The sequence below is a fragment of the Martes martes genome, assembly GCF_963455335.1.
Source record: "Martes martes genome assembly, chromosome: 1".
NCBI lineage: Eukaryota > Metazoa > Chordata > Mammalia > Carnivora > Mustelidae > Martes > Martes martes.
Genome location: NC_137888.1, coordinates 214,239,266 through 214,355,464, shown reverse-complemented (window position 1 = coordinate 214,355,464; position 116,199 = coordinate 214,239,266). Strand labels below are relative to the sequence as shown.

Below are 116,199 nucleotides of genomic sequence, written 5' to 3'. Positions count from 1 at the left end.
TGGTTTACAAGTCTCAAGATACCTGATTGTTAATCTCAGCTAACCCAATTCTCTGGGCGTTTAGTCCCTCCCGCACACACTGCCTTCAACCCTGCCACGTGCTCATCCATACAGCTGCCCAACTCAGGCATCAGGGTGTCACTTCTACTTCCTTTCCATCCCCTTATCCTCACTGCCCTATCTAGACCATCCCATTGGCCTCCTCTCTGCATGCCTATTCGGAGGTTCCCCCTCCAATTTCCCCTAAAAATAGTCAGAAAGATGCTCTATAACACAATTCGTATCACGTTATTCTACTGTCCTCAGAATACACTCATAGGGGGGCGCCTGGATGGCTCAGTCGTTAAGCGTCTGCCCTCAGCTCAGGTCAAGATCCCAGGGTCCTGGGATCCAGCCCGGCATCGGGCTCCCTGCTCCACGGAAGCCAGCTTCTCCCTCTCCCACTCCCCCTGCTTCTGTTCCCTTTCTCACTGTCTCTCTCTGTCAAATAAATAAATAAAATCTTAAAAGAAAAAAAAAAAGAATACACTCACAATTTCCTAGCATGGTCTGCCTACAAAGCTTGTGCATTTTGGCTCCATCTTGCACAGAACGACTCCTCTGACTTCAGCCCTCTTCCTCTTCTATAATCCATCATCCCTGTTTCCTATGGGCCTTTGCTAATGTTGTTCCTTTCTTGCACATTCTCCCCCAATCTTCCCCGCATCCTTTGTACATAAAAGAGAAATCTGTTTGGAATGTCACCCTCTTCAGGAAGTCCTCCTGGGTTGATACATGTTAGTTGATTTGAGTTTTTTTTTTTTTAAATCAACTGTTATTGAATTGAATTGATTGGAAGTAATAATGAATTGAAACAGATAAATTAATCCAAAAGAGGAACAAGAAAGTGGCTAGAGCTAAGGTGTTTGCAACTTCAATGCTGAAATCTCTCATGGATTTGGGTGATTTTCTGAAGCAGAAGATTGTTGGAAGTTTCCAAATGCCTCAACAGAAGGTACTGGACCTAGATGGAGGATTGTTTCAGAATATGTACGCCACAAACCTCCTTCCCAAAGATCCTGATGGGGCTGTTATGAATAGTTTTTTAAAATTCCCCATTTGATTCTGGAAGGCACTCAACTGTGACCCGCTGGTTTAAATCATTGCAAAATGCTAGAATGTCATGATTCATACGGGGGAATCTCATGCCTTGAGTAAAATATGACCTACCCAAAGTGATACACCTAATAATTCAGCTTTAATTATCCAATCTATAGAATCGATAGAATTCTGAACTTGAGCTAAATGTCAGTCTTCTTTCCTAACTTCTCCGCTTGAGAGATTAAATTGATGCTAAAGAAAACTAATTCTGGGGGAACCTGGATGGCTCAGTTGTTAAGTGTCTGCCTTTGGGTCAGGTCATGATCTCAGAGTCCTGGGGGGGTGGGGGGTGGGGGGGTTGGGGGGTGGTCCCTGCTCAGCAGGAAGCCTGCTTTTCTCTCTCCCACTCCCCTTGCTTGTGTTCCCTCTCTTGCTGGGTCTCTGCCAAATAAATTTTTTTAAAAACTAAAAAAAAAAAAATGATTCTAAGCCTTGCTGGTTGACCCGGAAGGTCTCTGTTCTATGTGAGGTTTTTAATCTACATGATCACACAGCCCAATCAAATGAAGCTTATGCATTCACTCAACTATTTATTGAGCTTGCTAATGTATCAGTCGCTGAGAGGTACTGGGGATACAGTATTAAATTATTCCTTCCCTTATGGAGCTAGTGACAAATACAGATACTAAATCAAATAACAAGTTAATAAAAAAAATAAGCTGTAATTGCTTCAAGAAAAAGAGAGGTGCCTGGGTGGCTCAGTCGTTAAGCGTCTGCCTTTGGCTCAGGTCATGATCCCAGGATCCTGGGATGAGCCTCGCATAGGGCTCCTTGCTCAGCAGGAAGCCTGCTTCGCCCTCTCCCACTTCCCCTGCTTGTGTTCCCTCTCTCTCTGTGTCTCTCTCTGTCAAATAAATAAATAAAATCTTTAAAAAAAAAAAACTGTAAGGAAAAAGGGGCGGGGGAGGAGGAAAAAAAAAGGGGAAAGAACCCAGCTGTAGGAATTTCACCTTGTTGGGGATAGAGAGGGAAAGGCTCCTCTGAGCTGCAGATCTAAGATCTGAAAGTTAGATAGAAACTAGCCAGGAAGAATGCTGCGGAGAGTTTTCTAGGCGAGGAGACAGTGTGTGCAAAAATCTTGAGGATTACACCAGAAAGATCCATTTCATTCATTCCCTCTGAATATATTTGGTGCACAGTAAATGCTTCTAAAGCGCTACACAGAATTTACTTTCTTCCTGTTGTTCACCTAAAAAGACATTTATAGTTTTAATACTTATAATATTCAGCTGATGCCCAATTAGCATAAACTAAAACCTTTTCTTCCTCTAAACCGCAATTTCAGGTTGTCACCCATCAGCCTACGTAAAACGTTTCGTCATGACGTAGGAGCCTGGCCCTCCCTCCTCCTGCCGACCTATCCCACGCGCCTAGCCAATCACAGTGTTGAACTCTCAGCTTGACATCTTCTGCCTCCAATCGCAGGGCACCTCCTCCCCGCCAATGACCGGCGGCCGAGAGGAAGCCCCGGTCCTCCGCGGGAATTATCAATAGGGGAGCCATGGGAGGAATGGAAGCCTCGGCTCTCGCGAGGATGCTCCCGGCGCTCCCTTCTTCCCGAGGCGGGTTGTCACGTGATGCCGTCTCGCCCAATCACCGCGCGGGCTGCGGGGGTCGCCGCGGTTCCCGCCAAATACGAGCTCGGCGGCCGCGGCAGCAGCGGCGCGGGCGGGAGGGCGAGCGGCAGTGGCCGCCTGAACAGAGCCCGCGCCTCTGCCGCCTGAGGGGAGCTCGAGCCGCTGCCGGGGCGATGCTGGAGGAGTTGGAGTGCGGGGCGCCCGGCGCCAGGGGAGCGGCCGCAGGTCAGTTCGGTCCCGCGCCGAGGTGAAGGGGGGGCGCGGCGCGCGGCCTGCGCAGGCCGAGGCGGCAGTTGGGGGCGGACGGGCCTCCCGGCCCCGGGCCCGCTCCTCTTCGGCGGGTGTTCGGTCGGGGCGGCTGTTACGGCCGTAGCCAGAGCCCTGCGACCCGAAGGGCGCCCTCCTTGACGTTATTGTTGCGGCCGCGACCATTTTCCCCGGCGCTTTTGCGTCAGTTCGTCCTTGCAGGGCTCTCTGCGGTGACGGGTCGGTGTGGCCCGGAGGGAAGACCGAGGCCCAGGGAGGCGGAGGGGCTGGCTTTGCAGGTTGCTGAGTGCGTTTGTGTCCCCTGAGCAAGCTGGACCGTGCGGCGGCCCTCTGGCCGGGTGGGGAAACTGAGGCCCGGGGGCCCACGGGCTCGGGGACCAGAACAGCTGCGTCTGCGGGTCGGGGCAAGCCCAGGTAAGAGGCCCGGATGGTGGGCTCGTCCGGGAGCTGGGGCTCCCGGGTTCTTGATCCTGCCCTCTATGCAAGGTGAAGACCTGTCTTCCCCTCCCCCACCCCACCTTGGGAGGGGGCTTTCCTGCACCTGGCGGGGCCTGGGAAACGTGGGATGGTGAGCCGAGGAGGACTAGACTGCCTGTCTACTTTGCTTGACTCCCATTTTGTGCCTAGCGCTGGCGCAACGCTTGGCGCGTAGTAAGTGCCTGATAAACAACCTGTCCCTTGAGTTGAGGGCTGACAGGGAGATGCACTAGTCTGCTCCAGGGTTTCCCAGCCTGGGCACTGTTGACATTGGGGCTGTCCCTTGCATTGTGGGGTTGAGCATCGTCCCTGGCCTCCACCCGGTAGATCCTAGTAGCATCCCCTTTTTCCTACTTGTGACGACCAAAAAAGGTATCCGAGCACTGCCAAGAGGCCGCAGGATGATGGGGGGGGGGGACAGAGAATCGCCCCCTAGTTGAGAAGCACTGCTCCTTGGAAATTTCACGGAGACATAAAGTTCATATCAATAAAGTTGGGACCGATTGTCTTGAGCGGTCATTTGATGCGGTAAGAATGTTTAATTTAAGAATTTAAAAAACACCACCTTGCTGTGACCCTCCTACCATAAGAGGAAGCGGTGTTTTAAGGCTAAGTAAAATAGGAGCCATGTGATCTCAGAAGAAAGAGCCTTGGTGACTTTAGACACGAGTGTGTGTGAATTGTACGTGTGCCTTTGAATGGTTCACATCCCTGGGTGGGCTACTCTTTCATGCTTCTGGGCCTAGGTCACTCTTGTTCCCCTCACACATCAGTAAATCCTTGTGGTTGTCCTAAAAATAAATTTACGTGGGTAAAGATTATGTATACTTCAGATAAGGGGGGGAAATCTTGTCTTTGGTAAACAAGGACCTGGGAATGATACCGTCTTGAAAGGGGTAGAAAGAGGCGAGAACAGTTTCATCTCTGACAGCTGAGTTTTTCAGAAACCTTGATCTGTGTTTTGAAAATACTCACTTGTGTGTATCTTTTCCAAAACATATGTAGATTGCCCCAAATAACTAACCTAGATTTTTTCAAGCCAGATCTCCTAGCAGGTGTCCGCTTCTAAACTTACTCTAACCAATTTAAGGATATTTTCCCAAAGACTTAGCTCTATTTACAGTCATTTTTGTCTCCGCTTTGATATTATTAGATGCTTTTATGACATTTTTTTCGTGCAGGAAAATATTCTCCCTTATTTCTTGACAGCACGTCAGGTCCACCCCGGCAAGCTCAACATGCTTTAAATTGTTTTACCTGTATGGACTCTATTTAAGAAGAAAATTAGTCCTATTCTGATTTTGCAGATTTGGTGGTGGGGATGCTTTGACTGGAGAAGGACATTTTGGGGTCATTAATGGTGAAATTTGTAATGCAGTGTTTTCTGTCATCTCTGCTTGCACTTGTTTCCCTTTTTCTTCTCTCTCTCTCTGAGATTTTATTTTTTAAGTAATCTCTACACTCAGTGTGGGCTTGAACTCACAGCCCTGAGATCAAGAGCCGCGTGTTCCTCCAACCGAGCCAGCCGCTTGCCCCATCTTTCCCCTTTTCCCTGTCCCTGTTACCGTGCTCATTGGTGTCCCACTATGTGCCAGTTCTGAGCTAGGTGCACAGGGTACAGTGTGGAACAAGTCTCCATGTTGTCACAGAGCTGCCATTGTGTGGGGGAGGGGGAGAAGACCTAATAATGCAAGTTTCAGAGTGATGGTTACCACACAGAATGAGAAGGTGTGACAGTGTTGAGAGCAGAATTTCTCAACCTGTTAACATTTTGGGCAGATAATTCTGCCTGGGGTACCATCCTGTGTATTTTAGGATATTTAGCAGTATCTCTGTCCTCTATCCACTAGACGCCCCCCCTCACAGCGACCAAAAATGTCCCTAAACATTGCCAAAAGCCCCGTGGTGGGGGTGGCAAAATCGCTCCCACCGGACAACCACTTTGGACATGTTAGGTGGCTCCACGTGAATTACTTCCAACTTTTAATAACTTATCCTTTGACACTTCATTCACAGCCATGGATTGCAAAGACAGACCAGCTTTTCCAGTCAAGAAGTTAATACAAGGTAAGTGGGAAGGGGTTAAACAGTGTTCTAACTTGTACCCTTCAATTGTCTCCTTAGTTGTATTTTTAGTTTTCTTTGAGCAGGGGCCTTCCACTGGCGTCCTCAGGGCTCAAGGGCTAGAGGCGAGATAACATTTGCACCTTCCAATCAGTCTGGGGAGCCGCTGTGATTATGTTGCTGTTTTCTTAGGTTCCCGGGAGCAAATCCAGTGGCCACTGCCCTGACTTGGGTTTCTCTATGTCAGCACTGTTGACGTTCTGTAATTTTTTGTCACAGTGTAGGGCTGTCCTCTATATTGTACGGTTTAGCAGCGTCCCTGGTCGCTCACCCAAGTCATGACAACCAGTGATATCTCCAGACTCCGCCAGAAATCCCTGGCAAGCACAGCTGCCCCTGGTCGAACCACAGTTGTACAGGACGATAAATGTGTCCAAATCCTTTGGTGTAAAAAGAGTGTTTATTTGCCCTTAGGCCAGATTAGCTAAGTAACTGTATAAAAAACTATGGTTTCGGGTGTTTAAAACTTGGTATCTGGTTCCGCTGGAGCAGTTTTCCTCTGCCCGTGATGACTGATAGCAAGTTTGGTGTTGAGGGGAGTCACGGTAAGGGCAGCAGTCTCCGAGGTGAAAGGGGCAGGGGCAGGGGCAAACCATGGAGCCTGAGGGCATCCACGTTTTCTAGAGAAGTCCCGACCCCCGGACCCCCGGACTCCCCTCCAGCCCAGCAAGGTCGTTGCTTGTTGAGCCTACGGAATATCAAATTATCGATGGGTTGTCGCCCTTCACACTCCCGTAAAGACGGCCTTCTCTCTCTGTTTCAGCTCGTCTGCCCTTCAAGCGCCTGAATCTTGTCCCAAAGGAGAAGAGCGAGGACGGGTTGGATGACACCAGGAGCTCTGAGGGTGCTCCTGCCCAAAGTCAAGTCCCTGATCTGGAGACCTCTTTGGACACCTTGGAGAACAACTGTCATATGGGCTCAGACCTAGACTGTAGTCCCAAACTTGTCAACGGAAAGGGTCCCTTAGATAACTTTTTAAGAAACAGAGTCAAAACCAATATTGACCAGACCGCGGTCATCATTGATTTGACGGAGGACTCGAGTGACCAACTAGATGGCCTTGTGGCCCACAGTAAACTAGATGCTGCAGCCTCTCCCTCTGAGGAGGCTGTAAGTGGGGTCGGAGAAGAAGCTGGAGGTGACAGGGGGCCGCCGGAGGCCAGTCTGGAGGATGAGCTGGCATGTCCTGAGGAGACCCTTTCTGACATTCCGTGCAAAACCGAGGAGGAGGGTGCCGGCTCCGGGGGCCCAGAGAGGAGTGGAGATGGGCAGAAAGGCTCACCCCCAAGCTGCCCTGTGCCAACTGGTGACCCAAGAACGTGCCCGGAGAAGGACCAGGATGGTTGGAGTGAAGCCAGGGGCCTCCTGTTCAAAGGGAAGGTGCCCGTGGTGGTCTTGCAGGATATTCTGGCTGGGAAACCTCCTCGAGCCAAGTCTCCGCCCGTGACACCCGCAGACCAGGGCGTGCCCTCCGAGAGCGAGACGCTGGAGTCCGGCCCTGAGGAAGACTCTGTTCTTAGCCACTCGTCCCAGGGTTCTTCCTCTCCCGGCAGCTCACCTGAGGGGCAGTCTCTTTTCAAAAAGCAGCACGGCAGTCCCAGGCCCTCCCCAACCTGCACACCTATCCGCAGAGTAAGTATCTCTGCCGAATGCCGGTGTGGCAGTGGCGACGGGATTCAGCCTCTTGCTCTCCTCCTGGGGACACTGCGTGGCCCAGGTGGTTAGTGGCCAAGCAGGTGGGGCCACACACTGATTGGGAATTTTTTTTTTTTTTTTAAGATTTTCATTTATTTATTTATTTATTTATTTACAGAGAGAGGAATCAGAAGTAGGCAGAGAGGCAGGCAGAGAGAGGAAGGGAAGCAGGCTCCCTGCCGAGCGGAGAGCCCAATGTGGGGCTCGATCCCAGGACCCTGGGATCATGACCTGAGCCGAAGGCAGAGGCTTTAACCCACTGAGCCACCCAGGCGCCCCACGATTGGGAATTATTTGGCTATCAAAATCGTGAGCGGTGTTTGGTTACATGTGCCCCGCGATGTGCTGGTGGCTCTGTTAGTCACCAGCGTGTCAGGTGTCTTCTGTGAACTGCCATCTTGGTAGCCGTGGTTGTTCACACCTGGGGAGTGGTGCCAGTCAACTTGGCCATATTAGTGAGGAGTGCTCGGAAGCAGGCAGCTGCGACCCCTCGTGTCAACTGTTAGCTCTTTCTCCTTGCTGTTCTAACGCGGGCTCGTAAGGGGGTTGATGGGAGGTAGTCTTGGTGAAGAGATCCCAAGACAGCAGGAAGACTAAAATGGGGATTCTGCAGGGTCAGCTCTCGTCAGCCTGGACACCCAGACTTAGACACTGAAAACCTGCCCCCAGAGCGACAAGAACCAAAGGAAAACATGGCCCCATTTTTAAGGACCCCCAGAAAGACGACTCTCGAAGTGCCTGTTCCTTTTGCTGGTTTGTGATCAGCACGGTGGCAGCTGTCTCCGCTCTCATGCCCCCGTAGGGTCTTCTGGGTAAAACTGATAAAATGAGTCAAGAATCCAGAAGTGTGTTTAATGGCGTCCTTTGGTTTGGGTTTTTTTGGTTTTTGTTTTTCGGTGTTTTGGTTTTGTAGAATTTTTGTTTACATTACGTTTTTGTTTGTTTTAACTAGGCTCGGTGCTCAGCATGGGGCTCAAACGCATGACTTTTTAGATCAAGAGTCGCAGGCTCTGGGGCGCCTGGGTGGCTCAGTGGGTTAGAGCCTCTGCCTTCGGCTCGGGTCGTGATCCCAGGGTCCTGGGGTCGAGCCCCGCATCGGGCTCTCTGCTCGGCGGGGAGCCTGCTTCCTCCTCTCTCTCTGCCTGCCTCTCTGCCAACTTGTGATCTCTGTCTGCCAAATAAATAAAATCTTAAAAAAAAAAAAAAGAGTCGCAGGCTCCACGCACAGAACCAGCCAGGTGCCCTTAGGTTGTTTTGTGGTGTTGGTTGCTTTTTAATGTAAGATCAGATCCCGGGTTGGATCATTCAGTCTCCACTGAACCTGCTTGATTTGACCTTGATCCCTTTGTGAGATTTGATCTCTAGGGGACTAATTATTTTTCTAGGTGACTGCATGGCTTTTATCTCCTGAGGAGTTTAGAAGGAAACAGTGACTTTCTCTTTAGGTTTTCAAAATGTCAAGAGTGGAGCAATCTTTTTTTCTTGCAGGCAGAGATACATTTTTAAAATTCCGTGTGAGCCGTTACTCAGACGCTCAGAATCAGAGTTGACGTCCCCTTGCGCTGTCAGCCATCTTGTTCGGTCCGGCCAACTGCCTGAAATCCTTCCAGCCTGCCGCTGCTACTTGGCCTAGATCTTCTGTCATGTGACGTGTTACAGCCAGTTAGCCTAGAAAACAGGACATGCACATGTGTTTCCGTTCTTCTCAAGCACTTTATTTTTTAAGTTTGTTTTTATACCCGTAGCCAAGCCCGAGAATTGGGAAATGACATAGTTGGGCCTTGTCATGAAACGATTTTATTTCTGTCTGCTGGGGCCCTCGGCGAGCCGAGCATGTGAACCAAATGTGGCTGGTTAGGAGATCCTGCGCCTCAGGGGTTGGCTCCTCACTCTCAACACAGGCCTGGAGGTCTGAAACACTCGAGAAGACAGTGTAATCGCGGCTTTGCAAATAATTTGCACTGTGAGTGGCGAAGGTTCATACGGCCCCAGAGCCTGCGGCAGAAAATCGCCCCGCCACCCCTGGTGAGCTGGTCGGTCACAGGAGTGGAAGTGGAGCCTCCTGGTGGTGGTTGGCACCAGACGGAAGTGATTATCAGGTGCCCCTGGTGCTGTGAGAGCCAGACTCCCCGGGGGAGGGGCCCAAGACGGACTACTTGCACCGAACCCGCACCCGCAACCTCGTGCTTTATCTCACACCACTCCCCCTCCCCCAGGAGCAGGAGTTTCCGATTCGCTGGTTAGTTTTGTGTTTGGTGCTCAACCAGTACCTTCGCTGGGGGGCTCCTGGGTTTCCTGACCCATATTAGCTTGGGGAATACTTGTGTTTTTCCACTTTCCCTCTCTACCTGGTCCTTTCCTGATTGTAGGTGGAAACTCAGTGGAAGCTTACATATCGTTTCATGTCACTAGGTAACGTGTTTGGTTTTATTTGGCTTCCACGGCCCTGGGGTTGGTACCATAATCTGCATTTGGATGCCCTAGGCATGCTCCTGCAGTGCGTGCACGCGTGCGTGTGTGCGTGTTTCCCTTCCAGGGAACTTAAGATGCAGCTCCTGCTGTCTCTTCCCAGGGAGGCTGAGGTAGTCCGCTCGAAGAGCTTCGTTCTGTTGTTTCTTGAGTCGTTTGTTGTGTTCGTTAAGGCACCAGGGTTCCGGAGACTCTCGCTTTGAGAACAGGTCTGGAGGAACAGTTTGGGCTCATTCAGGCTCTTTTGGCGAAACAGTCGCTCCGTAGCATTGGAGCATTTTACCATCTGGAATAGAAGTTTGCTTGCATTTTAGCCGTGAATTCCGCCTGCTTTCATGGTGATAAGAGGTTTATTTTTTTCATAAACGAAGATGTGGATACAGCTGTGTTCCTGGAATCTGGGCATCTCTACAAAGGAGCCCAGATCGCTGGAACTTTTCCGGGTATAACTTAAATTACACAAGTGCTAAATTCTTCGTGTTCAAAAAACATCACTGAAGCATGGCAGTCCCTCCAGCCCGGCTCTCCCAGGAGTTTGTCCCGGTTTACGCTTCCTTGTGTGGCGTATATGAGAGATCCTTGGGAATACACGGTATCGTTTTGTGTCCTTATAGGAGCCATGTGCTGTAAATATGTTTCTTTTTCATTCTGGGGTGTCTTCCATATGTTTGATATTTTCTCTACAGGCCTGGGAAGGTCTCTGGTTGGCTGCTATGTCTTACACCTGTGGTCTGGACACACTGCGGTTCACGGAGTCAGTCTTGTTGGTAGATGTTTCCATTGTCTCTAATTCTCAGCCTTGACAAAGCAACTGTAATGCACTTCCTTCTGCATGTTTCCTTGGGCTACTGTTAAGTGGCACTTGGAGCTCCCAGAGGCCCAGGTGAATGTCGCCGGCTCGCTCGCCCTCCGCTGCGGCTGGAGCGGTTTGCAAAGGGTGCACATCTCCCCCACTGCTGTCTCTCCCCTGTGGGGAGATTTTTAGCTGCTCCTGGTGCATCACTGCCTCTCCTCACCTCATTCACTGCTGCTTTGGAGCGAAGAAATTGACCTCCCTGTATACATAAATTCAGAGCAAGTGGCTCTGAGTGGGTCCTGCCACGTGAGGTTCATGCCTGTGGTTCGGACTGTCTTGATGACCGGGGTGTCAATGTGTGTGCGTCAGCTTCCTGCTGGGGTCTTGAGTCTTGTTTTTGGCAGCCGAGTTCCAGACAGGTGATGCGTGTGGTCTCCACTTGGGGAGAGTTTCATAAACACTGGGGCCGAACGTCGAGAAGATAATCTGTCAGACCAGGGAGGCCCATCTGGGTGCCTAGCGACGCAGTACGTCCTGGTTCCGCGTGAAATGATCACAGCCCTGGTTGTTGATCAGTAGCCGGCTCCTGGGAGTCCGTCACCTGCCCGGACTCGCCGCGGAGGGAAGGCTCTGTCAAAGGCACTGACTGGGTTTTCCTCTCAAGTGTGCTCCTGGCGTGGCAATCCGGCCACCATGTTGGGTACTATCAATTCACAGAGGACAACAACAAATGCAGCAACTTGCAGATGCTGCTGTTAAATCCTTTCTGGTGGGGGTGATGTCCGGGGACTTGGCAGGCAGAGCGGACTCTGGAGAGGCGGGTGGTGTTTCTCGAGCCCTTGGTAAAACCGCTTCCGAAGCTGGCATTTGCGCTGCTGCGGGCTCAGTAAAGACAGGCTCGAGCATCCTGGCCCAATGCTGGAGGCATTTGAGGGCCTGCCGGCGCATGGCTTTCATGTGACTGCTGCCATTTCCTAAGGGAAGGCTTAATCCAAAAAACTCGGTGTGTCCCAAGTAAGAAGGATGTCGTCTTGATTTATTCATCTGTAAGTTGTATTCCACATGAGGTCTTTCCCCGAGGAATCATCGCTACCTAGTCTTGTCAGTGTTGTCAGAGCATCTCGAGGAAAATGGGCCTTTGGTTTTTCAAGTCTCCAGTCTCACGTTCTGGTTGCCTCTCTGTCTCCATGGAGCCTGGGTAGTTGATGCTTTTCCAGTCTGTACGCGCTCTCCACACCGCTCCTCCGTCTCACGGTTTGGTTTTCAGGCTTCCCTGCTCTGGAGGTAGCTTAGTCCGGTAGTCTGAGTTGTTCACACACAAACCTGAGGCCGTGAAGCCAGTGGTGCGTCTTGGTGAGTCCTTCCGGCCGTGCTCACCCTGCAGCCGGGCGGTACAGGCTGTTGTGCTCTAGGATGTGGGGGTCCTAGACCAGATTGCTACCTCCGGCAAGCTGACTTTTTCCCCTGAATGTTCGCTCCACATCTCGGAAGGCAGAGTACACATTGGTGGCTCATGGGAAGCTAGGCCATAGACCCGTGTTATTTGATTCACAATGTTAACTTTTAGACATTACATATAAAATGTAAACAAAATTGCCAGTATTGGCCCCTCTTGGAAAAATCAGAAGGGGCTGCTGTGCCGGGTTACGGGCTCTGTCCCTTTCGCATAGGGCGTGTCCCATGTCCTCTGTTACAAAGCCTTCTACTCATGTCACCTGCCGGACGCCAAGGCTGGCTGTCCACTGCCGTTTGTTGCTGAGCCTGCCGTGTTTCTCTTGTGCTTGACCCCCTTTGTTTTTGTTATCTGTCTCCCCAGTCGCCTGTTTCATCCCCAGAGACGTGCATGTGAATGTTCTTTGGAGTTCATGACCTCACCATGACATTTTGGGTTTTTGGTTCTGTTTCGTGGAAACTAGTCACTGGGAAGGTTTTCACTGTGCTCTTTTTGTAAAGAAGTTCTCAACAGTGTGAGCCCCTTATTCCCCCTTCCCCTTCTTTCCCAGAGAAGCGTGTGATATGTTACATGTACTGTAGTGATTGAAACAAGCCGTGTTTAAAGAGAAATATCTTTCATTTCAGATAACTAAGAAACTGGTCAAAGCTTCTGCAGAGAAGGACAAGCTCAAACTGCAAAGAGTAAGACATTGCCCCGAAACAGAAAGTTAACCTGCTGTGCTTTTTGTATTGAATAGTAAGCAAGGCCCCCGCGCCCCTCCTTTGCCTGTTGTCACCTTTCCCCCGCTTGTCCTGACCATGAGTTTGAATCTTGCTTCATTTCACACAACTGTGCCCCGGGGACTTGTGGGTTGCATCATTTTAGCTTTGCTAAATCATCTGAAGGTTTTGCACGCAGCCTTTCTATGCTTCTGTTAGGATCATTGTTACTCCTACTGTCTTGATAGCTGGGCGTTGTAGCTGACACTTGCCAGGCCCTTCCCATGTGCTGTGCTGGTCTGGTGGCCACGATGCTAGATGGGTGATTACTGTCTAGTGTTGCTTCTGAGTCTTCGTTTCTGTCGCCTGGGGGTCACTACCTGTCTCACGCTGCAAAGCAGAGGACTTTTTCCTCATTGCTATAAGGAGCAGAGAAGGCCAGTGGGCTTCCCTAGCCCAGCCAGCCTGTGGAAGGGGTGATGAGGACAGTGGGTCTGGGCTCACCCCGTGCCTCCCATGCCATCCGCCTTATGGCGGCATTCAGTTTTTGTGGGTCAGCTTTTGGAGGTGGTTTTATAGTTTCTCTCATTCTTGGAGAATTTCAGAGGTTGACACACGTGGGGTGGGGGAGGGACATGGGGCTCAAGTATGGCCGGTTTCCAGAAGCCTTCTGCCTTCTTACTGAGCAGTGGGCCCACACGATTCCTCACCACCTTGCACGCGTTCCCCAGTCCAGGCACCTTCTTCAAGTATCCGACCCGCCCGCGGAAGGTGCAGAGGGCGGGCGCTCTGTGAGAACGGAACGCTTCTGCCATCACTAGCGGAGAGCCTCTGTGGCTTTCCTTAAAGCAACGAGAGGTTTCTTAGGGCAGAAGGTGGGACATTCCCTAGAGACGAGGGCAGAGTCCTATGCCCAGACCGAAACCAGAGTTGCCAGGCTCCTGATGTTGGGAAACCCATTTCCGACACAAATAGTCCTCGAACTTTCCCTGGCGCTGTGGCAGAAGGTGAGCCCCTGTGTCTGGCAGGTGTCTTGCCTGCTGAGTAGGAGCTCGGGCTTAGATACTGACGCAGTGCCGCAGGTCGTGTGCTGGTTGTTTGGAATGAGGAACTGATGTAAAGATAAAAGCAAATTCATTTTTTGCTTTTATTGTTTATTTTCATTTTTCCCCCTGACTTAGCAGATTCCCAGTCCCTGCCTCATCCTGATCTTCCATTTCAGAGGAAAAAAAATAAGCCCTATAACCTGATCTGGGGTTTGGGGAGGGTGGGAAGAAAAATGCTTTTGTTTTAAAGGTAGGGAAGCAAAACCTACAGGTATTTTTGTGTCTTTATTTTATCATCGTTTTCTGATTAGGTAGCCGGGAGGTTCTTATGTCGTTGTTTTTAATTAAGTAAAAAGATAAATTCCGTCCCATGTTTAAAGGTGATATTTTGAGTGAATCTTACTTCAGATTGTGCAGAAGGTCCTGTGAGCATGGGCGGGTGGCCGTCACTCATCTGCCAGTGGCCGGTGTGGGAGGGCACCTGCCGGCAGGGTCCCTCCCGGGCGGGCCACCTCTCCGCGTCCTCCACGGCCTGCGGGCGCGGCGCGGAGGCACAGCCATGGGACCCTCTCTTGGTGCAGGACAGGGAGCGGTTGGGCAAGCGGCTCAAGTTACGGGCGGAGAAGGAGGAAAAGGAGAAGCTGAAGGAGGAGGCCAAGCGGGCCAAGGAAGAGGCCAGGAAGAAGAAGGAGGAGGAGAGGGAGCTGAAGGAGAAGGAGCGGCGCGAGAAGAGGGAGAAGGACGAAAAAGAGAAGGCGGAGAAGCAGCGGCTCAAGGAGGAGCGGCGCAAGGAGCGGCAGGAGGCGCTCGAGTGCGCGTGCCCGTGGGGGGCGGGAGCGCGCACCCTCCCCGACGCCCCCGCGCTCGCGCACACACCCCTGCGCACGCGGGCCTGACCGGGACCCGGCCGCACCTTCCCGGGGCGGGCGGGGTCAGTGCGCACCGGGCTGCAGGGCTGAGGCTTAATTTCCCGTCTCCAGGGCGAAGCTGGAGGAGAAGAGGAAAAAGGAAGAGGAAAAACGGTTGCGGGAAGAGGAGAAGGTCGGTTCCGTCCCGTCCCGGGACTGCGGGCGGCCCCTCTGCCCCGGGGGGTTCGGCTGCAGCTCGGGGGCGTGCGAGCGTCGGACGCCCCCTGGGCCTTCGCGGGTTTGGGGAGTGGCCGCAGAGGAGTGCGCTCAGCTTCAGAGGGCCGGGCTCGCGTTCTCGGGCGCGTCTCTTCATTCCTTCGTTCATCTTCTCTTCCGCTGCAGCGCATTAAAGCGGAGAAGGCCGAAATCACGAGGTTTTTTCAGAAGCCAAAGACCCCGCAGGCCCCCAAGGTGAGCGCCCGGCTTCCTCCGGCTCGACTTTCTCGGTCACGGCCGTCCTTCTGAAAAGTACAAGGGTATCTTCTGACCAGGGAGCTTCCCTTCCATCAAGAGGGGGTCTCTGCTGACAGAGGGAGGTTTTATTTCTGACGGAGGCTGGAGACATCATATTTTGTCATTCGCTCTGTCCTTGAAAAGGCGAAAAGTGGCACATTTGGTAAAACCACGGCCAAGTGTTCGGAGGTTGCTTCCTGAACAGTTTTGCGTGAGGAGCTGTGTGGGAAGGTGTCGGAGAAGACCTAGTGCTTACGTTCAGGGAGCTGAGGCTTGGGGTGGGAGGCGAGAGCAAGCGTACAACAACAGTTTAGAATTCAGCACAGAATTCTTCTTCTCCAAGCTGGCATCTGTCGCCTTCTAGCAGCATCTGCTTCCGGAGACCCCAGACTTCCCTCCCCCTCCCTCTGCGCTCCGGAGGTAACCCAACTCCTCTGATGCAAGGGTGTCCGTCTGGAGCTTTCTGCGCATTTACACGTCTTCATATGTTTGTGTGTTTACATACATGTCATGAGTGTGCTCCGTCCCTGCTTTGTTTACATCACTGAATCCTGGATTCTTGCCATGCTGGCCCGTTTGGGTCGGCTTTGTTCTTTCTGTTGCCACTTAACTTTTCATAGTGTGGATGGTGTCACAGCCTATGGCCATTGCCCCATTGATGCCCCATCAGTGGCACGGTGACTGTCACTGACAGTCCTCTCTGCACATATGCCTTTTTTTTTTTTTTTAAAGATTTTATTTATTTGACAGAGAGAGACCATCGAGAGAGGGAACAAAGCACGGGGAGTGGGAGAGGGAGAAGCAGGCTCCCCGCTGAGCAGGGAGCCCGATGTAGGGCTCGATCTTGGCACCCTGGGATCGTGACCTGAGCCAAAGGCAGAGGCTTAAAGACTGAGCCCCCCAGGTGCCCCACGTGTGCCTTTCTTTAGGACGGCTGCCTGGAAGCAGATTGATGCTTGGTCCAGGGATACACACTCGGGCAGAATGACTGATTATATTAGTCCTGCCCAGGTGCCCTCCCAGTGGGAACGTCTGTGCTGGGCCTCGTGGGGAAATGAGCTCTTCCCCACCTGCACTGGCACGGAATGGGGCATGTTTTACCTTCACTAATCCAATGGGCAAAAAAATTGACGTTCTTCTTTCACTTTACAGTTTTCCTGGATTCTGGCTGGACGTCTTTTTGTCTTTTGTTTGCCATTTGATTTCTTCTGTGACTTGCCAATTCCTATTTCTTACCTATTTTTCTACAGGATTGGCTCTTGCTCTGACCTCTAGAAGTTATTTCTGCAGCCAGGATTTTCTTTTTAAAGATTTATTTACTTATTTATTTATTTATTTGAGATGGGGAGAGAGAGTGTGCATGCACAAGCAGAAGGAGGGGAGAGGGAGAAGCACACTCCCCACTGGGCAGGGAGCCTGATGTAGGGCCCAATCCCAGGACCCTGGGATCATGACTGAGCCAAAGGCAGACGCTTAAATGGCTGAGCCACCCACAGCCAGGATTTTTGTTCTTGGTGACACATGCTACAAATACTCCCTTTCAGTCTGATATTTGCCCTCTAACCTGTTTTTGTTTTTGTTTTTAAGGTTTTTTAAAATTTATTTAACAGCACAAGTAGGCAGAGCAGCAGGCAGAGGGAGCGGGAGAAGTAGGCTCCCCGCTGAGCAGAGAGCTCAACATGGGACTCAATCCCAGGACTCCGGGATCATGACTGGAGCTGAAGACAGATGCTTAACTGACTGAGCCACCCAGGCGGCCCATAAATTTCATGTTTTAATGTCAACATTTAAAAATTTTTTTTAAAGATTTTATTTATTCATTAGAGAGAGCGAGCGCCCAAGGAGGCAGAATAGTAGACAGAGGGAGAGGGAGAAGCAGGCTCTCCACTGAGCAGGGAGCCCCATGCGGGGCTCGATCCAGGATCATGACCTGAGCCGAAGATAGACACTTAACCGACGGAGCCACCCAGGTATCCCTTAAATTTTTTTTATAACATTTGGCTTATGGTTACAAAGCCTTGTATACCCTCTGGCCATAGACAGATATCATCTCTTTCCTAGCTTTTTGGTCTAGTTTTCACTGTTTGTTTTTTGTTTGTTTTTAAAGTCTTTTTTTAGGGGCACCTGGGTGGCTCAGTGGGTTAAGCCTCTGCCTTCGGCTCAGGTCATGTTCTCAGGGTCCTGGGATCGAGCCCCGCATTGGGCTCTCTGCTCAGCGGGGAGCCTGCTTCCCCCCTCTCTCTGCCTACCTCTGCCTGCTTGCGATCTCTCTCTCTCAAATAAAAAAAAAAAAATCTTTAAAGATTTTTTTTTTAAATAATCTCTACACCCAATGTGAGGTTCAGACTCCCAGCCCCAAGATCAGGAGGCGCCTGCTGCACCAGCTGAGCCAGCCAGGCCACTATTTGTTTGTTTTTTATGTGTAGCTCCTTAGCTTGGCCGGAGTCTTTGGTCCTATGGGCTCGGCCCTAACTCTGTCCTATCTGGGTTTCTGATAGCCCAGCGCCTGTTCATTAGTGAGGCGGGCTGTCGGCTGGTTCTTGGCTTTGACTGCAAGTTGGGAATCACCAGGGAGGTGTGCAAAAACTTGGAGCCTGGATCCCATTCTGGAGCATCCCCCAGACGGCCCTCTGTGCGGCCATGGGGAAGGCTATTGCCATAGTGTTCTCTCCTCAGTGAGGTCGGAGGCTGGCTTGCTTATACCGAGCTTCACAGACGGGGACTCTCCTCCTGACCCCGCACGTCCTCGTGTGCCAGCTTTGGGATCCGCTGACAGACATGGCCGATGCTGCAGGAACTCAGAGGGGAGATTAAATCCACCAGAACTTGTAATGAATGATTTTTAGGGAACAGACATCAATGTGTCAGGTTCATGTCCGCCTTCAGTGTTGAGATGGGCTCTGACTCGTGAGTCATCTTGACCCAGTGCAGCTCTGGGGAAGCGGTGGTCACTCCCTGGGGGTTCACTTCCCTCTCCTGGGACCGCGGGTCCTCTTGCGCCCTGCCCCCTTCTTTTTTAAGAGCCGTGTTTAGTGGGTATAATGCAGAGTAAAATTCACTCACTTGGTGAGGTCTGACAACGTGTAGGGCTCCGCAGCACCCCCATACTCAAGAGCTGAAGTGTTGCTGTCGCCCCAGTTGGCTCCCTATCATCGGCGCCCTTCTCCCCGCTTGACCCCAGCCCCCAGCAACTGTTGATGTGACTTCTGGCCCTCTAGTTTTGCCTTTTCCAGAAACTTGTGTAAATGACATCACACAGCGTGTAGCCTTTTGTGTGTCTCCTGGGACTTACCGACCTGGATGAATGTGAAAAGGAGCATCCCTGTGCGGTGTGCCTGGCGGCGCCCTCCCCGGCATGCATCACGTCGTCTTCTCCCTTTCAGACCCTGGCTGGCTCCTGCGGGAAGTTCGCCCCTTTTGAAATTAAAGAGCACATGGTTCTCGCCCCTCGGTTTCGGACTGCCTTCGACCAAGACCTCTGCGATCAGTTGGACCAGCTCCTCCAGCAACAGAACGGCGAGTTCTCCTTCCTGAAAGATCTGAAAGGCCGGCAGCCCCTCAGGTCCGGACCCACCATGGTTTCAAACCGAAACACGAATATTCATAACAGGTTTGTGGCCGGGGAGACCGTCTTTTGCCTGTTGGTGACGTCAGAGCGCAGTTGGAAAGGGCCAGGGGGCCCGGGGCAGAGCCCCGCCTTCTGGTCTGCTGCGGGCTCGTCGTGGCCGGTTGTCTCCCCCCCCGGGGCCTAAAGCCGAAACCTCAGTGCTGAGCGTTGGGGGCGCTGGCTTTGCCGAGAGCCGCCACTGCGGAGGGCAGACTGGCCGGCCTGGCTCCCCGGGAGCAGTGGCCCTGTTCTTGTCGACCGCCTGGCTCTCTGGGAGCCCGTTTCTGTACCTCCTGCGCGCCAGCCGCTCGGCGATCTTGTCTCCCCCTTCTCCTTGCTGTGTCCCTGGAATGAATGTCCCTTAGCTTTCTTGGGAGCAGGAGGTTTCCCATCTCTGGAAAACGTTGACGGCCTGCTTCCCTGAGAAGGCGGGGTGGCGAGCGGCGCGGGGTGGCAAGTGGCGCGGAGCGGGGAGGCGCATTGCTGGGTCTCCTCCTCAGCGACGTGGTGATCGTGGAGAGCGGCAAGGCGGACGGCGTTCCCGACAGGAGGAAGTTCGGCAGGATGAAGCTCCTACAGTTTTCCGAGAATCACCGGCCGGCGTACTGGGGGACGTGGAATAAGAAGACGACTGTCATCCATCCAAGGGACCCCTGGGCCCAAGACAGGGTGAGCACGTGGCAGCGGTGCTGCTGGTCCCGGCGCGTCTGTCTTTCTGCATCTCTACCATTCCAGTGTTTTCTGCTTTGCCGGCCCCGAAAGAGCCGTGACGCGCTGCGTCTTTGTTTCCTCAGAAGCTCCTGGACTATGAGGTGGACAGTGACGAGGAGTGGGAAGAGGAGGAGCCGGGAGAGTCCCTCTCCCACAGCGAGGGGGTGAGCACGCACCTGCACGGCTTTCGGCTCCCGCCCAGAAGGCTGCGCTCGTTCACGGCCAGCCTGTGTCTGACCGGCGGTGGGGACGCCCAACTGGCCTCGTCGGCTGAGCTTCCAGCTCTTGGTTTCGACTTGGGTAGTGATCTCAGGCGTGTGGGGTGGAGCCCGTGTCAGGCTCTGCGCTGGGCAGGGAGTCTGCTCGAGGTCCTCTCTCTGTCCCCTTCCCTCTTCCTCTGCTGCCCCCCAACCCCCACCCCATGCTCACTCACTCCCTCAACTAAAGAAATATATCTTTATGTTAAAAATAGTTAAAAACAACCAGATTTCCAGCATCTACTGGAAAATCTTATCTAGTGACGCTAGCCCACCTGGCAGTGGGACTGAGCAGTGTCCGGCCCGTGAGATGGCACACGCTGACCGCTGGTCGGCCTGGTCCCCACCCACCCCTCCTGTCTTACATCTGGGCGGCTTCACTTGCTTGTGTTCTGCCTGACACACACCCCCGCCGCCCCCCTCAAATAATGGGATACAGGGGCGCCTGGGTGGCTCCGTGGGTTAAAGCCTCTGCCTTCAGCTCGGGTCATGATCTCAGGGTTCTGGGATCGAGCCCCGCATCGGGCTGTCTGCTTAGCAGGGAGCCTGCTTCCTCCTCTCTCTCTCTGCCTGCCTCTCTGCCTACTCGTGATCTCTGTCTGTCAAATAAATAAAATCTTTAAAAATAAATAAATAAATAATGGGATCCGTTCACGGGGTTTCACCCCACGCCCATAAGCATGACGCTCAGGGCAGTAGATGCCTTTTCCTTCCTCAGATGTTCACAGGTTAACATTTTAAATGAGGTATATATTCTGTTGCCACATATTATGAACCGTTTTTCTTTTTTGAGGATGATGATGACGAAGTAGGAGACGACGAAGATGAAGATGATGGTTTTTTTGTGCCCCACGGGTACCTGTCTGAGGACGAGGGCGTCACTGAGGTGAGGGGGAGAGCGGGGAGGTGACTGTCCCGGAGAGAGCTCGCTGGGCTGAGCTGGGCTGCTAGTGTGGGGGCTGTGACGGCGGCGCGACGTCCCAGCTCACCCACCCTCATCCCACGTGCGCTTTGCGACCCCAGCACTTAGTCATTTGTGGGGTCTCAGGGGCCTGAGCTTGAGTTTTGCCTGGGGAGGGTAGTGGGGGTCTACGGAGGTAGGAGAGAATCCCAGATGGGGCAGCGGCGTGAGGAGAAACCCGAGTCAGAGGCCGGGAAATTTATGCTAAAGCACTTTGGTTCTGTTTACGTTTTTCTAGCTGAGGTATAACGAACTCAGAAGAAAACATGCAGATCTTAATTATTGAGCACAGTGAGCTTTAATGATTGACATTTGTAAATCCATCACCTGAAGTAAAATCTAGAACTTTCTGTGTCTCCAGACGGTTCCCCCGTGCCCCTTGGAGTTAACCCCCAACCTCTGCCACCAACTTGCTAGACTCTGGCAGGTGGCTGCTTTTAGGGCTCCGACAGCCGGTCAGGTTGTCGTGTTGGGACAGTGGACAATGGAGAAGTACGCCGTTCCCTGGTTTTGTCTCTCCCAAGTCAGGCTGGAGGGGCAGGTGTTCCTCGTACATTTCCAAGCAGCGAGGCAGGCTGTGGAGCCCATGGGCCTCCCCATCTCTGAGAGCGGTGTTGGGCCTGGCCTGGAGGGTGAACTGGGCGCGGGGTTTGGGGTTGGTGATTAGACGGCCCTGCCATCACACCGTCCCCAGAAAATCTAGAGTGGCCTCGAGCGGCTTACTGGTGAGGCTAGAATACTTCAGCCTCTGCTGGTCATGGCCAGAGGATGGGCGCGTCCCAAAGAGCAAAGGGCACGAGTGCCGGTCGCTGTTGCGGCTAGGAAGGCACTCCGCTGTTTCCCGGCAGGGATGTCAGGAAGAGGGGTGCGGGACACAGTGGGGGCCGGGACATGTGGATGGCTGTGCCCGGCCCCAGTGTGCTCGTCCCTCTCCCTGGCCCGGGCGTGGGACGAGAGGGCACAGGGACCTGGGAACCCTGAGAGAGCATTGCTGTCTGCCCCGCAAGGAGTGTGCTGACCCAGAGAACCACAAGGTTCGCCAGAAACTGAAGGCCAAAGAGTGGGACGAGTTTTTGGCGAAGGGGAAGAGGTTCCGCGTGCTCCAGCCCGTGAAGATCGGCTGCGTCTGGGCGGCTGATAAGGACGGGGGCGCCGACCGCAAGGTGCTGCAGCAGTTTACGGCGTGCCTGCTGGAGACGGTCCCCTCCGAGGAGGAGCAGACGCCCAAGGCCTCCAGACGGGAGAAGAGAGACCAGCAGAGTGAGTGCCGGCGCCTGCCAGGAACGGGAGGGGATCGGCTCCCAGCGCCCCGGGCCCAGGGAGACTGCTGGGTGGCTGGACTACGATGCAGGAGGCCTGTCGGCCAATCACGGAAGCAGCGCTGGCTGAGCGCATCTCTTGCTTTCTTGATGCGACGGCAGGACCGGGCCCTCTAATTAGCACACTCCCCAGAGGGCCGGGCTCGAGGTCACACATGCCTGAGGACGCTGCCTCCTCACTCTTCGGAGCCCCGTGACTGAGGACAGGGGGGCACACGGAGGGAGGCATGCTCGCTTATCCAGAGAAATCCCCCCTCGGGAGACCTGGGCTTCCCAGCCTCCCGCAGCTCACCTCGAAAGGCCAGCCCGCAGCTCACCGCGTCTCTGACCTCGGTGAGCGCCCGGGAGCCTCGTGTGACGTGTGTCCTCTCTCCCCGTGTCTCCCCCTCCCCCACCCCCACCAGTCTTGGCGCAGTTGCTCCCGCTGCTGCACGGGAATGTGAACGGAAGCAAAGTGATCATCCGGGAGTTCCAGGAGTGCTGCCGCCGGGGGCTGCTCAGCAGGGACGCGGGCAGTCCCGACAGCAGCTCTGCCAGCCCACCCAGCCCCGGCTCCTCCCGCCCGCAGACCCCCACCACCAGCGAGGACGCCGCCGTCCCCTCCAAGGCCAGGCTCAAGCGGATCATTTCCGAGAACTCGGTGTACGAGAAGAGGCCTGACTTCAGGATGTGCTGGTACGTCCACCCGCAGGTGCTGAAGACCTTCGACCAGGAGCACCTGCCCGTGCCGTGCCAGTGGAGTTACATCACCATGGTGCCCTCGGCCACCAGGGAGGACAGTGGCAGCGTCCCCGCCACGGGGCCCAGCCAGGGGACGCCCGTCTCGCTGAAGCGGAAGTCTGCCGGCAGCATGTGCATCACCCAGTTCATGAAGAAGCGCAGGCACGACGGGCAGGTGAGGGGCGGGGTGGGCAGGTGAGGGGCGGGATGGGCCGGCGGAGACGCCCCCATGGGGGCTTTTCAATCTCTGTGAACTGTCTTTGTTAGAGCAGTTTTCGAGTCGCAGCAAAAGTGAGCAGAAAGTGTAGCGATTTCGCGTGTTTGCCCGGTCCCCAGCCACCCAGGCGCCCCCATGGCTCATTTCTTTTTAGCCCCCAACAGTGTTCTCTGTGGAGACTTTTCAGTTTTTTTATCTGTTTTTGCTTTTACCTTCACTTCCTGTAGTTGGAAGCACTGACCGATCTGGTCCACACAGTGGCGAGCAGAATCGTGACTGGGAGCACAGGCAGCAGTTTGTCGCCCGAACAGCTGCCTGATCCCAGACGGGCCGCGCCGGGAGGAGCAAGTGCGAGGAGCCGAGTGTGGGGACCTGGGGGCGCGGGGCGGGGACCCGGCCACAGCCTTCACTGCTGTTGGATGTGTGTTTTCTCCCCCTGCTGGAATAGGAATGTGATGAGTTTCTTTCCTTTCATGCGTCTACTCTTACCGGAAACCCGTCTTGCGGCGTGAGCACCGGGTGCTTGTCTTAGGCAGGCGTCTCACGGGGTCACAGACTTTACGAGGAGGGTGCGCGGAAGGTGTCTTTGGAGCCGCGTCTCCGGCTTGTGTCCGGCGCCCTCCGCGGGGGTCGTGTGGCTTGAGGAGCTGCATGCCGCGGGCTGGGTGGTGATGCCCGCACGCCCTCAGCTCCTGCCCCCGGCTTCTCTGACAGGAAGCACCGTTCAGCTTAGAAAATCCGTGGCCGTCAGAGCAGGAAGGCGGAAGGACTTGCTCCTGGAATGACGCCTGGGCTTCTCCCTGCTGCTGCAGGCAGATGAGGCCTTTGAGACGTTGTAAACCTTCCTCTTAAACTGGAACTGTTTGTGTCCTCAGTGCGGGGCTGTGTGCAGCGTTCCACCCCGCCTGCAGACACGTTTCGCCCCTCGCACCGTGGGGAGCCTCCGGGGTGAGGAGGCAGGGCTTGGGACACGCAAATACTTCCCTGGGCCTCAGCCCCGGTGATGGGCTCCGGTAGATCTGTCAGGTGTTCAGGCTGTGTGTGAGCGGCAGAACCTTCCCACAGTCTGCACCGTTGTTCCCCAAGCAGTCCTAGACGGAGCCCGAGTATGGCCGGCTCTGCTTGAAACCAGCAGTGGGAACCCCAGCTTGAAAATGGCAGGGCTGGAAAACAGCCTTGTTCGTCTGTTTGTGTGGGTGGCCCTCCCTCAGGGCCCCCCCGTGTCCTTGTCCGTTTTGTGGGCGTGGATGTGGAGTCTCACCCGAGCTCGAGGGATGGCCCCGGCTACATCCTGAGCTCCATGGTGCCCTCTCCCCCATGGTGGTCCTTGCTTTCAGGGCAAACAGTGGTTTTGTTTTTGTTTTTTTAAAGATTTTATTTATTTGACAGATCACAAGTGGGCAGAGAGGCAGGCAGAGAGTGAGGGGGAAGCAGGCTCCTCGCTGAGCAGAGAGCCCGATGCAGGGCTCGATCTTAGGACCCTGAGATCATGACCTGAGCCGAAGGCAGAGGCTTAACCCACTGAGCCACCCAGGTCCCCCGAAAACAATAGTTTTAGCCACTACTACATGCTCCCTCAAATGCCAGGTCCTAGGCTAGGCGCTTTATGGGAATCCCTGCGTTTCGTCTGTAAGATGCTTTGTTATCGTGCTGAGCCGCCAGGAAAGGAAAACCCCCGGTTGTGTGTCCGGGAATCCGAGCAATGGGGAGTCTCACCTGATGGTCTGCGCGTGAGCAGCCACCTGTGCTTCCGTTCCCTGTTCACGGGTGGGGCCCTCCAGAGGCTCAGCAGTGCTGGGGACTCAACCGAAGGCTACAAAGCAAGTGAACCCCCCTCCAGCCCCACGCAGGGCTCACCTGCTGCCCCTGGGATTCTAAAACCACTCCCGGCACAAGTACTACCCAGAGAGTGGGCCGAAGCTTCAGAGTTCTGGGCGTCCTGGGCCTAGTGATGCTGACTCAGCACATCAGAGCGAGGAACTTGGGGTCTCCGTGTGATCTTATTTAATTTTTAGAGAGTGAGCGAGTGAGCGTCCTTAAGCAGATTCCCCGCTGAGCGCGGAGCCAGACAGCGGGGCTCAATCTCAGGACCCTGAGGGCATGACCTGAGCCAGACCCGCCGCTGACCCAGCCGCCCCGAGGTCTGCCTTGTAAAAGCTCCTCGGAGCGCGGCTGGGTGGCTTGGTCAGTGATACGTCTGACTCGTGATTCCTGCTCCGGTGGGGACCTCCGTCGGGGTCCCCTGCTGGCCTGCGGGGGCCACTCCCGGCGGGGAGCCTCCCTCTCCCTCTGGCCCTCCGCACGCCTGCTTCTGCGCGTGCGCACTCGCTTGCTCTCAAATAAATCTTCAAAGCTAAATAAATACCAGAAGCCCCTTAGGAAATGCCGTGTGCTGGGCCCAGGATCTCAGCGTGGGCCTCGTGGGGAGGGAAGCTCTGAGCGCCTGGCTTCTGGGGGTGTTCTGGGAGCCGTGCCCGGGGCAGTTAGCCTCACCCCTGCTCCGCAGAGGGGGACACAGTGCTCGGTGGTCCTAGTGTCAGGCCGCTGCTCACAGGGCCCCAGCGTCAGCTTCAATGCGGGGGGGGGGGGGTTGTCCTGAGCTCCGGTAATAACAGGGCCCTCCCCCACCACCATGTCCCACTCCCTCCTTCCTTAGCGTGTGGCCTTTGTCTTCGTGGTCACACATGGCTGTCGCACCTCCCGCCAGCAGACCAAGGCAGCAGAGACTTTCCGCTTAGCTGGGTTCACAGGACTGGCCAGGCGACCTCACTCGCCTTCCATGGTGCAAGGGCAGGGTGGGGGGATGGCTTTGGGACAGCCTTAGCCGGGGTGCCCCCTGCTGACAGCACCCACATAAACGCGCCCGACGCAGGTAAACTTCTAGAAGGTAAGACTGGAGGCCTGGAGCCTGTGGAGCGTTTGGGCTTGGGTTTCGGTAAAGCTGCTGCTACTTCCCTACCCTCGCTGATAGCTGCTGTCAAACCGTGAACGTCCGCACAGATTCTAGATGGGGTTGAGCTTTCCTAACTTGTGGGAATTTAATTTTCTTTTTTTTTTTTCAAATTTTTGCTTCAGTTTTTTTTTATTTTTCAGTTCTGTGGGAATTTAAAGATCCTTTTGAGTTGACAGCCGGCCTGCTATACCGCGTGTTCACAAGGCGTTACGATCAGTCAGGTGAACAGGGCCGAGCGAGGCACCAGGACTGCGGTCTTATGTGGCCCCCGGGGGGACTCGAGCTTTGGGCTTTGATTTTATTCTGAAATGGGGAGAGGCCCTGTTTTTCCTTTCCAGTCTGAAATCGCCTGTGATCAAAATGACCCTGAACAGGTGTTCCACAGAGTTCATTCCTGGTCGTAGCTAAAGGCCTTTCCAAGCCCAGAGCATGTGGCGGGCCCTGGGCCCCCACGGGCGGTAGCGACAGCCTGAGCGTCTGTTCTGTGCGTGGGGGGCTGCGGCTGGGAGCCCCCTGCAGAGTGGCAGCGCATGGGGGCCTCGTTCATTTGCGCTTGTGTGTCCGCTGTGCAGGGCCGTGCCTGGGGCGGACTGTACAACCTCCTTGTTCCCGATGCTCCACGGACCCTCCAAGTGCCTCCCGATCAGCGTGGGGAGAGCCCGGCTCTGCTCTTCTCAGCCGGTGAATTCTCTGGAAACGGGTGGCTGGAGGCAGTGGTGCTGTGTGCTCTGGTGGCCGCTGGCGTGTCCGTGGGGCTGCCCACCCAGGCCAGCAGGCTGCACCCCGCATGGTCCTGCGCTGTCGCCCCTTCTCCAGGCAAATAAATGCCCATTTATGTAGCAGAGGAATTCCGGGAGAGTTTTGAGAAAGAGCCCCCCTTTTGAAATAAGCCCATCTCTGCCTCTGCTGGTTCTTTGTTCACCTACATAAGGTGAACTTGTATGGATGGTTGGTGTTTAAAATTGGCCCCTTTCCACTCGGTCCTTCTGTCCCCTCTGGTAAAAGCCGATGAACACAGGTCTGGAAAGTCAGCGGAGACTCTGCCCACAGCGGCTCGGATGGTGTCGTCACTGGCAACAGTGGTCTGAACACGAGTGATGGACGAGAGCGCGTTGTCGGGGGCCGGGCAGAGGGGCTGAGCCCTGGGCAGAGGAGGCGACGCTGGCTGGCGGAGTTCTCCACTGTTTATTTCAAGAGAAAGTGAAAGTGGGCGTTCTATCACTGTGTCTTCAGATCAAACCAGAAAGCCAGATGGCTGATTCAGAATCGGCCAATTATTTTTGTAAATAATGCTGGTGGTCGTTTTGGGAGATCTGAATGAGGTCGTTGGCGAGAACCTTCTCCCGCCGCCCCGCAAGGCTCCTTTGCGCGTAGGTTCTGAAGCACACCCCGCAGCTTGTTGCCGGTTCAGGTGGGGGGCGCACACCGGCCCGTCTGCTGCTGCTGCTGCTGATGGCCCGTGCCCCCTTGTCTGTCCAGGCCGGGGCCGGGGACCTCGATGGCTTCCAGGCAGACACGGAGGAGGAGGAAGAGGAGGACGGCGACTGTGGGATCCTGGACATCTCGGATGTCGGGGGTGAGAATCTGGCAGGAAAAGAAGAACGCACGCCCTGTCGCTCCCACACTCCTCCTGTCTGTAAATAAGGGGGCTGAGCTAAGAGACCCCAAGAGGCGCTGAGTGGGCTGGATGGGTGGGGGCAGTGCGTTCTGGTCCAGGGTCTGCAGGATCTGGCTTATCCGAAAGCTGCGACGTGCACAGCGGGCCTGGACTTCAGTAGCCATGGCAGAAATGGGTACAGTAACGGGCCAGCAGTTGGACGCTGACCACGTTGTGGTGCTGTTCCAGAAGCTTCCCAGAGAATCAGTGGTGCTGCACCTGAAGCGCCAGCCCCTGGGCTGGGTTGCAGGAGGGGAGCCGTGGAGTCTTGGGGTGGTCTTGGGTGTAGAAGGGGCTGAGTCGGGGACACCTGGAGGGGGCGGTGAGGGAGGCCAATGTTTGACTCTTGCCAAGTGAGCCCAGGAGGGGACAGGCTCTGAGGGCCGTGAGTGAGTGTAGCTGTCTGAAGGGGGGCGTGGGGGCAGTGATTTGGGCCCCTACCCGGTCGGGGGTGCAGCCAGCTAAAGGCCCCTCCTTCTCTTGCCTTGCAGAGGCTCCGGCCCCGTGTGGAACCACTTCTGGAGCTGGGGGGTCCGTGGGAATGGACCCCAGCGAGAGCCCCGTGCCCACCAGCTCGCTCAGCCCCTGCTGAGTGCCCTGCTGGCCCAGCGTGTGTAGGTAGAATGGTTAGGGCATTCACAAACGCCTCTTGGATACTTGAAAGTCCTACGAGTCCTGTGTAAAGAGCACTTTGTCCTGCTTCGCAGGCCTCCCCGGAGGTCTGGAAAGTTTTATAGAGGATGCTTGATTTGTTCCTTTTGGTATTTGTAAAAATCCCCCCAAAAAAGCTGCATATTAATCTGCCCTCGAATAAAGCATTATTGCGATGTGAGGATCTGTACAGGGACAGCCTGGTCGCGCCTGTGGGCCCCCAAGCAGGCGCTGTGATGAAATGCTTGTAAATGAGTTGGAGCCCGCGGCGGCTCCTCAACCTGATGTGGGTGTGTATAAACTTATTGTCCAGCCCTGACCTGGTGCATCTGTTGTCTTTTCAAGCATCGTTCCTCGTGCGTGGGTGCGTTCCATCCCCTGGGGCTGGCCCCCCGCTCTGGGCTGGCCGGTGTGCTCTCCCCTACCCGGTATGTGGCTCAGTCGTTTGTATAAAGGGTCACACCTTGCAGAAGCACTGTCCCCACTCTTGGCCGTAAAATCCTTGGCCTCTATGCTGACCTGGTTCAAGGTGGCAGCTTCCGGAAAGTGCTTTTGTCGGCCTATCCCTGCTGCCCGTCTGTTAGGCCACTGGGACTAGAACTGTAGCTTCCAGATCAACTTCAGGGTCGGGTCACTCTTGGGGAAGAATGCATGGACAGCTGTGGGCCCCTGTGCTCTGGAGCGGCCCTGTGTTGGGGCTGTAAGCGACCCCAGCGAGACATCAGAGGCCGGGGGTGTGGGGATTTTGGCAGAACTCCCGGACCCCATTTAACCTGGACCGGCCCGTCGAGTTCTTTCCTGCTGCGCCCGCGGGAGAGGCGGCAGCCCCCGACTCAGCCAGGACCCCTCGCTGGGGGCAGGTGTGTGTGCCACCTCTGTGGACGGGACTGCCCCAGCCAGTCAAGTCTCCTGGGACCTGTGTTAGGTGGCCACCCGACAACTTGGAGTTAATGTCAAGTCACAGTTGGGCGGGGAGGGGACCGAGATGGGGCAGCAGAGGACAGGCCCCCATCTTGCCCTGTGTGGGAACAGCCAGGTGGGAAGCAAAGGCATAAGGGGGCTTCTTGCCGGCTGGGGGGGCTACAAGGTGTTTTTGATGGTAAAATCACGTTTGGGCCTCAAACTTCCAAGTCTGTCTGTCACTGGACTGGCAGCCAGGGGACCGGCCACCACAGGCCTCTCTCTCTGCAGAGGAGAGGGTCTGGGAGGGGCCAGCTGGGGAGATGGGAGGGGACAGCCCAGGTGAAGTCAAGGGCATCTCCCCAGGGGACACGTGACCAGGGCCAGTGCCTCCTGGGCTCCACGCTCAGCTTCCGCTCAGCTTCCGTTACTCACTTCCTGCGGCTGCTGGAACACATGGCTGCCAACTTGGATTAAAACCACACTTGTCCCTATGGTTCTGGGAGTCAGAAGTCTGCCATGGGCCTCACAGGTCGGAAACCAGTGTGGGCAGTGCCAGCTCCTCCTGGAAGCCCAGGAGGGGGGACCCGCCTGCCTTTTGCAGCTTCCAGAAGTGCCCATGTGGACTCGGGGGCCCCCCCACTGCAGCCTCCTACCCCTTCCAGGGGTGAGGACCCCTGTGGTGACGCTGGGCCCACCTGCCTACCCAGGACACTCTCTGTCTGCGCATCCCCAACCACAGGCACAGCCACTTTAATCCTATAAAGTAACCACCACAGGGACTGGGGCTGAGGACGGGCCTCCCCCCCGAATAAGACGAGAGCTCCCTGGGAGGTCTGCCCTCAGCAGGTGCCCACCCCGCCCCACCTCCCCCGGGGTCCACTCGGGGGGCCTCCTGTGCCGGCAGCCCTGCAGCCACTGCTTCAATTCAGCACCAGGAGATGAGTCTGATGTCATTTATTCGGGTTTGTAATTCGGTAACCACAGAACCGTGTCCTGACAGGCCCTGCATCTCCCTCTGCTGCTGTCCCCAGCAACCCCGTGGCTCAGCATCAGGGCCAGCCACGGCCACCTGGGCCACAGCACATGGGGACTGGGCCCGTGCCGCAGGCCTCCTCTCCCGCCCAGGGGCTCTGTGAACAGGTGCGGCGGCCGCCTCCCGGAAGCCCTCTTGAGGTGGCCGTCCCAGGCGTGCGTCAGCACACCAGCGCTCCTCCCGGTGCCTGCAGTGCTCTCTGGGCCAGGGCAGGCACTCCCGGGGGAGTGGGGGACCCTGGGAGGAAGGAGACTGGGTGGGGGGCTAGTGGTGGAGGAAGCAGGAGAGCATGAGACAACCCACGCAGGCTGAAGCTAACCCTGCTTTTATTTCACGAGAGCTTCTCGATGGCCGCCAGGAGCTCAGGTTTCAGAATAGATGAGTCCGGATCGGCCCCCGCGGCCTTGATGTCCTCGAGCACAGCTGCGTCCCACGAGAAAGTCAGGAGGGCCGAGGGCACCTGCGGTGGGTTGAAAAGCCTCAGCCGCACTCTGGCGTCTCTGTGCTGGAGTCTCTGCGCTCATCTCCTTGTGCTGGGGCCAGGGCCACGCTCAACCGGGGCGGCTCTGCGCCGGGGACCACAGCCACCACAACCAGCCCGTTCCCGTGGGCTCGCCAACCTCAGGAACTCAGGAAGTCCCTCCAGTCTTCCCACGGGAGGGTCTGACAGCCGCGCCCCCCCCCCCCCCCCCCCCCGTCCTCCCCAGCAAGGCCCTCAGCTGGGATCCACCTGCCTTGGCTCACTTCCTCAGAGCACTCTAACACGCCTGCCATGTTCCCACGCTCTCGGTGGGAAACGGGCAGAGACACATCACTTGGGGGCACGCCACACGTCCACGGGAAGGTGGGACTTGGACCCAGGGGCCCACACCACCCACTGCCGAAAGTGCCCCCCACCCCCCCCACGCAGGGAGCCCGTCACCCACCAGCCCGCACTCATTGAAGGCCAGGCTCTCGTCCTCCGACAGCCTCTGCCCGCCCGAGGCCAGCAGGTCGAAAGGCAGCCAGTCGTTCTGCAAGGCCTCCCGCACGAACGCGTACAGCGCGGCCACTCGCTCCCGGGCGTAGAAGGTCCCTGCGTGGGCGGGACAGTCCCCGTGGGGCCCGCGGTCCGCAGGAGCGCCGCCGGGGAGCACCCCCCGGGCCCGCCCCGCCCCTCCCCTCCCCTCCCGCCGCCGCGCGGCCCCCGGGCACGCACCCTGCAGCAGGCAGCCGTCGGGGAGGCGCACGCGCAGCAGCGTGTAGGTGTACTTGCGCAGCTCGCGCTGCTCCTCCCGCTCCCGCATGGCCTTGGTCCGCAGCACACTCAGCCGCTCCACCGCCTCGGACCGCAGCCTCTGCTCCCGCTTGATCTCCTCCGCCGTGAGGTTGAAGAAGTCCCCGGGCAGCTCGAACTGGGAGGCCATGGGCGAGGGCCTGAAGAGGCGGCGCTGGCGGGCCAGGGTGGCCCGCACGGGCTCAGCGACCAGAAGCTGCTCCTTGTGCCTCTGCAGGCTCTGGGGCTGGGCCAGCACGCCCTCAGTCAGCACGTAGAACTCCTCGGGGCCCTCTGGGGCGCACACAGAGGTCACTCTGCTGCCGCGGGGAGAGCCCCCCCCTTCTCCCCGCACGGCCAAGACCCCGCTCCACCTCCCTTACCCTGATCAGGAACTGGAAGCAGTGCCTTCTGGAAACCGATGGCCTCAAAAAACTCATGGGTCCCTTCCAGGCAGTTAATGCGCTCCTGAGCGAGTGCAGCCAGAGGTCACACGAGGCCCCGGGGTGTCCGGGAGGCCACCAGCCTCACTGACCACCCTGCCCAGCTCCCAGGTCCCTGGTCTTGGAGCGACGGCCAACCGGGCGAACCGGGCGAACCCGCCGACGCCGTCCCCAGAGGGGGGCACGAGCACACTCGCCGCAACACCGGCCGCAGGGCTGCCACCAGCAGCTCACGGGGGATGCTGAAGGGCCAAGGGACAAGCAAGAGGACCCCGGAGGTGGGGGGAGACCAGCTGCGTGCGATGTGGGGGCAGGAAGGGGGTAGGGGGCGGCCACGGCCACCGGAAGTCAGCAGCAGGCACCCTGCCAGCGGCACAGCTAACGTGGGCCACGGCGGCGGGACCCCAAGATTTCTCCACAGAAACCCCAAGTCTGCGCTTATAGGAGAAATCTCACCAGTGCCCACGGCATCCCAACGCATTCAAATTACAGTCGAAACCCGCTGGGGTGGTGGGGCGAGCAGACAACACAGACGCGTGATGCACGACCCAGGTCCCTGTCTGCCCCCTGCTGCCCGCCCTGCCCCGCCACCCCTGCCCCAGCCCTCCAGCCCCTGGTTCCGGCAGCCTCCCCTACTCCCCCCACGGGGCGCCGTGCACGTGCGCGTGTGTGTGCACATGTGTGTGTGTGTGTGTGTGGTGTGCGCGTGCATGCAGGTGGCCCGGCCACGCCCCGCCGCGCGCAGCCTCACCTGGAACACTCGGTTCTGCAGCTTGATCTTCCTGTACTTCTCCTCCTCGGGGTGCAGGCAGATGTTGTCCAGGTACCTGCGGGCGAACGGGGGGCAGGAGCTGACAGTCCTACCTGGCCTCGTGCTAAGATGCACCCCGGAGGGCCGCCCGTGAAGCCCACCCCCTGGGGCTGACAGCCCCCACTGCTGCCCCCCACACAGCCCACCCGGGACCGTTCCCGGGCCTCCCCCTTGGTCCTGCTTCCCCCGAGGACACCAACACACACGGCAGTGGGGTGCGGCAGACAGAGCCAGAATAAGGGACCCTGGAAGCCCCCGGGGCCCCAGGGGCTCACGAGCTACAGGGACTTCCTGGCATCCTTCCTCCCCCAGGCCTGTTCGAACAGATGAGGGGAGTGGGGGGGACCATTCACTCCTCGATAATGCCGAAGGAAAGCCAGGGTTGGGACCCCCTCCCTTGGTAAACCCCTCTGTTGTACAGACAGGTAAAATGAGGCCCTGAGAGGCCAAGCCCCTTTCCAGAGGGCTTGGGGCAGGGAGTGCAGGGTGGGGCCTGGCTGCACTCCCGTGCTCCTTCCAGGCTCCCCCAGGAGGCTGTGGTCCGGAGTGGGGGCGACACCCTGATGGGAGGGCAGCTGCCCGCTCACTTGGCGATGGTGTCCACACCCAGCTTCACCCGGTCCCGGTCTTTGTTGAACGTGTGGATCTTCATGATGGAGGCAGCCACAGGGTCCGTGGAGAAGTGCTGGGGAGGAGGAAGGGAAGTGCATCAGGCACCCTTCCCTCCCCCCAGCAGCCCGGTCTCACTACTCAGGTGACATCGGGTGACAAAAGTCCCCTGGAAGGCCAGGAGCGTTTCACTGAAACAAACTCAACTGTGCGTTTTCAGCAAAGGAAGAGAAGAAGAGAGCCCCCCTGTACCCCAGCCTGGACCTCGTCCTACCCTGACCTCCAGGGAAGAGGGTGCATCAAAGGCCAGATGATGCCACCTCCGGGGATCCATCGGACAGACCTCTGCTACCCGGTTTCCCAGTTTAGTTGTCGGGGTGGGACAGAGGGGACAGACACGTCGACTGGCAGAAAAAGCCGTCTCCAGATAAGAGGGGGCATGCTCTCAGGACGAGGCCAGGCCAGGCCTGCGTGACCTCCCAGACACCCCCCGGGGACGAGCTACTGCTCCAAATGCTGCTCTCTGGGGTTTCCAGGTACAGGGCCCGAGGGTACACAAGGGACAGAGGAGCAGAATGTCCAGAAAGGAGCCAAACCCGTACAGGAATCTGCTTTGTGATCGAGGCAGATTTCACAGCATGACCAAAGAGCAGGTGTGTTCAGTCACAGGGGGTTGGGGGGGTCAGGAGAAGCTGGTAGCTATCCGGGAAAAAAGAGCACTGGCTTCACGCCTCATGCTGGACAGGGTGAGAGCTTCTAATCAGATTCAAGTGGTTTTTATGGATCAAAATTTTAAACATTAAGTAACAAAAAGCAAAACAGAAGAACACTAAAAAAACCATGCAAGAATCATTTTAATTCCCAAGCAGGGAAGGCCTAAGTGTGCCACAAAACCGAGAAGCCATAGGACCAACACATTTAATTACACAAATCAAAAACCTCCACATGGCAAAGCTACCACAAGCACAATCTAAAAGTAAAAAACTAGGGGAAAACGTGCACAATTCACGTTACAGGCAAAACGCCAATTTCCCTAATATGTAAAAAGTGCCCACAAATCAACTTCAGAAAAAGCCCAGGGGTACCCAGGGGCTCAGGCGGTCAACCATCCAATTCTTCTTGGTCTCAGCTCAGGTCTTGATCTCCGAGTTGTGGGGTCACCCGCACTGGGCTCTGCGCTGGGCACGGAGCCCACTTTTTTTTTTTTTTTTTTTTAAGATTTATCTCTTTGGGGGGCGCCTGGGTGGCTCAGGGGGTTGGGGCCTCTGCTTTCAGCTCAGGTCATGATCTCAGAGTCCTGGGATCGAGCCCCACATCGGGCTCTCTGCTCGGCAGGGAGCCTGCTTCCTCCCTTCTCTCTCTGCCTACTTGCGATCTCTGTCTGTCAAATAAATAAATAAAATCTTTAAAAAAAAAAAAAAAGATTTATCTCTTTGACAGAGAGCAAAAACGAGAGAGAGCGCGTGCACAGGAAGGAGGAGCTGCAGACTCTCCACTGAGTGGGGAGCCCGATGCGGGGCTCGATCCCACAACCCTGGGATCACGACCTGAGCCGAAGGCAGACGCTTCACCCGCTGAGCCCCCCAGGCCCTCTAGGCACAGGGCCTACCAAATAAATAAATAAATACATAAATAATCCAACCACCCAACAGAAAGACGAGAAAGAGACACATTCTCTTATGAAAACCCGGCCAACCTGAACCAAAGTGAAGGAAACGCACGTTAAAACTATCCCGAGATATTTTCACCCGTCCATGTGGGGGAAGACAGACGGAGCGTCTGCAACCCCCACAGGGACGGTGTGGTCACCACGATCTGGGGGAGCCGCTGGCGGAGCATGAGTGGGGACAGCCCCGTGGAGGTTCAGCAGCGGCCGCTGGCCGCAGCCCACGCACGCGTCCACACAGCGCTCCCTCCCGCCCCAGGACTGACCGCGGCTCTGCGTCGCGTCACTGTTCCCGCTAGGACAGGACACACCGGCCATACAGTCCTCAGCGAGGACCTTTCTAAACAGCTACGGAACTTATGTCAAGTCGTTAACAGTGCAGAACCGTCTCTCAGAGGGTTCAGAACAAACTAGAAAGGGGTGACAGGACAAATGGAGAAAAACATCAATGCCCGTGAACTCGGGGTAAGGCGCAGCAGATGCCCCTGCCCTCACCCCTCTGTCTTGTGGGCATGTTTGGTGACACGGGCTGGGAGCAGCAAGGAGGCAGATAATGAAGGCTGCCCATCAGCGGGCCTTAAAACAGGGGGATTAGCCTGGATTATCCGGTGGGTGCAGCTAATGTCGAGGTCCCTTCAAGGGGAAGAGAGGAGGGAGGCGGCCCGAGAACGACCCGGGCCGGGCACGCTGGCTGTGAGGATGGGGGGAGCCGCCACGCACAGCCTGGAGGCTGGACAGGGCCGGGCCGCGCGCCCCCCTGTTGCGTCCAGAAGGAACTCGGGGCCGCTGCCACCTTGACTCGAGCGCAGTGGGACCCGTGCCACGCTCCTAGCTCCCAGAACCGGGAGAGAACGCGGGCCGTCTGAAGCCACCGGCTTCGTCAGAGTTTGTCACGGCAGGGACAGCACACCCGGACCTGGGGAGAGCGCGTGCGGGGTTTGACAGCTGTGCCTACCTGGGACCTCTCTCTGGAAAGGGCCCGAAACCACTTAGAGCGGTCGCCTCCAGGAAGGGAGGGCGAGAGGTGGCTTCTCTTCACCCGCCCTGGGGCACTGGACGTCTCGTGCCCCACGCACACGTGGCCTCTCGGGACGACGCACGCACCATCCACGCGGACCCGAGCCACCCACCTCCCCGGGGCGGGCGCCGGCGCTGCCACTCACCGAGAGAATGGCCTCTTTGATGTGGGCATCCCGCTGGTCCTTCCTGAGCGTGGCCCCGGTGAGCGGGCACGTGAAGCACACGCCGGGCACCGCCAGATGGGCTGAGCCCTCCTCTTTGGCCTCGGGCACCTGGGTGGGGGGTGCAGGCGGCTGAGCCCAGAGCCACCACGCCGCCCCTTCTGCGGGTGGGCGCTGGGACAGTCCGGCCCTGCACCGCAGCCCTGCAGAGCCCACCTTCAGCTCTATAAAATGGCTTAGTGGGGCCAGCACACAACTGAAGGACGAGGGGTAGAAAGTGGGGGGGGGGGCAGAAAGTGGGGGGCGGCTCTGGATGCGGGGCCAATGCTCTGCAGTGGCCCTGATCATGGCTCCCCCATCTTGTGGGGAGGCGGCCAGCGGGAGAGTCAGGAGTCATCGCACCCTAGAGAAGTCCCAAGTGCTCTCTGGACCTCCGTCCCTAGGCACTGTCTAGGGCCTCTTCCATTCTAAAACTCAGTGAGAGCCCCAGGGTCAGGCTGCTCAGAACACCCTTTCGGCCAAGCTCCCCTTTAAAGCCCACCTCCCCCAGGAAGGCATCCCTGATGCCTCTAGTCTCTGAACAGCCCTCCCAACTCCCCGGGAAACAGCTGAGGGCAGGAGTTGAGTGTGACAAGGTCCCAGTCAACCCCACCTTCAACCACAACCTGCCTCCACCATTCCAGGCGGGGCTCCCCACACTGCCTTTGTGCACAAGGCCAGAGGTGACCTCCGGCCACCCTGACTTCTCCTGTGTCCCCCACCCTAGCACTGCATGCTTACAGCCCCAGGGCTGGGCCCCCGGCTCGTAATGAGGAAAAGGCCAATTAGACCGACACAGGCAAGAACCAGCTCCCCGCTCCAGAAGGCCCCGCGGGCGTCTGGCCGCCGTGCAGACGTCTTTACCGTCTTTACCGTGTTGCTCCCTGGGGCCTCTGTGCTCCCGCTGACGGTCGCTTCAGCTCGAAGTTCCTTTCTCACTGGAGACGGGACAGAGACGGGCGGGTTGTAGGCCCTGGTGTGTCCCCAGGCCCACATCCCCAAGACCCAAGACCGGAGAGGGTCAAGATCCAGCCCTTCCTCTCCTCGGGGCCCCCCTGCCTGAGCCACTTCCCCCCGCCCCTGGGCCTCCCCTGATCGCCTGATGACAACCCTGCCTCGGCTCCCTTCTCCCCTCCTCAGCCTTCCAGACCCCAGCACCCTTGTGCCTTTCTGCCCTGTACCCCCTCCAACGACTTGAGACTTCAGAGCCCCCAAAGCTGCTGGTCCCGTAACGATTTCCAACCCGGGCCAAGCACAGGCCTCGCTCACCCTGGTTGCGGATGGACTCCTGCGACGTGGGGCCCCGGGCCCTGGGCTGCTTCTGTTCAAGCCGGGCCAGGGCCGCCGCGGCCGCCATCTGGGCCTCATCCGTGGGTCCCTGGCGGGCTCGCCGCAGTGCTGGCTGGGTGGGTTTTTCTTTGGGGGCCCTCTCCCTGGGGACAGGCAGAAGAAAGGTGAGGTGACGTGGGGTCAGACAGAAGAGCCTCTGCCCCTCTCCCGCTTCTGTGCAGCGGACAGACTCCTCCCTCTTTCCCCAGGAGTCACCCGCAGCCACTAGATGGTTCTACCACAGAAGAGCCCCAGGGGGCAGGCGGCAGGTCTGCTCCCAGCTCTGCCCCTGAGGGCAAGTCCTGCACCAGCCCGGGCCTCAGGGTCCTGGCCGCTAAACAGGGGGACCGCCAGCCCGCCCACACGGGCCACCACTACGCAACCGTGAGAAGGCGCCCCATTGCCCTGAGGAACCGAGGAGACTCAAAGCTGTCACTCCTCTCCTCCGTCCCTCCCGAGCAAGACCAACCCGGCCAGTCTGTGGAAGCCAAGCGCTGCTGCTTCATTAGTAGGCACCTACTGTCTGCCTGGCAGTATGCCAGAAACGATCAGGCCTTCCCCTGCAGAGAAGCCCGTCCTCACACCCTACGCTAATTCACCTGCCTCGCCTCCTTCCCTCAAGACCCTCTCCAGGTGCCAGGGCTTGGAATTATCTGTATTACATCCCCAGAACTTTCTAAGCAGCCAAGGCTCTGGGTTCCTGGCCTCACTCCCCCTGCCCTGCTCAGAGCCACGGATGGCCTGATTTTTGTGTCCCAACATCTCTGGGACCTGCTTCCTGCCCATCCCTGCCCCTCTGCCCACAGCTGACAACCTTGTGTTGAAGAAAAGATGAATCACACACCCCACCCTTGCCCCATGTGACATTTAGTTCTATCAAAACACCATTTTCAAAACACCTTACTCGCTCTCTTGAAGGCTCCATGGGGCAGCCACAGGTATCCTTTTAAATCTAAGCCAGAGCTTGTCACTCCTGCACCAAGCCTGTCCACCACCTGCACAGCACGGTCCTAAAGCCTCCCCGACCTGCAGGCCCTTCACACCTCCCAATTTACTCTGCTTTCCTGCTGTTGCTCCCAGAGGCCCAACTGGCTCCTACCACAGGGCCTTTGCACTTTCTGCCCGGAATATTCTGTCTGCATGTGGGACGAGGAAAGAAGGTCTGGGAGCAGCCAGGGCTGCTTCCAGGGTGTGTGTGTGTGTGTGTGTGTGTGTGTGTGAAGACTGATTTTCACATGGATGCTGAACTTCTCCTCCAGCTCTCGGCTTAGATGTCTTCTTCCCAGAGAGGGCTTCCAGGACGCCCTAACAGTCCCCCAAATCACTTGCCATCTCCTGACCCAGCTTATTTTCCCTTACAGCTCTGAGTACCACCGGATCTCTCACCCCACGTGTGCTGGTTTATCTGTTCATACCTCCCCCCTGGAAGCTGAGCCCTGAGACGGCAAAGACCTTCTCTTACCCATGAAACCCATGACAGCCCTTGTCACACACCCTGAGCCCCCAGTCTTGCCCAAGGGTGTCACAGAAGCCCGGATCTCCAAGCTACTTCCCTCTTCTGTCCTCCCAGGCCTCTTGTCTGATACGGTCATCACCCACACCGCCCCCGCCTCCTCCCCGTCACACTCAGTCCCTGCTGCACCAGCCCCACCTCTGCCCAGTACTTGCGGAACAAATGAACGGACCCTCTCGTCTGGTCTACCCCCTCTCCCTGGCCCTCTCTTAAGCTGCCCTCCTCTCTCAGGCTCCCAGGACCTGATTCAGTCTACTGGGCTTCCCTCCCTGACTCAGGAACTTGGCCCTAGTGGGCCTCCTTCGTCCCACTCTCAGGAACCCCCAGTCCCCACGACAGATGCCTTGAGGTCATGTACCCACTCTCCCTCACCCACCCCCACTGCCTCCTGATTCCCCTCCTGCAGCCTCCCTGCCTCTCCACCTACCCCTCACTGCCGCCCTCTCCACAATCCCTTCCATTCCCCACAGACCCCACCCAGGGCTGACATCTTCAGCCACTCCCTTCCTAGATCCCACTCAGTCCCCAAAGCCCCCGCCCCCTCTTACACTTCCTTTGGTCTTCCCAGCCCACCAGAGCCCTCCATCTTCTGTCCTCTCCTGAGTCTCCAGACTCGCCCCTGGCCCTTCTCTTCCCTGAGTCTCCCCAGACGTCCACAGTGGCCTGGATGAGCACTCCACCGGCCTTCCCTCTTCTCCCCTCTCCTCCCAGGTCCCCCTCAGGACCTCCCGTCTGACTCACCCTTCGCTCACAAGGTCCCCATCCCTTCCCCAGATGCCTCCAGCTCTCCACCTCCACCATCACCCGCCTCCATGTCCCTCCCAGACCTCCCTAAGCCTCTCCGACCCCCGCGCCCCCGGTCCGCCGAGACCTCTTCCAACACTGCCTCAGGCTCCCTGGCCTTAATCACACTTACCGGATCCTCCCTCACGCTCCAGAACCAGGGCCCAGACCCCTACCGCCATGAATGCTACGCCTCCCCACTCTCTACGACCCCAGCTGTACTCGCTTCTTCAGGCTCTGTGTGCAATCTCCGAACACCTAGATTCCCTAGGTGATGCCCCTCTGGGGTCCCTGTACAGCCCACATACTCCCCTACGGTTTCTCCAGTGACCCCCAACTCTGCACCCCGCCCCCTAGCCCCCGCCTCCAGCCCCGCCCCCGAAGCCTCGACCCCCCCCCGCCCCGCCCCCGGAGGCTACCCCTCCCCTTGCTCCCACCGTCGCCCCCCCGTGCCCCGCCCCCAGAGAGCTCTCCCCACCCCCAGATGCTAGGACTCCCCTCCCCGCCCCTAGCCCTCTCTGGGCTCCCCCTCCCGTGCTCGCTCTCGGATCTCAAGAATCAGCGCCGGTCACGCACCCCACGGACTCCGTGAGCTTCTGACCAGGTCCCGCGCTCTTGAACTTGATGTCAGCTTTGATCTCCTGGAAGAATTTCTTCATGGTGGCGGCGGGCCCGGCGGCAGGGGGCCGCGGGGGGCGGGGGGGGGGGGCGCAGGGCCCAGTCGGGGTGGGGCCGGCAAGAGCCAACAACCGGAAAGAAAATACCTTGATGCCGGAAGTCCCGCCTTCAAGAGGCCGCCCACGTGACAATCGGCCGTGGGTGCCTCTCTAGCTCTCCGCGCCTCGCTGGCCCGCGGCGGCCGCTCTGCACCCCCGGGCGGCGTCTCGGCGCTTTTTCCGGACTCCGTTGCCAGGGGCGACGAGCGCGCTTCCGGCTGGAGGCTACGCCGCGCGCCCTGCACGGCTTTCCCCAAAGCGGTGATCGGCGAGGGCGGGGCCGGTCCGCGGAACTCGGTCCTGACCTTTCCCTGCGCGAGGGCCTTCCCTGGCTACCCCACGCAGTTCAATGTGGGGGCGTTCAGGGCCGCGGTGACCGTCCCCGTGCCCGGCGCTGTGGTTCTCTCGGGCACACGTGCTGGGGGCGCGGGAGAGGGCGCACGAGCGAGGGCCTGGGGACCCACTGGGGCGCATCGCCACGGGGTCTGGGCCAAGGCGCCCTAAAATCCTCTGCACAGGATTTAGGAAAGAATCCGGTGCGGCCCAGACAAAGCTTGCGGAGCTTTGGTTTCCTGTGAAGTGGGCACAGGACGGGCAGCCCCCTCGTCGGACCCCATTGTCAGGGTCACGATGCCGTCAGAAAGCTTTCAAGAAATGTCAGACGTTGCAAGGACTTGGTCTCTGCGCACTGAGAGTCGGCCCTGTACCAGCGGGGAAGCACACACGAATGCCCCGACCTCGCAGCCCTCGTGGAGTTTCCGATCGGGCTGGGCGGACGGTCGAGGCGAGAGTCGGGTCTGGGGCCGAGTGGGTGGTGGTAAGCGCTAGAGAGAGAAGGTGGACGCTGGGAGCAAGGGAGGGCGGCCGGGGACGGTTGGCGACCTCACCTAAGAGGGGGGCCGGCGCAGGAACGGGGGGCATTTTTGAGACCACGGGGGGAAATGCGGATGTGTCTGGGCGCCAGATGATATAAAGTAGCTGCAGTTGCTTTTTTAGGAGTGAGAGGGGCACTGGCGGTAGCTTTGGTTCATCTGGGTTTTGTTTTGTTTTCTCTTTTGACCCCTTTCCTCCGTTTCTACCAGCCCCGCCTCAGGGAACCCACCCATGGGCTCTCCTTATCTATAAGCTTCCTGGGGTTCTTTGTGTTTCTTCTTACTTTTTTTTTTTTTAATTTTAAAAAATATTTTATTTATTTATTTGACAGAGAGAGAGATCACAAGTAGGCAGAGAGGCAGGCAGGAAGCAGGCTTCCTGCTGAGCAGAGGGCTCAGATCCCAAGACCCTGAGACCATGACCCCAGCCGAAGGGACAGGCTTTAACCCACTGAGCCACCCAGGCGCCCCTACTTTTTTTTTTTTTTTAAGATTTTATTTATTTATTTTGACAGAGAACACAAGTAGGCAGAGAGGCAGGCAGAGAGAGAGCAGGGGAAGCAGGCTCCCTGCTGAATCCCAGGACCCTGGGATCATGACCTGAGCCAAAGGCAGAGGCTTTACCCCACTGAGCCACCCAGGCGCCCCCCTCTTCTTACTTTGTTTAGATTCCACGTATAAGAGACATCTTATGGTGTTTGGTTTTCTCTGCCTGACTTGCCTCACTTAATGCCCTTGAGGTCCATCCATTGTTGTCACAAATGGCAAGTTTTTTGGGGGGGGGCTGAATAATATTTCATCATATATCCATACCACCTCCTCTCTATCCATCCATCCTTCCATGCACACTTGGCTTGTTTCCATAATTGGCCATCGTGAGTCGTGCTGCAAGGAACATGGGGGTTGCACACTTCTTTTCGAATTAGTGTTTTTGTTTTCTTCAGATACAAGTGTAATTGTTGGGTTATGATACTTTTTTTTTATTTTTAAGAGATTGTATTTATTTATTTGACAGCAAGAGAGGTACAAGCAGACTCTGGGCTCAACCGACTCAGCTACACATGTGCCCCTGGTACTTCCATTTTTAATATTTTGAGGGACCTTTATACTGTTTTTCCACAGTGGCTCTACCAACTTACATTCCCACAAGCAATGCATGAGCGTTCCTGTCTCTCCACATCTTTACTAACACTTGTTTCTTGTCTTAATAATAGCCGTCTTAACAGGTATCAGGTGATAGTGTGTGGTTTCAGTGTGCATTCGCCTAATGATTAGTTGATTACCTTTTCATGTACCTGTTGGCCATCTATATGTTTTCTTTAGGAAAATGTCTTCAGATGGAGGAAGGAGCCCTGAGCTGAGGAAAGCAGGCAGCTTCTAGGAGCTGCGAAAGGCAAGGAAACAGATTCTCCCCTAGAGCCTCCAGAAGGAGCGTAATTTCACAAACATGGATTTTAGCTCATTGAGACTCACTTTGGATTTCTGACCTCCAAAATGGTAAAAAAATCAATTTAGTTTGTGGTCATTTGTTCCCTAAACGACAGGTAAGGGCGCCTGGGTGGCTCGATCAGTCAAGCGTCTGCCTTCAGCTCAGGTCATGATCTCGGAGTCCTGGGAATGAGCCCCACATTGGGCTCCCTGCTCAGTGGGGAGTCAGCTTCTCCCTCTCCCTCTGCTGCTCCCCTGCTAGTGCTCTCTCTCTTACTCACTCTCTCTCTCTCTCAAACAAATAAAATCTTAAAAAGGTTATAAAAATAATAATAATGTGGGGGCGCCTGGGTGGCTCAGTGGGTTAAAGCCTCTGCTTTCGGCTCAGGTCATGATCCCAGGGTCCTGGGATCGAGCCCCGCATCGGGCTCTCTGCTCCTCAGGGAGCCTGCTTCCTCCTCTCTCTGCCTGCCTCTCTGCCTACTTGTGATCTTTGTCTGTCAAATAAATAAATAAAATCTTTAAAAAATAATAATAATAATGTGGCCTGGAACGTATTGGCTGCTCAATAAATGTTACTGATTTTTTTGAAGACTTATTTTTATTTTATTAAAGATTTTATTTTTAAGTGATCTCTACACCCAAGGTGGGGCTTAGACTCATGACCCTGAGATCAAGAGTCACATGGTCTATGGACTGAGTCAGGCTGGCCCCTGTAAATGTTACTTTTTGTACTTGGCTAAATGGGTGGTAAATATTTCCTCATGATAGTCCCCGAGCAAACCAAGCCTGCAGCACACAGTAGGGGCTCAGGCGGCCTGCTGTTTGGAGGGGGCTGTTTCTTGCCGTTCTGGGGGTCAGGGGTAGCTCCCTCTCTAACTTGCCTGTTCTGGCCCGCTGCCAGGCCCCGTTTCTTAGGGAACAGGAAGTAACCTCTCCTCCCCAGGTGATGACTAAGGGCTCAACCATTGTCTTCACGGGCCTCTGATCTGGCAGGAAGACATGGATCCTCTCCTGCCTCAGCCTGCCCCTTTGGGGGGGTCCTCCCCCCCTTCTGGGAGCAAGCTGGCCCCAGCTTTCACCAAAGCTTCACCATTTCCCAGCTGCTCAGTGTGGCTCAGTGAGGTCCGGGGAAGGGACCTCTACACCCAATTCAGGCTCCTCCATACCATCTTCTTCATTCCTTTTTCAACTTCCACACTTGGCCCCTGTGTGATTTAGCATATGTAAGATACAGGACACCCCGTGAGATCTGATTTTTTTTTTAAGATTTTATTTATTTATTTGAGAGAGAGAGAGAGAGAGAGAGAGAGAGAGCACGAGAGGAGGGAGGGTCAGAGAGAGAAGCAGACTCCGGGCTGAGCAGGCAGCCCAATGCGGGACTCGATCCTGGGACTCTGGGATCATGACCAGAGCCAAAGACAGCCACTCAACCGACTGAGCCACCCAGGCACCCTAGATCTGAATTTCAGATAAAAAAACAAATACTAAAAAATACAAACAGGGGCACCTGGGTGGCTCAGTGGGTTAAAGCCTCTGCCTTCGGCTCGGGTCATGATCCCAGGGTCCTGGGATCGAGCCCCACATCGGGCTCTCTGCTCAGCGGGGAGTCTGCTTCTCTTCCTCTCTCTCTGCCTACCTATGATCTCTGTCTGTCAAGTAAATAAATAAAATCTTTAAAAAACAAGCAAACAAACAAAAAACCCAAATACTTGGGGCACCTGGGTGGCTCAGTTGGTTAAGCGTCTGCCTTCGGCTCAGGTCATGATCCCAGAGTCCTGGGATCCAGCCCTGAGTCGTCGGGCTCCCTGCTCAGCAGGGAGCCTGCTTCTCCCTCTCCCTCTGCCGCTCCTGCTCTCTCTCTCTTTCTCATAATCTTTTTTTTTTTTTTTTTTTTTTTTTTTTTTTTTTAAAGATTTTATTTATTTATTTGACAGAGAGAGAGATCACAAGTAGGCAGAGGCAGGCAGAGAGAGAGGAGGAAGCAGGCTCCCTGCTGAGCAGAGAGCCCAATGCGGGGCTCGATCCCAGGACGCTGGGATCATGACCTGAGCTGAAGGCAGAGGCTTTAACCCACTGAGCCACCCAGGCGCCCCTCTTTTTTTTTTTTTTAATAAATAAATAATCTTAAACAAAAAACAAAAAACCCAAATACCTGAACGGTAGCTATATAACATTGAGTTACAATTTTAAACATTTTAAGGAACTATGACTTAGGTATTTCTATTGGATGTTATTTATTATCAATTATATTTTTACAGTGGTAAATATAAATAGAATTTACCCTTTCAACCATTTTTAAGTGTGCAGCTCGATGGCATGAAGCACACCACACGATCCTGCTGTCACCCCCCACCCTCTGTCTCCAGAACTTTCCATCTCCCCAAATGGATACTCTGTCCCCATGAAGCACGGACTCCCCACCTCCTGCCCCAGCCCTGGCTCCCACCATCTCTCTGTGCAGTTGGGACTCCTCTGGAGACCTCCTGGGAGTGGGGTCCTTCGGGATTTGTCATTTGCATCTGGCTTATTTCTTGGAGCATAACGTCTTCAAGATTCATGCATGTTGTTGGACATGTAACAAATAATTTTCTAGCATAGGTATGTCACAAATATTGCATGAGCCAAACAGAACATACTTACACTGAAAAGGTATTTGTTGTGTATCTGTGATTTAGATTTAATTGGGCTTTCTGTTCTGAATTTTATCTAACAATTCTACCTTATAGCTCTTCTCGGCCCGAGAAATCATTTTTATTTATTTATTTATTTATTTATTTTAAAGATTTTATTTTTTTGACAGAGATCACAAGCCGGCAGAGAGAGAGGGGGAAGTAGGCTCCCCGCTGAATCCCAGGACCCTGGAATCATGACCTTAGCCAAAGGCAGAGGCCCCAACCCACTGAGCCACCCAGGTGCCCCCCGAGAAATCATTTTTAGACAAAGGTTTGTTGATAAATAATTCACATACCCTAAATTTCATGTTTTAGGGAACAGTTCAAAGAATTTCATTTTATATTTGCAAAGCAGTAAGACCATCACCACAATCTAAAACATTTCCATCACCTGCAAAAGAAACCTTATACTGCCCTTTGTATGAAATTATAAATTTAACTCTGGATTCTTAACCCTAGATCAAAGTAACTACTTTTGTCTTGAAAGATTTGCCTTTTTTGGACATTCCATCAAATAGCATATGATGTTGGAGAGTATGTGACCTCTTGTCTGGCTTATTTCACTGCCTCTCGTGTTTGGGGGGCCCTTCCAGGTGGTCGTGTGTGTCAGTGCTGCTTTTCTTTCCATTGCTGAATAGTGTTCGTTGCGAGGATATAGCACATTTGTTTTATCCACTCACGTATCAACGGACACTTGGGTCTTTCTGCTTTGGGGCTGTTGTGAATCATGCTGTAATGCTGTACAGGTTTTTGTGGGGAGTGTGTTTTCATTTCTCTTGCGTAGATTCCTAGGGTCATGTGGTTAAGTCTATGTTTCACTTTTTAAAAAAGTCTTTTGCAGATGTATTTCACGTGCATAAGGATGTGTCTGGAGACTAAAGTATTATCTTTGTACCCTGTGATCAGATCTCTCCAGTGTTTTCCCAAGAAGCTAAAATAAAAGCCAGACTGTTCACACACGTTCCCAGGGCACTAGGAAAGATCCTCGACGGACCCACTCGCTTGCTCCATCCTCTCTGGCTCACACGTTTGCATTTGCTGTCCCCTCCGCCCTCCGCACCGTCTCTGTATCCACTTCACTCCACTGGCCCATCTTCATTGCCCTGCGAGTTTCTAGAGTCTCTATCTAAATTACCGTCCAGAGAGCCCGCCCTGGCCCCTCCCCGACTGCTCAGCATTTTCCTAAGCACTCTGGCTCTTTTACCTCGAGTTCCTACCAAGGGTCACTAGAACGAAATTAACAGGGGCGCCTGGGGGGCTCAGTGGGTCAAAGCCTCTGCCTTCGGCTCAGGTCATGGTCTCGGGGGCCTGAGATCGAGCCCCGCATCGGGCTGCTTAGCGGGGAGCCTGCTTCCCTCTCTGCCTGCTTGTGATCTCCTCCTGTGAAATAAATAAAATCTTTAAAAAGGAAAAAAAAAAGAGCGAAGTTAACAGAGGAGGTAGCAGCATCTAGCGCTCCCAGTATTTCCGACGGGCAGGCGCAGTCCGCAAGGCTTTAGGGATGATGAGAGCACTTAACGTTGGCGCCCCGCTAGGATGGGTACCGTTACCAACCCCATTTTATAGGTGGGTAGACTAAGGCACAGAGGTTAAGGAATTCGGCCGGGCGGGGCGAATGAACAGGCATATCGGGTAGCTTGCGGCTCTGGCAGCCGGCGCGCAAAACCTTTCGCTGAGTGAAGAAAGGAGCCCCCCGCGCACTCTCTGGCTGTTTACCCCAAGAACTCCCCCACGCCCCGCCCCTTCCCCGAGCCCGCCCCGCCCCTTCCCCGAGCCCCGCCCCTTCCCCGAGCCCCGCCCCTCGGGCCGGCAAAGGCGCGTCCCTATTTTGAGTTGAACCTCTATCACTTTATCCAATGGCGAAGAGCTGCGTAAGCCCCGCCCCCCACGGTGGCCAATGCCTGCTCCCTACCTTGAGGCCTTCTGGAGTGGTAGCCAACCGGCTCCCGGGAGCGGGAGGCTTTCTGTGCCCCGCCCCCTACACGGAGTAGGCCTTCTTTCGGTGGTGGCCAATGGCCTGCCTCCTACTTAAAGCCCTCCTTCTGTGGCCGTTCGTTGCCCGCCCCTCTGTCCTAGGCCCCGCCCCTAAGCCGCCTGGCTACCCGCCTCACCACTCCCTGAAAGTCTCCGTTTCCCTCCTCCCACCTTTCCCCTTTCACCTCCCATAACCTCCGCCCTGCTCCCATTAGGCCTCTGGGTCACGCCCCTTGGATCTACCCGTTACCCAATCCCGTTAACTTGCTCTGCTCCAACCCCTCTTCTCATTGGTCCCCGTGCGCCTCTATCCCCCGCACGTGGTCCTGAGCGACGGCACCTCCCGCCCGTGAAGGCCGGAGGGCGGGACTTCCGGGGGCGCGCAGTCCAATAAGCACGCGCCGGCCCTCTGCCCAGGAGGCCGCCCCCGCCCCCTCGGCGCCCCGCTCCCGCCCCCGGCTTCGCCTCCCGCTGCCGCCGCCGCCGCCGCAGCCGCTGCCGCCGCCGCCGCTGCCGCCGCCGCTTCCTGCGGCCTGGGCTTCCCGCCGCCAGCATGCCGCATGCCTTCAAGCCCGGGGACTTGGTGTTCGCCAAGATGAAGGGCTACCCGCACTGGCCGGCCCGGGTGAGGCCGCGCGGGAGATGGGCCAGGCAGGGGGGGGTGGGGCAGCAGGGGCCCCGGGCCTGAGGGATCCTTACAACAGAGGTCTGGGGGTCCCCGGGCCTGAGGGACCCGCGCAGCGGGTCCTGGGGGGATCCTGGGCCTGAGGAAGCCCACGCCGGGGGCCTGGGGGTCCCGGCGCCTGAGGGACGCCGCGCCGGGGTCTGGGGGTCCCAGCGCGTGAGGAAGTCCGCGCGGGGGTCTGGGGTCCCGGCGCCTGAGGGAGGCCGCGCCGGGGGTCTGGGGGTCCCGGCGCCTGAGGGAAGCCGCGCCGGGGTCTGGGGTTTGGGGGCCTGAGAGAGCCCGCGCGAGGATCTGGGGGTCCCCGGGCCCGAGGGAAGCCGCGCCGGGGTCTGCGGTCCGGGGGCCTGAGGGAAGCCGCGCCGGGGGTCTGAGGGTTCCCGGGCCTGAGGGAGTCCGTGCGGCGGTCTGAGGGTCCCCGCGCCTGAGGGAGCCGTACCGAGGTCTGGGGGTCCCCGGATCTGAAGGAGCCCGCGCAGGGGTCTGAGGGTCCCCGGGCTTGAGGGGCTCCGCGCCGGGGTCTGGAGGTCTCCGCACCTGAGGGGGTCCGCGCCGGGGTCTTGGGGTCCCCGGGCCTGAGGGGGTCCGCGCCGGGGTCTGGGGGTCCCCGGACTTGAGGGAGTCCGCGCCGGGGGTCTGGGGTCCCCGTCCCTGAGGGCCCCCGCGCAGGGGTGCGGGGGGCCGCGGGGAGATCCAGAGCCAAGAGAAGTGGGGTTTGAGGGACCTGGGGCCTGAGGGGGCAGGGTTCAAGTTTGAAGGAGGTGGTGGTGTGAGGAGAGCAGAGGAACATGGGGCTTAAGGAGAGGAATCCCACTGATGGGAAGGGGGTGCCGCGGCCTGAAGATGTCAGGTGGAGCCCCAGGCCGTGTGCGAGAGAGGGCTGGAGAGCGGTGCAGGAGGGGAGAGGGGTTGAGGGTTGAGGCTGAGGGGGTGAGGGAGGGTAGATGCCGCGGGGGGGGGGGTGCTGTGTTCACACGGTCGCTGAAGCGGAGAGGACTCATCTGATAAGGAGGGGTGTCAGGAACCAGAGCTTGGAGTGAGACTTGCATAAGGGACCCTGGGAGCTACTGCCCTCGTGAGGACCCCCTCCCCCGTCCTCTGGTGGAGGAGGCCGGCTGGGTGTGAGGTTGAGGGAGATCTCGGAGTGGTCCTCCCTGATTCTTGAATTAGATCCTTTTTGGGTTCAAGCCCAAAAGAGAGAACATCTGAGGGAAGAGGTTGAGCCAAGGGGACTTAGGGGATCCGGGGTAGAAGCTGAGATCCAGGGGACCCAGATGGTCTGAGGGGTGCCGGTCTGGTGGGGTCCTGAGGGTGGAGGTCCCAGAGAGTGCGTTTCCAGGCACTATCCCGGCAGGCCCGTGTGGAGGAGGGAGCTGGCGGTTGTCATCCCCAGTCTCGGGAGTAAAGCTGCCCCAGGACCTAGGCTGGTGGAATATGCATGACAGGACTGAAGGAATTTGGGGGATGGGGGGTGGGAGGCCCAGGCAGCGGCAGGGGGCATGGGGAGGATGAGGCTGGAACTGAGGCCGCAGGGGAGTTGCCGGGAAGTATTGCGATTTCAGCCCCGCTCCCTGCTCGTTGGAGCCCCCCTCCCTCAGGCTGGGAGTACGTATAAGGGCATCACGCAGAGCTGGGGGTCTGGGTGCAGACAGGCTGCCACAGGAGGCCGGGAAGGGACACTGACCAGGCCGGCAGTCCTGACAACGGTTGGAGCTGGTGCTGCCGCTAGGATACCTGAGCCTCAGGCGCAGAGGCGGGTCCGTGGTGAGGCCGGAGCAAATGCCCGGCCGGGAAGGCGTGGCAGGCTCGTTCTCAGGAGGTGAAGTTTGGGGGAAGCTCCTGTGCAGCAGTGGGATGCTTGGGATGGATGCCTGATGCCCCCAACCAAGGACTTTGAAAAGTAGCCCAGAGAGCTGAGGAAGGAAGCTAGGTGAGGGGGATGGGAAAGTTCCAGTAGCCCCCAGGCATAGTAGAGGATGGGAAGGATTAACGGGGACCAGAAAACTCACTTTAACCTGGTTTGCTCGGGCTTATTTTTGGGGGGACTCTAGAGCCATGAAACTTTCCGGGCACTTCCCTTCTTTCGAGTGTACCAGCTTCTCCCTGTGCTCGTTACCCCCTCCTGGCAGCTCTGAAGCCCGGAACATTTCCAAGCACCTGATTGGAAGTGAAGGGGCTGCTAGCCTCCTGTGGGGAGGTGACTGACAGCTGCCGGGGCCCATGGGCCTGTAGGGAGAGGGTGGGACTTCCTGGATGCTCAGGCCCTGTCTCCTGCAGCCCACCCCCCACCCTCTGCATCCTTGGAGCTGCCAGCTACAGCTTCTGGGAGACCGACCACCCGATCGCCTTTTTGCGGAAGGGGTCCCGTGGGAGGGTCCTGGGAGTGTGGAGAGGCTGAGCTTGCCCTACCTCCTGGCTGCCCAGGGCACCATATTTAGCTTTGCTCAGGTGAAGCACCTACCCTGGAGGCAGAGAAAACACTCTGGGGGGGGGGAGGGGATAGGTATGCACTGCGGGGGGGTTTCCTAGAAGAATGCAGATGCCTAGCTGGAAGGTGATGTGTCTCCCTCAGTCGAAGGCTCTCTTCCTCCCAGCATGCTTACCCCAAGTAACTTAGCTGATTTCTTGGTGATTTCCTGGGTCAGGGGGTAAAGGTGTCCCCCAGCCACCCCCTGACCTGCCTCTCACTGCAGATCGATGATATCGCCGATGGTGCTGTGAAGCCCCCGCCCAACAAGTACCCCATTTTCTTCTTTGGTACACACGAAACGTAAGTTTCCGCAGGTGGGGCTTGATTTTCCCACCTGGTGCCTCCTGGTGCCTCCTGGGTGGCCTGACTCACCTGGGACTGGCCCCATGGTTCCTTTCTCCAGAGCCTTCCTGGGACCCAAGGACCTGTTTCCTTACGACAAATGTAAAGATAAGTACGGGAAACCCAACAAGAGGAAAGGCTTCAATGAGGGACTGTGGGAGATCCAGAACAATCCCCACGCCAGCTACAGCGCTCCTCTGGTGAGTACCTGGGGATGGAGAATGACCGATGTGGCGTGTGCGGAATCCAAGTCATGCCTGGCGCTTGGCTACATTGGGCGCCACAGGTGGTCTCAGATTGTCTCGTAGGAAAGGAGCAAGGGCTCAACCTCCCTTGGCACTTCGGGGTGTCCTGGGGCGTCCTGGGCACACTGGGGTGAGTGGCATCCCTGGCCTCACACACTCCATGCCAGTAGCACCCCACCCCCCGAAGTCGTGACCACCATACATGTCTCCAGACATAGACGAGTACCCCTGGGGTCGTGGAGGGCTGGAGGGCCACCCCTGGTGAAACTCAGTGCCCTACAGTTAGCTTGGATTTATAATAGCATTTCTATGGCTCTTAAAAAACCTTTTGTTTTCTCAGAAAAAAAGTTATTTTGTCAGTGACGTGCCTTCCTTCCCCATTACTGCCAGATTTTGCCTTGAGAAGAGGCTCTGGTTGGTCAACGTGAGAGTTCTTGCTTAGATGGGAAAAAAGTGCCAAGAACCGCAGAGATGACATCTCAGTGGCAAATCAGTGTCAGGAAATGTTCAGGGAAAGACAGCATTCAGAAGAGTTGAAGTGAAATTCGTGGAAAGCCTCGGAAGGCTGCAGAAAGGTGGCAGAAAGCTACCTTGCTCTGTGCATTTTGGGAAGAGACGCAGACGAGGGGAGGCCGGGCTGGGCTGGGCTGGGGTTCTCGGCTCTGCTCTCAGCCAGCGTGTTTTGGATTTCTGCCGGAGGCCCAGGGACCCAGAGTAGCCTGGCTTCAGGAGGGGTGGGCATGAGGTTGGGTGGGAGGCCAAGCGGACTGACTGCAGGAGGCAGAGCATCCTTGCTGGGGGAGAAGAGGGCCTGTGGCCTGGCCTGTGGGGAGGGATGCAGGAGGCGCCGAGAGGGTCTGGTGTGTGTGAGCTCAGCCACCGCTGACCCAGTAGGCACTGCTCTGGGGCGGGACCGGCGGTCCGAGATGAAGCAGTCCCACTCCTGGCCTCCTGGGAGCTCACGGTCTGGGATTCAGGGTTTATCACCAGATGTTTCTTGAGTGCTGAGGGTTTGGCAGCCCCTTCTCAGGGGGCAAGGCTCACGTTTAGTGGATGTTGGTGGTGTTCTGCTCTTACCTCCTCAGATGGGTCTGGGAGAAGGAGATTCCCCGCCTCCCCGCTTCTGCTGCCCACCATGTCTCCCGGCTTTGTGGGTGAATGGGTTGGAAGGTCTTCATGACAGTTGGTTCTGTGTGATCCTTTTCTGGCCCTGGCTCAAGTGCTGTTGGTTACATCCTAAACTTATTACTGCTGGTGAATCATCACACCGTTTAATATTTATTGCTCACCCACGGCTTGCTAAGTGCTGTGTAGATGCCTGCCCTCGAGGAAATAAACTCAGAAATGGTACAACCTTGACATTAAACTGGCCCGACACAGACTCCCCAGGTTGAGAAGTAGCTGTTAAGTGTGAGAGCTTGTCTTGCTGGAGCCTATGGCTCCAAACTGGACGTCTGTTTAAGATGTGGATTCGTGGGCCCCACCCATGGAAGTTTGGCTTTCAGGGGCTCAGGCCTGGGACCCCTGAGGTGTTCCTTCCAACGCATCGGCCTAGGCATCAGCCTAGACGTTTCTGATGGAGCCAGGCCGCAGGCCCGCTTTCGGAAGCAGCTCTGTTCAGGTACCTGAGCGGTCTCTTTGTTCAGCCTCCAAGTTTCTTGTGGGAACGCAGACTTGCAGCACAAAATTGAAAAGATACAAAGGTGCGTAGGGATAGTGGACAGTCAGCCCTGCCTCCTGGTCACTCTGCTGCCATATCGTGTCAGGATAACCATAGCTACTCTTTTCTTGTACATCCTCTGAGGTTTTGTCTTCATAATGAAATCGTACGCAACTTTTCCTTCTAAGGCATAGACTTCTAAATTTTGCTTTTTGTCTTCCAAAGTACATCTTTAAAAAAATAAATGTTTTTAATGACCTCTACACCCATCGTGGGGCTCAAACTCATGATCCTGAGATCAAGAGTCGCACGTTCCACTGACTGAGCCTGCCAGGCACCCCAAAAATATATCCTGAGTGTTGGTTTGCATGCAGAGAACAGACTCATTCTTTCCGATAACCTTAGCTGGTTCTTCCTCTAAGAGGGGACGGCAAGCCCTGTTTTCACATCCCCTTGCCGAGGCGGGAGGTGGAAAGTGGTATCTGAGTGTGGTTCCAGCTTCATTGTCCTTTGGTCCACAGTAATCCTGAGAGTAGCCTGGGCAGGTAGCATCTTTTCTATTTTCCAGATAAGCAAACTGAGGCCCAGAGGGACCCACTTAGAATCTGAGACCTCTTAGACCTAGACCGGGGTTTTTCAACATTTCTGGCTACATCGTTTTAGGGCAGGGTGGGAGGGGGTGCTCCTGGGCACTGTGGAATGTTTAACAGCATCCCTGGCCCCCACCGACTAGATGCCAGAAGTGCCCCAGTTTTGGCAGCCTCAGATGTCCCTAGGAATTGCCAAATGCCTCCAAGAGAACAAGAGTCATTTCTGGTTTAGAACCATTGACTTAGAAGGATCCTAGAAATGTATGCTTGTCCCTTGATAGAGGAAAAGGGACAGGGACCTGTGCACGGTTCTCAAGTTGGTGAAAGGGAGCTGGGGCTAAAGCCCAGGCCTCCCATGTCCCGGGCTGGAGGAGGGCCCTGAGAATAATCTCTACCTTGGGTCTGGGGTTAAGAGCCCTGTGGTATGAATGTAGGGACCTGGGTTCGAGTCCTGACTCTAGCTCTTGTTTACTGTGAGCCTTGGGACACTGCATCACCTCTCTGAGCCTCAGTCTCCTCATTAGAGATGAGGATCCTGGTAGTGTCAGCATCTCACAGGGTTGCTGGGGGAGCCCCGTGAGCAAACGGCACAGTGCTGAGCAGCTGACGAGATGCTAGTTGGGAATGAGGCCAGGCTGAACGTGACCTTCCCTTTCCACCTCAGTCACCCTCTTGATCCATTAAGGCAGTGAGAGAAACGAATGCTCAACCCCCCTCACCTGACCATCGGGCTTGGGGTGGTTGGAGGTTGGCTGGCTCTTGGCCTTTGTCTCCTGGTTCCTTTCTGTACCCCCTGCTTCTCTTGTGTGGACCAGATTTCCCCAAAACTAGTTAGATCCCATGGGCTGACCCCAGGAGATCCAGAGTTCCTGGCTTTATCTACAGGCATAAGGTAGGGCCAGTCACTTACCTTCCCAGAGAGTCCATTTTCGCAGTTGTGGGACAGACCTGTTCACCCCTGCTACCTGGCCGCCCCAGCCACCTGGGCAGATGTGAGGGGCATGAGTTAGACCCCAGTTAGTGGGGAGCTTGGCAGAAGCAAGGAGGAGTTATGTTTATTTATTTATTTATTATTTTTAAAGATCTTATTTACTTATTTGATAGAGACACAGCAAGAGAGGGAACACAAGTAGGGGAAGGGGCAGAGGGAGAAGCAGGCTTCCCACCGAGCAGGGAGCCAGATGCGGGGCTCGATCCCAGATCCCGAGATCATGACCTGAGCCAAAGGCAGAGGCTTAACCCGCTCAGCCGCCCAGTGGCCCGGACTTAGAGGCTAGGACAGACCTGGCTGGTCTCCCGCCTCTGTCTCATCGTTGCTGTGATTCTGAGCTCTCGCTCCACCTTTTCCTCGGCCGCAAAATGAGGGTGGCAGTTCGTACCCGGTACACCCAGAGAGAGATGGGGAGCTTGGGGCCGGGGCTGCCATGAAGCCGGTCCTTCTGCAGAAGAGCCGTGGGCCTAGTCACTCGGCCTCCAAGCTGCTGCGCTACCCCCGCCATGGAGAACGGGTCGTGTCTCCCTGCTCCCTGCCGGGGCTGCCGTGAGGAGAACCCGCGCCCTGGCATGAGGCATGATGGAAGTCCCCCGAGAAAGTGGGATTATCCTCTCCCAGCGGTTGGGGTTCGGGCTCGACCTGCTTACTGTTGCACCCTTCAGTGTCGTCAGCCATTACAGATCGGGCCCGTCACTGTTCCACAGGGGAGACAACAGGTTCTCGGAGCCGAGCGCGAGGTCCTGCCAACACCTGGCCTTTATTTTTCTCACCTGTTACCTGTTAACCCAGCCACGTGAAGGCCGGGTGGGCTCATGACCCAGAAAGGACTGGGGGCTTCCTATAACAGGTCATGGGCAGGCTGGGTCCCCTCCCCCGCACTCCCTCTGGCAATCCCCACTCTGGCTCCCACATTTCTGCTCTGAATGCGTCTCCACATTGATGTGGTGCCAGGACCTTGCCTCGTCCTCTCTCTGGTGCTGGCGGGTTCCTTCCCTCCTGGGCTCCCGGCAGCCCACGCTTCCACTTCTTGCTTCTCTGCCCTGGTCTCAACTCATGCATCCCATCGGTGTGGTCCTGGAGGGTCCTTACATGTGCTCTCGTTTGCTTCTTGTCCTCCCCGCTTTTTTCTTGGCCAGTGTGCATGCGCCACTCCGACCTGTGGATTCCCTAGCTGTGATTACGCTAAGGGAATGTGACTGTTTGTTTTTTTTTAAATTTAGGAAATTCACTATTTTAGCCATATACCACGGTGGCTTTTATTCTTTTATAGTGTCGTGTGATCATCTCTATTATCTAACTCAGAACATTCCATCACCGCACAAGGAAACCCGCTCCCCATTACCTGTCACCCCCAATTCTCCCCATAGCCCCTGAGAAGTCTTTTTTTTTTTTTTTTTTTTTTTTAAGTAGGCTCCACACCCAACTTGGGGCTTGAACTCACAACCCTGAGATCAAGAGTGGCACGCTCCGCTTACTGAGCTGGCCAGCCGCCCCACCCCCGGGAACTGATCATCTTTCTATTTCTGTGGATTTGCACATTCCCGATATTTCACATAAACGGAATCCTGTTTGGTCCTTCGCCCGGCTTCTTTTCACTGAGCATGTTTTGGAAGTTCATCCACGCTATAGCGTTCCTTTTTATGGCCGAGTAGTGTTCCGTTCTGTAGCCGTCCCATGTTGTGTTTATCAGATGATGTGTTTATCAGATAATGTTTGCAGATAATGTGGCTTTAAAAAGTTAATGTAGCTTTGGGGCGCCTGGGTGGCTCAGTAGGTTAAACCTCTGTTTTCGGCTCAGATCATGATCTCAGGGTCCTGGGATCGAGCCCCTCATCGGGCTCTCTGCTCAGCGGGGAGCCTGCTTCTCCCTCTCTCTCTGCCTGCCTCTCTGCCTACTTGTGATCTCTGTCTGTCAAATAAATAAATAAAATCTTTAAAAAAAAATAGCTAATGTAGCTTAAAAAAAAAAAAGAGGGAGAGAAATCAGTTATTCAGTAAAGAGGTACCATGGAATAACATGATCAGGTTTTACACGGGCTTAGCTGCACTGGGTGCCCCAGGACTGTCACAACAGCCCCCCTCATGGTGCTTTGTAGCTATGTGTTTCCTTGTCTGTCCCCTGTTAGCACGTGGGCTCCCCAAGGACAGGGATGCCGTCTGGCTCGCCTCTAGCTCCGGCCCTCAACACAGGGCCGCCTGGGCTGCGTGTTCCATGGCGTGCACTGAACGGGGTGATGGCTAAATATGCCCGGGGCTCATACGTTTTCCTCCCATAAATGTCAGACATTCAGAACAAGTTCAGAAACTGGCCCAAGTGAGCCGTGGGGCCTGGCCATGGTTGTGCCATCTGCCAGGTCCCCTAGATCCTCCAGGACCCTGTATACGCCCCGGCCGGCCCGCCAGCCTTTCTTCTGCCCCGTCCTCTCTCAAGGTGCGGTGGCCACACTGACCTCACCGGTGTCTGGGGGGCACCTGCTCTCATGCCGTTGGCAGCTTTCCAGAATTTGTCTGGCCCCTGCCCCTTTGCATGTCTGGGACGACTCCTCAACTACAATGTCACACCCTCCAAGTTCCCCTCACAAGACAGCACTTCAGGGTACTCCTGCCACTTCATGCCCACTTCTTCCTGATCCCCCGGCACCCGTGTACTGGTGCTGTCCTCTATCCCTCTCCTCTATCCCTGTCCCCAGAGTGTGACGTTATTCTGATGCAGCGTCCCCTGTCGGCCTCTGTCCCAGGTGGGGCAGCCTTGGGGGCAGGGACCGTACTGTGCTCACCTGTGTGGGCTCGCGGCCTACCCTACACAGTGCCTGGGGCAGGCCCCGGCTCACGCCCCGGCTGAGTGCGTCCCAAGCCCGGCACAGGGCGAGCTGGGAAGGGGTGCCGTGTAAGTGTCTGTGTTTCTGTGGCTCTTATTGCCTGAGCGAGCACATTGGGTGACACAGAAATCGCAGTGCCCGGCAGGTCAGGCCTGGCGGTCCTGTGTTCATGACAACGGGAGGGTTCATAAGAGAAAAGCCAGCTCTGGTGGCCCTCTGGCCAGTCTGGGCACTGTCTTCAGTATGTCACATCCCACTTCTGCCTCATCCTGGCCACAGCCCTGTGAGGCCAAAATGGTGCCATCCCCATTGCTCAGGTTGGGAAACGGAGGCACTGAGAGGCCAGGTCACTGGCCGGAGGTTTGATCTGTAATTCTAGCACCCACTGCACGTGTCATCTCGCCTTCCAGCCTCCATTTTCGGAGCTTTCTGGGCTGCAGGTCCCCAATGTGGAAAGTGAGGAGGCCAGACCCAGACATTTGAGACCCCGCCATGGGTTCTGTCCTCTGGGTCACTGTCCTGGTTGGGAAATGCACCCCAGCCTGATGGTGACTCACAGTCTCTGCCCCCTCCTGCCCCCCAGCCGGTGAGTTCCTCTGACAGCGAGGCCCCTGAAGCCGACCCGGCAGGCGGCAGCGAGGACGACGAGGTCCGGGGGGTCATGGCCGTCACAGCCGTGACCGCCACAGCGGCCAGCGACAGGATGGAGAGTGACTCAGACTCAGACAAAAGCAGTGACAACAGTGGTCTGAAGCGGAAGGCTGCAGCCCTGAAGGTAGGGGTGGGGCAGCCGGCAGTCCAACCACGCTCTGGCCTTTCCTCCTCCCCCACAGGCCTCTAGCAGCTTGCACTCCCTGCCCTGCCTTTCTTGTTTTTAATACACGGTTTTACCTGATGCATTATTTTTATTTGTTACTGTTGTACACGCGTCATCTCATTAACTTTTGTAGTATTGCTCAGTAGATATTACCGTTTCCACCTTCTGGATGATCATCTCAGGGAGGGCAGTGCAGTTAGCGTGGCTCTCTAGTGTGAAGTTGAAATGCTTTCCTGTATTAATGCGACCTTTTACTCAACACCAGCCAGACCGAACAGATACTCACAGAACTGGAATGCAGGCACTTGCTCTTGGCTTTTCCCTCCCAGGAGCCTCCTAGCTGAAATTATGCCCTTAGCCTGAATATGCAGTTAATTTTTCTGCATGTTTAACGTGCTTTTTTTTTTTTTAACATGCTTTTTAAAAATTGAGATACCATTCACATACCACAAAACTCCCTCTTTCAAAATACGCAATTCACTGGTTGTTAGTACATTTGCAGAGCTGTGCAGTTACGACCACTGGCTAGTTCCAGAACATTCCCTGACTCCAGAAGAAACCTTGTCCCTGTCAGTAGTCATTCCCCCCAGCCCCCCCGAACCCCCTTCCCGTCCAAGGATGAGTCCGGTCTGGACATGTCACACACGTGGACTCACAGCCCGTGTGGCCTTCTGTGTCTGATTCTCTCCCTGAGTGTCATGGGCTCAGGGTCCGTCCCCAGGGCAGCATGTGTTGGTGTCTTACTGCTGTTCGTGGTGGAGAGACGCTCCCAGGGGTGTGTGCTGGACATGTGTGTATCCGTTCATCAGTGGATGGACATCTGAGTTGTTTTCACTTTGGCTGCCGTGAACATACTGCCGAGCACGGGTGTGTGCAGATTTCTGTGGGGACGGGAGTGTTCGGTTCTCCTGGAGATAGTCTCTTTCTTGCCTTGTCTGTCTTCTGACTGCTTTTAAACATTCAGGAGCAGAATGAAAGGACTATGATTTATCATCAACTTCTTTGACATAGTAAGGCTTTCCTTTTATTATTTGTAAAAATAACATTTGCTTTTGGTTCCATTCATAAGGATCCACCACGCTTGTAAGTTGTAAGGTGTTAAAAGCGTGGAGAAGCTAGTAGAAAACACCCACGTTACGTGGGAGGGCTTCCATGCCGAGGACCGGACACACCCTGTCGTGTTTCTCTGCGATCCCGCCTGTGCCTCACACATGGGGTGGCTGCGTGAGGCCCAGAATCAGTGATCACGCACACGCTCTGTGTGTGAAATGCTGAGTGTTTCTTTGGCGTTACATACGATATCAAGTCGTGGTCTTCAGTGGTTGAGAGATAGTATATGACGTGCGTGATCTCTAACCAATATGTTATTAAGAGTGTTGGGCATTTGGCTTTTTCTCCAGTTTTCACGATGTAGTGGCATCATTTTTTAAAGTTCCCCATTACTACTGTTTATAGTTACCGGGGACGTTGAACAGAAATGTGTAGGAAACAGCGCCCCCCCCCCCCCGCCCCGGCCATGCCACCCCTTAGAGGTAAATCCCTATTTGTAAGTCAGTACTTACTTAGATGTTTTTTTTTGGACGGGGGGGTGGGGGGAATTTTGCATTAAACAGGTCTAAGTTCTTATTACAACACCTTTTAACCGCGCCAGGGAGAACTTAAGAGATTAAGAGACCTTTTCCCTGGTAGCCCCATGACACCAGCACGTTGTAGCTGTCTTCTGCCCAGTCCATGAGAGGCGGTGGTTTTCCTGCCGGGCCGGCTTTCTGGGTTTTTCTCTTCAGTTAACATTAACTTGTTCGTGTGTTTCTGTGGATCCGCGTGCTGCTCTTCTCATCTCTCCTCTGAACGGCTCCATGGCAGACCTCCTTCCACATGGCACAGCCTGACCCCAGCCCCGAGCCCTGGTGGCTCATCACTCCCTGCCACCCCACCCCCCGGGGTTCTGTTCTCTCGGGGGCTCCAAGATCTCGCCGCTCGGGACCCCTCCCCACCGCCCCCCCTTGCACCTCGTGTGTGGACATGGGGAGGGTGGGTCCTGGATCATCTCCATCCCCGTAATCCCTGCCTTTTTGTCTGGGGAACCAGGCCATGTCCCAGCTTGAAACGCCCTGGAACTGCCTCAAGAGTCTTGACAGAATGTGAGCTGTCGGAACTCTGGATTCCCCAAGCGCCTGGGTTGAGAGTCCTGTGCTAGCGGGCTGGGAAGGGGGAGCGTGCGGCACCCCGAGGCCACAGACCGCCTCTGCCCCAAGAGGGAGTGGGAAGTGTGCGGTGCACCGGGCTTGGGCTCGGCAGCCTGGGAAGTGGGGCCGGGCTCCGGACACAGCCCGCGCCGCCCTGCGGGTCTGGCCCCAGCGGGGCCCCAGCCCAGCCCTTCCCTGCCCGCTCACCAGCCACGCTGCCTTCCGCGCACGGGGCGTCGTGCTTTGCTGTCTCTTCTGTCCCTCCATCTGTCGCTCTTCCCGCTGGCCTCATGGCGGCTTTCTGTGACTACCGCCCCCGTAGAACAGTAACCTTAGATTCACACGGAACGTTTCAGTTTGCCTCTCCTGACAGGAGCGTACGGTGTGCGACCTTGTAGGGACCTTGTCTCTCACTGGTGTGTCACTGAGTGGACAGGTGTGTCAGCCGCCCTAACAGAGCAGCACGGATCATGCCTGGAGGCTGGAAGTCCGAGATCAAGGTGTTGGCAGGGCTCATTCCTTCTGAGGCCTCTCCTCAGCATGCAGGCGCCCTCCCATCCTCGTGTGGTTGTCCCCCCATGTGTGTCTGTGTCCTGACCTCCTCTTCTTAGGACACAGGGCGTACTGGATTAGGCCCCCCCCACTGACATCGTTTTAACTTAATGACATTCTTAAAGATCCCTGTCCCCAAACCCTGTTTCCTTCTGAGGTCCGAGGGTCAGGGCTTCACGGTAGGAATTTTAGGGGGACACGGTGTGGAGCAGGGGAGATGCTCAGGTGACCGTTGTTATGAGCACCCATGCATTTCTTAGGTGTGACAAAACAGAGGGAAGGTGTGGTGTAACTCCGCAGCTGCCGGCTAGAAAGACCGGGTTGTCCCTGGTTGAGATCCGTCTCTAAAGCTCGGTTCTTTCTTTATAAAAATTCCTCCATTGGCCTCTTTGGGTGGATGTCAGGGAACGCGGGAACCCCGAAACTGAATTCAGGCTGTATGTGTGCATGTGTGCATATGTATATTTTTATTTTTTTTATTGAGGTGAAATTCACAGTAAAAAGTAGCCATTCTACAACGCACCGCTTAGCGGCATGTGGTCCATTCCCAGCATTTGTGCAGCCTTCACCTCTCTCTAGTTCCAGAATGCACATGCATGTTTTTCTGGGGAAAGCATACTTGGTTTGGTTTTTCTTTCATTTTTCTAAATTGTGCTAAGGTATATGTAATGTAAAATTTGCTGTTTTAACCGCACAGCTCAGTGGCATGAAGCACACTCACACTGTCCTCCAGCCACCCCCATCTTCCGTCTCCAGAACTTTCCATCTCCCCATGCAGAGACTTTGTCCCCATGAAGCACAGACTCCCCCCACCCCCACCTCCGCCCCTGCCCCCTCCTCTCTGTGTGGATGGGACTCCTCTGGGGACCTCCTGGGAGTGGGGTCCTGCGGGATGGGTCCTTCTGGGTCTGGCTTCTCTCGCTGAGCACAGTGTCTCGTGGTTCAAGATCCATGGTTTTTATTTATTTATTTAAAGATTTTATTTATTTATTTGAGAGAGAGAGAGCATGAGAAGGGAGAAGGTCAGAGAGAGAAGCAGACTCCCCGTGGAGCTGGGAGCCCGATGTGGGACTCGATCCCGGAACTCTGGGACCATGACCTGAGCTGAAGGCAGTTGTTTAACCAGCTGAGCCACCCAGGTGCCCAAGATCCATGGTTTTTAATCAGATCCTCAAAAGGGTCCCTGCTGCCCTCCAAAAGTTCCAGAACCTCAGCTCTTCAGAGTATGAGCGGCCAGGTGGGAGGCAACTCTGCCAAGCACATAGGCTTTCTGACTGTGGATCTGTTTGGGCTGCTCCCTTGCTAGATGTCAGTGTCAAAACGAACTCGAAAAGCCTCCAGTGACCTGGATCAAGCCAGTGTGTCCCCATCAGAGGAGGAGAACTCAGAAAGCTCATCTGAGTCAGAAAAGACCAGTGACCAGGTGAGCGTGTGGCTGGCTCTGTGGGAGGGTGGACACACGCATGGGAGCCAAGCAGCGGTCAGCCAGGGGGCCCACACTCAGCCCCCTTCTCTCTGTTCAGGACTTCACCCCCGAGAAGAAAGCTGTGGTCCGGGCCCCTCGGCGGGGCCCCCTTGCAGGACGGAAGAAAAAGGTAGAGATTGTTTGTTTCGTTGTTTTGTTGTTTGTGGTTTTGTTTGCACCTGACTGCCTGTGGGAAACCCTGAGAGATCCTCTCCATGGTCGCCAGGCAGTGTTAGAGTCAGTTCTCTTTGGAGGAGGGTAGGTCATAGGCTACGGGGAGCCCCTGGGACCGCCATCTTCCACCTTCGCCTCTGCTTCCACTGATGGCTTCAGCTCATAGTGTCTGAGCCTGGTGTGTGCAGAGCACTTCCCTGGGGCTGAGACCGCCGACACACCATCGCTCCTGAGAGGAGTGGGGAGGCCAGTTTGGGAAACGGGTTGCTAGAACGCTGGCCTTGGAAGGGAGTGAAGTGCTCTGGGCCGTAGCTTGTAGCCAAAAGAGCTCTAACCACTGGAAAAAACAGTAGCTCTCCTCTGCCTCCCCCACTTCACCAAGGAGGAGATGAGGCCTGGGGATGTCACATGCCGTCACTGGGCCTGACCGTCAGGTGGCTGCAGGCACATCGGGGGCTGCCTGTGATTCCTGACCAACATGAAGTGTTTCTATGTGGAGGCTGTTTGTGGGTTGGGGGCTGCAAGGGGCACTGTCCTTGGCCTGTGTTCTTCTCACCTCTGTGCCTGCCTCTCTCAGAAGGCGCCTTCGGCCTCCGATTCCGACTCCAAAGCAGAATCCGACGGGGCCAAGGGTGAGCCAGTGCCTGTGGCCAGGTCAGTGCCGTCCTCCTCCTCCTCCTCCTCCTCTTCCTCCTCTTCCGACTCGGACGTGTCTGTAAAGAAGCCTCCTCGGGGCAGGAAGCCAGGTATGGTCGCAGCGGTGTGCCCTCACCTTTGGCTGCTGGGGGGGTGGCCTGCCCTGTGGGAGAGTGCCCGTGTGGACCGGGCCACCACCTCCTCTCCTGCAGTGGAAAAACCTCCACCAAAGCCCCGCGGGCGGAAGCCGAAGCCTGAGCGGCCCCCGACCAGCTCGAGCAGTGACAGGTGGGTGAGCGGCGATCGGCGGGTGACGGGCCAGGGTTGTGTGGCTGGGCCTGGCCCCGCAGCCCTCTGACCAGCCTGCACCCCCAGTGACAGTGACGAGGTGGACCGCATCAGCGAGTGGAAGCGCCGGGATGAGGAGCGGCGGCGTGAGCTGGAGGCCAGGCGGCGCCGGGAGCAGGAGGAGGAGCTGCGGCGGCTCCGGGAGCAGGAGAAGGAGGAGAAGGAGCGGAGACGCGAGCGCGAGCGTGGGGAGGCCCCGCCTGGGGGCAGCGGGGGCAGCAGCGGGGATGAGCTCGGGGACGAGGATGAACCCGTCAGGAAGCGTGGCCGCAAGGGCCGGGGGCGGGGACCGCAGTCCTCCTCTGACTCTGGGCCTGAGGCTGAGCTGCAGAGAGAGGTGTGTACCACTGGGGTGTGTCCTGGGCTCTTGGGGAGGATATGGCGACCGGGGGGGCTTCTTCCTCACACCCGTCCCTTCCAGCGAGTCCGTTCCTGACTCCACACATTCAGTGAGCACCAACTGCACGCTGGCTGCTGTGCTGTGGCCCAGGGTGTGGGAAACAACCTGAGATGCGTTCCAAAGCGTTCACTGCTGAGGACAAGAATGCAGGGTCGGAGGGCAGGAGCTGTCGGGTGAGGTTTTCTGTTTTAGGTAGGGTAAATCCTAAAGGCTTTAGGTGAGAAGGTGCCATTAAATAAGGATTGGAATGAAATGAGAGGTGGTGTAGGAAGATACTCAGGGGGAATAGCTCTCTAGGCAGAAGGCACAGTCTGTGCAAATGTCCTGGGGCAGCACTAGGCCTGATGTGTTGGGGGACTAGCCAGGAGGCTTGTGTGGCTGGAGCAGAGTGGGTAAGGAAGAAAGAGGGAGGAGGGGAGGGTAAGAAGGGGGCAGGGCAGATTGTGTGGGGGCCTTGGGAATCGGGGTGAGGACTTGGGCTTTTACCTCAGTGAGTGGGAGCCCTAGAGGGCAATGGGGAGCGGGAGTTGACTCAGGTGCTCACAGGTGCCCTCTGGCTGCTTCGGGGAGGGAGGGAGGTAGTCTGAGTGAGCGGCAAGCAGGTAGGAGGCCTCTGATGATTTGGCGGTGACCATCCGGTGCCCTGCAGTCCCACAGGCCTGTCCGCTTCCTGCTGTCTGGTCCTTGCAGCCTGCCTGAATCTGAGCCTGACTTTCCAGGCCTGTCACCTCCTAGATGGTGCCCTATGTGATGGGAGGACGGGGGAGCAGGGCGATAGTCTGTTCTCTCCGTGTCTCTCTTCCTTTGATCACAAAACGGGGACCAAGAGCCCTGCCACAGGAAAAGTGTGTGCGGTGGGGCTGCCCCACCCATCGAGGGAGGGCTCCTTTTAGGGTCTGAGAAGCCGTTGCCTGGGGAACGGACGGGACACCGGAGTCCTTCCTGTCCCATCCTGCCTGTTGCACCAGTTCCCAGCAGCGCAGAGGGGGTGGCGGGAAGTGTCAGACTATCTCTGAGGAGGAGAGCCCCCACTGCCCGCCATTCCAGCCCTCCCTCTGGCCCCTGTAGGCAAAGAAGGCAGCAAGACAGTCACAAAGCACAGAGCCCACGAGGAGACCCAGCCAGAAGGAGAAGAGAGGGCGCCCCGAGGAGAGGCCCCGAGCCAGGTCAGCACTCGTTTTGCCTCTCCTCCCACAGCCACCTGGGGGTCCCCCTGCCCCGTGCTAGTCCCTGCAGTTCTCAGCCTCCTGGGGACCCATTACCCCTCACCCCTATGGGAGCAGGGTTTCCGGTTCCAATTTCCGAATTCAGCCTTGGAGATAGATCTGATCCGAGTGTCCCATTCTTGGGGCTCCGTCGGCTCACATAGGAGCCAGCACTCCAGGACTATGATTCTGCCCCTGGCGGCACCACACCGTATCTGTGGTCGTCACACTGGGGGTGCTCTGGCATCGAGGCGGGGGCCAGGGTGCCCGCCAGGGAGTGATCCACCTGATGTCAACGGTGCTGAGGGGAGGGATCGTCCCCCAGACCTGTGGTTCTGAGACTCCTCCGAGGCCCGCCAAGGCGGGGGACACAGCCCCTCTTCCCACTGCTGGCCAAGTGAGACTCCAGCACCTGTGAGGCAACCTGCCCGTGGGAATGTGGCAGCTTCTGCCAAGTAGAATGTCGAACCCAAGCTGTGGAAACGGGCCCCTTTGGTCATTGACAGGTGTCCGACTGGGCACCTTTCCGTAATTTGTTCACTTGGGTTTCTGGTAAGTCCCCATTTATTCTCGGTTGAATGTTCATGGCGATGATAATTCTGAGACTTGACATTGTTTGCCGGCAAGAAGCAGAGGGATCCCCGGCCGCCGTCCCTGGTCACTTCGGGTGACTGCCTAGACCAGATCACGACAGGCCGTAACCTCCTCTCCCTCCAGCTTCCTGGGCCCCCTGAGGGTCTCCTTCCCAGTGGCTGTGGGTTCCCCACGGCCCAGTTGGGAGACGGCAGTGGCCGGGCTGGGGCGGCCGGTTGGCAGTCCAGGGCAGGACTAAGGGGTGTGACTCCACAGGCCTGCGAAGGTGGAGCGAACCCGGAAGCGGTCAGAAGGGTTCCCGCCCGACCGGAAGGTGGAGAAGAAGAAAGGTGAGGGGCAGGTCGCTGGCGGGAGGCGAAGCCGACGAGGAGCGCGGTGCTGGGGCAGGTCCCCGGCCGGCCAGCTCTGACAAAGGGGTCGAGGAACTCGGTCGGGTGTAGGGGGCCAGGCCAGGTGGCCCCTTCGGCGCTGCTCAGGCCCAGGTGCTGCATTCTCTCCTGGTCCTAGAACCTTCCGTGGAGGAGAAGCTGCAGAAGCTGCACAGTGAGATCAAGTTCGCCCTGAAAGTTGACAATCCGGTGAGGCCCTTGTTGGGGCACTGGGGCCATATCGCAGCCACTTCCTCTGAGCCAAGCAGCCCCCCCACCACCCCGTCCCTCATGTCTGGAGCTCCCTTAGAAGTCTTAGGAAACTGAGGCAAATCCAGGGTCATTGTTCTCCTGGGTGTGGGCCACAGAGGGCCCGGGTTGGCCGCCTCGGGTGCACTGCGTGGCATGCCCACCAGGTGGTGCCAAGCAGCCCTCCAAGTGCTGTGTCCTGACCGCTGTCCCTGGGGTTCCCTTGGCACTCCGCCCTCCGCCCAGGGAGCCCCATGGGGCCCCCAGGGCCCCTTCAGCTAGATGCTGTCCCTCCTTACTCCCCTCCCCACCCTGCAGGACGTGAAGAGGTGTCTGAATGCGTTAGAGGAGCTAGGGACCCTGCAGGTGACCTCCCAGATCCTCCAGAAGAACACAGATGTGGTGGCCACGTTGAAGAAGGTACAGTGGGATCCCAGCAGTAGAAGGGGCTGGTGGCAGGCGAGGCAGGGGTCTGTCTGCCCAGGGAGCCTGGGTTCCCGGCCGCGGCAGCCCTCGGTCCGGGAGGACGCCAGTGTGCTGGCAGGCCAGAGTGCCGGTGTCCACTGCACCGCGCTCTCGGGAAGGTGTTGCCAGGGGGGGCCGCGCTGGGGGCGGGTCTGCGGCGGGGGGTGAGACCAGCTGCATCTCCTGAGCCAGGCCTCTTGCGGGCCAGATCCGCCGTTACAAGGCCAACAAGGAGGTGATGGAGAAGGCCGCAGAGGTCTACACCCGGCTCAAGTCTCGGGTCCTGGGACCAAAGATTGAGGCCATCCAGAAGGCGACCAGAGCCGGGTTGGAGAAGGAGAGGGCCGAGGTGGAGAAGGCCGAGGAGGTGCTGGCCGGAGAGGAGGCTCCCACGGAGAGGGCGGAGGTCGAGGCGAGCACTGGTGAGGAGCAGGGTAGGACCTCCCCGGGCCTCAGGTGCCACTTGGCACCAACCCCCACGGCCAAAGTGGCATGTTTCTGCTGGCACTCTGTCTGCATGCCTGGCTGTGTCCCCAAGGTCACCGGGGCCTGGTGCGTGCACGTACCTGAGCTGCTCATAGACGCTCAGTCAGACAGCATGGGAGGCCGTGTACGTGTGTGTGGGCCACGTGCGGGAGCACTGCTGGGACAGGCCTGGGGTTGGAGAAAGAGGGTGTTTCCCACAGGGTCAGTGGCCCTGGTCCCTGTCTAACAGGAGGGTGGTCCTTCCTCCTGGGGTCATGTGATGCCCACGGAGCTGCTGAGAGGTGTTCAGCTGAAGCCTCAGCAGCCGCAGGGACAGCCTGCAGGGGACACCGCCTTATTTCTGTCACGCAAGCTTCTCCCCATTACCCATGGCCACTCATTAACTGTCTCCTCCCTCTTGAGGCTTTTGTGTGCCTGGCTGACTGGCAGGCGGTGGGGGGATGTGGGTGCAGAGGACCAGAGCCCTTGAGGCAGGTGGTGGCTCCTTTAGGGCTCCTGGCCCCAAACCAGCGGGCAGGCCTACAGGGTCCCATGAACCGCTCTCCCGCCAGATCTCTCAGCCCCAGTGAACGGCGAGGCCATGTCCCAGAAGGGGGAGAGCGTGGAAGACAAGGAGCAGGAGGAAGGACAGAATTCCGAGGAGGGGCCGGGGTGTGGCTCCTCCGAAGAGCCATTACACAGCGAGTGAGTATCGCCGCGGCTGCAGCCGGCCTCCTGACGAGGCCTCCGCTCTGTGGGCTGCTTGTTCTGGTGATGGCCGCACGGACTTGTGCCACACGCCGGCCTCCCACCCCTACCTTTGCCGCTGACCCTCAGGTGCCCCATCGAGGGAGCTCCGCAGCTCTGAGCTGCTCTGGGCCCGGCCCCTGGGAGACTGGCTTCCTCCTGGTGCTGTAGGAGCGGGTGCAGTGGGCTCCTTGACGCTGACATCGCCATGCTAAGGACCCTGGGCCTACCTGGGCCTGGTGGGGCCTGGCAGGGGTCCGGCTGGGGCAGCGTTGGGGGGGGCCGGTCCAGATGCGGGCTGCACTCCTGGGTGCTGGGTCTCTGCTGGCAGAGGAAGGCCCGAGTGCTCACCCCCGCCCACTTGTGCTCCCACCAGCAGCGCACGGGAGGGCCCCGAGCTGGACGTGCCCGGGAAGGAGCGGCAGGAGCGCGCGAGGGGGCGGATGGACTCGGAGTCCCTGGACGAGGAGGACAGCTGAGCCCTGGCGGCCAGGCCTACCCGTCGCACGTAGATGCCCCAGGCCTGCCCCGGCCCCTACCCACCACCCGCGGAGCAGAGACCTGTTGGGGAAGCACCGTGCTGTCCCTTTGTATCTGTCCCCTGGGTTGTTTTTCTGCCTAACTTCTGTGATTTCCAACCAACATGAAATGACTATAAAGGGTTTTTTTAATGAAAGTCATTTTTATTGGCTCGGTTTTCTAGGGTTGCTGGTGCAGCTGTCCAGGGACAGAAGGTTTAAGCCACAAAGTCACCGTTCACAGCGAATGTGAACTCGGTTCTGACACTGCCCCTGCCCGGCGTAGGCCTGCAGGGCTGACGGTGAAGGAGAGGGGCGCTGGGAGGCCGTTTTAGAAGTAAGGAACGCTCAGGCGGAGGCTGTGGTCTGATCCTCTCGCGTGCGGCAGCCCAGGGCCCAGACACTCTCGCAGGGCCTCACTCCGCTCCTGCTCCTAGCCGGGCTGCCGGTGAGACCCAGGCCCCGGCAGCAGCTGCTCGGAGCGCTCAAGCCATTCCGGGTTCGGGGGGTGCTGTGGGCTAGCCGTGGTCCTTGATGTTCAGAGGGCATAAGCGTTGGGGGGCAGGCCTTGTTCCGTGACCTTGGACAAGTGTCCCTCCCCCTCTGGGCTTCTCGTTCCTCACCTGTAAAGTGACCCCAGGCTCCCAGGGCCGGCACAGGGATTTGGACAGTGTGTGCGGTCCCCGGCCAGGCACCTGCATCAGTAGTGGCGTCCACTGTGTGTCCTCCGCCCCACCTCCGTCTCAGCCAAGGCCGTGGTGGGTGTGGGACTTCTGAGCCTGGCGACCCTCCCTTTGGGCTGGCTGGGTTGACGCTCCAGTGACCGCTCGGTTTGCACGGTGGCTGTGCGCCCAGCGCCTCTGCCTGTGGCGGAGACTGAGGAGGGACAGGCCCGAGGGGCTTCCTGACCCGTCACACAGGTCTCACCGTGGCTGGGAGCCAACGGTGACCCTTTAGGGAAGGCTGGCCTCGCGTCCTGAGCTTGGAATACCCCATTGTTTCTGAGAAGGAGCTGGTGGGAGGGCGCCTCAAGCCTTCCTTGAGGGAGGGAGGGAGCCTGAAGGGGGGGCTGTGGGTGGGATAGAGGTTCCGGGAAGCGGGGGCTTGCTTGGCTGGGCTCCCCCAGCTGGAGGACAGGGGAGGCCCAGTGAAGGGGAGCCTCAGCTTCCCCACGTGCCACCCACCTTGCGTGGCTGCCCTGGGCATTTAGGGACAGTGTGGCCGGGAAGGAGGGGGCTGTGCATGCATCCCAGCCCCTGTTCTCCAGCCCGGGGTGGGCGTGGGACCGCGTTGAGCACATTTTGTCATATACCCCCTAGGGCCCCATCCCCCACGGGGGAGCCCTCTCACTTCTTCCTCAGCCCAGGGCCTTGGGGACCACAAAACATCAGCTCCGGGGGTGGGCCGAGGCCCAGTCCGGTCCCCCATCCGGGCCAGCGCGCGGCTGTTGCGGCTGTTACGGCTGTCGCAGCTTCACCCTCTCAGAGCCCCTTAGTCGCACAGGACGTCAGCAGAGACGGTAGGAGCCTGCGCCAGGTGACAGTAGCATTCTGGTACCTTCTGGTACATGGAACACGGTTTGCTGAGGGCCGGGTGTGTGCTTCTGGAGTGAGGGCGGGGCTCCGGGAGCCCAGGACGGAGGAGCACCCGCTATACTGGAGCTAAAGGACCCAGGTTGGGGTGCCCCAAAGATAAAGGGGCGCCTAGTGGAGGCTGCTGAATGGAGAACCTTCTAGACCTAGGGATGTTTCCACTTCTCTTCCTAATTGGAGGGCTTGCTTGAGACCGTCAGGGAAAGGCCCTCTGTCAGTGGTCTTCGCAGCCCTGGGCCCCTAGGCCAGGAGAAGGCCCAGCGGTGCTTGGGAAGAAACGGTGGGCGGCATAGGCGGGGCCAGAGCTGGGTGCGTGGCATGGCCAGACTCAGAAGTCCTCGGTGCCCCCGTGGGTGCCAGGCAGCACCAGCTGGCAGAGTCTAGACCTTCGGGGAGTTGGAGCTGGTTTGGGGCTGGGGAGAAGGCGCTACAGAGGGCTCTGTGGGCAGGAGGGACCTACAGCTGCTGCCCAGTGGGGTGCAGGGCGAAGGGCCCCACGAGCCAGCAGAGCGGCGGGCCGTGCTGCACACTCTCCAGCATCTGCTCCAGCTCGCGCCATGCTTGGCCCACCGCCCCGCGGCTCTGGGCCAGGCGCTCTGCCGGCAGCTCTTCCACGGAACTGGCCGAGGAGACGAGGCCATAGAGCTCACAGAGGCCGTGGCGCGCCCACCCAACCTGCTGCTGGAGCTCAGAGGGGAGGCCCTGGAGGCTGGAGGCCAGGGTGCTGTAGGCCACGTGCAGCTGCTGGATGAGGCCGCAGGCCCTGGTCAGAGCCCTGGAGTCCAGCACCTGCGGGGGAGGTAGGGGTGAGGTAAGCAGGGGTTGAAGGAGAAGAGCGGGGGCCGTGCCCCTTCCTTACATACCTCTCGGGGAGCACCTTCCTCCACTCTGCTGCTCAGACCCCGGTCCGCCCATGACTGGCCTTCGGGAGCCTGCTTGGCCTTTTCAATCTAGAAAGAGAGTTCGGCAGAGGAAATGTGGCTTCTCAGCAGGGTCCTTTCACACACTCTCCCCTGGGGACATACCTGGGGCTGGCCCTGGAGCCTCCTGTCTAGACCTTTCCATGGCACACAAGTTTAGAGCCAGCAATGGGCAATAATCCCTGTTCTCTGGGCTTGTCAGAGACCAGATAACAAACTCACTTCCCACCTCAAACCCCGCCCGCCCCCTCCCCCGCCACCGCTGTGCTCATCGGATAAAATCCAGCTCCTCCCCATGGCCTACAACGTTCCTTGGGACTTCCCAGACCGTGCCTCCTGCTGACACTTTGTCACACTCTGCTCTGGACGCGCTGGCCTCATTTTGTCCTCTAACCACTTCCAGCATGCTGTTGCCTCGGGGCCTTTGCACATGCTGCCTGCTCAGCCTGGAGCATGCTTCCTCGGGCCTTTCATGCGGTGCCCATCCAATCTCGGCTCTAGGTTGTCCTCCAGGTAAGGCCTTGCCCAGCCACCCAGCACGGTGGCCCTAGTCCCTTCTTGTCAGATTTCATTACTCTCAGAGGCACGTAATCCTCGAGTTACCGCAGATGTTTGCTTGTTTGCTGTTAATCTCTCCCCCGGGTGGAGATAAAGCTCTTTGGGCAGCTTTTCTTCCTTGATTGTTGGGTCCCAGGCACACAGGAGCCTCCCCAGCCCCACCACCAGTTAGTTGACTCATCTTCGTTGTCCCAGCAGCTCGTGGGGAGGACAGCACATGGGCCAGGTGTGGACTCCTAACTTGTGGTCGCCCTCCTAGCACACCTTGCCGCGACTCCCATCTGGGTCCCGCTAGTCACTTCCAGGGTCCCCCGTCCAAAACCAAGCTCTCACTTCACCCCCAACCTACTCGGCAGCCCTCTGGGGTCCCCTGCTAAAAATCTCCCACACAGAGTGCCTGGCTGGCTCAGTTGCTGGAGAGTGTGGCTCTTGATCCTGGGGATGTGAGTTCGAGCCCCATGTTGGGTACAGATACTACTTAAATAAGATACTTTAAAAAATTGTTTTTTAAAAATCTCTGAGATGCTTTAGGGTCTCTCTTTCTTGTGCCCCACATCTAGCCCACCCACAGACCTTGGCAGCCCTGCTCTAGAGGCACATCTGGGACACGGGTGCCTCTCGCTGTCACTGACACTAGCCCTGAGGCCCCATCGTGTCATTTGCCAGGATTTTTGTGAAAACCTCACTGATCTCCCAGGTCCAGCCTGTTCTCCCTTCAGTAGCCACAGTGACCCTCTAACAAAAACCTCTGTTGGGTCAGGCCGGTCCTCTGTCCCTGAGTGCTGGGTGGAGGCTGAGCACCATCCCTGGCCCCGCCCCCTCGAAGCCAGGAGCGCCTTTGCTCACAGTCATGACAGCTACAGATGCCCCCAGACATGGCCCAGCGTCCCAGGGGCCTGATCATCCCCATCTACACCTCACCGGATTGGACCAGTGGTCTTCAAACCGTGGCTCAGCAGAGAGCCCGGGGCCCTGATTGAACACACAGTGGCGAGGGCGCATCCCGGGGATCCTCCCGACTGAGGCAGGCTCACTGCACATGTAAGTGAGGCCAATGTATCCGAACACCTTAAACCTGTGACCTTGGGAACTGGAAGGTGCTCAGAGCTGGGGGTCCCTCACCATCTGCATGCAGCCCAGCACCGCCCCCGCCCCCCAGCATGAGTGGCAGCTGTCAGCGGTGCGGCCAGATCTCCGGCCACGGGGCCCTGCAAATCCTTGCAGTCTCCGCACGTGGCTGGGGGAGCCTGGGGAGCTGTTCTGAAGAAGGTGCCGTGGGGAGGGCAAGGCTCTTACCAGCTCGAAGGATTCCTCCAGCTGGGCCAGTGCAGCCCGGGCCTGGAACTGGCCGTGCTGCAGGTGGCTCAGGGCGTGCTCGAACGCCCGCTGCCGGAAGCCGGGAGCCAGGTCGCCCAGACGCACGAAGTAGCTGCCGCGGTCAGCCGTGAGCACCTTTGGCCCAGGTTCGGAGGCGGCAAGCTGAGCTGGAAAGGAAGACGGGATTTCTCAATCCGAGAGGTCCCTGGAGAATCCAGGGCTTGGGTTTTACAGAAATCCAGCCCCGCTGGGAGGTGGGCCGGCTGCGCTGTGCTCACCTTGCTCCTTGGCATCCATGGGGTAGAAGATCTCCCCCAGCTGCCCCAGCTCGTCCTGCAGAGTCGCGAAGCTCATGGCTCCTCCGTGTCCTGCATTCTCCCTTCCCAGGGGGGCCCCGTGGGTGCCCGTTGCCACAGCAGTGGCTTCCCTGGTAAGGTCCAGGCTTGCACAGAGAGTGTCCGGGGCGCTGGATAACCCAGAGGGCAGAGCCTCCTGGGGTCTCAGGATGGCCTGTTCCCCACCTTTGCCTGGGGCTCTGTAACTGGTGAGTCCACTGCAGACACTGTCCTGGGTACCGGGTAACCAATTCTGGACGGTTTGCACTGCCTCTTTGGCCACACTCCCTGCACCGGTGAACCCAGTGGACACTGCATCCTTGGTGCCAGTCAGGATGGCCTTTGATGTGTCCATGCCAGTGTGGGCAGCTCCTTTGGCCACATTCATGGCACCAGTCACACCACTGCACACGGTGTCCTTGGTGCCCGTCAGGAGGGTCTTGGTGGTGTCCATGCCAGTCTGAACGGTGCCCTTGGCCACACCCAGTGCGCCCGTGAGCCCAGTAGATAGGGTGTCTTTGGTGCCAGTCAGGATGGTCTTTGAGGTGTCCAGACCTCCTCGGACAGCTCCTTTGGCCACATTCATGGCACCGGTCATCCCACTGCACACGGTGTCCTTGGTGCCCGTCAGGACAGTCTTGGTGGTGTCCAGGCCAGTCTGGACGGTGCCCTTGGCCATGTTGACTGCCCCAGTGAGCCCAGTGGACACTGTATCTTTGGTGCCAGTTAGGACGGTCTTGGTGGTGTCCATGCCAGTCTGGACAGCTCCTTTGGCCACATTCACAGCACCAGTCACCCCACTACACACGGTGTCCTTGGTGCCCGTCAGGACAGTCTTGGTGGTGTTCAGACCAGTCTGGACAGTGCCCTTGGCCACATCCACTGCACCTGTGAGCCCTGTGGACACAGTGTCTTTGGTGCCAGTCAGGATGGCCTTTGATGTGTCCATGCCAGTCTGGACAGCTCCTTTGGCCACGTTCATGGCACCGGTCACCCCACTGCACACGGTGTCCTTGGTGCCTGTGACGATGTTTTGGGTCGTGTTGAGCCCAGTTTGCAGGGCTCCCTTGGCCATGTTTGCTGCCCCTGTCACCCCAGTGGACACTGCATCTTTGGTGCCCGTGAGGACAGTCTTTGAGGTGTCCAGACCTCCTTGGACAGCTCCTTTGGCCACATTCATGGCACCGGTCATCCCACTGCACACGGTGTCCTTGGTGCCCGTCAGGACGGTCTTGGTGGTGTCCAGGCCAGTCTGGACAGTGCCCTTGGCCACACCCAGTGCTCCTGTGAACCCAGTAGATAGGGTGTCTTTGGTGCCAGTCAGGATGGTCTTTGAGGTGTCCAGGCCAGTCTGGACGGTGCCCTTGGCCATGTTGACTGCCCCAGTGAGCCCAGTGGACACTGCATCTTTGGTGCCCGTGAGGACAGTCTTGGTGGTGTCCATGCCAGTCTGGACAGCTCCTTTGGCCACATTCATGGCACCGGTCATCCCACTGCACACGGTGTCTTTGGTGCCTGTCAGGACCGTCTTGGTGGTGTCCAGGCCAGTCTGGACAGTGCCCTTGGCCATGTTGACTGCCCCAGTGAGCCCAGTGGACACTGTATCCCTGGTGCCGGTCAGGACAGTCTTGGTGGTGTCCATGCCAGTCTGGACAGCTCCTTTGGCCACGTTCATGGCACCGGTCACCCCACTGCACACGGTGTCCTTGGTGCCTGTGACGATGTTTTGGGTCGTGTTGAGCCCAGTTTGCAGGGCTCCCTTGGCCATGTTTGCTGCCCCTGTCACCCCAGTGGACACTGCATCTTTGGTGCCCGTGAGGACAGTCTTTGAGGTGTCCAGACCTCCTTGGACAGCTCCTTTGGCCACATTCATGGCACCAGTCATCCCACTGCACACGGTGTCCTTGGTGCCCGTCAGGACAGTCTTGGTGGTGTTCAGACCAGTCTGGACAGTGCCCTTGGCCACATCCACTGCACCTGTGAGCCCTGTGGACACAGTGTCTTTGGTGCCAGTCAGGATGGCCTTTGATGTGTCCATGCCAGTCTGGACAGCTCCTTTGGCCACGTTCATGGCACCAGTCACGCCACTACACACGGTGTCCTTGGTGCCCGTGAGGGCGGTCTTGGTGGTGTCCATGCCAGTCTGGACAGCTCCTTTGGCCACGTTCATGGCACCAGTCATCCCACTGCACACGGTGTCCTTGGTGCCTGTCAGGACAGTCTTGGTGGTGTCCAGACCAGTCTGAACAGTGCCCTTGGCCACACCCAGTGCGCCTGTGAGCCCAGTAGTTAGGGTGTCTTTGGTGCCAGTCAGGATGGTCTTTGAGGTGTCCAGGCCAGTCTGAATGGTGCCCTTGGCCATGTTCGCTGCCCCTGTCACCCCCATGGACACTGCATCTTTGGTGCCCGTGAGGACAGTCTTTGAGGTGTCCAGACCTCCTTGGACAGCTCCTTTGGCCACATTCATGGCACCAGTCATCCCACTGCACATGGTGTCCTTGGTGCCTGTCAGGACGGTCTTGGTGGTGTCCAGGCCAGTCTGGACAGCTCCTTTGGCCACGTTCATGGCACCGGTCACCCCACTGCACACGGTGTCCTTGGTGCCTGTGACGATGTTTTGGGTCGTGTTGAGCCCAGTTTGCAGGGCTCCCTTGGCCATGTTTGCTGCCCCTGTCACCCCAGTGGACACTGCATCTTTGGTGCCCGTGAGGGCGGTCTTGGTGGTGTCCATGCCAGTCTGGACAGCTCCTTTGGCCACATTCATGGCACCGGTCATCCCACTGCACACGGTGTCCTTGGTGCCTGTCAGGACAGTCTTGGTGGTGTCCAGACCAGTCTGAACAGTGCCCTTGGCCACACCCAGTGCGCCTGTAAGCCCAGTAGATAGGGTGTCTTTGGTGCCAGTCAGGATGGTCTTTGAGGTGTCCAGGCCAGTCTGAATGGTGCCCTTGGCCATGTTCGCTGCCCCTGTCACCCCCATGGACACTGCATCTTTGGTGCCCGTGAGGACAGTCTTTGAGGTGTCCAGACCTCCTTGGACAGCTCCTTTGGCCACATTCATGGCACCGGTCACCCCACTGCACACGGTGTCCTTGGTGCCTGTCAGGACAGTCTTGGTGGTGTCCATGCCAGTCTGGACAGCTCCTTTGGCCACGTTCATGGCACCAGTCACCCCACTGCACACGGTGTCTTTGGTGCCAGTGACGATGTTTTGGGTCGTGTTGAGCCCAGTTTGCAGGGCTCCCTTGGCCATGTTTGCTGCCCCTGTCACCCCAGTGGACACTGCATCTTTGGTGCCCGTGAGGACAGTCTTTGAGGTGTCCAGACCTCCTTGGACAGCTCCTTTGGCCACATTCATGGCACCGGTCATCCCACTGCATACGGTGTCCTTGGTGCCCGTCAGGACAGTCTTGGTGGTATCCAGACCAGTCTGGACAGTACCCTTGGCCACATCCACTGCACCTGTGACCCCAGTGGCCACAGTCTCCTTGGTGCCCATTAGTGCAGACCGGGTCATGTCTAGGCCTCCCTGCACCACACCTTTAGCTGTGTCCGCCACGTTGGCCATCCCGGAGGAGAAGGCACCCTTGGTCTTGGTCATCTTAGAGCACACCAGGTCCTTTGCCCCAGAGATCATCTGATAAGAAAGGACACATGTGGTCAAAAGGGGAGCTGGAGACACTACACCCCAGACTCAGCCAAGCTGATCCTCTGTGTGCCTTGGGAGGCAGACCGTCCCCCAGAAAGCCTGCTGCTCACCTCCCACCCTGACATGCTTTCCTCTCGTGCTGGTATCCAGCCTCCACCAGCCCTGTCCCAGTGCCAGATCAGCCCCATGGTTGATGGCAGGTCCCTACAGCTCTGGAGCCCTTGCCAAAGTCCCCTGAACTTGGGCTCAGTGCCACTCACCGGATGACACCATGTGTTCGCCCCGCCTACTCTTTACTTTTGGCAGATTTCAAGCCTGGTTTCCCCATGAGTCGGGAGACCAAGTCGCTCATGAAACGGAACGTCTTCGAGTGAGAGGGGAGAGTCAACATTTAGAAGAGTGATACTCGCAAAAGGACAGGGACAGGTGTTGGGGTTGAGTCATGGGACCCCGTCCGTGATTTTCATCACTTTCGACCTCCCAAAGGGCGGTTTCTCCAGTCAGTTAAACTAACAAAGGGTGGTGATGGTCTCAGAGTGCCAGCACGCAGTTTCAAGCACGAGTGTGCTGTTTGTAACCTAGGGCTCCTGCGCCGGCGTGTTTCCACCCTCCACGGGACACTGGGCAGTGTCTGCAGACGTCTGGGCTTGCCGGGACTCGGGGGAGAGGGTGCTCCTGGCATCGAGTGCACCTCCTCCCCATCATCGGGGCAGCCTCCACCTGCCCAAGGTTCAGGTACTATCATACCACGCTTTGCTGTGTGACTTTTGGCAGATTCTCGCCTTCTCTGTGCTTCACCTGCCGTGTGGGTTACTCTGGCTCCCTTTCTCCTGGGGCCGGTCAACTCTGAAGCAGCGTGTGGAAAGCGCTCAGCCCAAAGCACGACACGTGATGAGTTCCCTGTGTTCTCAGTCCCGGGATGCGAGGCGGAGCTGGGGTGGGGTTGGGGGCTCTCTGTGGATCACGTGGAGCCTTGCCGTGCCCATGTCACTGACGTGCCAACAAAAGCTCAGAAGGGAACCAGTGCCTGGAATCCCACAGCAGGACGCACACAAGGGTCTGCCCTCGCCTTGGCCTAGGACAGCCCCTCAGAAGGCAGGAACCGAAACAGCCTGGGAGGGGCCCCAGAAGGAGGCAGAGGCCATCAGGCTCTGCCAGCACCTCTCACCTTATCCGAAGGCGGCGGCAGCTTCTCCCCCTGCTCCGTCGGGTCCAGGTTGGTGGCTGCTGGGAGGACAGGAGCTGGTCAGGCAACCAGGAAGGGCGAGGGACGTGGGCTGGCATCAGCCACCCCAGTGCCCGTTGCGCAATAGGTGGGCACAGCCTGAAAGGTCAGGAATGTCCCAGCCGCCCTGCCAGGGACAGCAGGAGATGACATCTGCGGCCATTGGTCTGGTGCCGTCACTGGCCCTGCCAGAGGCTCCCCTGACCTCCGGGGTCTCGGGATCCTCTCTGGAGTTTTCCCTGCCTGGACACTCCCCAGAGGGGGACCTCAGGAAGAGGATTCGGGGCCCAGCACCCCCAACCCTGCCGCAGATGGCAGCTGTCCTTTGGGCCTGGGTATGTGGAGCGGAAGTCAGCTGCTCGGGGCTCTGGCCCAGAGTGAGGCCTGGTCCAGGAAGCCGCCCCAACGCCAGGCTCCCCTGCATCAGCCCCTCTGCGTGCCCTGGGGCTGCCCAAAGGGTGGCGAGCGCCCCCCCACCCCCAGGCTGTGTGACCCCGTGGAAGCCAGTGCCCCTTTCTGGGTACAGGGAGGGTAAATCTTCAATGAGCTCAGACATGGGGAACACCCAGTCTCTGGTCCACGGTGCATCAGAAATGGGGTGGGATCGAGAAATGGTGAGGGGTCGAGAAAGTAAGGGACATTGCAGGGAGACAGGCTGTGTTCACAACCCCTCTCTTCCTGCTCATGCTACTGTGGGCCACTCACCTGCCGTCTTGATGCCTCAGTTTCCCCATCTGGTGCTAAATGAGCATGCCAGACCGTCGTGTCTATTGAGATGATGCTGACACATACGAACCACCCCCCAAATAGCCAGAAGCCCTGTTAGGGAGCTTCTTCCTGGGGCCCACCCCCAGAGCCCCGTGGAGCCTCCGTGGAGCCGTCCACTCACCCTCAGTCTGGGGCTGGGCAGAGGCACCTGTGGGATCCGCGACGGGCCGGGCCTCTTTGGCTGAACTGTGGGCGCCGGCCATCAGGTTCCGCGCAGAACTGAAGCCAGGCAGAGACGCGAAGAAGCTCCCCAGGGTCTACATGGGGCAAAAGGGCAGGGCCAGGCCTTAGGGGCAGGGCAGGGAAAGCATCAGACAGCCTGGGGTTCCTGGGTCACCTCACTCTTGCTCCTGGGCGGCCCCAGGAAGGAGTCTTAGCCTCTCTGAGGCTCAGTTTCCTTGTCTGGCGAACGGGCAGGGTCAGCCTGCCTCCCATCCAGAGGAGAAGGTCATCCTCCGGGTCTCTAAAGACCTTTTCCTTTCACGGCCCCCATTTCGCAGATGGGGAAACCGAGGCCCAGAGAGGGGCCATGGCTGGGCTCAAGATCACACGGTGAAGAAGGAGCTGAGGGTTGCTCGCGTCCCCCACTCCTGCCCTCGCCCTCCAGCTTGGGATAGGAGAGTAGTGTGGGTTCCATGGCTCTCAGAGCCTCCCCCCCCAACCTGGGAAGCCCCTCTGGACCCCAGTACAGGGAGGTCACCTTCTCGAGGCTCTGGGGGGGAGTCCCAGGCCCTGGCAGGGATCTCCCCCTCCCACGCCTCCCCTTACCTTGCCCTTGGGTTTGGGAGGATCCCGGCCTCCTTTGTCTTGGGCAGACATGGTGATAACACCCTAAGCAGCTGGAGGGGGCAGAGAGAGTATGTGAAGAGGGGCCCCCAGGCAGCCCCTGACCACACCCCCAGCCCCAGCCCCACCCTGGCATTGCTCACCTGGAGTGGGTGAGGGCCCCTCGGAGCCACAGGAGGCGCGGCTGGCAGCCGGCACTGCTCTCGGCTACCAGGCCTTATAGGGTCTGGGGCAGGCACGGCCCGGCCCGCAGAGGCAGGCAGCCAGCGGGGGGAGGGCCCTGGGTAGTCACGTGCAGCCTGCCCTGCCCAGCGTGGGCCCTGGGCCCAGCACCTTTCCCCTGCTATCAGCACCAGGCGGCCTCTGCCCACGGCCCCCACCCCCACTGAGCTGATGGATTTTGGGGCCATCCCATGCCCCCGAGGCACTGCCTGCGCGCTCATTGCTGCTCTGCTGGGACTCCTCAGCCAGTGAACACCCTGGCGCCTCAGTTTACCCTTCCAGACTCCTCACCATGGCCCACAAGGTCCTGTTGTCTCCCGGTCCTCACCTCCTCCAGCTCTCTGACCCCTGCGCATTCTGCCCCAGCGCATGGGACTCCTTGCTGTCCCTCCAACGCACCAGGCACGGGGCTTCCCCAGGACCTTTGCACATGCTTTCCTTCTACCTGAGGGCCCTTTTGCACAACACACACCTCCTTCTCTCTCCTCCCTCAGGCCTATTTTGTTCCCAGCAAGGTCTCCTGCAATCAATTTATACCCGGCGCACGCACAGCATTTAATAAACAATTGACTAAATGGGCCAACTCATACGACAGTTCTGAGTGCAAAGCATGGTCACGCATATGACCTGTTTACCCCAGTGCCTGGTACCCAGCAGGTACTCAACAAACATTAGCTTAGCATTGTCCAGGCAGAAAGAGAGGAACAGGGTCTCTCCTGGGCAGGGAGGGGATGTGCCAATCTCCAGGAGGGACTTCCCTCGATAAATTAGGGCCCCAATGCAGATGGGTCCAGGGTGCTAAAAGAGCCGGGCGATCTTGGGAGCGAGATCCAGGCCTGGTGGGCTTGGGACAACCCCGGGTGACTTCTTGGAGGAGGCATCCTCTGCCTGAGGCCACAGAGCCAGAAAGTGGCAGAGACAGGATTCGAACGCAGCCCCAGAGTCTATGTGCAGAGTGGGCTGTCTGTGGGTTGGCACAGAGGCCGGCAGACAAACGACACCCTCCCTGAGCTAAGTTTCCCCCCGACTGCTCCTGGGACAGGGATCCCAGTTGTGTGCTGGTGGGGGTAGGGGCCAGACCCCATTGGTGGCTCTGGGCACTGAGCTGGGGGGAGGGAGGGTTCAGACACAGCCCGATGACCCCTAAGTCATCTCCTTGGAGCCATCGCTGTGTTTGCCAAACAGTTGGGGAACAAAATGGGGATGTCCCCCAGACTCTAACCTCCCAGCCAATCCTTCCCAAAGGTGGCAGGGGAGGAGGGAAACCTTGGGTGTGCTCCTCCCCTTCTCACAGGCTGCCGCAGCACCGTGAGGGCAGAGAAACCCAGCCAAGATCATAAAAGTGATCACAAACATCCGAGTCACGTCCCGCCCTCCTCTGCCCAAAGCCCCCCAGGGATCCCACCTCCCTGGAGGAAACCCTAGTCTTCCTCACGGCCCTGGCCCCTATCACCTCCCTGTCCTCCCCTTCTCCCTCTCTCCCCTCGACTCATTCTGCTCCAGACACACTGTTCCTCCAACACACCAGGGCCAGTGCTGCCCCAGGGCCTTTGCACAGGCAGTGCCTCCTGCCCAGAATGCTCGTCAGTCTTTGCTCTGAGAGGTCTTCTTGGACCCCCTTCTCCTATTTAAAAATACACACCCTTCCTTCTACCCTGACACACCCCCCATCCCCCAACCCTTTTATATTTTTCATCATCTATACAACTAAGACATAATTTGCACATAGTTTGTTGTCTCTCCTGCTGCACTGTAAGGTCCCAGAGAGCAGGATTTTTACCTAGTTTGCTGCCTGCCTGGCACACAGCAAGTTCCCAACAGTCTTTGCTTGCTGGCTGCACAGACGAATGAGTGAACAACAGCTTCCGAGCGTGAAGCGCGTCCTAGGACTGAGTATGGTCGCCTCGCTACTTTCGTACCCACCCCACAGAGAAGAATCCGGGCTCAGAGGAGACAAGCAACTTGCCTACCCAGGTGTAGGCCAGGCTGAGACACAAGCCCACGGCCGTATCTACTGATCCGCCCCATTCCGAGGTTTCTCCTCGGTCCATGAGCTTTCCCTTCCCACTGGTCCTGCCACATTGACTCCCCCACTGTCCCCCAGTGCCATGCGTTTGCCCGAGTCGCTCCCTCTGCAAAACGCCCTTCCCGTGTGCCACCCTGCCATCCTCACCACGCCTGGCCCTCCAGGAGCCCCTAGCCTTGCGGGGGAAGAGAAGACAAGGTTGCCTGTGGCTCTAAGTCCGGGTAGAAGGGGGTTTAGAGTCTCAAGAAGGTGAGCTGTAGATTGTTGGAGCTATCCCACTGGGGTGGAGTGAGGGAAAGCTTCCTGGAGGAGGTGGCATTGGGGCCGGGGCTTAAAGATGGATGGGATGTGTCCAAGAGATGGGTGGTGGGGTGGGAGAGGACTCCAGGCACACCCTGTGCAAAGGCCTAGAGGTGGGCAAATTGCAGAGTTCGGTGGGAACGCGGCACGCCAGGGTAAGGAGTTTGGATAATTGGTTTGAGGGTGAGTGGGAGCCATGGACGTTCCTGACCAGGGGCGGGGAAGTTAATCTGGCTAGTGGGAGGTAGTTCAGCCTCCCAGAGCTGCCCCTGGGCCAGGTCCTAGGGAAGCCAGAGGCCACCCTGACCTCACCACATTACACTGTGGTTTCCTAACACCCCACCCAGCCACAGGGGAGTCTGAGGGGCGGCCAAGAATTTGGTCAAAGGCTGGGAAGGCCCCCAAGAGACTGGCCCGTGGCCCTTCCCCTGCCTCTGTCTGCCCCATTCTGACCAGTGCAGCTAGAGAAATCACAGCAAGGTCGACACCCCTGGGTCTAGGGATAGGACGGGCTGCCGTGTCTGACTTCTTTCTCCCTCTCATTCCGTTCTCTGCAGTGGCTAAGAAATTCATTTATACTAAAGTGTGAATAGCTTCCATTCCAGGAAGCTGCATCTGGGTGCCTAACCCATGTGGGCCGGGCGCTAGAGGTGGGACTCGACGGGATGTCAAGCTGGTCAGAGAGGCATTCTCACGCTTTCAAATCTCGAACCTTGGCTTCCATGCAGTCACACACCTGAGGTCCCCGGCACTCTGCAACTAAGACCCACCCCGGCCTGAACAGGGGCCTAGGCCTAGGCCTTTGAACAACACAAAGCACCTTTATTCCGGTAAACCCCAAAACCCCAAAACAAAACCCCAAAGGGCAAAGCAAGTGGGTCTGCAGGCCCAGCGGACACAGCTGGCTATCTTCGGGGACCCCCCAGTCCAGGGTGTACAAGGTGGTGGGGGAGGAGGGTGCTCACTTTTCAAAACCCCAAGTAGAAGCCATTGGGCAAAACGTGCGCTCTTGTGGGGAGTTTTGATCGGCTTCTTGGGGTTCGGGGATGGGGGCCACTGACAGATGAACCCAGCCGGGGGCTAGTGGGACCTGAATTGGGTTCCAGTCCCCATATGCCCAAGGGAAGGATTGGGGAAGGCGTGAGATCAGTGAAGCTGGTCTAAGATGGTGACTTCAGCCCCCCCCCCCTCCCACCCTGCACCCCGGCCCAGGCCACAGCATGGGCTGATAGTGCGCACACACGGCCACTAGGGGGCAGCAGGGATCTCGGATAGAGGCGGGCCACCTGCTCGCTGCCCCGCCGGCCGCGGGGGCCCCCTCTGGTCAGAAGTCCAGCTCTGGCATCAGGGTGTGCTTGGGGGGACTGGGGGGCACGGGTTCCTCCTTGGGAATGTCCTCTGGGAGGGCTGGCCCGTCCCCGTGCTCGGCCTCCCAGGCTCTCTGCTGGGCCGGCCAGTCCAGGTGAGCCCAGCGGGGGTCGGGGCCCCCCACGACCTCGTCCACCAGAACCTCCAGGTCGGGCGGCGGCGCAGAGCGCTCCACGAGGATGGGCGCAAAGGGCCCCACCAGCCAGGGCAGCGGCACGGCCTGCACCACCAGCTCCAGCAGCTCATCCACGCAGGCGTGGGCCCGGGCCACGCTGCCCCGGCCCTCGGCCAGGGCAGCGGCCGGCACGTCCCCGAAGCGGCGGGCGTCGGCGAAGGCGGACTGCAGGGCGTCCACACTGCGCCGCACCTCGGCCACCTTCTCCTGGGCGCCCCGGGGCAGGCCCCGCACGCTGCTCTCCAGCGCGTCCACCGTGCCCTGCAGCTCCCGCATCAGACTTCGGGACAGCACCAGCGTCTCCAGCTCTGCCTGTGGGGGGAAGGGAGGGGCCTCAGGGTACCAGATGGCCGCCCACCTGGACCAGCCCCTGCCTCAGTTTCTCCATGCACCCTCCAAACAGCGGAGCTCAGCACTCGGTTTGAGAGAGCTGGAGTCTGGCCCCTGGCAACCCGGGCAGATCCAGAACACCGCCCCCCCCCCACACACACACACTCCCCTGCTCACCCTCTCCCTCCCACCCTACCTGGCTGCGGCGGCGGCCGTTCTCTGGGGAGCGCTGTCTCCAGTCCTCCCAAAGCTCATGCACCTTCCCAGGGCGGGCCGGGGTGGTGGGTGTCACCCCACACTGCATGAGGTTGATCTGAGGGGACGGGGATAGTGGTGGTCAGAGCTAGACGATTTGGGGGTTCAGGGGAGCCAGCATCCTAGCCTGGATCTGGTCTCAATAAATGTCTAGAGAACATCTTCTTCCCTGCAACCTTCCCCCGCCTGCTGATCCAGCCTGGCCCACCTGCCCGCTCTCTCCTCTGCTCTTGGCCAGACCCTGAGACCTGTGGGTCCCCTAAAACTCGGGCCCACTTTGCCTGTGCTGCTCCCTCTGCTGGCGACGCACTTCCCTCCACTCTATGCCGCTGCCTGGTTCGCTCCAGTTTAAGTTTCAGTGTAGATGACTCCCCCTCCAGGAAGTCTTCCCTCCTGCCCTCCTGCCCTCCTGGCTGGGCAGATTCCACAACCCCTCGCATGTCTCCATCCGGGCCCTGATCCCCCTACTGGACCCCCACGGTGTCTTTGGTGCCCGGGGCAGGGCGGGCATTAGGAGATAAATAGAAATAAAGTGTGGTCCATCTGCACTCTGGAATATGATGCAGCCTTGAAAAGGAAGGGCATTTTCACCCCTGCTAGAACGTGGGCGGACCTTGACGCCCTCGTGCTCAGAGATAAAGCGTCTGAGGGGCTCATAGGCGCCCCCTGGTGGGTGCTATGGGGAGGACACAGTGGAGTCCTTGGCGGGGCTGGGGGGATCGGGGGCAGTTATGTGGGCTGGCCCTGGGTGCCTGAAGAGGAGGGGGAGCTATGGGCAGAGCCGGGGTACTGGCTGATGTGCGGGATGTGGGATCAGAGGAGAAGAGGGGAGTCGGCGCTTGCTCCTGGGTGTTGACCTGAGTCCCCGGGAGGATGGAGGTTGAGAGGCAGCGGGAGGAACGGGTTAGGGGCGTCTGAACTTATCCAGCTCAGTTAAGTGGGAGCTGCCATGGTCCCTTGGAGCGGGGAGGGATGGACAGTGAGGGGAGAGGCGAGAACCTACAGGTTGGGGAGGGCTGGGATTGGTGGCAGGAAAGCAAGGGAAGGGGGTACTTTTTCTCGCTCTTGAACTACCCTAACTGCCTATAAATTCCGGCTCTTGCTCCCCCCCACCAGACGAAACCCCTTCCCGTCTCTCCAGGCTGAGCCTTGACCCCTCCCTGAGCTGCCCCAGCCCCAAACACACACAGCTGGAGGCAGCCGAGCTCGGCTGTGCCTCCCCCTTCAGACCAGCTCAGGACCGGGTCCTCAGCCGGCACTCGGTCCATGCCTACTGGCCTGCATCGTGGCGGGGGCGTGGACAGAGGGCTCTCACCAGCTCCAGCGTCTCCTGCAGCTCGGCCAGCGTGTCCTGGGCATGGTGTTTCTTCTGCCTCAGTTTCCCCAGGGAGTGTTCATACGCCAGGTGGCGGAGGCGCGCGGACAGGGAGCCCAGACGTACAAAGTAGCCCTGGTGTTTCCTCTGCTCCTCCACAGAGCCCACTTCCGGGCCCTCAGCCTCGGCCGCCAGGGCCGCTGCGGGATGGGACAGGGGAGGGGGTCAGCATGGCCACCCCGCCCCATCTGCTCACTCTGCTTCTGGGTGGACAAGCCCACGGACTCCCTAATTTATCATTTCCTTTACCAGTATCAACTCACTTAACCTTCCCCAGACCCTAGGATGTAGGCACTGCTATTAGCCCCATTTACAGATGAGGAACACTGAGGCAAAGGGAAGTGCCGTCCCACGGCCCGCAAGAGGCAGATCCGGGATTCCAACCCAGGCACTCAACCCCTTGACTAAGCGGTCTATGAGGGATATCCTACAGGTGCTCGGCATACAGTAGGTGCCTCATAAATGCCTCGCAGCCTTTCTGCAGACGAGGGAGTGCCTTGACATGCTTTTCCCGGGCCTTGAAGCAGGGGTTGGGAGGTCAGATCGTCTCTGGTATCGGAGACAGGAGGTAGAAAGTTGGAGAATGGTGCTTTTTGTTTTGTTTTGTAAGATTTTATTTTTTGAGTCCTCTTTACCCCCCTATTTGGGACTCGAACTCACAACCCTCAGGTCTCTGAGCCCTGTAGACTCTTAGGGTCTGCGTGGTCTGATTTCTAGCAGAACGTGGGTCGGGGGCCACGGATGGGGATGCGGACGTCAGGTCTGGGCTCAGCTCAGTGTTTCCTGCTGAAGTGCTGTGTGGCCCTGCCCAAGTCCCAGACTTCTCTGATCCGTCCCTACCGGGGATGCGGACTGAGCAGAAGGTCAGGGGCAGGCCAGGGCAGGAGGGTGGCGGCCTCACCCAGCTCGTCCTCGGTCATGGGCAGGAAGTGGTCCACCAGCTCCTCTGACTTGCCCAGCACGACGTCCACGGCGTGGCTCATGGAGCGCTTTAGGTCCACGCTCCAGCGGCGGCCCTGCCGGGCCAGGCCCACCATGCCCGTCACGCCACTGGCCACCGTATCCTTGGCCGAGGTCACTACCTGGTGGGAGGGGGCTCCTTCCAGATTTTGACTTCCTTCTCTCAGCCCAGCTCCCTGGGGCTGGGTATCAAGGGGTCCCTGGCCCCTCCTGGCTCTGGGCCGCGATTTCCCTTCTATAAGACGGAGGCAAAGCGAAGTTCTCCCGCACGGGGTTGCTGAGGGGATGACGGGCCCCAACCTGCTAGACTCGGTGCTGATTATTTTCTTCTGGCTGGTGTTTTTTGAGTTGGGCCCAAACCTGACTCAGCCCCCCTGTCTGGCTGGCCCAGGTGTCCAGGCTGGTCCTGGGGAGGCTGTGCTGCTCCCTCCCACCTCCACCCCTCCCTGGGTCCCCACGGACCGTCTCGGATGGTTGCTGGAGAAAAGGCAGCTTCTCTTCCAGCTTGTCCAGACCCCGGCAGGCGAGGTGGTTCACCGTGGCCACTGGTGGGGAGAGGCGGGGAGTGAGGGCAGGAGGGGTAGGGAAAGGTAGAGGGAGGCCTGGGCCACCCCGCAAGGGGCTGGGGACCCTGAGGGTGGGGGTGGGGCACCAGGCTGGACCCCACCGCTTCTACCGCCCTCCCAGCCTCAGGCCTGCCACCGGGCTGCCACGGGTGCCAAGGTGACTCCCCACTCACGCCCGGCTCAAATGCCCCAGCGAGCAGGCTCAAGGTCACCCAAACCGGCTGAGGAGGAGGCGGGGAAGGCCCTGAGCGGAGACCCTCCAGTGACCCCCTTCCTCGGTCAGATGTGAAGTCAAGGGTCTTCGATCCACCCCCACCCCTGTGCCAGGCTGGACCCCTCAGCTGGTCCCAGGAGTCCAGGGATACGTGGGGCTCGGGACATGCAGGCGCAACGACAGAGAGGTAGAGGGGGAGGGAGGTGGACAGGCAAAGGGACCTGAGGTGTGTCATGCCGCTCAACCAGGGAGGACATCAAGACACACAGGAAGGGGACAGAAAGAGGGCGGCCCAGATAAACAGCCAAGAGCGGAGGTCCAGGAGATCGAACCACAGGGGGACAACCTACGGAGCGACGCAGGTAGAATCAGGGCTGGGAGTGGGGGCAGGCGGGGTGCGGGAGATGGCGCAGGCAGGACTGGGGGAGGGTGAGACGTGTGGCCGGGGGGACAGACAGGCGGACGGACAAAACGGCACTCTCAAGGAGGTCCCAACTCAGCAGGTGCCCTCCAGAGCCTGTCACGGGGATGGAGCAGGAGGGGACGGGGCAGCTGGGGCAGACCGCAGGACCCAGGGTCTTGGGGGGCGGGACCCAGGGTCGTAGGGGTTTGGGGGGGCGCGGGTGGGACTCACACTGGGGCTGCAGGTGGCTGAGCAGCGGCTGGGCATGGTCCAGGGCGCGGGTGGTCAGGCCACACACGCAGTGCTCGGCCAGGCGGCAGGCAGAGCCCAGCAGCGGGTGCCTGTCCTTGGCCGCGCTGTAAGCATCGAAGACTGCGGTGCACGTGGTCCTGACCAGCGGCAGGGCCACCACGCGCTGCACCACGTTCTGCGGGAAGAGGTGGCATCAGAGGGGCCCCTGATGGGGTGGGGCGGGGGTGGGGGTGTGTGGGGAGCTCAGCCACACCTTAGTCCGCACGTCCCCTCTCTGGGCCAGGAGGACCACGTGGGCGAGAGGGTTGGGGGGACTGCGCAGGTAACCTGGGGCTTCAGCCTCCCCATCTGTAAAATGGGTTTCTAGGGCTGGGAGATTCACAGGCGTGAAGTGCTGGGAGCAGGGTGGATGCAGAGTCTCTGGCAGAGACCGGGGGGGGGGGGGGGGTGGGGGAGGGAGAGACACTCCCCGCTCCCGGCACCACTGTGCCCCTCTGGGAAATGAGTAGGCTGTACCACCCCCTCCATGGTCCAGCAAGGGTAGGAAGGAGAGGGGGCACCTGGTCTGGAACTGTCCCAGAAGGGATATCCCCCCACCCTGGCCTGTGCCCCTCCTCCGTGGGAGGGGCAGCCCCACACCTGCTGGTTCTGTTCCCACAAGCTGGTTCCGGGGGACTGGGCAGCCTCATCTTCTGACATGCCTGCTGCGAACACCCTGCGGGGCAGGACAGGGTGAGAGGGGCCTCTACACACCAGCCCCCCTGGGTCCTGCCCAGGCCTTGGGTTCTGTCCCGCTGGGCTTTGTGACTTGGGCAAGTATTGTTCTTTCTTGCGACCTCAGTTTCCTCAAAATAGGGTAATGATGGGGCACTCGCGTGGCTCAGTCCGTTGAGCACCTGACTCCTGATTTCAGCTCAGGTCATCATCTCAGGGTCGTGAGGCCTGTGTTGTGCTCTGTGCTCAGCAGGGGGTCTGCTTGAGATTTTTCTCTCTCTCCATCTACCCCTCCCCTGCTTGCACACCCCCACACACTCTCTCTCAAATAAATAAGTAAATCTTAAAAAAAAAAAAAAAAAAAAAACTAGGGTAATGGTAGTGCCTGCCTCACAGTGTCATGAGGGACATGGACAATGCGACAATGCATGCACAGGGCTCTGCACACAGCAGGTGCACACTAGAGAGCTCTGGCAAGGTGGGGACACTGTAGTGATTCAAAGCATGGACTCTGGAGAGAGGAAGACCTGGATTCAAATCTGGTCATTACCTGCTGTGTGACTTGGGGCAAGTGCCTTCACCTCTCTGAGACGTTTCCTCTTCTGCAAAGGAGAGGAGGTGCCTGCCGTCCCTCCCCGCCCCCAACTCACCCTCCCCTGACAGAACTGTATGCGCAGCGCCCTGCAGGGGTGGAGGGGGCGGCTGCAGAATCCCAGTAAGTCCACAGACTGACAGGGAAACTGAGGCGGCCAGCAGGTGCGTGGTGTTTCCAAAGCCACTCATCTAAGCGGAGTCAGAGCGGGGAGCTCGACCTGAGGCTCCTGCTCGCAGTTCTTCCTCTACCTCCACCCTGCGCCCTCGGAGCCCTGGTCCCCGCCCAAATGGGTCCTGAGCTTCAGCCAACTGGGCCAAGGGTCTCCGCCACCTGCTCGGCCCGTCATCCCCCTCCCTTCTCACGCCGCTGGATCCTCTCCCGCCCACCTGATCTGGAGCCCTCAAATCTGCGGGGCTCGCCTGGGCGCCCTCCCCGTGGCACTCACCTGGGCGCGTGCAGCCACAGCCTCCAAGCGCCCCTGCGGACCCCAGACTCTCGCTCCAGTCTCCGCCCACCGCCGGCCCCTCCCGCCTTATAGTGGCTCGGGGGGCGGGTCTTCTGGGACTGACCAATGGGGAGGGGCCGGGCGGAGGTGTGTCTCGGGGGCGGGGCTCCAGCCTACCCTCCCCACCCTGCTCGCTTCGCTGGGGCTCGGTCCGGGTCGGAGTCGAGGTCGGGGCGGGGGTGGGGGGAAGTGGGGGGAGCTCCGCCGTTGTCATAGTAACTTGAGGACGCTGGACGCCCCAGGATTAAGCTACTTTCCTCGGCCAGCTTTGGCCACCTGTCACCCTGCTGTTGCCGCGGAGACAGCGGGAGGACCATCCCGCAGCTCCCACCGCCTCCCTCCAGGAGTGACCTTGGGCAAGTCCTCAAGTTATTTAAAAATAACTTCTGGTTATTTAAAAAAATCTGCCATTTAACTTGGCCAGGAATCCGGGCCGGCCCGGTCCCTTGGATCCCCATTTTACAGATGAGCAAAGTGAGGGATCCAATTCAAACCCCGCTCGGCCAGACTCCGGGCTCCTCCCTGGCGTTCATCATCATGCCTGGAATGACCACCAATGTGACCATGACCATTCTTCCAGGGACACCTCCCCCAGACACCCAGGGGTCCCCCAAATCTGACTCTGGCTCCCAGCATGCCCAGCACTGTGTCAGCAGGTGGCCCAAGGTTCTGAGTGGGAGGAACACAGGCTCTTATGCCTTCAGCTCCACCCAGCCTGCCCAAGCCGGCCCTGGGTGGGTGGCTATCCCCCTGACTTGTCATGGGCCAGCATGACAAATTGTTTAGAGACCTGAAGCAATCTGGTTTAATTTAAACCTTCCCCAGGACACAAGCTCTGGCAGGAATCCACCGGTAAAATGACACTCCGGGCAATGGTCAGTGTTTTATTTCCAGTTACGTCCTGGATGGGGGGAGGGGAGGAGGAGTCACGGGCCATCAGATCCCCGCTGCCATCCCTCTGGAAGCTTATATCTTGCACCCCAGGCCCTGGGTCAGGCCTCTTCTTTCCTTCTCCTTCCTCTTGGGGAGGACTAGGAAGTCCACCTGGGAGATGCTCGGAACACAGCAAATTCTGCTAGAATTCCAATTCTATTCCACGGTTATTTCTTAAGCCCTCAGGTCCGACCCCAGATTGAATGATGCTGGCTATGAGGGGAGCCAGACCCAGGCCCTGTATTCGGAGACACCCTCGCATAGCCGGGGCTGGGCCAGAAGGAGTCGAGCAGGCTGAGGGAGCCTGGAGACCAAGAGATCTGGAAAACGGGGGAAAACATTCTTTCCTCTTTTTCTTTTCTTTTAAGTAGGCTCCATGGCCACCGTGGGGGTTGAACTCAAGACCCTGAGATTAAGAGTCGAGTGCTCTACTGACTGAGCCCGCCAGGTGCCCCCGGGAAAAGACATTCTTAGAAGAGGGTACAGGAGGCCGGAGAGCCCCATGTGCATTTTGGGCAGCCTGGGCCAAGCGGGTCCCGGCAGCTCTGGGAAGCTGAAGGTGAATTATTTGCCGAGTGGCATGCGCTGAGCTGCCCGGCCCATCTCACCACCTCAGCCCCGGGCCTCAGTGGGACTTGGCTGCTTCCAGGAGCTTCTGGCCCTTCGAGGCTTCAGGCCCAGCACAGCGTGTGGCATTCTGGGAGAACATCTTGTCCCTGTTGGCCACGAGCCACCCATAGAGGTCGTCCAGTTTCTCATCACAGATCCAGGGGTTCCCAGAGATGTCGAAGCCGTCCTTCATGTCCCGGGTGGGCTGCCCCAGGGATGTCCAGAGCCCCTTGGGGACGCCAGTGAGCAAGTTGTTGGAGAGATCGAGCATATCCAGCTGCCGCAGGCCTCGGAAGGCCCTGGCGGCCACGGTGACCAGCCTATTGTCGTTCAGGAAAAGGTAGCGCAGGTCTGGCTGGGGTGGCAAGAGCCCCTCTCCGAGCACCTGCAGTCTGTTGCCCTCCAGGTGCAGCCTCTCCAGCTGCAGGGGGCCCCGCAGAAGGTCAGGGGGCAAAGTCTTCAACTGGTTATTGCTGAGGTCAAGGATGCGCAGGGAGGTGAAGTTGGCCAACAGCCCAGGGGGCAGCGTCTGGAGGCGGTTCCCGGATAGGTCCAGATGCCCCAAGGCTTGGAGCCCCTGAAGCCACGAGGGCTCCAGGATTTCCAGCCGGTTCTCTTTCAGCACCAGGGTGTGGAGAGCGGCCGAGACCCGGAAGAGGCCGGGGGGCAGCTGGGTCAGGGCATTGCGGGTTAAGTCAAGCACCGTCAGCAGAGGCACGGGCAGCAGGAACTCGGGTGAGAGGCTCTCCAGCTGGTTGGTGGAGAGGTGCAGCTCCTGGAGGTGAGAGGCGCCCTGGAGGGTGTCGGCCCGCAGCTGGGTGAGGTTGAAGAACTCCACCACCAGGTAGACCGTGTCAGCCGGGAAGCGGTGAGGGAGTTTGGCGGGTGGGTGGCAGGATACGGAGCTGCCGTTGATCGAATGGAACACCAAGCAGGTGTCCCGGTTTGGGGTGACATCCTGGGCTGAGACCACAGAGAGCAGCAGCAGGAACAGTGTTCCAGAAAGATGGGAACTCAGGCCTCCGGGGCTGCAGGCAATGACAGAAGATAGACCCCGCTTCGTGAAAGGGTCCCCAGACTCTGCCAACTATTTCCTGTCTCCATCTCCATACCCGGGACCATGCCCCCTCATGGCTCCTGGACTCGGGCAGTCACCCCCCTGCTCCTCTCCTGGCTTCCACCCGCACCCGCCAGGAGCTATCAGAAGTCACTGCAGATCCGCAGAGCGGTCTAACTCTCCAAAAACTGAGTTTCTCAGTCTGACCCATAAATGCTACCCTTCTCCATGGCCAGCCCAGCCCCAACAGGCTGTTAATGATTTACAGTCAAATTTGCTAATTTCTTGCTAATTTCTTCTGCTCTGTCTTGTTTTCTGGGTCATTGCTTTCTTTCTTTACTTTCTTTTTTTTTTTTTAAAGATTTTATTTATTTGACAGAGAGAGAGAGATCACAAGCAGACAGAGGCAAGCAGACAGGAGGAAGCAGGCTCCCTGCCGAGCAGAGAGCCCGATGCAGAGCTTGATCCCAGGACCCCAAGATCATGACCCGAGCCAAAGGCAGAGGTTTAACCCACTGAGTCACCCAGGTGCCTCTTCCGGGTCATTTTTTAGCTCCCTGGCTCCAAATTTTTTTTTTTAAAGATTTTATTTATTTGACAGACAGAGATCACAAGTAGGCAGAGAGGCAGGCAGAGAGAGAGAGGAGGAAGCAGGCTCCCCACAGAGCAGAGAGCCCGATGTGGGGCTCGATCCCAGGACCCTGGGATCATGACCTGAGCCGAAGGCAGAGGCTTTAACCCACTGAGCCACCCAGGCGCCCCATGGCTCCAAATTTTGAAGGCAGGGCCAGTGAACTCCTACTTATCCTGCAAAGCCCCAGCTCCAGTGCCCCCTTTTCCATGAAGCTTTCTTTGATTTTCCCAAGGTTTCCCCTCTGGCCTCCTGCTCTTTCTAGCCAAACAAGGTTCTGTTTCTTTGTTTCTTTGTTTCACTCCAAAGTGCTTGGCAACCCAGCACTCCAGAGGGAACTCCAAACATGAAAAGTGCATCCTGCTTCATGCAGATCTGGGACAGGAATTTGGCCTTAGGATGGGGTGGTTTACAGTTGGCACCACAGTCCTTAGAAGGCTGGGACTTCTGCTCTTCCTGGTCCCTCCAGCAGGCCTCTGATGGAGTGTTGGTCAGTGGGCCTCCAAATCTCCGTCTGGCCCAGGGAACACCTGGGACTTCTGTAGTGAGTGTGTGTATGAGAGCACGTCTGTCTATAGTTACAGCTGTCGGTCTATTCCAGCCTGCAGACCCACGTCTAGTCCAGTGACTTTGGTACATCAGACAGAACGGTCTGCTGTCTAGTTCTGCCCATCACGGGTGGGGTGGGGGCTTACCTCTGGTTTCGCTGTGGGCTCCAAGAGGACATGCCGGCCTCTCTCTTTTCCGTCTGTGTTCCCTTAGCCTGCTGAGGTAGCCTTATACCTGCCTGGACTGCCCGCAGGGCCACCTCCCCTCCTAGGGAAGTCCTCACCCACATCCTGTTCCCGTTAGTGGCTGGACCTGAGCCAAGCAGGGGAAAGGAGCTGGTCAGAATTGCAAAATTGCTTCCTGGCAGGGAGAGGGCAGGAGGCCGGGATGCCTGCGCCCTTCTCTGCCTGCCCCTACCCAGTTTTTCATTCCTCTGATTCCTGCTTTGGGGGGTGGTGAGCACCCGAGAATCTCTGGGGCCGAATACCCACTTCCCCCAACCCAGAAATCTAGGGTCAGGTTTGCAAGGCACCATGCCTGAGGGATAGGGCAAGAGGTACTCTTTACAATAAATTTTAGCAACCAGGAAGTTCAGTGAATAAATGAAAAACATTTGTCTTCAATTCAAGACATATTGTTGCTGGCTTTTTTTTTTTTAAATGAAATCATTTCTAGAAAATAGATTTCAAAAGTAAGTGACACTCGAAGTCTTCATGGGCTTTGAACAATGGCCTGGGTGGGATGAAACCTGGCCCTGGCTCCCAGCTTCACCAGGAATGGCTTTATTTTGTGATCTTGGGCAAGTGGCTTAACTTTTTTTGGCCTCGGTTTCCACAACCATGAAGTTGAACTCAGTCTCCAAGGGCCCCTTCTGCTCTTTCTTTCTTCATCTGACTCTAAGGTGCTCTTTGTTTTGGATCTTTCTCATTGCCTAATAAATGCATTTGGAGGCTACAAATTTCCCTCTGAAAACTGCTTTGGCTGCATCCCGAGGGTTTGGCTAGTCAGTGCTTTTTTTTTTTTTTTTTTTTTTTTTTTTTTTTTTGCTTTCTAAACATTCAGGTGTGATGTGTCATCTTTACCTGCACCCAGGACTTCCGTCACGGCTGGCCATGGCCTCTTCTCCCTTGCATGATCTCTGAAGGGTTTTGTCTCTTTTGAGCTGTGAGAATGAATCGGAGTTCTGTCTTGCGGACACATAAGTTCAGAGACGCACATGCAGGCTGACCATGACAGGCATAAAGAAAGATAGATGGATATCCTCATGAACCCACAGATAGAGATCCAACCCAGAGACAGGTGAAAACACAAAGAACCACACAGAGACACAGTCAGACAGAATAACAGACCCATAGAGTTGGACACACCGAAACAGATACCGACAAAGTAGGCAAAGGACCTGAACGGACAGTTTCCCAAAGAAGACATCTAGATGGCCAACAGATATAAGGAAGGTGTTCAACATCACTTATCATCACTCGTCATCAGGAAAATGCAAATCAAACCCCAATGAGATAGTGCCTCACACTCGTCAGAATAATAGAATCAAAAAGACAAGAAGGAACACGTGTTGGCAGGGGTGTGGAAAGGAGCCCTGTGCACTGTTGGTGGGAAAGCCAATTGGTTCAATCACTGTGGAAAATGGTATGGAGGTCCCTGGAAACATAAAAAATAGGGATATATGAAAAAAAAATAGGGATATGTGATCGAACAATCCCACTTCTGTGTATTTAGCCAGAGAACACAAAACAGTAATTAGAAAAGATACACGTGTTCCTTTGTTCCTTGCGGTATCATCCACAGTAGCCAAGTGTCATTGACAAATGGATGGATAAAAAAGATGTGATAAAAGAACAGAAAGAAAGAAGGAAGGAAGAGAGAAAGAAAGAAAAAGGAAGGAAGGAAGGAAGGGAGCAAGCAAGCAGGCAAGCGGGCGCCTGGGTGGCTCAGTCAGTTAAGCATCTGCCTTCGGCTCAGGTCCTGATCCTGGAGTCCCAGGACCAAGCCCCACATCGGGCTCCCTGCTCAGTGGGGAGTCTGCTTCCCCTCTGCCCCTCCCCCTGCTCGTGCTCTCTCTCTTTCTCTCTCGTTTGCTCTCTCACTCGCTCTCTTTCTCTTTCCCAAATAAATAAGATCTTAAAAAGAAAGAATGTGAGAGACACACCCTGGAATATTATTCAAAAGTGAAAAAGGAGACCCTGCTGCCGTTTACCACCGTGCAATTGCATCCCGAGAGCAGTACCCTAAGTGCGACAAGTCAGGCAGAGAGAGACAGATACTGTGTATTCTCACGTGTGTGTGTGGAATTTTAAAAATCCGAAATGGAGAGCAGGATGGTGACTGCCAGGGGCTGGGTGGGGGGGGATGGGCTGCCGGAAATGGGGAGGTATTGGTCTAAGGGCACAAACGTGCCCTTCTAAGAGGAGTACATCCAGGAGGTGTAATGTTCAACCCGGTGCCTATAGTTATCCTTACTATGCATAGTAACGTGATATACTTGAAAATGGCTACAAGAGTAGCTCTTAAATGTTCTCATCACTTGCACAGGAACTAGGGAGTTAACGTATTCACTGTGGTAGTCCTTGTGCAATCCTCGTGCACGCGTCAAATCACTGAGTTGCACCCCTGAAACTCACACAGTGCTGATCATCAGACCTCCCTCAGGAAGGCTGAAGAAAGGCGCACGCACAGGTTCAGGAGAAGCTAAGGGATGTCATCACGGAACTTTGTTTCTTGGTTTACTATACTAACAATCTCCCCCGCGACCGGATCTGTTTTGTCCACTGCTCAGACCCCAGAGCCCAGCACACAGCAGGTCCTTCATGGGCACCGGTGGGAAGGAGGGAGTGGGAACGGGAAAGGCATAACGCCGAAGAAATCTCCTAAAGTGAAATCAGATCCCGCCCTCCGCCCCCCACCCCCGCTTAAAGTCTTCGGGATGGTTCCCGGTCCCACGTAAAAATCCGTTAGGCTGGGAGGGGGGTAAGATGGGGAGTTAATGTTTAACGGGGACAGAGAGACGCGAAAGTTCGGGGCATGGCTGGTGGGGGTGGGAGCCCAACCGTGGGAGTGCGCTTCATGCCACCCAACTGCGCGCTTAGGAACAGTTCCAGTGGTGCATTCGAATTTATGTGGATTTTACCACAATAACAAAACTTTACACTGTGCACCCCTGAGGCCGTTTCTACCTGGAGCCCTGGCCCTCCTCTCCCTCCTCATCAGCACCTGCTTCTGCCAGGCCCTCCTTTTGCTGCTGGGGGCCACTGTGACCACCACCTTGCCCCTCCTCCAAGCCCTTTCCCACCCAGAGGCTTGCCCTAGCTGTCCCCTCTGCCTGCGCACCTCCCTACAGCTGCTTTCTCACTTGTCACCTCTCAGCTCAGGTGTCACCGTCCCTCCAGGCCCTCTTGGACCACCCCCATCTCCACCCCACACAGTCCTCTGGTCCTATCTTCACAGCACGAATGGCTGGTTCAGATCCAGTCCTGATTCGTGTGTCTGGGGCTGTGGACTCCGCAAGGACAGGGATCTTAATCCCCAACAGTGTCTGGCACGTAGCGGGTGCGCGACAAATATTTGCTCAAGGATGAATCACAACACTGGCCCCATTCGGATGCAGAAACCCGCCTTCTCCCATTTCCTAGTTCCCCAAAATTCTGCTGGTCACCGTGAGTCTCAGGGAGGGACCCCCAACCACCCCACTCCCCGGAGACAGAGCGGACCCAGAGCCTTGGGGGCCGGTGGTTGTAAACAGTTTTATTGATGGGGAGGGGGTTGGGGGAGGCAAACTCCAGAGAGGGTCCAGGACTCAGCTGGCCACTCAACTGGCATGCATGGTCAGCTGGAGGTCAAGGGAGAGGTCACAAGGGGACGGGTGGCATGGGACCCTCTGACCACCCTGGGGCCGTATTTACAGTGGGGCCCGCCCGCCTTCCCCGCCCCCCCAAGACCACCAAGCCCTTTAGACAGCTGCTGCCAGTATGACTTCTGGGCAGGCCCTCCCGGCCCCCCTGCCCGGAACCCCTTCTTGTCTCCCCCTCAAATTCCTAACCGGCACCTTGGAGGCCCCCGGGCCTTTTGGAAGCCCCGGCGCCGGGTCAGCCAACGCCCAGGCCGCTGGGGCCACCGCCTCGCACACAGACAGGTACACTGCACGCGTGGCCCACCGCGACACACACACACACACACGCCGGCAGCAGCCCTCGTGGGCACACACACGCACCTCCCTCCCCTTCCTGGCCCCTTGCACACGAACACGGCATGCACACACACACACACACACACCCACACACGCCAGGAGCCTGGGTTGAGGAGGGGCCTGGAAAGGGGCGGGGCGGGGAGGTGGGGTCTGCAGATGCGGCCCCTCCCCCGTCCCGCCGCCTCCAAGCCGCGCCCCCCGCACCCCGGCTGACACCCCGAGAACGGAGTTGTGCAATTGGATAGAAATCTGCAAAAGAAACGCCAATTGGAAAACAAACCCAAATCCACGCGCAGAAGGTCAACCTCAAATCCATAGCACATTCCTCCCGCCCTCCCCCACCCCCAAACCGCCTCAGTGTCCCGCGGCCCCGGGCGGGGCGGGGCGGGGGCGGGGCGGGGCCCGAGCTCTTGTGCTTCCGTGTGGCCGAGGGGCCCCCCCACGCGGGCGGGGGCGGGGGTCTTGAGCACCCACTGGAGCTGGGCCGGCTCTCTCGCTCCTGGTTCCCGTGGCTGGCACCGCCGAGGCGTCGGGCCCCGGCCTAGGGCACGGGGGGCGCAGTCCTGTCCGTGCCCCCGTAGGCGAGGAGGTGGGCCAAGTCCGTGCCGGGCCGCACGTGGCGGCCGCGGTGGCGGTCGCCGCCGGGCCGGGCCTCGCCGCTGTTGAACGTGTGCGTGCGGCGCAGGGCTGCGGCCGGCGGGCCGTGCGGGCCGGGCCTCCGCAGGCTGCCGGTGGGCGGCGGGCTCCAGGGCCGCGGGAGGCCGTCGGCGGCGGCGGCGGCGGCGGCGGCGGGGACTGGGTCCGAGGGGCCCGTGGGCGCCGACACGACGCGCCGGCGGTCCGGGCTGGCGTGCGGGGTGAGCGGGAAGTCGCCGTGCGAGGCGCGGCCGGGCCGGGCGTAGAGGCGCGCGTCGGGGGCCGGCTCGCCGGGCGCGGGGGGCGCGGGCGGCGGCTCGGGGGCGCGGGCGGGCGCCAGCAGCAGCAGGGACGAGGAGGCGGAGGCCGGGAGCAGGGGGTGGCCGTGCTCCCAGGCGCGCGCGCCCAGGGCGTGCGGATGCGGCGCGGGCAGGCGCTTCTGCGGCAGCGGCGTCTGCTCGGGCGTGGGCAGCAGCCCCGAGTCCAGGTCGTGGGGGCCGCCCTGCAGCAGCGTGGCCTTGGCCCAGCCGTTCTGCATCAGGGGGGCCAGCAGGGCCTCGGGGGGCCCCCCGGCGCCGCCGACGCCGCCGACGCCGCCGCCCCGGCCCCCGGGGCCCGCCGCCCGGCGCTCGCCCAGCCGGCTGACGCTCAGCACCGCCTCGCCGCCGCCGTGCGCCAGGATGGCCTCCTTGTCCTTGCGGCGCGCCAGCTCGCGCCGCTCGCGGAGGCCCACGTACCAGCCCACGCTGAAGCCGGACACCACGGCGCCCACCACGAAGGCCGCCACCGACGACGTCACCAGCAGGTTCACCGACACCAGCCCGGCGCGCTCCTCTGCCAGGCTGGCCCGCAGGAGTCCTGGCCAGGAGCGCCGGCGTGAGAGGGGCCTCGGGGACCGGCCCGGTGCCCGCCTCCCGCCGCCTGGGCCCCTCCCCGCTCTGGCTGTCCGGGGCGGGCCTCTGGGGGGGGGGGTCTGTCCGTCTGTCCGTTGGCTTCTTGGGGTCTCTGTGTCTCTTTCAGAGCCCGCCTGCCTGTCTCTTGGGGTCTCCCTGTCTCCTGGGGTCTGTGCGTCTTCTCCCCGGGCTGTCTGTCAGCTCCGTGGCCTGTCCCTTGGCCTCTCTCTGTCCCTCCCCTGCCAGCCCTCTTGGAAGTGGGACCCCTGCCCCTCCAGGGCCCTGACCCCGGCCACCACCCCCAGCCCCCCTATCTGGGCCTGGGCCGCAGAGGGCACTGGGAGAACCCTGGGAGTCCCCGGCTCCCCTGCCCTCCCCCACTCCACCTACCTGTGCAGTCCCCTAAGCCTGAGGTGCTAGCCCCCGACACGTCCTGCTCAAAGGTGCCTCTGGTGGGGTAAGAAAGGTGGTCAGCAGAAGCCTCTCGCCCAGCCTGAGAGCCGGGCGGGTGGGACACCCTCCCCTCGGCCCTCTCCCCGCCCCGGTACCTGGTCCCAGGGTTGAGGAAGACGCAGGAACCATCAGGGGCCCAGCCGCAGTAGGGGTCCTGACTGCCAATACAGTTCCTAGAGCAGACAAGTGACCCAGCGGGCCCGTCAACCACAGTCCCTTACGGGGCAGCGCTGTCACTCTCGGGAGCCCATGTGACAAATCTGTGCGCCAGGGGCCGCTTCTTCCCCACCTTGTAGAGAAGGCTCGGGACCGTTCACGTTCGCCCAAGAGGCAGAGCCGGGCCGGGAGCCCAGGCATGGTTACTGCCACGATGGTGGGCTCGGGGAAGGATTTCTCCATGGTGAGGGCTCACGCTGAGCCTGGGAGCCTGCCAGAACTCTACATCAGATCGTGCCCCCCCCCTTTTAAAGTCAGGGAGACAGCGGTCTTCCTGGCCCCCGGCGCCTGCTTCTGCTGCTCTTAAAGATGTGGGTCAGATCTCATACCTTCCTCCACTCACAGCTCTCCAGGGCTCCCACCTCTGAAAGCCCAAGTCTCCGCCCTGCCCCCCCCCCAACCCTGCCCCACGGGACCCTGCCCCTGCACGACGGCCCCACCCCCCTCCCTCTCCTCCTCTCTTCCCTCTCTCCCCCTCGCTCACTCTGCTCCAGCCAATCGGGCCTCCTTGCGGGGCCTTTGCACGGGCTGTGTCCTCTGCCTGGCTCATCGGCTCAGCTCACCGTTCAGTGAGTCGGGAGGCTGGCCGGCCCTGGACTTGAACTTGGCTCTCAGGGCCTCCTGTGCTCATTTCCCCTCGCCCCCCCCCCCTCACGTCCGCAGCCTGCCCCAGGGGGCACTCACTTCATGCAACCTGAGTACTGCTGGCAGCGGGCCACGGGAACGCGCACCACGCAGCGGGGGAAGGCCGCCAGCAGGCCACCCGAGGCTGTGTCCAGCTCCAGGCTCAACAGCCGCCGCCCTGCCTCGCCGTCGCCCGACCGTCCACACCTGCGGGTGAGCAGACCGGTGAGACTGGAGGGCGAGCCCCATCTCCCCCGCCCGCCGGTCCCGCCTCCCAACCTCTGCCCCCTGTACCTATCTGGCCGGTAGGTCTCAAATTCCTCCAGGAAGACACTGGGCCCAGTGGTGCCCGAGGTGCTGGCGTTGGGCCAGATGAGGAACTTGAGGACGGTGCCCACCTCGGAGCCCAGGAAGACAACGGTGTGGTTGCCCCAGGGGCCAGCGCCCACGTCCACAGCCACTCGCGTCAGCTGGTGCCTGGGGCCAGGGTGGGCAGGGGTGAAGCTGGTGCCAGAGCCCCTGCAGTGCCCTGGGCACTTGGGAGAGACACCACCCATGCCAGGCAAGGTGGGCGTGGGAACATGGGTGCCCATCACAGAGGGACAGACCCCCAAGCTGGGCCGCAGCCTGTGCCTGTCTCCCTCTTCACCTCCCTCCCTCCCTCCCCCCTGTCCCTACCACGGGCCCGGGGGCCCTGCCTAGTTAGCTGTCAGGAGGGCCTGGCTGCAGCAGGGCCACTCTCCCCCTTGCCCTCGTGCCCACAGGTGGCCTCATTCTTCCTCTGTACCCGTCACCCCAAGCCTGGGCTCTGGTCACCACCCACTGCCCACCCCCCCCGGAACCGCAGCCACGCCTGGGGACTGACCGCATCAGAGTCCGCACGATCCAGGGCGCATGGCCCAGAGAGGGCACCGCTTCGTCCATCAGGGGATGGGTCTTGACAAAGTTGAGGATCTCATCGGGGAAGGCGCTGGAGGCGTTGTACTGCATGCCGGGGGCCGCACAGCACCCGGGTCTAGGTGGGGAGGAAGTGGAGATCAGGGCGGACTCGCCAGTCCCTACACAGGGGCTCTCACTTGCTGGGGGGACCGGCTGCCCTGCCCAAAGGGCCTCAGTTTTCTGCATCTGGATAATGGGTACAGCCAAACTCAGCCACACAGAACCACCTGGAAGTCCCAGCCCTTCCTCCTAGGGTCAGGACCCCACCCGGCTCCTGGCTCAGCATCAAGGGGCTCTCACCGGGGCCGTGGCACCTGATCCTCCGGCACGGGGGTCCAGATGGACTCGGGGGACTTCTGCTCACGGAAGCGGCCTTCAAACACAGCGGCCACCTGAGTCATGTCAAAGGCGCAGACCGCTGAGCCGGGGATGCTGGGGGAGTTAGGTGAGAGACGGCAGTGAGGCTGGTGGAGGGCGCTGCCTTGGACAAGCGTGCCCAAGAGCCTTTGTCCCCGTGAAGCTGTCAGATGTTCCATTCCCGGGGCCAGAGATGCCTCCCCCCACAATCCGGTCACCCTGTTTCCTCAACAGGGCTCAGACTGGACCACAGGCTGGCCTTTCCACAGCCACCGTGTCCCTCCATGGCCACCCATCATCACTTGCCTGGACGTCCAGCCTCCCAGAGGCCACTCCTGCCCCCTCGCAACACATGCCCCAGGTGGCTTTTCAAACATGCGCGTCTGACCTTGACTCTCTTCTGCTCCTCACTCTTCCATGGCTCCCTAGAGCTCTCAGGGTACAGTCCCGGCTCCTCCCAGTGGCTCGCCACCTCTCTGCCCTCATATCCCCTACACTCCCCCGTCCCCCCTCCTCTCCAGCCATGGGGCCTCCCTCCTATTGTTTAAACATACCAAACTCACTGCAGCCTCAGGGCCTTTGCACATGCTACTCCTGCAACTTGGAATGTTCTTCCCTCTCCTGCATCTCACACCTGTTGGTGGCTCGTTCCAATGCTCCCTCCTCCAGGAAGCCCTCCCTGAGCCCCTCCTCTAAAGGCAGAGGATGAGGACATCCCCCATCTGGACTCTTCTGACCAAAGGGCCTTGGAGGGTCAGTAGCTGGCTCTGTCCCACCCCAGCCTGGGGCTGACGCTGCTCGGGAGTCCCAGTCTGGCCCAGCCCAGGACCCAGGGAACATATGACGAATGAGGGAGCTCTCCGCTCCTGTCTCCACAGTGCCCCAGTCTGCTGCCCTCGGGGTTCTCTCACCTGTTGCTGGGGGTGGAGAAAACAGCGAGGACCACGGGCCGGCCCCCCAGGCTGACGACACCGGTGACGGCCTGCAGCACGTTGAAGTAGAAGTGAGAGTCCCCAGGCACAGAGCAGTTGAGCCGCGCCTTCAGGAAGGATGTCCACTGCTTCTCCAGCACCCGAGGGGAGCCTCCCAGGTCATTCTTGCACACCCGGGCCACACGGGACACCACCACCTGGTGCGACAGCAGACAAAATGGGGGCGTGAGCCCCGTGTCCGCAGGCCGCACTGGCCATCACCCAGTCCGGGATGGAGAAGTCTGTTGGCTCGCTGCACGACCCCAGACAGTTACCATACTCCTCTGAGCACCGTACTCCCCAGCGGAGACATGGGGATGGCAGGGATGGCCGTGGCAACTGTGGCTATCCCCATACGAATCTCACGTGTTTACAGGTCGCTCACTGTGTGCCAGGGACATAATCTTCATCATCTCCTACATCCCTCCCAAACTCTACAAAGGAGAAGACTAATATCCCCATTGTATAGATGGGGAAACTGAGGACCAGGGAAAGAGAAGCGACTGGCCCAGCGTCAATGGAAGCATGCGCACTTCACTGTCCAGCCGCCTGCACGGAGTGAGGGATAGGATAGATGGGTAGGTGGACGGATGGCAGGATGGATGGATGGATGGACGAGTTTGAAGGAGATAATGATGGATAGTGAGAAAAATAATGTAGGAGATAATGGATGGATGGGTGGGTGGGTGGGTGGGTGGATGGACGGATGGACAGATGGACGGGTGGATGGATGAGTGGATGGGTGGATGGGTGACAGCCAAGTAGATGGGCGGGCAGAATGGACACATGAGGGGATGGAACTTGGGTGGGCTCAGGAACACACAGTGGGTGGGTGAGTAGAAGGTGTCTGAGAAGGAGGGTTCACAGGCCAATAGACGGACAGCGGGAGGACGGGTAAGTGGTTGAGAAGTGGGTGGGTGGACGGGTGGACAGCAACACCAGGACTGGAACCCAGAGGCGTTACCTGCCTTCAAACCCATGACCCTCACCCAGGGCCGTGTGTAACAAGGGTGCTTCATAAATGTCTCCCACCCTTGGTGGCGTGGTCCTGGCTGGCGTGGAGGGTCTTGAGGACCAGAGGGGGAGGGTGGAACCTCTTGCCCCAGGTGGAGATTCATGGATCCGCCTCTGCTCCCCAGTTCCCACCACCAGAGCCTCTCAGCTGCATGCCCCCCCACCAGTGCCTTTTGGGGATGGGAGAGAGACGCCCTCACCTTCTCCAGGTAGTTAAACTCCATTGCGATCTCCCGGAAGAAGAAGTAGATGTGGCTGGCCCACTCCACCGCGTGGACAAAGTAGGGCTCTGTAGGAGAGGAGGGGTCAGAACCCAGCCCCTGACATGAGAAACGGAGTTTCTGGGGCTGTGAACACATCAGCTCGGGTGAATGCTTTTACAGTGAAGGGGGGGACATTGGTTGATTCCCCAGACAAAATAAAATACTCAAAGACTGGGGGGGTGTTGGGTGTCAGAATCCTAAAATCACTGTGTCTACCCTCCACAAACAGCAACATCTACTATTTTGGTCATCTTCCTCCCTCATGTGTTGAAGAGCTAAGTGCCTGCTAGTAGTTCCATTTCGGGTTTCCAAACCACCCATTTCCAGCAAGTTTTACTTTAGATCCAACTGAAAGCTTTCCTCTAGCTTTATCTTCAAAGAGGTCAGTAGGTGCCCAAGATGAGATGGGGGTCCCCTCCCTGTCTCCTCTGGGACTTTTATTCTGGTGGGGGGATTTGATGAACGCCTGCCCCACCTTTGAACCACTTGGAGTCATGTTTCACGGTTCGCAGAGTGGGCCGGTCCCCCAGGCTGCGGTAGATGACAGCATCGATGGCTAGGAAGTCGGTAACTGTGGCCGTGAAGAGCATCCCTTCTGGATGGCCGTGAGTTAGGGGAAGCAGGTGAGAAGTTACATCACAGACGCCAGGGGCAGGGTGAGTCCAAACCTGATCTTCGAAGACTGAGCCCAGAGCCCAAGGAAACTCCTGTCCCTTGGCTGAGCCCTGACCCCATCTAAGCCCGAGCCCAGGCTCATCTCCAGCTCCCCCCGCTGAGCCCTGACCTTGGCTGAGTGCTGACCGTGGCCAAGATTCTGTTTCACAGAGTCACCTTCATCATAACCCAATTCCAAGAGTGGGACACTCACTGGTCAGGGCTGGCGCCCCATCAAATTGTCAGAGCTGGGGGCACTCACCAGAGAAGAGGGCAACGTTGGCATGTTTGGGGTCGTACGGGCAACGGGCCATGCCGCTGATGTTGTCCCCGAGGGGCTGCAGTGTGTCCATCTGTGGGGGGGATGGGGCCTGAATGACAGAGCTCCTGGCCACCCTGGCAGCCCCCCCCCCCAACCCGTGAGGAGTCCTGCCTCCACCTTGGATCCTGTGTGACTTGGTCAGCCACGTAATCTAGGGCTTAGTTCACTCCTCTGAACGGGTCTAAGAATCAAGTTCAGTTAATCCTCTAACTGGCTTGTAGCTTAAGTAGCTATGGCTTCCCGGATCTCTTTTGGAAGCCTCCTCTCCAGCTCCCGGTGAGGGGCTGAGGAGGGCATAGCCAGGAAGGCTTCCCATAGGAGGTGACGCGGTCTGGGGAAAGGGCTGGGCCAGCGGAGGGCAGGTGAGCCAAGACCAGGAGGTTGGACCTGGGGCACCAGGGCTCGGAAGGGCGGGGACTCACACTGTAGTTGGCACAGACGGGGTTGAAGGCATTGGAACCGCACACAAAGAGCGTGGATTCGTCCCGAAGAAGCAGCACCTTTACAAAATTTCGACACTCGCCCTGGGGTTGGTTGGGGGGGGGGGTGGGGAAGACAGAAGCCATGGTGGGCGTGGCCCCGGGTGTGGGCGTGCCCGGCGTAGAGGGCGGGGGGGGGGGGAGCCTGCGGGGCGGGGCCGGGGATATGGGCGTGGCGAGGACCGGAAGCACATCAGGGGCTGAAATGGGACCGGATCTTCCAAGCGACCGAGGAACCCGCCAAGGCGCCCAAATACTTCGCATCGGCGGCCACTGAAGGGATGGGGTTCCGGCCAGAGCAAGGCTGTGGGCGTGGCCATGCGCGAGGACCACGTGGGGGCGTGGCCAGGCTCCGGCAGCGCCGCGGCAGCGCGAGGGTTCCGGCCGGGGACGAGGACCAGGACCAGCGCGCGCTCGCGAGCCGGGCTGGGGCGCGGCTGGGGCGTGGCTGGGGGCGTGGCTGGGGGCGTGGCTGGGGGCGCGGCTGGGGGCGTGGCTGGGGCGCGGCCGGGGCCCCTCACCTCCTGCTTGCCTTTCATCCGACACACGTTGATGTCACTGGGGTTGGAGCGCCAGGTCAGTTTCTAGAGCAGAGGGAGTGGTGAGGCGAGCGGGATCCCTGCCGCCCCGTTCTTGCTCCCCGGCACCGGGTCGGGGCCCCCTGGCAGGAGCCTCGAGTGCCGCCCCCACCCCTCCCACCTGGGCGCCCTCCTCACCCGCTGGTACCGCAGCTCCGTGGCCGTGGGGGGCTCCAGCTCCACCCGGTACAGGTTGTCCCTGGGGGAGAGGAGCCGCTAGTCAGGATGGGCGCCTCCAGCCCCCGCCCCCGCTCTGCATTCTCCTGGCGGCAGGTGTGTCCCACACGTAACATGCAGGGGCGTGCCAGAGCCTCAGCCACAGGCGACTCTGACGCGGATCACGCCCGCGCGTGCTTGTGGGTGCCACCACGCGCCTCCTCAGGCCCTGAAAGGACCCACAGGTCCTAGCACACCCCATACTCCTTGACACGCCCCATCACGCTTACAGACCCCGTGGCCTTGGGGTCCTACTGCCAACATGATGAACTGTCCGATGACCTTCATCAGCCACCGGGTGCCCCTCCCACCACCTCTCAGCCTCCCCCAGGCTCTTCCCTCCTCCTTCCCCCTGCTCCAGAAACTGCCTTGGTCAAGGTGAAGTCCAGCGGTCACTTCAATGTCCTCCTGCCCCTCACGCACTATCTCCCTGGCCCCGCCCCCCTCCTTCTCCTAGGAGCTCCTCAGAGACGCGGCTCCCCACCCGCTCCCCTCCTGTGCAGCCTCGTCCACTCTCCCGCCCCCACCCCCGCGTCTATGGCGGGACGACACCCACAGTTCTGTCTCCAATCCGGCCCTCCCCTGAGCTCCAAACTCAGGGGTCCAGCTGATCTTGGAGGGCTCTTTGCAGGGGGCTCCCAAGCGTCTCACACTCAGCTCAGCCACGCTGCACCCGATTGTCCCCCACACCCGCTCCTGCCTTGTCGCTCATCTCTGCTGAGGCTGCCCTGTCCTTCCAGGGGTGAAGGTCACAACTTGGGAGACACTCTCAACTTGCCGCTCCTCCCTGCTTCCCACAAATCAGCCAGTACTGTCAGTTCTGCCTTTAATGTCTACCAAGAATTTACCAACTTCTCATACACTCCCTGGGCACCACCCTCGTCCAACCGGAACCAGGGCAGTCACCATCACCTGGGTCCCCCCGCCCCGCTCCAGCCCTTGGTCTGTCCTTCCCACAGCAGCCATCAGGAGGTACCCATGAGCACCTGAGTCAGGACCCCCTCCTCTGCCCACAGCTTTCCACGGCTTCCCCCTCCCTGAGGCCCACAAGACCCCGCACAACCTGCCTGGTCCCCTCCCGGCCCTCTCCTCCTCCCCACCTCCCCCTCACCCACTCTGCCCTAGCCAGTTGGGCCTCATCAATGTTCTTCCAACACTCCAGGCTGGATCCTGCCCCAGGACCTTTGCACGGATTGTGTTCTCCGCCCCCATTTCTCCCTCTCCCTGAGATGTCCCCGTGGCTGGCTCCTCATCATTCAGGTCTCAACTGAAATGTCACCTTCTTGGAGAAACCCTGGAGCCCCACATCAGCCCCCTCTGTAGAGACCCGGGGAATCCTGACCAAGAAACTGTCTCCACCTCCGGACACACCATAGCGGTCTCCGGGCTGTAACAGGTGGAGTTGGGTCAGCACCCTTTATAAAGTCCCACCCCAAAGATGCCGAACTGAACTCCAGCCAAACAATATGACCCGACAGGCAAACCTCCCCAAAACGCTGCCGCCGGCCACCCCCACCTCCCCCTGCACACTCTGCCCAACGATCCCTCATACCTGTCCCCGATGAACAGGGTCCTGTTGACGCGCAGGACTCGCTGGATGTGGAGGTCGTCAGGACCCTCTGCGGGGGTCAGGCGTCCCGGCCCGCTGCCCACGAACACGGGGTAGTGGTTCAGGTCTGGGGGAGGGGGGAGGGACGGCTGTGACCCAGGGCAGGGGTGAGCCTGGTCTGGTGAGCCCCTGGGGGAAGCGGGCAGCAGACCCAGCTGAGAAGTGAGACCCTCCCTCAGGACTCCTGCTCCCCCGGGACCCCCACTCACAGTCTCTGGGGGCCACGCTAAGTGGCGGCGGCTCCTCGGGGAAGAGGCCGTTGGCTCCCCCCAGTAGCAGCAGTAGGAGCAGTGAGGCCGGGCGAGGAGGGGGCGCTCGCGGGGTCCGCATGGCGAGGTCGGGGCGACGAGAAATGAGACCTGCGGGTGAGGGCCGGGCGGTGAGCGGCGCGGCCTGCACTCCCGCCCTCCGCCGCGAGATGGCGCAGGCGAGCCGCAGTGGTCAGGACCCTCCAGAGCCCAAACACTCCCCATCGGGGTAATAATAAAACAGAACGCCAGCCGCGACAATAATAGTAACGCCAGCCCTTGTTTAATCATCAGAAGGGCTTTCTAGGGGCGCCTGGGTGGCTCAGTCGTTGAGCGTCTGCCTTCGGCTCAGATCCCGATCCCAGGGTCCTGGGATGGAGCCCTGCATCCGGCCCCCTGCGCTGCGGGCAGCCTGCTTCTCCCTCTCCCCCCGCTTGTGCTCCCTCTCTCGCTGTGTCTGTCAAATAAATAAGTAAAATCTTAAAAAAAAAAAAAAAAAAAAAAAAAAGAAGGACTTTCTGACCACATCGCAGTGAGAGCTCCGGAAACGGTTTCTAACCAAAAGCTAATACGTACAATATTTAAATGACTTTGAAATGAAATGATATTAAATAATTTTTTAAAAAAACACCAAAAAATCACGATAATGAGAGACACAGCACTTAACCACACGTACTTAAATAATTCAATCCCCAAACAGATATTCAAGAATTCTTACAATTAAATCACAACAATCCTGGGCCGTCTGGGTGGCTCGGCCGCTTAAGCGACTGACTCTTGACTTCTGCTCAGGTCGTGATACCAGGATGGTGAGTTCTAGCCTGGCGGGGGCTTCCCTGCTCAGCGCTGGAGTCCGCTTGTCCCCCTCCCTCTGCTCCTCCCCCCACCCACCGCTTGCTTGCTCTATCAAATAAATTAATAAATATATAAAATCTTTTTAAAAAATAAACCACAACAATCTTAAAACGAAAGTCTCAAAAAAAAAAAATGTCAGTCTCTCAGAATTTTATAAACCACAATCTGGGAATTGCCATAGTTTCGAATCATAGAATGTTCCAACTGGCCGGGGACCTCAGAGGGGCCCCGGTGTGTCTGACTTCCTTCCCAAGTCCAGCCTTTCTGACCTCTGCTGGAATACCTCTGTGACAGGCACCTCACTACCTCTCAAGCGAGCATGCTTTCCGCTCCCGTTCAAGGTATTTGAAGAACCGGCACGGTTGTGCAGAGTGGAGACTCCCTCCGGGTGATGATCGGTTGGTGGGAGTGTGAGCAGAACTCACCCTCTGGAACCCAGCCCTCCACACCCCTACCAGCAGGGGTGGAGTCTGGAGGTCCTGAGTGAGAAACCTGCAGCCTCGTCCTTCCGGGGAGCCTCAGGCAAGCCCCGTGCCTCCGTTTCCCCGTCGGAGCAGCAGGGACATCGTTTATGCCCTGTCTTGGCCTCAGAGCTCCAAGATTCCGAACCCCGGGAGGTGAAGGTGATGTGGGAACTTTGGCCCTGGAGAGCCTGCCTCTGAGGATCCAGGGCCAAAAAACAGGAAGACCTTGCGTGGACCAGCAGAACTTCCTTTTTATGACCCTGAACTTCCAGGATTTGTGACTCAGCCGATGCCCGGATCCCACGTGTCCATGGGACAGGCCTCTACTTCCTTAAAAGCTTCCTTCCCTGGCTCCTCCCCTGCTCCGCAGCCTCCCATGGCTCCCAGTGACCCCGGTCTGGGTCCCAGTCACTGCACAGCAGTCAAGGCCTCCGCCCCTCCCACCCCCCCAAGCCCCGTGAGGCCTCCAGCCCACTGCTGCCAACTCCAGCCTCAAGCCGCTGCCCTCCCCCTCAGCCTCCTCCCCCACAACACCTTCCTGGGTCATCACGGCCTCTCAGGTGCTCTGCCCCCTTTTTTTTTTTTAATAAACATTTTTCTTTTTTTATTGTGTTAAATATATATACCATAAATGTACCATCTTAACCATTTTTAAGTGCACAGCTCAGCTGAGCACACTCACACCGTCATGCAAACATTCCCCACCCTCTGTCTCCAGAACTTTCCATCCCCCACACGGCGAGTCTGTCCCCAGGAAGGACGGACTCCCCACCCCCTGCCTCAGCCCCGGCTCCTCTCCTCTCTGTCTGTGTGCACGGGACTCCTCTGGGGGCCCTCCTGGGACTGGGGTCCTGTGGGATGGGTCCTTCTGGGTCTGGCTTTTCTCCCTGAGCCCAGTGTCCTCGGGGTCCCTCCGTGTTATGGCAGGTGTCAGGGTCCCTTCCTTTCTAAGGCTGGATCCTATCAATATTTAACGTAAGAACCTTCCAAAACTTCCATTCACTGGCCACACAGGGCTCCCGAGCCAGGCTGCAGGAGTTCCAATCCCAGATCTGGCACTTACATGCTGTGTGACCCTGGACAGTTTCTGCCTCTGGGCCTCAGTTTCCTCATCTGTAAAATGGGCACAGGAGCGGTCCCGATCTCACAGGCCTGGGGCGAGTATTAGCACAGAACCTGGCACAGCACAGGGGCTCCATGAGTGCTGATTATTATGCTCCCTGTGGCTGCCGTTGCCATGGTAAGTTCCAGAAGTGGGGGCTGCGTGGTTTCCAGGAATTACTTTGTAGAGTCCCCCACTGGCGCTAGCTCTAGGAGTGGTGCAACAGTCAGCCCATTTTACAGATGTGAAAACTGAGGGTCTGATTTGGGGGCTGCGGTCCCACTGGAGAGGATGCGGCAGCTGGGTCGAACCCAGGGCTCTCGGGCTCCAGGAGTTTGCTCCCAGGCGTTGGGCACCCTAACGACCTCAACACCCTAATGACCACAACAAGATCAATAATCACCCAGCCGCTGCCCTCGACCCTCAACCCTGACCGGTTAATAGTAACTTAATACCAAAGTTCAAGGACGGGCAGACTGAGGCCCCAGGTCAGGATGCAACCTCACAGCTAACTTTTTCTCCGGTTTTTCTTAACTTTGAATGCAGCAGCTGGAGGCTGGGGAGGGGTTCATTTGCGCTCTCTGTCCACCTGCCCCACAGATCCATCCAAGGACCCCTGGGCTGACCTACACGGGGCTGTTCTTGCCAAGACATGTTTCTCCTACCTGTTCCTCAACTGAAGGACAGCCCCGGTGTCCCCTAACCAAATTATGGGGTGTTGACCTCCCTGTCCCCTCCCTGTCCCCTCAGAGCCCTGTAACCCAGCCCCCACCGCCTACCTGGTCTCCTGGCCTTCAGTCCTGCCCCTTCAGTGTCCTCCTCAAGGGAGCAAAGGAATCTTTCTAGAACTCAAATTTCACTTGCTTTTCCTGCTCTAAACCAGGGTCTCTTCCCCTTGACACTGTTGACATTCAGAGCGACTATTCTCTGGGAGGCCGTCCTGGGTAGTGTGGGGTGTTGAGCAACATCCCTGCCCCCCTCACTTGATGCCAGGAGAACCCCAGTGTGATAACTACAGATTTCCGCAGACATTTATTCCGTGTCCCCTGGGGGGCAAAACCAGCTCCAGCTCCGCTCTGAACCCTTCTATGGCTCCCCACTGCCATCAAAATGAAGTCCCAGCTCCTCCCCTCCATTCTGTCACCACCTCTGGACATCTGCGCATGCTGTTCCCTCTGCCTGGCCCACCTTCCTCCTGCTCCCAGTAACCTGGTAAACTCATTCTTCTTGGACACCTCCTCCAAGAAGCCTTCCCAGGTCAGCCCAGCTGGGCTTCCTCCAGGCTCCCAGGTGCCTGTGTGTCCTCCATTAGCGCTCTGATCATCCTACCTACTAACTGCCTGGCTGTCTGTCTTCCTGCTGGACTGTAAGCCTCCTGAGTGGGCAGGAGAGGGTCCTGGCCACCACTGTGTCCCCAGCACCCAGCACAGGGCCCTACATACAGTAGGAGCTCAATAAATCATAAAGGTACCAAACACCAAGCACTTACTATGTGCCAGGCATGATTAAAACTTAAATTAACTCATTTAACCCATATCACACACCCAAGAGGTGGGTGCTGTTCATACGTCCCTTATACAGATGGGGAAACTGAGGCTCAGACATCGACGTCATGGACGAGGGGAGCTGAGGCTGAAACTCGCTGCAGAACGGAACCCCACGTGCTCCTTCTGGGGAGTCCAGGCCACGTTGGGGCCAACTCACTGTACCTGGCCTCGGTTTACCCCCTGACCTGGAGTTCCTGGAGGCCTCGGCCCCTCCCCCAACCCCCTCAAGACCATCTGTTTCTCTCCATGAGACTCGAGGCGCCTCTGCCAGCTGCCACCCAGCACCCGCCCACCCAGATGAAGCCCCACCACCTGCCCAAGCACCTGGCCACCGGGAGCCCCCACCAGGGCCAGATGGGGGTGGCCAGCCTGTGCACCCTGCGGCGTGGGGGGGCATCCCTTCACCCACGTTTGCCTGCCCGTGGAAGGGGCATCCCTCCTGCCTGCGGCCCTGGGGACCCGCGGGCGGTACAGTCATAAGACCACAGAGCGCCAGCCCCCATTCAGGAGCCTCAGGCCGTGGCAGGACCTCTCCGAGGGAACCCCGACCATCACTCCAACGCGCAGCACAGGGTCCCACTGTACAGATGAGAAGACTGAGGCAGAGGCAGAAAACCCTCAAAGCCACCCTACTTGACCTCCTCGGGTCCTCAGGGAGCCCCCCGACCGGACCGGCTTCCCCGCCCCTTAGCTACTGTAACCTTGACATACGTTCCAGCATCCTTCTGGAGGACTTCTCCCGCCCGGCACTTCGCCAAGCCAGGGTGCTGCGCTACCGTTGGGCCGGGGACTTCAGCGAACATTTTAGGACCAGCTGGTAAGTTCCAAACAACGGACAAAACGTAAAGCTTGTCCGGGTTTTCACCGGATCGGTGCGAACTTATGGACCAGGCAAGTCAGGCCTGACTCGCAGCGGAGGCTCCCACCCCCAGCAGTGCCTCCTCGGTCACCCCTGCCTCCGCGGATGGCTCAGGCCCCACCTGGGAGTCCTGCCCCGGGTCCCCCAACACCTGACCCCCCAGCCTCATTTCCCGTGGGCTCTGACTTTAAGTTCACCCAGAATTCTCGCTTCTGTCCAGTCCGTTCCTGATCAGCCCCCATCGTCTCCCGCCCGGACCGCACGGTCCCCTCCGCCCTGGTCCCAGGCTCCTGCCTCCATCCCCGCCGCCAATCCCACCGTCTGTCTTCCCCACAGTGGCCAGCGGAGGGCGCCCGTGAGCAGTTGCGTCAGGTCGGTTCTCCTCTGCCCACAGCCCTCCAGGGCTCCCACCTCCCTGGGGGAAACCCTCCTCCCTGCTGCCCCCCAAGACCCTGCACGACCCGTCACCAGCCTCCTCCCCACCCTCCCCTCCTCCCCATCGTCCCTCGCCCACTCTGCTCCCGCCACACGGGCGCCCTCCAACAGGGCAGGTGCGGTCCTGCCCCGGGGCCCCAGGGAAGGATAACCGCATCTGTCCTTCCTTCAGGCCCCTGCTGCCATGCCGCGTCCTCAGAGACAGCCCCTCCAGCCCGACCACCCTGTACGCCATGCACCCCTAGGCCCCTCCCCACCCTGTATCACACTCTCAAAGGGTCCAACTTAGACCCTTTGCTCCTCTGAATGTGGTTCTCAGACCAGCAGCATCCGCACTTGCAACCCTTAGAAATGCAGACCCCATGGGGCGCGGGGGCGGGGGGGGGGGCTCAGAGGGTTGAGCAGAGGCCTTGGCTCAGCTCACGGTCTCTAGGTCCTGGGATCCAGCTCCACGTCCAGCCAGCTGGGGGGGGGGGGTCTGCTTCTTCCTCTCCCTCTGCCTCTCCCCCTGCTTTGTGCTCTCTCGCTCTCTCAAATGCATAAATAAAATCTTAAAAAAGAAATAAAGAAAAAGAAATGCAGAGCCCCAAGCCCCGCCCCAGACCCGCCAAACCAGACGCTGCCGGTAGTAAGATCTCGCAGGGATCGGCGTGCACAATAATCTTTGTGCGTGGGTACCCCCAAATGAAATTATCACCCACAAGTCAGCCTGTTCAGAGCCCATCCGCCGCCCCCCACGGATGGCGAGCCCTGTGGCAGCGGTCTGCGGTCTGCGATGCGTCTTGGTACAGCCCTGGTGCTCGGTGATGGCTGTTGTAAGTGAATGAACCAAGTGTCGGCATCAGGAGCGGAGTCCGGATCTGCCCTCCTCCCTGGTTCCCCTTGGCCCGCATCCATGGTGTGTGGGTCCCCCCGCGCGTGTCCACAGGCCCCAACAGTCCATGGCGTGTAAGAGTCTCTGTGCGGTCACACGTACCCATAGTTGCAACCACGATGCAGGCACGTGCCCGAGACGTGGGGGGGCGCCTGCACGTGTGTGCACACGCCCGTGTGTCAGAGTTCACACACCCATCCCCCCGTGAAGCGGCTGCCTGCCCACCCCCACCCCGATGGCTTTCTGGCCTTCACACAGTTCCCGAGAACCTCCACCCACGGAGGGCAGCAGGCTGGCCAGCCCCAGGGTCTAATCTTGTTGGTGGGTTGGGGAAACCAAGGCCCAGAATGCGGGCTGGACGGGCAACACCGTTAGCTCCAGGTAAGCAACGGGGTCTCCGGCAGTGCCTGCCCAGGTTCAAATCCGGGCTCTGCCCTCCGACGGTCCCCTCCCCTGTGTGGGCCTTGGCTGTCCCACCTGTACGCAGCAGGTTAGGACCCATCCGAGCCGACCATGCGATGGGAGGACGTGGTGTGGACCGGCGCCATCCAACAGAAAACCGTGCCCACACGTGTCCTTTTCCATTTCCGGGCGGCCACACTCAAAAGGGGAAATTCATTTTAATAATGTGTTTTATTTAACCCAATAGATCCAAAATACTGTTATTTCCCCCAGTCATCAATGTTAAAATGATGAATGAGACATCTCGACGTGCCGTTTTTCGCATTTAATCTTTGGAATCTGGTATAGGTTTTACATTTAGAGCATAGGTCGACTCAGGCCAGCCACACATGGTGCGACCGTCACACGTCGCCAGTGGCTGCCGCTGGTGACAGTCCAGCTCCAGAAATAAGCCCGCAGCTAGGGAGGATTCGCCCACCCTCTCTGCCTCAGCAAGAAAGTTCTACTTTCCATCTACCTTAAATTCCTCTTGCTTCCAGAAGCTCCCAGAAGCTAAAAGCCTGGGGGCTGAAGTTTTGGTCCCTCCTCGGGCCTGGGCATTTCCTGCTCAGGCTTTTGAGAATTTGGGCTTGAAGGGCAATGCCACCCTCCCCTCTGATCCCCCTCCCCCCAAGCAAATCTTCGCAAGCTCAGCCCACACCACAGTCAAAGGCCTGCAAAGGCTCCCTAGTACCCCACAGAAGAAAGAGCCCATTTCTGTGCGCTGACATTTAAGGATCCCTCCCACCCTGGGAATGACCTTAACCTTCACTTGCCCTCATCTCCTGCCAGGCATGCCCTGAATTCACCAGTCAGGTCTTTGCTCAGACTGTCCCCTCTGCCAGGGAGACACCTTCAGCTTTCTCAAGGCCCAGCTGCTCCCCAGAAACCCCCAATCACCCACACATAGTCACCTCGCTTTTGCTCCTTGAAGCCCCCCAGCCACCTCCTACTCGCCATCTATATTAGCTCCATGTGTGGATGTCTCCTACTCCAAGAAGTCCTCCTTGACTGCCCTGGCTGAACCTCAGTGTCCCAGGGCTCCCCCAGCCACCAACCCCACCAACCTGGGAGCCTCTGTGTCCAGCTTGGGCTCCCTCTACCCTACACGGGAGCTACGCATTCACTCCTTAGATGAGCAGTTATTGTGTGCCTGCTGCGTGCATTGTTCCAGGCACGGGGACGGGGACGCAGCAGTGACCAAGACAGTGGTAAAGCCCTGTCCTTGTGGGGTCCCCACTCGACGGGGGAGACAGGGGGTACACATGTTACCAAAGGATGGTAAGAATGGCAGGGGTTGGCAAAGGGGCTGCTCAGGTCCGGGGTTGGGGGACCCCTGGGGGTGGGACAGTCCAGCTGCGGCCTGGGGGTTGAGGGGGGACA

The 116,199-nt window shown here is 58.3% G+C and overlaps 7 protein-coding genes and 1 long non-coding RNA gene across 13 annotated transcripts; 3 read left to right on the top strand and 5 right to left on the bottom strand.

Moving 5' to 3' along the window:
- The first annotated feature begins 2,732 nt into the window (after positions 1 to 2,732).
- CHAF1A (chromatin assembly factor 1 subunit A) lies at positions 2,733 to 28,477 on the top strand. The gene is made up of 15 exons (XM_080824764.1): positions 2,733 to 2,942; positions 5,478 to 5,528; positions 6,349 to 7,217; positions 12,625 to 12,681; positions 14,327 to 14,556; positions 14,726 to 14,786; positions 14,996 to 15,064; positions 18,490 to 18,716; positions 19,214 to 19,382; positions 19,508 to 19,588; positions 20,475 to 20,567; positions 21,650 to 21,902; positions 22,366 to 22,856; positions 27,331 to 27,427; positions 28,000 to 28,477. The coding sequence occupies exons 1-15, from the start codon at positions 2,891 to 2,893 to the stop codon at positions 28,098 to 28,100; spliced, it is 2,901 nt and encodes a 966-aa protein (XP_080680890.1). The 5' UTR covers positions 2,733 to 2,890; the 3' UTR covers positions 28,101 to 28,477.
- A 1,927-nt stretch (positions 28,478 to 30,404) lies between these two features.
- On the bottom strand, positions 30,405 to 40,500 carry UBXN6 (UBX domain protein 6). 2 transcript variants are annotated; one of them, XM_080825399.1, is made up of 10 exons: positions 40,301 to 40,500; positions 37,369 to 37,532; positions 36,973 to 37,037; positions 36,043 to 36,171; positions 33,192 to 33,289; positions 32,545 to 32,620; positions 31,734 to 31,818; positions 31,294 to 31,644; positions 31,022 to 31,170; positions 30,405 to 30,555 (listed from the first exon to the last, which is right to left on the bottom strand). In XM_080825399.1, exons 1-10 carry the CDS (start codon positions 40,381 to 40,383, stop codon positions 30,427 to 30,429), a joined length of 1,329 nt encoding a protein of 442 aa, XP_080681525.1. In that variant the 5' UTR covers positions 40,384 to 40,500; the 3' UTR covers positions 30,405 to 30,426. The 2 variants fall into 2 exon arrangements, with proteins under 2 accessions (XP_080681525.1, XP_080681524.1); XM_080825398.1 differs by having other exon boundaries at positions 36,964 to 37,037; positions 40,301 to 40,493.
- Positions 40,501 to 47,868: 7,368 nt separating this feature from the next.
- On the top strand, positions 47,869 to 70,410 carry HDGFL2 (HDGF like 2). 2 transcript variants are annotated; one of them, XM_080799513.1, is made up of 16 exons: positions 47,869 to 48,014; positions 50,765 to 50,841; positions 50,945 to 51,083; positions 57,775 to 57,966; positions 62,053 to 62,169; positions 62,270 to 62,341; positions 62,963 to 63,131; positions 63,234 to 63,309; positions 63,397 to 63,706; positions 64,838 to 64,935; positions 65,824 to 65,897; positions 66,076 to 66,146; positions 66,504 to 66,605; positions 66,859 to 67,072; positions 67,688 to 67,820; positions 68,242 to 70,410. In XM_080799513.1, exons 1-16 carry the CDS (start codon positions 47,943 to 47,945, stop codon positions 68,339 to 68,341), a joined length of 2,016 nt encoding a protein of 671 aa, XP_080655639.1. In that variant the 5' UTR covers positions 47,869 to 47,942; the 3' UTR covers positions 68,342 to 70,410. The 2 variants fall into 2 exon arrangements, with proteins under 2 accessions (XP_080655639.1, XP_080655638.1); XM_080799512.1 differs by having other exon boundaries at positions 68,239 to 70,409.
- On the bottom strand, positions 68,532 to 79,742 carry PLIN4 (perilipin 4). Its single transcript, XM_080799410.1, has 8 exons — positions 79,674 to 79,742; positions 79,513 to 79,583; positions 78,866 to 79,001; positions 77,920 to 77,975; positions 73,046 to 76,739; positions 72,747 to 72,934; positions 70,836 to 70,922; positions 68,532 to 70,761 (listed from the first exon to the last, which is right to left on the bottom strand). The coding sequence occupies exons 2-8, from the start codon at positions 79,561 to 79,563 to the stop codon at positions 70,429 to 70,431; spliced, it is 4,545 nt and encodes a 1,514-aa protein (XP_080655536.1). The 5' UTR covers positions 79,564 to 79,583; positions 79,674 to 79,742; the 3' UTR covers positions 68,532 to 70,428.
- Positions 79,743 to 82,879: 3,137 nt separating this feature from the next.
- Positions 82,880 to 89,792, bottom strand: PLIN5 (perilipin 5). 3 transcript variants are annotated; one of them, XM_080799547.1, is made up of 9 exons: positions 89,731 to 89,788; positions 89,241 to 89,292; positions 88,616 to 88,691; positions 87,956 to 88,151; positions 87,004 to 87,086; positions 86,483 to 86,663; positions 85,522 to 85,721; positions 84,148 to 84,264; positions 82,880 to 83,933 (listed from the first exon to the last, which is right to left on the bottom strand). In XM_080799547.1, the coding sequence occupies exons 3-9, from the start codon at positions 88,673 to 88,675 to the stop codon at positions 83,403 to 83,405; spliced, it is 1,368 nt and encodes a 455-aa protein (XP_080655673.1). In that variant the 5' UTR covers positions 88,676 to 88,691; positions 89,241 to 89,292; positions 89,731 to 89,788; the 3' UTR covers positions 82,880 to 83,402. The 3 variants fall into 3 exon arrangements, with proteins under 3 accessions (XP_080655673.1, XP_080655672.1, XP_080655674.1); XM_080799546.1 differs by lacking the exon at positions 89,241 to 89,292 and having other exon boundaries at positions 89,731 to 89,792; XM_080799548.1 differs by lacking the exons at positions 89,241 to 89,292; positions 89,731 to 89,788 and having other exon boundaries at positions 86,483 to 86,659; positions 87,000 to 87,086.
- Positions 89,793 to 90,660: 868 nt separating this feature from the next.
- LRG1 (leucine rich alpha-2-glycoprotein 1) lies at positions 90,661 to 93,867 on the bottom strand. The gene is made up of 2 exons (XM_080799598.1): positions 93,716 to 93,867; positions 90,661 to 92,360 (listed from the first exon to the last, which is right to left on the bottom strand). The coding sequence occupies exons 1-2, from the start codon at positions 93,856 to 93,858 to the stop codon at positions 91,349 to 91,351; spliced, it is 1,155 nt and encodes a 384-aa protein (XP_080655724.1). The 5' UTR covers positions 93,859 to 93,867; the 3' UTR covers positions 90,661 to 91,348.
- A 3,351-nt stretch (positions 93,868 to 97,218) lies between these two features.
- Positions 97,219 to 109,619, bottom strand: SEMA6B (semaphorin 6B). Of its 2 annotated transcripts, XM_080799429.1 has the most exons (17): positions 109,520 to 109,619; positions 108,201 to 108,350; positions 107,935 to 108,058; positions 106,305 to 106,365; positions 106,110 to 106,172; positions 105,532 to 105,633; positions 105,050 to 105,140; positions 104,609 to 104,728; positions 104,071 to 104,159; positions 102,797 to 103,014; positions 101,829 to 101,960; positions 101,455 to 101,604; positions 100,884 to 101,066; positions 100,650 to 100,796; positions 99,845 to 99,922; positions 99,687 to 99,745; positions 97,219 to 99,261 (listed from the first exon to the last, which is right to left on the bottom strand). In XM_080799429.1, exons 2-17 carry the CDS (start codon positions 108,319 to 108,321, stop codon positions 98,309 to 98,311), a joined length of 2,691 nt encoding a protein of 896 aa, XP_080655555.1. In that variant the 5' UTR covers positions 108,322 to 108,350; positions 109,520 to 109,619; the 3' UTR covers positions 97,219 to 98,308. The 2 variants fall into 2 exon arrangements, with proteins under 2 accessions (XP_080655555.1, XP_080655554.1); XM_080799428.1 differs by having other exon boundaries at positions 99,687 to 99,922.
- LOC308340464 lies at positions 101,467 to 104,309 on the top strand. Its single transcript, XR_013966603.1, has 3 exons — positions 101,467 to 101,973; positions 102,120 to 103,434; positions 103,996 to 104,309. It is a non-coding gene; the product is annotated as an uncharacterized lncRNA (long non-coding RNA).
- Positions 109,620 to 116,199: the final 6,580 nt, after the last annotated feature.

What these genes read in the sequence shown, in the direction of transcription:
- SEMA6B (XM_080799428.1), bottom strand. Translation starts at nt 108,321, where the DNA reads ATGCGGACCCCGCGAGCGCCCCCTCCTCGCCCGGCCTCACTGCTCCTA. An exon ending in CGGAGCTGCGGTACCAGCGG is followed by an intron (nt 106,173 to 106,304) that starts GTGAGGAGGGCG and finishes CCTCTGCTCTAG; the next exon opens with AAACTGACCTGGCGCTCCAA. An exon ending in AGGCTTAGGGGACTGCACAG is followed by an intron (nt 99,262 to 99,686) that starts GTAGGTGGAGTG and finishes GCTCCTGGCCAG; the next exon opens with GACTCCTGCGGGCCAGCCTG.
- UBXN6 (XM_080825398.1), bottom strand. Translation starts at nt 40,383, where the DNA reads ATGAAGAAATTCTTCCAGGAGATCAAAGCTGACATCAAGTTCAAGAGC. An exon ending in CGACGGCTGCCTGCTGCAGG is followed by an intron (nt 31,171 to 31,293) that starts GTGCGTGCCCGG and finishes CCGCCCACGCAG; the next exon opens with GGACCTTCTACGCCCGGGAG. An exon ending in CCTTCAATGAGTGCGGGCTG is followed by an intron (nt 30,556 to 31,021) that starts GTGGGTGACGGG and finishes AACCCACCGCAG; the next exon opens with GTGCCCTCGGCCCTCCTGAC.
- CHAF1A (XM_080824764.1), top strand. Translation starts at nt 2,891, where the DNA reads ATGCTGGAGGAGTTGGAGTGCGGGGCGCCCGGCGCCAGGGGAGCGGCC. An exon ending in CCTGCACACCTATCCGCAGA is followed by an intron (nt 7,218 to 12,624) that starts GTAAGTATCTCT and finishes CTTTCATTTCAG; the next exon opens with ATAACTAAGAAACTGGTCAA. An exon ending in GGAGAAGAGAGACCAGCAGA is followed by an intron (nt 21,903 to 22,365) that starts GTGAGTGCCGGC and finishes CACCCCCACCAG; the next exon opens with TCTTGGCGCAGTTGCTCCCG.
- PLIN4 (XM_080799410.1), bottom strand. Translation starts at nt 79,563, where the DNA reads ATGTCTGCCCAAGACAAAGGAGGCCGGGATCCTCCCAAACCCAAGGGC. An exon ending in TGCCGCCGCCTTCGGATAAG is followed by an intron (nt 76,740 to 77,919) that starts GTGAGAGGTGCT and finishes CTTTCTTATCAG; the next exon opens with ATGATCTCTGGGGCAAAGGA. An exon ending in TGGAGGAATCCTTCGAGCTG is followed by an intron (nt 70,923 to 72,746) that starts GTAAGAGCCTTG and finishes CTCTCTTTCTAG; the next exon opens with ATTGAAAAGGCCAAGCAGGC.
- LRG1 (XM_080799598.1), bottom strand. Translation starts at nt 93,858, where the DNA reads ATGTGGGTGAGGACTTCCCTAGGAGGGGAGGTGGCCCTGCGGGCAGTC. An exon ending in AGCCCACAGCGAAACCAGAG is followed by an intron (nt 92,361 to 93,715) that starts GTAAGCCCCCAC and finishes CATTGCCTGCAG; the next exon opens with CCCCGGAGGCCTGAGTTCCC.
- HDGFL2 (XM_080799512.1), top strand. Translation starts at nt 47,943, where the DNA reads ATGCCGCATGCCTTCAAGCCCGGGGACTTGGTGTTCGCCAAGATGAAG. An exon ending in CCAGCTACAGCGCTCCTCTG is followed by an intron (nt 51,084 to 57,774) that starts GTGAGTACCTGG and finishes CCTGCCCCCCAG; the next exon opens with CCGGTGAGTTCCTCTGACAG. An exon ending in GAAGGTGGAGAAGAAGAAAG is followed by an intron (nt 65,898 to 66,075) that starts GTGAGGGGCAGG and finishes TCCTGGTCCTAG; the next exon opens with AACCTTCCGTGGAGGAGAAG.
- PLIN5 (XM_080799546.1), bottom strand. Translation starts at nt 88,675, where the DNA reads ATGTCAGAAGATGAGGCTGCCCAGTCCCCCGGAACCAGCTTGTGGGAA. An exon ending in CAGCCACCTGCAGCCCCAGT is followed by an intron (nt 87,087 to 87,955) that starts GTGAGTCCCACC and finishes TCTCCCCACCAG; the next exon opens with TGGCCACGGTGAACCACCTC. An exon ending in TGCAGGAGACGCTGGAGCTG is followed by an intron (nt 84,265 to 85,521) that starts GTGAGAGCCCTC and finishes CCGTCCCCTCAG; the next exon opens with ATCAACCTCATGCAGTGTGG.